The sequence below is a fragment of the Pituophis catenifer genome, unplaced genomic scaffold (assembly GCF_029215685.1).
Source record: "Pituophis catenifer annectens isolate HBS135680 unplaced genomic scaffold, rPitCat1.0.hap2 SCAF_3, whole genome shotgun sequence".
Classification (NCBI taxonomy): domain Eukaryota; kingdom Metazoa; phylum Chordata; class Lepidosauria; order Squamata; family Colubridae; genus Pituophis; species Pituophis catenifer.
Genome location: NW_027256883.1, coordinates 1,497,694 through 1,637,643, shown reverse-complemented (window position 1 = coordinate 1,637,643; position 139,950 = coordinate 1,497,694). Strand labels below are relative to the sequence as shown.

At 47.3% G+C, this 139,950-nt stretch overlaps 5 protein-coding genes across 12 annotated transcripts in view; 3 read left to right on the top strand and 2 right to left on the bottom strand.

Moving 5' to 3' along the window:
* LRRC14 (leucine rich repeat containing 14) overlaps positions 1-14,525 on the bottom strand; it is a 15,356-nt gene extending 831 nt beyond the window's left edge. Inside the window, exons 1-8 of one of the 5 annotated variants that reach the window (XM_070940232.1) lie at positions 14,417-14,455; positions 13,693-13,804; positions 10,883-11,011; positions 5,430-5,717; positions 5,028-5,152; positions 3,934-4,293; positions 1,707-2,342; positions 1-404 (exon numbers count right to left, since the gene is read on the bottom strand). The exon at positions 1-404 is cut by the window's left edge and continues 831 nt beyond it. In XM_070940232.1, the coding sequence (XP_070796333.1) occupies positions 1-404; positions 1,707-2,342; positions 3,934-4,256 (1,363 nt within the window). In that variant the 5' untranslated portion in view covers positions 4,257-4,293; positions 5,028-5,152; positions 5,430-5,717; ... (1 more) ...; positions 13,693-13,804; positions 14,417-14,455. The other 4 variants (XM_070940231.1, XM_070940234.1, XM_070940233.1 and 1 more) reach the window with 4 other exon arrangements.
* Positions 14,526-17,695: 3,170 nt separating this feature from the next.
* RECQL4 (RecQ like helicase 4) lies at positions 17,696-47,134 on the top strand. The gene is made up of 24 exons (XM_070941934.1): positions 17,696-17,779; positions 17,912-17,945; positions 18,707-18,816; positions 19,404-19,547; positions 20,789-21,885; positions 22,015-22,114; positions 23,487-23,616; positions 25,125-25,247; positions 25,426-25,572; positions 26,528-26,620; positions 27,999-28,135; positions 30,096-30,179; positions 31,363-31,551; positions 32,577-32,759; positions 33,850-34,048; positions 34,933-35,210; positions 36,217-36,354; positions 37,483-37,633; positions 38,798-38,927; positions 42,473-42,645; positions 43,646-43,832; positions 44,357-44,516; positions 45,667-45,775; positions 46,996-47,134. Exons 1-24 carry the CDS (start codon positions 17,696-17,698, stop codon positions 47,115-47,117), a joined length of 4,302 nt encoding a protein of 1,433 aa, XP_070798035.1. The 3' UTR covers positions 47,118-47,134.
* Positions 47,135-53,910: 6,776 nt separating this feature from the next.
* Positions 53,911-68,891, top strand: MFSD3 (major facilitator superfamily domain containing 3). Of its 2 annotated transcripts, XR_011600289.1 has the most exons (7): positions 53,911-53,988; positions 58,799-59,484; positions 61,712-61,859; positions 63,160-63,263; positions 65,562-65,671; positions 66,128-66,428; positions 68,585-68,891. XR_011600289.1 is itself a non-coding variant. In XM_070941933.1 (6 exons), exons 2-6 carry the CDS (start codon positions 58,818-58,820, stop codon positions 66,278-66,280), a joined length of 1,182 nt encoding a protein of 393 aa, XP_070798034.1. In that variant the 5' UTR covers positions 53,911-53,988; positions 58,799-58,817; the 3' UTR covers positions 66,281-66,742. The 2 variants fall into 2 exon arrangements, 1 of the variants encoding a protein (XP_070798034.1); XM_070941933.1 differs by lacking the exon at positions 68,585-68,891 and having other exon boundaries at positions 66,128-66,742.
* Positions 68,892-70,261: 1,370 nt separating this feature from the next.
* ADCK5 (aarF domain containing kinase 5) lies at positions 70,262-97,338 on the top strand. Its single transcript, XM_070941932.1, has 15 exons — positions 70,262-70,319; positions 74,464-74,564; positions 75,381-75,530; positions 77,002-77,077; positions 79,568-79,768; positions 81,055-81,195; positions 81,838-81,951; positions 82,865-82,996; positions 87,075-87,158; positions 88,359-88,440; positions 90,712-90,790; positions 91,878-91,969; positions 93,119-93,377; positions 95,375-95,491; positions 96,588-97,338. The coding sequence occupies exons 1-15, from the start codon at positions 70,302-70,304 to the stop codon at positions 96,700-96,702; spliced, it is 1,761 nt and encodes a 586-aa protein (XP_070798033.1). The 5' UTR covers positions 70,262-70,301; the 3' UTR covers positions 96,703-97,338.
* Positions 97,339-99,287: 1,949 nt separating this feature from the next.
* Positions 99,288-137,239, bottom strand: CPSF1 (cleavage and polyadenylation specific factor 1). Of its 3 annotated transcripts, none has more exons than XM_070940226.1 (37): positions 137,087-137,239; positions 135,925-135,952; positions 134,332-134,465; positions 133,433-133,513; positions 132,862-133,013; positions 130,556-130,702; positions 129,577-129,716; positions 129,172-129,282; positions 127,378-127,471; positions 126,748-126,835; positions 124,989-125,111; positions 124,057-124,108; positions 122,641-122,735; positions 122,175-122,249; positions 120,733-120,813; positions 120,260-120,355; positions 119,497-119,610; positions 118,373-118,514; positions 117,587-117,765; positions 116,247-116,383; positions 115,251-115,425; positions 113,626-113,832; positions 112,567-112,656; positions 112,233-112,376; positions 111,821-111,973; positions 111,450-111,566; positions 111,021-111,111; positions 109,753-109,837; positions 108,114-108,255; positions 107,105-107,257; positions 105,235-105,411; positions 104,551-104,617; positions 104,248-104,295; positions 102,938-103,093; positions 101,155-101,284; positions 100,915-101,053; positions 99,288-99,480 (listed from the first exon to the last, which is right to left on the bottom strand). In XM_070940226.1, exons 1-37 carry the CDS (start codon positions 137,228-137,230, stop codon positions 99,433-99,435), a joined length of 4,335 nt encoding a protein of 1,444 aa, XP_070796327.1. In that variant the 5' UTR covers positions 137,231-137,239; the 3' UTR covers positions 99,288-99,432. The 3 variants fall into 3 exon arrangements, with proteins under 3 accessions (XP_070796327.1, XP_070796328.1, XP_070796329.1); XM_070940227.1 differs by having other exon boundaries at positions 119,497-119,607; XM_070940228.1 differs by lacking the exons at positions 117,587-117,765; positions 118,373-118,514.
* Between the last annotated feature and the right edge of the window lie 2,711 nt (positions 137,240-139,950).

Here is a 139,950-nt window from a genome sequence, read left to right as displayed (position 1 = left end):
GCAGGTCGTCTCCGTAGCAGTCCACGGGGTAGGGGTAGATGACCAGCCGCAAGTCCAAGAGGCCCACCGTCTTGTGGAGCAGGTTCTTCACTCCCTTGGCCGAGATGGGGTTGCCGAAGACGCCCAGGTAGCGGAGGTGGGTGCAGCGGCAGAGGGCGGGCAGGAGCAGGTTCAGGTGGGTGTCCATCAGCCGGCATTCCATGATGTCCAGGTGGAGCAAAGTGGAGGCGGCCTCGGTCAGCAGGCCCTGCAGAGGCTGGAGGAGGCTGTCGGACAGGTTGTTGCCACTCAGGTCGAGCTTCTTCAGGGCCGAGGTGTGGAGGCTTTGGGAGAGGTAGGCGAAGTCGTTGGGCAGCAGGTAGCAAAAGGCCAGCTCCAGGCTCTCCAAAGGGCTTCGCAGGTCCCTGCAGATATGGCAAAAGAGAAGGCGGCTTAAGGACTGGCAAGGCCCCCTCCCCCTCCCCGCTCCTTGTGCCCGGACACAAGAGTTGTGTGGCGGTTTCTGGAGGAGGAGCATCCTCAGCCTGTCCTTCAGGCGCCAGGGATGCACTGCAAAAAGTCACAGGTGTTATTTATTTGTTATTTATCTATTATTAAATTTATTGACCGCCCATCTTACCAGTGTTTACCACAATATCAAAAGGATAAAATTTTACAAGACTTACATGCAATACGAATTAAATAACATGAAAAGATAAATACTCGACCCTAACTAATGAAATGAAAATAAATAAAAGGATGCAAAATAAAATTTGATTTATTTCATTTAACTAGGGATATGGTTTTAACAGATTAGAAGTAATGAATCAAACCATGAATCGCTTTTTCCCCCCTTTCGGTCATCCTGAAAATTACAATTCAAAACATGAACTGGGGCTTCATCGAAGGTTCTCAAGGGCTGCGTCTATGCCAAGGCCTGAGATTGTGCTTTGCCAATTTAATGGGTCTTTTAAGAAGGGAAAGGTGGTATAGGAGAGAATTAAACAAACAAAAAGCAAGGCAAAACTACATTTGAAACACCTGGCATCACACAAACTTTCACCTTTTTTCTTTTCCCTTTTAGCCATTTTTCCTCTTCCTTCCTTATTTTCCCATGATTCTCATTTTTCTTTTTGTATTTTATATTTGGACAAATTAAGAAAAAAATAATTAAGAGAAAGAGAGAGATAGGCGCCAATTTGGACTCCTGAATGGGAGCGTGGCCACTTTGCTAGAGCAAGGAAATCTGCACTCTCGTTCTCTATCTCATTCACAGCCCCGCTCTTCCCAGATTTATGCAGGATAAGAGAATAACAGGGTTGGAAAGGGCCCTGGAGGTCTTCTAGTCCAACCCTCTGCTCAGGCAGGGAAGCCTACAGCATTTCAGACAAACGGCAGTCCAGTCTCTTCTTAAAAGCCTCCGGTGATGGAGCGCCCACAACTTCTGGTGGCAAGCTGTTCCACTGGTTAATTCTCCTGTCAGGAAATTCCTCCCGAGATCTAGGTCAGGGGACCCCAACCCCTGGGCCGTAGTCTATTATTGGGCCTATTTGGAACCGGGCTGCGTGAGAGGTGGGCTGGTGCATGTGCAGCTCCACTCGTGTGAGTGGAGTTGCGTGCGTGCTGGGCTCTCACTTACGCGGCCTGGTTTCTCTTCTCCATCCCCCGCCAAACCGGGCTGCCGAGCCCTAGAGGTTGGGGACAGCTGATCTAAGTTGCTCTCTTACCCCAGGAGTTGCCGCAGCTTGCCCGAAAGCCTGGAGGAGCCCAGGTTCAGCTCTTTGAGGCAGGTGAGGCGGCTGAGCTGGTTGGCGAAGTACTGCAGGCTCCCTTCCATGCCCACTGTCAGGCGCCGGACGTCAATGTTGCTGTAGGGCAGCTTCAGGCTGGCCAGGTTGGTGAACTTCGTCAGGTGCGGCAGGACCACCCTGAGGCCGGAGAGCCCGAGGTTGTTGAAACGCAGGTCCACCTGCCGGACCCCAGCGGGGTCTAGGAACTCCAGCAGCCCCACGGTGCTGGCGATGGAGAGCTCCTCCGCCCGGAAGTCCCGGCAGCGCAGGCGCAGGGCGTTGCCGCTGTTGATCTGCAGGGCATCTTTCAGCACCACGTAGGAGGTGCTGTTGACAAAAAGGTCCACCCAGACGTCCACGGACACGGGCTGCGGTGCCGGCAGGGCCACGGAGCTGCTGTAGGGGCCCTTCCTCCGTTTGGAGGAACGCTTCAGGTACTTGCTCTGCTGCTTGGAGATGTCCAGGCAAGCCTTGGCCAGTGTGACCGTCCTGGACCACAGGCTCATGCTCTCTGGGCCCTGCCCTTCGTCCTGGAGGCCCGTCATGTCGAGGATCTGCAAGCGCTGCCCCTTGCTGGCCGGAGGAGCAAAAAAGGAAAGCCGTTAGGTTGAACAGGAGTTTTAAGGTTCCTATTGAAAGTCTTCAGGGAGGAGCAGAGGTGCCGATGTCACCGTTGCCTCTGAAGGCCTTCAAGGTCATGGAAGTTTCCTCAGGAAACACCCAAAGTCCCTGAGATGACACCCAGTGTCCTTGGAGGACCACCAACGGTGATGGGTGGCTATTTCTGTGACTTCTTTATCTTATCTAGAGCAGGGATCTCCAACCTTGGCAACTTTTAAGACTCGTGGACTCTTAACTTGGGAGTCCACAAGTCTTAAAATCCCTGTTCTAGAGCGTGCCAGCTTGCCTGGTAGGGGTATGCCAGTGCTTCTGGGGGAAGAAGCGGACAAGGTAGCAAATAATGGGCAAGGTATAAATAGAAGTGTCACAGTGTGTTCAGGGTTCTCCTTTGCTAAGGGAGGCCCGTCTTTATTATATTTTATATATTTATATTTATATTTTATTAAATTTCTATACCGCCTTTCTCCCGAAGGACTCAGGGCAGTGAACAGCCACAAGATAAAACACATTATTATTCAGCTGCAATAAATGTGTAAAGCTTATCGAGGTAAACCTGAAACCAACAAAAACAGTGAAAGCAGTAGCAGCAGCAGTAGCAGTAATAATTCCTCCAGCAGCATTCCTCCAGCTGACCATGGAGTTGGCTGGCCTGCCTTCCTAGAGGTCACCCATTGCACAAGCCTAAATAGTCGTGTTCCAATGGGACTGGAAACAAAATAGGATTCCTTTGTGTTGGCTATGATCTTTGCTAAACTTATTCCCTGCATTCCTGGAGGAAAATAGCTTTGCCACTGGATTGCCACATTACGTACAGCTTGGTATTCTCAGCATCTTTAGGGCAAGGGATCCAGGGTAGCGATTGGGCAAATAAAATGGACATATGGCACGTGAATCCAACCTTTATCTTCACATGCAAAGCTTCTAGAAGCATAAGCTTCTATCATGTGTAGGAATCACAAGTAATGAAAAATGACCTTCCTGAGAGACAGGAGGGTCACGATCTTAAAAAGGCTGGAGAGAAATTTAAGTGTGGGATAGAATTACAACTTAAAATGAAAAAGCCAGGTGAGATGCAGCACAAATTAGAAATCTTAGGGAATCCTGGTTTTAATAGGGGTAGTCCTTAACTTAGGGCTACAATCGAGCCCAGCATTTTCTGTTGCTAAGCGAGACAGTGGTTCAGTGAGATTTGGCCTATTTTACGACCTTTCTTGCCACAGTTGTTCAGTGAATCACAGCAGTTGCTAAGTTAGTCACCCAACCGTTAAGTGAATCTGGTTTCCCCACTGGCTTGGCTTGTCAGACGTTGCAACTGTCGTGAGTCAGTTGCCAAGTGTCTGAATTGAGCATGGGGAGGTTGCAACAGTCGTAAGTGTGGAAAAAAATGTCGTAAGTCAGTTTTCCCAGTGCGAATGGCCACTAACTGAGCTGCTGTAAGTCAAGGACTACCTGTATTTTTCTGGCCTCAGTGGAAACACACATTCTGTATGTACCGGCGCTGCACTTAGGAAGACAATAGAATGGAAGGAAGGGGTACGCATACCTCTTACTACACGTTCGATCCTCCAGCATCTTCAGGAGATACGTCACCACCCCCAGAATAATGGCCTGAATACACAACTTATTCGGTTTCTCCCGGATCAGGGCCCGTTCACAATGCTGACATTTGCGCAAGAGTTTCTGGAAACTGAGGATGGGGAATGGCCAGGTCTGCACCAATTGCTGGAGCGATGGAGTTCTCTTATCCATGAAGGCGGCCTTGAACAGGACGGGATACAGCTCCTTCGGGAGGAAGCCCAGGGCATCTTGCAAGGTTAAGTAGTGGGAGACAACCTTCTGGGCACAGAGGAAGACCAGGGAATACATGGCAGCAACTGGATGGGGGGCGCAAGCCAGAAGGTCGCTATGGAAAAAAAATAATATTACTAGATACTTTCTCTCCAGCCTACCTCAAAAAGCTTCCATCTAAGTGTTCAAACCTTCCTAGTGACTTTTGTTTCAAGAAACGTTTAATGAGAAATTGATATGCATAATGCACTTTATAAACAAAAAACACCAACATTCCTGCAAAGAATTCATAGAGAAGTCGGTGTCATCCTATTCTCCAAAGTATCGGAGGGCAGGACAAGTTTCGGAGGGAAACTAATCAAGGAGAGAACCAAACTAGAACAAAGGAGAAACTTTCTAACAGTGAGTACAATTCACCAGTGGAACAGTTTGCCTTCAGATGTTGTGGGCTGTCACTGGAGGCTTTTAAAAAGAGATTGGACAGCCACTTGTCTGGAATAGTGTAGGGTTTCCTGCTTCAGCAGGAAGTTGGACTAGAAGACCTCCACAATCTTTTCCAGCCCTGTTATTCTATGTTAACGATTATTATTTGTCAATTCCAGTCCAAAAAAAAAATCCCAACAATTTAAAGTACCTTAAAAACTAGTAAATGGATTATTGCATCAATCTTTAGGACTACTGTTTACTTCATCAAATGCATGGATCCAATTCAATGTTCTGCAGTCTGTTAAAGTCTATACTGAAGGAGCAGATTAATGTCAGGCACGAAAGGCCAAGAAGTCCACAGTGAAGGTCCAGTTAAACTGATTGCTAAACAGCACAGGAATATTGTCAATTAAGGGCGAGTACCTGCTGAAGTGAGATAATGGTCAACGGCAGTCAAAAAAGGTTGGATTGAGTCCGCTTGGGGCTACGTAGGGTTTCTAGGCCGATTCCTCTTTACACACCGCCTCCAGGTTCTGCCACTCCTTCTCCTACAGTTAGGGACAGATTGTCATGGAGAACAACTATGTGCACACTAAAAGTTGACAACCACTTGATGGCACATAAACAATCAATCCTGAAAGGGCCACAAGCCTCACTCTTGTTAAAGTTAAGAAAGGGCTTCAATCCCCATTTCAATCGCATTTCACTGACCGCAACAGAAGAAAAGCACATGAAATTCCTGCCTACTTAAATTTGGATTACATGCCTTTTGGGCCCTCCAAGAGATGAAACTCTATAATAGATGATCCCCTTTTACAGACTTACAGGTCCTGGAAGTTTCTTGATGTCTTGGGATAAGAGAAGGATTTTTTTCTCCACAGACAGCTGCTCTGATGACACTCTAATCTCCCTCTGGGGAGAGATGACCTCAAGGACTCACACGGTATCCAAAAAGTAGATTCAGCACTTCCAACTCTTAAGGATTTCTGGTGCTGCTTCTTCTGACTTGGTCAGCAGAGCTATCCAAAATGAGTTGACTTTCTCAGGAAAGGTAGCTTTTCTATACTGTATCCTCTTCAAAACGCTTCTCTTCGGATTCCTCCATGGCTAAATCTGAGACAGAAAAACGAGAGCATAATTAAGCAATTAATGGAGTTTTTGATGGAGGAGGCATACAGGTAAGACAGCAGGTATGTCTACGGGAATCTCCATAGACATACAGGTAATCCTCTACTCACAATTAGAATTGACCCCAAAATTTCTGTGGCTAAGTAAGACAGTTGTTAAATGGGTTTGTCCCTTTTTATGGCCTTTATTGCCGTAGTTGTTAAATCTGTCTTCCCCTTGACTTTGCTTGTCAGATGGTCGCAAAAGGTGATCATGTGACCCTGGGACACTGCGACCGTCATAAATGAGTCAGTTGCCAAGCATCCAGATTTTGATCACGTGACCATGGGGATGCTGCAACGGTCATAAGTGTGAAAAATGGTCATAAGTCATTTTTTTCAGTGCCGTTGTAACTTGGAACGGTCACTGAATGAATGGGTGTAAGTCAAGGACTACCTGTATTTTGTAGATACTTGCCTGTCCAGAAGTATGGCTAGAAGGGGTGGAAAAAAGAATATCAGGAACTATTTTAAATGGTTCAGGAGGGAAGCATTTCTTCAGCTTGCAATACAGCGAGAGAACAATCTGTACCCCATTGTAACAACGTTCCAATTATACTTTATTCCTTTGAAGGGGTAGATGATGGCTAGCCCTCTTAAAAGCTCCTATAAGGCCATTTTGATCTTCTGAAAGTGTTGCTGCAGCATTAAGCTGCCTCTGAATTGCTACTATTGAAATGTCTAATGTTAACATTTAAGGTCTTTGTAGTTGTGTAAGAGAGTATCTTGATCTTCAAGACTTTTTTTCCCCTCTTTATTTTAATGACATGTAGTTTGTGCATAAAACTCCCAAAAAAATTTAGCCTTAAAGTGGTGCAACTTTATCTCAAACAAATTTGACTGGGCTCCATAAATTGTTTAGCTCATGGCTGGATACCTCATGAAGCAGCAACTATTTTTTGCTCAGGGGTTTAAAAAGATCCTGGGCTTGTCAAAAAAGGAGGGGCAGACAACCTCAGCTAGACAATGTCAAAGGGACCTGTAATCTCACACAGCATTTTGCTAAACCATAAATAGGCAAGAGTCTTGAGAATAGGCAGAATATAAATCTACCTACCTATCCCCGATAATGATAAAGAACAGTCTGGCTGGGGGATGGAAAATTGGATTGGATTATTAAACAATGATTCCCATTAGTTCCACTGAATTGAGAGGATGGTCCTTCTGGAAGACGCAGGAAGAGCAAACAGGACATCACACCTCTTATTTTTACCTCAGAGAAAGTTCTATTCAACCAAAGGAGCTGACTTTGGAATGCATAGGTTTAACATATAAAACTTATTAAATTTGACCAAAGATTCTTCAACAAGCCGAAATGCAACCTTACTCTCACAAAATGAGGACAATTATTTTATAAAGCATTATCACTGCTTAAACTGCTAGTCTGAATTAGGAAGGACAAGAAAGGCCTCTACTCAATTCTTCTGCTGTTCCCTCCTTTTATTTCTACTGCTTCTGCCGATGAAATGAGCACCAACTAGCAGAAGACACGATGAAAAGTCTTTAATTTCACAATCTATGGACAGACTTAATCATAGTTTCAACTGGGAAACTGTGACCATAAGCCAAGTCCAAGAATGCTAGGGAATTTTCACCCTCTGAGAAATTAACCATCAACAGATACATAGACACAAACAGTATCTACATACTATGTAAAAGAGGCTATCAACAAGCCAAAAAATGGAACAAAAAGACCAAAACTACCTCCCCACCAGCAATCAGCAGCTATATGAGCAGGTTAGCACCAAGATTAACACGAGGTCAACAATCAAGAAGGAAACAATACCCTAATCAAGGTACTACCAAGACAAACAAGTCAATAGCAAACAGCCTAATCAAGGAAATACCAACAGTGACACAGCAAGCCAGTAGCATATAAATAGAGCACAAAAACCCCACTCCTTTCTAGCATTGATGATGTTACCTAGTTGGGTTGTAGGAAGAAATATCCTTCTGGGTTCAGCTCCAAGTGGGGAAAAAGACACTGGAAACATGGAGACTGCTTGGAAAGATGGTTTAATGGTAGACAGGATCACATGGCTTGAGTTCCTGAACAGAAAAGGGTCGAGACAGAGCAAGTCTCAGGGTCTTATGCTTTCTCTGGCTTTGAACTTCCTGGGGCCCAGAAAGAGTATCCTGATTGGTTGTCAGTCTCCCAGGGGGTGGGTGGGTGGGGGGTCTTAGCTAGCCTTGCTGGCTGATGTAATCTTCCCAGGTGCTATGTGGTGAGTTTCTGCTGCTAGATGGGCCCTATTGTGTTGCAAATGAGTTTCAAAGATTGAAAGATTGAGTTTCTGCCTCTGGCCCATTGACAAAGGGTGGGGGCAGGAAAGTGGGAGCTGCTTTGTCTTTAAAACATGTTTCTCCATTTCACATCTAGGGAAATATAATATTTTTGCCTTTTTAATATTTCCTAAAATATTTCATTCTTCCAGGAAAGGGGTGAGTGCTAACTTCCCACAGGGTAATGAAATGTCTGGGGGAACACAGCCAAGCACCAAGGACCCCTCACAGAGGATCCATCATATATTTCCCTACCCTGACTATTAAACTGAAATCTCTTCTTAGTTTAAGTTGTAGCTGGACAGAAGTGTTAATCTATGGGCAAAAGAAAACGAGCAGTCCAAGTTTCTATATGCATTCACTTACTACAATTGGGGGGTTCCACAGACCTACCCCCAAATGTTGTGAACCCATTCAGCTACAGACCCCACCAAGCTGAAGGGTCTGTTCGTGGATGACACTTATCTCTCTCCTCCTCCCAACTCACCAAAAATATGCAACTCTCTGGGGACCAGGAAATGTGAAACTAAAAGAATACTTTTAACAAAAGAAACAAGGTTCAGAGATGTAGCAATCATAGTCTGTGACAACACACAACCGCAGAGCACATCAAATCCTAAAAAATTGGGGACCCCATCCCTTGATAGATGTAACAGTGAACTGATTTCAATACAGAATGCTTTTGCCAGCAACCTCAAGACACAATCATCAATGAAAAAAAAAAAAGAATTCTTACACAACTATCTCAGCAGAGCAGAGCCAGATGCCATCCAAAGCCTCAAGAGACTCACAATGACATCATAATCAAACAAGCTGAGGCCAAACAACTCTGCCCAGATCTTATGTCACCAGCACTCCCATAAGAGACACCACAGGCTCCCTAAGAAGACGAGAAACTCCTGTGATAACATTGTTTAGCTGCCATGGACAGTGAAGTGTCATACAACAAATAAGCTGTCAGGATCAACATCATTAATGTCAACACAAGTATGACGTGTCTGAGTTTGTGCTCACCGATGTGAGTTAGTACGGTGACTGAGTTTCTATTTGCTGATGGGAACTGCTTCAGTGTTGTTAAGAATTTTGATTATAACAGTAAAATCTAATTCAAACTAAACTTAAAGGGAAAAAAATAGAAGCAAAAAGTGCAAAAAAAGGGGAAAGAATATAATAAGGAAAAAGATATAGAATGACTTACAATTTTCATCCTAAGTATAAACGAAGTTAATAACTGTTTACACTCTCTAAAGTTACATTTATCTTTTCATGTGTCTATAAACAAATCCCCATCATCTTTTCAGTCCTGGTGCCAACAGAAAGTCTAGAAAGTATAGCCAGAAGTAGTAATATGTCTTTACCTTGATCAAATAAAACTAACTTTATATTCCTTCCTTTTACATCTTACATTCTTAATATTTGTTCAAATAGTGTCATTGTATTTTATTTCTCTTCATTTCTTCTTTGTCCCATCACACAGAGCATTCCGAGGCTTTAACAAGTCTTGTGAAACAAGATTTCTCTTTTGTAAAAGTATTAGGTTCAAATTATCTAGGTCAATCATGCTTGGCCTGTCAGTTGTAAATCCACTTTTGATACCACCTCTATCTTGCCAGATAAAATTTGTTCTATATCTGACATTTCTTTAATGACATATTTTGGACATAGTCGTAAGCGTAGAAGCAGACGTCATTACTGAGATTGTTGATACCATGACTATTTTTCTTGGATTTAGTTTTTCCAAAGTCTTCTTCGATATTTTTATTGTTGTAACATGTTGCAGGCTTGTGCATTTTTCTCTTCCGGTACTTAAACTCTTTACTTCCCTCTAGTATCGCATTTTTAAAATCTTGAAATTATACCTCCATGCTGTGCTTTGTGAAAACCAAAACAGAACAAAAAGTGCTTTGTACTTTATAATTAATTCCAACAATATTTTGTAGGAAGAAATATCCTTCTGGGTTCAGCTCCAAGTGGGGAAAAGGACACTGGAAACATGGAGACTGCTTGGAAAGATGGTTTAATGGTGGACAGGATCACATGGCTTGAGTTCCTGAACAGAAAAGGTACAGATACAGCGAATCCTCTGGTTTTTATGCTCTCTGGCTTTGCATTTCCTGGGGCCCCGAAACAGTATCCTGATTGGTTGTCAGACTCCCAGGGGGTGGGGGTCTTAGCTAGCCTTGCTGGCTGATGGTCACATGTGCTTCCCAGGTCACATGTGGTGAGTTTCCGTTGCTAGGTGGGTCCCATTGTCTTGTAGATGAGGTCCATTGACAAAGATTGAGTTTCTGCCTCTGGCCCATTAACAAAAGGGTGGGGGCAGGAAGGTGGAAGGCAGGAAGCTGCTTTGTCTTTAAAACATGTTTCTCCATTTCTCATACAGGGAAACATAATATTCTGCCTTTTTCATATTTCCCAAAATATTTCACTCTTCCAGGAAAGGGGTGGGTGCTAACTTCCTACAATTTTTTCAAGTTAAATTTCAATTTTACCTGTACCCTTACTCCACTTTTTAAGATCAAAAATCTTATTTAGCTTTTTGCTGTTTATATCAGATTTTTAAAAAATCTTAAGCCTATAAAGTCTTCTTTCAATCAGGATTAAAGATAGAGTCTTGTATCATTTTCAAACCTGCCATGCCAAAGATCCCTAATAATTTAAAAGTAATTAATGAGATATTTCTATTGATCAGTGATTATAAAATGAGGTTTGCAAATGTGCCTTTTATAAGACCCTTGTGTGGTTGTGAGCAAGATGGCCACTTCCATTTCTCCCAGTGCTCAGACCCAGAAAACACCGCTGTCCTGTGGTCTCCCCTCCTCTCCTTACCTGGAGAGGTGCCAAAGGACTGGTCTACTCATTAGTTCCTTGGCCTTTTTGCCATGGTCATCAGATCTGTCTTCCGTTTTCCATACCTCCTCCAGAAGCCATTACTTCACCTTTGGCAATAACATGCACCTACAAATCAGTGGTATATTTAGCCCCTTATAATGCATAATGCAAAGATATCTAAGATGCCTGCTCCTATTTTCCTCACAACAACAATCCTGAAGACTGCGCTGAGAGAGGAGTACTGGCCCAAAGTCACCTAGCTGACTTTCATGCCAGTATTTTCAAGACTGACTTAGAACAAGGGTTTTCTCAATTCCCATCATCCAAAATTCCTCCTTTACTTGAAATTCACTGATGATATAAAAAAAGATTAAATTCCATCATGTCTTCAGCAATTTCTTCCCTGCCATCAGACTATGTAAAGTACTGGCAACTTTATAGGAGTTTCTCAGAATTCCCCAGCCAGCTAACCTAGAAGTAATTAATGAGCTATTTTTGTGACAATTTGTGGTTAGAAACGTGGTTTGAAAAGGTGTCTTTCAAAAGCTGGGGAATTCTGCTGGCTGGGGAATTCTGAAGCCCACAGGTCTTAAAGTTGCTGAAGTTGGATACCTCTGATGGAAAGAGAGGTCCGCTTCCTTGATGTTTTGGTAAAACTACTCATAGGTATATGAAAATATTATAGAGTATGATAAATCTACACATTGTATGTTTGCAGCTTCCACCAAGAACACATCATCATATCTATCATCTAACTGCTAGGCTCAACAGGTAGTCCTTGACTTATAACAGTGCATTTAGTGACTGTTCAAAGTTACAATGGCACTGAAAAAAGTGACTTATAACCGTTTTTCACACTTACAACCATTGCAGCATCCCCATGGTCACGTGATCAAAATTCAGCCGCTTGGCAACTGGTTCATACTTATGACTGTTGTTGTGTCCCAAGGTCACGTGATCAGCTTTTGCAACCTTCTGACAAGCAAAGTCAATGGGGAAGCCAGATTCACTTAACAACTGTGGCAAGAAAGGGCGTAAAATGGGGGCAAGACTCCCTTAGCAAATGTCTCACTTAACAACAGAAATGTTGGGCTCAATTGTGGTTGGGGACTAGCTCAATGATGGGATTCAAGTAATTTAACAACCGGTTCTCTGCCCTAATGATTTCTTCCAACAACCAGTTTGCCAAACTGCTCAGAAAGTTAACAACTGGTTCTCCCGAAGTGGTGCGAACTGGCTGAATCCCACCACTGGACTAGCTGTATATTCTGACCAACCTGACAGAGATACTGAACTGATGGAATCCAGGCATTCAGGAAGCATTCAGAAGACTGACCTACACACCCAGTGCGATCAAGAGACAAATCAAGAGTCAGATCTACTCCTAGAGAGGACCTATTAAAAGACAGGCCACAGAAACAGAATAACCTAACACCACTACTGACACCTAGAAATTCACAGCCTGAGACATTCAAATGCATTATTAATAGATTGCAACTACACCAGACACACAATCAGCCAGCTAACCTTAAGCGGATCCTCACAGGAAATAAGAAAGAAAATAACTATGCCGACAGAGGAACCAGATCCATTTTCTTACATGTGAGTTTGAGTTATCTGCCTCAAATCAGAGCCAAATTTAAATGTCTAATTGTCAACTAATTATTCTAAGAATGGCCTCATCAAAGCCTGTGCAAAACAACAAGGAACAAAGGGCTGACATTGATTCCTGGGTCTGGCCCCCTCCAGTCCCCTCAACATTTACTACAAAGGATCCCTCAGATGTATTACATTCCTCACTTTGCAGAAAACAGCAAACGCCTATTGAATATGTTGGATTTGTTTAACAACCATGTGATCCACTTAACAATCGCAGTGACATAAAAGTAAAAACTATGGGTAGTCCTCGACTTAGGACCACAACTGAGCCCAACATTTCTGTTGCTAAGCGAGACAGCTGTTAAGTGATCATATGTCTCTGGGACACTGCAACTATGTAAGTGTGAGTCAGTTGCTAAGCATCTGAATTTTGATTTAGTGACCATGGGGATCCTGGAATGGTCCGACGTATGAGAAACGATAGTTAAGTCACTTTTTTATCCCCATGGTTGAGTGATCAAAATTCAGGTACTTGGCAACTGACTCATATTTATGACAGTTGCAGTGTCCCTGGATCAGATTCACTTAATTATGTCACATAACAACTGCAGTGAGTCACTCAACAACTCTGGCAAAAAAGGTCATAAAATGGGGTGAAACTCATTTAACAACTCTCTCAGTTAGCAACAGAAATTTTGGGCTCATTGGCGGTCGCAAATCAAGGACGATCTGTATATGCTTCAGGTTTTTGTCAAACTTACTACAGAGGTGCATTTAAACCTGCCACAATGTGGCGGTAAAATAATGCACAATCCATAGGCTATGAACCAGATTTAATGCTTGTCCCGCTATGAGGGAAGTGGGCGGATTTAAAAAATGTGATAAATTAAAAGAAATAAATTAAAATAGAAAAAACAAGAAATAAACTTGCAAAGAATCAATCCTGCAAGCATGGAGAAAAGGCCAGAGAAACTTGCAAAGAAATACAGGTATCCTTAACTTGCAGCCATACCGAACAGAATATACAGTGGTATAGAATAACCAAGTTGGAAGGGACCTCGGAGGTCTTCTAGTCTAACCCCCTGCTTAAAAGCAGGAGACCCCAGACCATTTCAGACAGGTGGCTGTCCAGTCTTTTTTTAAAAAGCCATTCATTTGAACTTACGCCACTTTAAAAAAAGGGACTTATGACTGTTTTTTACACTTACGACCATTGCAGGTCCCCTGATCAAAATTCAGACGCTCGGTAACCGACTCATATTCACGACGGTCGCAGCATCCCAGAGGTGGAGGTGGTGTCACGTGATCCTCTTTTGCGACCTTCCGACAAGCAAAGACAATGGGAAAGCCAGATTCACTTAACGACCATGTTATGTCATTTAACCACCGCAGGGATTCACTTAACAGCCGTAAGCAAGAAAAGTCACAAAATGGGGCAAAGCTCACTTCGTCTTAGCCATGGAAAATTTGGGGGTCCGTCGTGGTCGTAAGTCGAGGACCACCTATATTTAGGGTGGGTGTTTTTTTTAAATGGCCTCCCCCCCGTTGATCCCCCCCCGTTCAAATCTTGCCAAGCTCGTCGCCCCCCCTCCCCCATGAGTATCATCTGAGAGACCCTAATTTTCCCTCAGCGTCCCTCCCAAATTGTTGGGCGCCCCCACCCCGAAACCTAGGAAAGCCCCCCTAAGATAAAAGACAAAAGGGGAGCCCCCCCCACAGATGGAGCCGCGACCCGTGCCGGCCTAACGGCTGCCAAACACCCCTCCTTCGCAGGCAGCGCCCGAGAAAAGCCCCTCAGCAGCTACCGGGACGCTGGGTTTTGGGCCTTGTTCCGCTCCGGGCCTCTCCTCACGACGCTCCTCAGATTCTGAGGGGGCTGTTTCCATGGCAACGAGGCCCGCTCCCGCCTGCCACACGCACCTCCGCCCTTACCCGCGCCTCGCTCCGTCGGGCCCGCGCTTTTTTTTCCCCCCACGAAGAAGCCCATTTCCCGAACCTCTTCCCAGCCCCCCGCCCCGCTTCCGACCGGATAAGAAGGTCCCGCGGCGGCCTCCGTACTTCACCGCGCACGCGCAGACGCCCCCCCCTGCCTCCGCGGGCCCCGTTTCCAGGGGGTGGGGAAAGGCCAGACGGGAGATGGGCGGTGATTGGCTGAGCGGGGCGCGTGCGCTCCCCTTATTGGTCGGCGCTTCGGGGAGCGGGAAAATCCTGTCAGGCTCGGCAGCGGCCTCGGACGGCGACCTTTCCTGTAGGTTTATCCGGCGGCGGGAAAGCGGGAGCCCGGCTTCTTCTTCTTCTTCTTCTTCCCCCTCCTCGCGTGTCACCTTCCTCGGGAGGCTCCGGACCAGTCAAGCCATTGGCAGTCAGAATTTAGCGAAGGGCGGGGGGCTCAGCGTCCCAGTTCTTGAATTGGAGAGATTTTGGAGGCTGTTTTGCACCCCCCCCCACAGCCCCCTCAGAGCTCCCTTCCCTGAGCTGCTACCCCCCCCCTTCTCCACCACGTCCCATCTCTCTCTTGTCTATCTATCATCTATCTACCTATCTAAATCAATCTGTATCAGAGGTCTTCAAACTTGGCAGCTTTAAGACTTGTGGACTTCAACTCCCAGAATTCTCCAGCCAGCTCTGCTGGCTGGAGAATTCTGGGAGTTGAAGTCCACAAGTCTTAAAGCTGCCAAGTTTGAGGACCCCTGATCTATATCATCTATCTCTATCATTCATCTCTCTCTCTTCATCTATCTATCTATCTATCTATCTATCTATCTATCTATCTATCTATATCTATCTATCTCTATCATCAATCAATCTATATCTACCGTAGCTACTTACCTACCTACCTATATCTCTATCAATCAATCTATATCAGTGTTTCTCAACCCTGGAAGCTTGAAGATGGGGGGACTTCAACTCCCAGAAATCCCCCAGCCAGCAGCTGGGACTCTATATCAATCTATATCTATCATCTCTATCATTCATCTCTCTTTTCATCTATCAATCTATGCCTGTCTATCTACCTACCTACTTACCTATCATCTCTATCATCTATCTAACTATCATCTATCGATCTATATCTACCGTAGCTACTTACCTACCTATCTATATTAATCAATCTAAATCTATCAATCTATATCATCTATCTCTATCATTCATCTCTCTCTCTCCATCTATCATCTATCTATATCTACCATAGCTACTTACCTACCTACCTATACCTCTATCAATCTATCAATATATCAATATCATTCATCTCTCTCTTCATCTATCAATCTATCTCTGTGTCTATATCCCTCCCTCTCCCTCCCTCCCTCCCTACCTACTTATTTATCATCTCTATCATCTATCTATCTCTATCATCAATCAATTATATCAATCTATATTTATCACCTATCATCTATATCATTCATCTCTCTCTCTTTCATCTATCAATCAATTTCTGTCTGTCTACCTACCTACCTACCTATCATCTCTATCAACTATCTATCCATCTATCTATCTATCTATCTATCTATCTATCTATCTATCTATCTATCTCTATCATTAATCAACCTATATCTACAGTAGCTACTTACCTACCTACCTCTATATATCAATCAATCTATATCAATCTATATCATCTATATCATTCATCTCTCTCTCTTCATCTATCAATCTATCTCTGCCTGTCTATCTACCTACCTACCTGCCTACTTACCTATCATCTCTATCATCTATCTAGCTATCATCTATCTATATCATCAATCAATCTATATCTACCATAGCTACTTACCTACCTACCTATCTATTTCTATCAATCAATCTAAATCTATCTATATCATAATTCATCTCTCATCTATCAATCTCTGTCTGTCTGTCTATCTGTCTATCTAGAGTATTCCATCGATCCATCTATTGCTGAAAAGCAAGGTGGGGGGGGTCTCACATTTATTTATTTACTTATTTATTGGAAAGCAAGGGGTTTTTATTTATCCACTGTTGAAAGCAAGGGGCTCTCCCATTTATTTATTTATTTATTGGAAAGCAAGGGCTTTTATTATTTATTTACTCACTGCTGAAACGCAAGGGGGCCTCCCATTTATTTATTTACTTTTTTATTGGAAAGCAAGGGTTTTTTATTTGTTTATCTGTCTGTCCATCCATCCATCTATCTATCTATCTATCTATCTATCTATCTATCTATCTATCTATCTAATCCATCCACTGCTGAAAAGCAAGTAGGGGTCTTATTCATTCATTCAATTTTAGAAAGCAAGGGGGATTATTGATTTGATTACTTTATAAATGGTTATTTTGGTATTCTCAAGATTTGCAGAGCAGGTCTCTGTCCCAAATGGAAGAAAGCTTCCCTTCTTGTCATTTTTGTCTTTTCCTCCTGCTTCTACTTGTGCACTTTCCTTTCTTGAATCAAAAGACAAAAATGCTGCAGAGGGTCTGTGAGTTCATGTAAACTCCTATTGTTGTGTCTGGTGTGTTCCTGAGAAAGGAAAGCCATAATGATGATGATGATGATGATTCATTAAAGAAAACAAAGGTAGTACCAATAGTGACAGGATTGGATTGCCTTGGATGCAATCCCAAAATATCTGGAGCACAACTTCAACACCACTGACATTGACAAATTTGCCATCAGTCAATTGCAGAAGGCAGCTTTACTCAGAACAGCTTACATCCTGCAATGATACAGTACCTCTAACACCATCAAACATCCAAAACTGCCTATCCCAGGTCCTTGGGAAGGACTCGAGGTAGACAAGAGGGCCAAAACCAATCTGAACATCTGACTGACTGCAAGGAACACAATTTACTAAACAGTGGCATGTTAAAAAAAAGAAATGGTAACTTGTCATAGGTTTGATAGGACAAACTCTCAAATACAAAGCCATCTCAGCCATAATATCTGTCCTCTGTAAAGGATCTCCAGTTCCATATTAAGAATATGAAAAGGTTTTTTTTCTGTATCTATGCTTAAAATTGCAGGACAACGAATAAAATATTTCAGAGTGGAATTTTAAAGTTGCAGAGTTGTCTATCAAAATCTGAATGAGAATATCGTGCGATGATTGATGTTTGTGTCAAGGACTTGGGTATTGTCCTGTTTGTATTGTGTTCTCTCATGGTATTTCTTGCTAAATCTTCTGATGGAGTTTTTTGGGGGCTAATTAACCTGATGTTCTGCCTTTGCATACAGTTTTCGGGAAATTGCCAAATGGAACTATGGACCCTTTGGACAAAATTAAAGTCCTTCTGAAAAAATGGGAGACTTCTTTTTTTCAGGAGCAGCAGAGGAAGCCCAGCAAGGTATTTTGAATGTAATTTAATATCGGATTATAATAGTTTTCATTGTTAAGTTGTTTAGGCTGATTAAACCATTTTCAACACAACTGAAACCAAGCAGATTTCCGAAATTATTGCTTTGTGTTTGTTTTCTAGGCAGATGTCCTGGATGCTCCTGAAAAAATAAAAAGTAAGCATGATTCTCTACAGTGCATTATAGTCCCGTCTATGGAAGTACAGTAGTAGATGTGATAGAATATCAGTTTTGATCAGTGGAAAGTGGTAGTTATTTGCAAACATTTAAAATGCTAAGTTTTGATCATTTTCTCATCAGAAAGACAATAAATTTTAGATGCTAATTGCAAATATTTTACAATACATTGATATTCATTGTAATTGCATTGCTATCTATTTTGTCAAAAATCACTTCTTAGTCTTTTAAGTTTTTACTATCAGAAAAGCAAAAATGTGAAGAGCATGTAGGGAATAATAATATAGTATGAGGACATTGTGGTGACTAGCATCAAGCAAACTTTTGTTCAGGTCCACCCTTAGCCAATTCCTCTCACCTAAAATATTGTCACAAATTTGGAAATCTGTGATTTTTCTTCTTCGTAAGGATTGAAGCTAAAGTTTCATTCATTTAGAAGAGCAATAGCTAAATCTTTCCTTCTTGACTTCTAGCAACTGTAATTCCAGTGAGTTGTAACTGAACACACTTCAGTGGTTTAGTAAGAGATTCTTCACTGTTTGGGATGTGCCAAACATTTTATTCTGAGGGCAACGTTTCACAGACCTCCTCTCCCTTGTCCTCATGTTTTGAGTGTGAAACTGTTTTTGAGTGCAAAGTGAACAATTGGATAACCTACCTAAAGCAGATTGTACATTTGAGGGACTACAGAATTGATTTGGCTACATGATTCTCAGCTCAAAAATCTCATTTGTGCACAGAACTATACAAACAATACAAGGCTCTAAAAGAATCCAAGGGGCATCATGATCTTCCTGAATCTGTCATGACCTGCCAACAAGAAAATCAGGAACTTGTAGCACCAGAAAAGGTATTGAAAGAGCTACCGTGTTTTGCAAATATGTTGTTCTGTCTGAGCCCTGATCCTGAAAGGGGGGGGGGGAATCATTGCACCTTCTTCCTTTAAAGCAAAACTTGCTTAAACATCACCAACATTTCAGTTGTTGGGTTTATACAACATGCTAAACCTAGTTACTACAATAGTCAAGTTTATGGGTTCACATTAATACAAGACACTTATGTACCTTGTGAATGTGGCCACCAGATCTTTAATTGACTTGTTAAGTGAGTTATAGGAACACATCATCAGTTTTCCTGAAATTTCTTATGGCAGGTTAACATTTCCTTCACTCGTTTTATACATAGCATCCGAAACTCACTAGTTGTGTTTGCACAATATACAAACCGTCATTTACCTAATCATTTAATGTAACCATTTAACCAAACTTTCATGATTTGCATAGTGTAAACAATTAATCACACCCGCTGCATTCACACAAGAGGGCAACCAAAAAAACATTTGTCAAGTATGGGTCTTTTTGAAAAAGTCTTTTTGGTACTGATATTAACAACTGAGTTGCCTTTCTGTCTTCTCTTTGCTTGGGTCTTTTTTCTAAGGCAACTGATTTCGGTTCCTGGGGATCACACCTGAATCGAGGACAGAAGATTCCTAAACTGACCCAGCAGAATCCAGAAGCCTTGCAGGCCTCTGCACAGCATTTTGGGATGAAGCTGAAATGTAACTTAGGTGCAAAAATTAAGGTCTGAAAAGTTTGTGATTGTTGAGAAATTTATAGTTGCTATATAGTTGTATTTTCTGAGTTCATACAATGCAATTATATGGAGTGGTGCGGTGGCCTAGAGGTGGAGCTCTCGCCTCACAATCAGGAGGCTGTGAGTTCGATCCTAGGTAGAGGCAAATATTTCTCTTTGGGCACACAGAATATATCTGCTGAACAAAACTCCACATTGGCAACAGGAAGGGCATCTGGCCATTAAAACACTGTGCTATCTCTGTTCAGTTGCCCAGACTCTACCCCACAAGGGATTATTGAGTCGTTAAATGAATATGATGATATATTGTGCAAAAGATTGTAGCTTAGAATTTAGAAGTACTGTAGCTTGATTTCTGAAGGATGAAAGTCATTGAAGAATCAAAGGGACCAATTCTCTTTAAAAATTTCTTTCTTATCCCTGTTCTATTGTCATCAAACATAAGACTTGCATCTCATTTTGAGTTAGATACCTCCCATAGCATTTATCTGGGCTCATAGCTACTAATAACTCAGAACTGTTCACCAACATTTGATCTGGAAGGGAAGTCCACATTTATGTGTCGCTTCCTTAATATATTAAAGTAACAATGTAATTGTGACTGAAGAAATAAGAAAATCAAATAAATAAAATGAAGATTAGAAAAGTAGTCTTCTACAGATGTATCACTCAAGTCCAGAAACACAGAGAGAATCTCAAAAGAAACCAGAGAAATAGAATGCAGAGGGAAAATTAAAAGGAAGTTTTTCCCACGTTCTTTGGTTTTTCATAAAAAGATCAGATTGCCTGCTTGCCTAATGACCCAATTTATCTCTTATTTTAAATATAACTTTCTGATATTTGTAAACAAGAATAACTTTAGAGGCTGTCATATAGTCTTGATTATTTGAATTCTGGCGTTGTAAGTAGGGTAGGGGAGAAAGGAGGATAAAATTAGGTCCAAATTTCTACCCAAAACCTGCTAAATGAGCCCCAATTTTAAATTGACTCAATTCTTCTCTTGCTTTGTGGCATGAAGAATATATTCTATCCAAGAAACTCTGTTAAGAGTGGATAGATGGATGTCCATATAAATCGGATAAATAAAACATGCAAGGAGATTGCAGGCAACAGCAAAAATGAAACAAATGTTAGATTTAAGAAGCTAAGAATATTATATTAATTTTCAGCACTGATATCCATCTGATTCTACTAATTATGGTTGTTGTTTTTTTTATTTTTGATTCCAGGAATGTCCTGTAACTTTAAGGAGATCCCTCACTCCTAAAAGGAAACCAGTTCAATTAGCACAGAAGGATGGAGCTCAGATTGAAAAAGTTGCGCCTTTCCCATCGCCAGAAGTTCCTTCGTTAAAAACTAATCCCAATGATTTGCCTGGTTCTAATGCCAAGGAACTTACAGCTCTTCTTCCTTCTTCGTTTCCAGACCTGGCTGGCACTCAGCTCCGGTTTCCTGGTCCGAAACCGAGGCTGCCATCATCGGATCGGTTTCAGTGGCAAAAGCAGACCATCACGAAACGATTGAGCAGTTTGGATGCTGGGTGGCTAGACAGGTGCCAAGGGACAAAATTGGAGACTAGAGAGGAACAAAACCAACATTGTAGTTTGAACCCAGCTAATGGGGCAGGGCCATGCCAAGGATTGCCAGAAAGCATTTCCTTCCGAACACAGGCTCCGTTTTTCAAACCTGGGAAAAGAAAATTGGAGAAAGATTGCCAATCTCCCCAGGAAAATTGTCAGCAGGACATGTTAGAGAGGCAGCCCGTGGTCCAAAGTCCAGAAGGCCTGAGTACACGGAGCACATGGGATAATCCAGATTCAGACAAAGAAAGGATAAGTGTAGCATTCAGTGAAACCAGTGCTGAAATTCCCGCCAATGAGCAGATGCAGAACCTGGAGACTGGTAGAAAAGACAGCAACCGGAAAACAGAGGAGCGTCTTTTGCAAGGAGCTTCACCCAGGCTGAGTGGTGCTTTGTGTGATGGGCAGAGTGGGCAGCTTCCCCCCACCAAAAAAGGGAAAATGCCAAGTAAGAAAAGGCGTCTGGATCCTGCAGCTGACGATGAAGTTGCTCCGGACATTTCTAAACATGGCGTTTGTAGAAAGCGCCAAAGGACTAAAGAACTGGTTGAGGACAGCAACGTCAAAAAACTGCACCCTGTCAGTCAAAAGCCGGGAAAGGATGAATACGACTTTGACCAAGACACTGCCAAAGTGCAAGAGGAGGAGAAGGAGATGGTTCCACTTCTTTCTGAAAATATACTTGGGGACCTCGTTGAGGAAAATTGTCCTAAGAAGAGTGGAAAACCCAGCATGCCAAGCTGCAGGTATCTACCTTCACCTTTTCCTGGTGGGAGGAACTGGCTGGGGAATTCTGTGAGTTGAAGTCCTCAAGTCTTAAAGTTGCCAAGGTTGGAGACTCCTGCTTTGCATTGATATGAGTTTTTTCCCCCCAGGCTGCCATCCAAGAAATGTGGCAATTTTGTCCGTCTCAATATGAAAACAAAATCCCATGTAAAGAGCTACGTCTTGAAGGGAAAACACCTTCGCAAGCAGGTAGGTTGCCTTATGGCCAACCTCCATAGTGGGTCAACACATTTAAGAGCTTTTAACTGGTTCTCATACTTCATGCTTGATCATCTTTTTTTCCCCCATGCTGGAGAATTGACTACGGGTAGTCAATGACTTATGACCACAATTGAGCCCAAGATTTCTTTTGCTAAGCAAGGCAGTTGTTAAGTGAGTTTTGTCCCGTTTTACAATCTTGTTTGCCACAGTTATTAAGTAAATCGCTGCAATTGTTAAGTTAGCAATACAGTAGTTAAGTGAATCTGCGTTCCCCATTAACTTAGCTTGTCAGAAGGTTGCAAAAGGGGGGAATCACATGACCTTGGGACACTGAAACTGCCATAAGTACATGCCAGTTGCCAAGCACCCGAATTTTGATCAAGTGACCTTGGGGAGGCTGCAATGGTTGTGTGAAAAACGATCATAAAAAAACGATCTTTTTTTCAGTGCCATTGTAGCTTCAGACAGTCACTAAATGAATGGTTGTAAGATGAGGACTAGCTGTATCAGAAGTTAAAACCATGGGTTTTACTGAAAGAGCAAGCAAGATTAGCCCAATTTGTCTTCTGCTTAATTTGTTTATTTATTAAAGTTTGTTTAAATTTATTAAAGAGCCTTGATAGTACAAGGGTTTAGTGCACCCTGTTATTAACACAGCTGCCTGCAATTTCTGCTGGTTCGAATCTCTCCAAGGCTCAAGGTTGACTCAGCCTTCCATCCTTTCTAAGGTAGGTGAAATGAGGACCCAGTTTGTGGGGGCAATAAGCTGACTTTGTATAAAATATACAAAAGAATGAAGGCTATTGCTTAAAGCATTGTAAGCCGCCCTGAGTCTCCGGAGAAGGGCGGCATATAAATCAAATTAAAAAAAAAAAAAAAAGTTATATGCTGCTCCTTACACTGATAAGGGCAGCTTACAAGCCTTAAAAATATCAACATAAAAACAGTTACAATTACAATGCTATATGAAAACTAGAACTAAGGAAATGGATGGCAGGGGGATGAGGTCTTCTTACCCCATCAGCCATCTGCAGCAGAAGGCGCCCCTCTTGGGGCCCCAAACCATGTGGCAAAACCAGGTTTTGATATCCGGCCAAAAGAGTGGGAGCAGTTCTCATTTCCAGTGGCAGGATGTTCCACAGGGCCAGGTCCACCGCGGAAATGGCTCTTCTCTTTGAGTCTGCCAGCCAGAATACCTTGGCCGATGGGGTCTGCAGAAGCCTTTTCTGCTGGAACAAGTGGGGTGGTCTAGTTCCATTGGGGTGAGACGGCTCCTTGGATAATTCCCTGAAGTCACCAGCTATGTAGGGAAGGGTGAACCAGGCCCTCTTTGCCTCATCTGTATTTTGGTCCTGCCTAGGTGTGGAAGCAGAAGTGGCAGAAAAAGGGGCATCAGTTTGGTGGAGGTGGCAGGCTCGTGGACCGAAGTTCCGACACTTGCTTCAAATGTGGGGGACGTGGTCATTGGTCTTCCCAGTGCAAAGGTGAAGGTGGGTCTACTCTGGCTGGCTGACGTTATCAAACTGGAAAGTCTGGTGGCAGAATCCAGCTCAGTTAGCCAAGGTGGCCTTGAAGTTCCAGACCTGAAAAGACCGTTCTGAAATTGAGGCAATGGTCTCTGCTGCCAAAGAAACAGTAAATTAACTAAAAGAACTTTCCTTACCTTGTTTATCTAGATTTTTCTTTTAAAAAAAAACTATAATAGTGGAATATAAACACAGCCACCAACAGAAAGAGCACAGCAGTGGTTACCTAATGAGAGAAAAAAAATCTATATACATTGGTGGTGATTAAAATAAACATGACAAAAAAGAATGAAATGATTAAGAAAAAAACCTATATTCTGTCAACTCAGTAACAGTACAGAATTAATTAAGTCCTTATGCTTAATTAATCAAAGAGAAGCAACCTGGAATTAAGGAGTATCTTACATAAATAAATGATTAATCATAAACCACTTACATCTATCTAAGTTCTATACCATTCAACTGAATTTACTGCAACCAGCGCTTTCACAAGTTTCATAGATTTTATTATTAAATTTCTACCATTATTTCTGGCAGTATAATTGGTTCTGTCATGCGTTTTTAAATCTTCCTGAGAGATTTCTTCCAATTCAGCATTTCCCAGTAAATTAATTAGTTACTATTCAGTTACACGTGTCTTATCTTAATGTAAATGAGCATTAAAATAATTAAACTGGTAATTAATAACCTCTGCCTTGTTACATAACTGACTATGGTTGGCTTGAATTCCAGATGTGAAATCGTATTGCTTTTCTTGCTTTAGTGTGAGCCAATAATTTCCCATTTTTCTTTCCTGATTCCGCTGATCAATGCATTTCAAAGAATAATCAAATTGTTCCGGACATATTAGCTGAAGAGAGAGCCGTCCCTCTACATAGATCAAATATTTCTCAAGGTCAATTTCCCAGTTTTAATTAGACTTCATCAGTAGCAGAGGCATTAAAAAAAAGCATTGATAGAATTATCAGAACCAAAATAAACATAACAGAAACATGCTGTCGGGCTTGTCCTGACTTGGTCATTTAGAAAAGAGGAGCCTTCGACTTCATTTGTAGTGAAAGGTATATTTTTACTAAAGCCAAGGGGTTACAAAATAGAAAAAGCCAGATCTGAGGTTTTGTCCGTGAAAGCTGCCTCCTTACTTCCCTCTTTCCCAGGTCCTTCCCCGTTATCTCCCTGGTGTCCAATAGAATTCAAACGTATTGTTTTGGTAACAGTTCTGGTGCTTGGTGGGCTCGCCGATGGTCCGCATTCCATTCCGAGGCTTGTGGCCTTGGGGTCGGTCAGCCAATGTCTCTCTTGAAGTGGTTTCCTTTTCTTTTCTCCCGTGCCAGCTCTTTCCTCCCCTTCTCCATGGTTCATGGCAGTCTGGCATCAATGGGGCAAAGCAGGATGGCAGCACTGACACTTACAATCACCAAGCTACAGTAACAGAAAACGTTATTTGCATTCCTTTGGTGTCGTCCATACAGATCGACTCTCTGCTACTGATGCGCAGCTGGAGGACAAGAGCTGTGCTGATGAAGAGGAAGTACCCTTGCTGACTCTGGAGGAAGTGGCTCAGATGACCAATACGACTTACACAAAAATTTCAAGTAAGTAACAAGACCTACGTCCACCATGCCAGAGCATCTGCTTCTAGAATGTTTCTGGGTTGTCTCGATCCAGGAGATAAGACATAGCATCACCATGAGGTTGGGTTGGGTTGCTATTAAGGTTATTAATAAACAATGCTTTCTGAAAAAGATTCCTATGTCAATTCTTCTTTCTCAGCCAAGAGTGAGAACAGCCAAGAAACCCTGGAGCAGTCTGCTCAGGAACAAAGTTACCTGCAAATAGGAAGGCCTGTACCCGAAACGTTCAGTCCACCTGCACCGATAGAGCCTTTCTATAAATTGGGGCCAGATAAGAAGGTGAGAGGTAAGACTCGATGGTGAGGAAAATTCTAGAGGAGTGGAGGAAGGCTAGAACTATATGATGAAAGATTTCAGGAATTGGGTATGGCCAGTCTAGTGAAAAGAAGGGCCAGGGATGACATGATAGCAGTATTCCAGCATTTGAGGGGCTGCCACAAAGAGGAGAGGGGTCAACCTATTCTCCAAAGCACCAGAAGGCAGGACAAGAAGCAACGGAAGGGAAACTGATCAAGGAGAGAAGGAACCTGGAATTAAGGAAAAACTTCCTAACAGTGAGGACAATTAACCAGTGGAACAGCTTGCCACCAGAAGTTGTGGGGTGCTCCAATACGGGAGGTTTTCTTAAGACGAGATGATCATTTGTCTGAAATGGTATTGCTTGAGCAGGGGGCTGGACCAGAAGACCTCCAAGGTTCCTTCCAGCTTGATTCTAGTTCTGATTCTGGAATATTATGTCCAGTTTTGGTGGCCAAGATACAAAAAAGATGTTGAGAGTCTTGAATGAATGAAGAGCAACAAGAACGAGTAGGGGACCAGAGGCTAAAATATATGAAGAACAGTTACAGGAACTGGGCATGGCTAGTCTAATGAAAAGAAGGACTAGGGGAGACGTGACAGCAGTGTTCCAATATTTGAGGGGCTGCCCCAAAGAAGAGGGGGGTCAACCTATTTTCCAAAGCAAGACAAGAAGCAATAGATGGAAACTAATCAAGGAGGAACTTCCTGACAGTGAGAAGGAATGTATGCTAATTGAGACAGCTTTAAAGTTCTCAGTTGCCCTGCTCAGCTGTCAGTTCTTCAGAATCTGAAATCTTTTGTACAGAGTGTATCTTTATAGCTAAAATTGCAACAGAGTTCAATTGAAGGTGTATTGAAGGTGTCTTCGTTCAGCTCGTCCTGCTGAGTCTTCCCTGAGGACAGGCATTCCTAACTGCGGTTGTGCACTGTATCTTGTCCAGATACACCTCCTGAAGTGTTCGAAGCGCTGGCTGAGCTGGGCTATACTTCCTTCCGGCCAGGACAGGAAACAGCAGTGATGAGGATACTCTCAGGTAAGGCATAAAGAAGCAAATATTTAGCTTACTTGGATCTTGGCAGTTGTTGTGGTGGCCAGGTATTTCTGGTAAGCCTGATTTCCGAAGGACAAGCAGGCGGCTCTTGGTTTGGCTTAGTCTCCTGACAGAGCCTGGTGGGGTAACATTGGCACTGATGGGTGGCAGGCACAAAAAGCGTCTCCCTTTTTTCCTGGAATGCTTGTGCCACTGCACATGAGAGAAGTTAGGTCTGCCCCATGGTGAGTCTCCATCTTACCTGAAGCTCCCTCCTGTCTATTGAGCACACCCTTCAGTGGGGCCTAGAGAAAATGCACGTTTTGTGTTATGAAGTGTGATTTCATGTTGCAAAAATGAACAGAAGGAGAAATATATTGTGGTGTGGTACCTCCTCTGCTTTTCTGAGCAAGACCTGGCCCTATTCCCCAATCCCTTCCACGCAGACATCAGATGAAATTTGTTTTCTGCCATGTGTGCTCTAGTATGTGAATAGGCACTGTGCATCTCAACTCTTTCATTCATACTTTCATACATTCTTTCAATTTCTATAGCTGCCCAGTCAATGGGTGGCTTACAATTCCAAAATTGTAAAAAAAAAATTAAGACGATAAAAAGCATTTTAATAACAATAAAAACATCCAAAATAAATACAGATAGTTAGCCAGTGAACAGTAAAGTCAGGAAACGGGAATCTAAACACATTCAGAGCCCCAGGTATGGGAATACAGCAATACAGTTTTAAGAGCCTCGCAAAAGGCCAGCGGAGTTGGGGGTCATTCTAATCCCTAAGGGGAGGATATTCCAGGGAGCGGGGGCCCACTCAGAAAATCATGTAGTCACTGCCAGCCAACACTCTTTGGCTGATGGGATCTGCAGATGCCCAGTCTGCTCGATCAAATTGGATGGGTAGAGATTCCTGGAAAATTCTTTGGACTGACTTTCCCTGTAGGATCACTCTGGGCACTTCCCTGTCAGCAACACTTGAACTGAGAGGGGTTCTGGACCTGTCAGAAAAGGACACCTGGCTCTATTGTTTTGTTTTCTGGCAATTTGGAGAAATATTTTCCTCTTCATGCATTCACAAGATCTCTTGGAACCCTTTTTGATCTTCAGCGATGTAGGTTCAGGCTACATGTTTAAAAGTAGGACCAGTCAGTCAGTGAAACAGGCTACCATGTGTAGTGGGGAGATTTTCCCCGAAGGTCTTCCTATAGCAATTCAGTGATCCTCTGTCCTAGCTGTCGTAGTGAATCTTGCACCGAGCAGGGGGGTGGGCTAGATGTCCTTTAGGTTGCAATTTCTGTGCGAGTGCCAGCACCGGGAAAGGCTCCCACGGCTGCCAGTTCTGAGGCTGACTGCTGGCTTCACTCTCTTGCAGGGCTCTCCACCTTGGTGGTCTTGTCAACAGGAATGGGGAAATCTCTCTGCTACCAGCTCCCTGCGTATCTGTACAGCAAGCGGCGCCCGTGTATCGCTTTGGTGATCTCTCCCTTGGTGTCACTGATGGACGACCAAGTAAGCTGGAATGCGCCCTTGGCTTGGGAGCTTGGGGGAGTGGGGAGCCTGTAGGGCGACACCTAGAATCGTGTCGGAAGCAAACCAGCAACCCGTGCACTTCAGAGGAAAGAGGTGTTACATTACTGCATGCGGTGCTACATTCTGGACCAGTTGAAGCTTCTAGGTCAGGGGTGTCAAACTCGATTTCATTGAGGGCTGCATCAGGGTTGTGTTTGACCTCGGAGGGGGGGGGGCGTGGCCAGCTTGACATCACTCATGGCAGCCCTCGGAAGGGTTAGGCCAGTCCTTCACTGTTTCCAGGTCAGCCCCGTAGGCCAGGTCTAAGCACCCCACTGGCTGGATCCGGCCCACGGGCCTCGAGTCCTAAGTGGTCTTCAAGGGCAGCCCCATGTAGAGGGCTGTGAGGTGGCCTGGGCATAACTGACTGTCTGAAGAGCCTCCAGTCTAGGAAAGGGCGCAACTGGCATACCAGATGGAGGCCTTCCTGGTCATAGCTGCCACCTGCTCTTTGAACTAAAGTTTTGAGGCCAGGAAAAAAACCCCAAATTGTGTATCCTCTTTAAAGCCTTGCTTGGCATGGGTCCAGGTGACTCGAGGAACTGTCTCACCCCACGGACTGGCAGAGGAGGCATGCTGCAGACCCCATCAGTCAAGTAATTCTGGCTGGCAGGGTCTAGGAGAAGAGCCTTCTCTACTGGCCACCTGCCCTTTGGAACATCTTTTCTTCCTGGAGTGAGGTCCACTCTCCTGACCTTCCGTAAGGGCCTGGCTCTGCCCCATGGCCTGGGACCCCAATGGGGGAGCACCACACTGGAGATGGTTGATGAATTAAGAGCCAACCCCACCTCCAAACACCCAGAGCCACTCGGTCTTGGTAGGATTGGAGATGGTATTCGTCCTCATTCAAATCCACATAGCCTCCAGACTCTGGGACGGAAACATGACAGCCTCGCTTGGCCGATCAGGAGTCCAAAATCCTGGTGATACCGAACCCCAAACCAGCTGTTTAGGCAGTGGTTGTGCTTGGGGAAGGGCTGGGAAGAGGAGGAGAAGAGCCAGATGGGAGAAGAAAGAAGATGAAAGATAATAGGGAAAGAGACTGGCACTGAAAGCTATGGGGAAGAAGTGCAGGCCAGGGACATTGTAGCTTCACGCAATTTTTTTTTACTTTATTTTATTTGTAAAATGTATTGGCCGCCCATCTTACCACAGGGTAACTGGGCGGCTTAACAGTCTTAAAAAGATTTTAAAAACTATACAAAAGCTAAAAGACATATAAATAGGTCCAAATACTGCATCCCAATTAAAAGATGGGGAGGGCGGGAGTAGGATGGGAAGGAGGTGGGATCTGTTGTGAATCCATCAATCATCCCCTTTGCGAAACTTTGCCAATTGGCAGGCCCGAGTCTTTACACTCTTGCAGAAGGTCAGGAGGGCGGGAGTTGACCTCACTCGGGTTTGTGTGTGTCAAGATGTTCCAAAGGGCAGGCACAACAGCAGAGAAGGCTCTTCTGGGCCCCACCAGCCAGAATACTCAATGGGGCCCGCAGCACAGAATGGGACAACTTGGTGCGTCCAACTCACCACAGCCAACTCGTGGCAGGACAACCTGCTGCGGGACAAGTCAACAATTCAATTTAAATATTTAAAACATTATTTTAATTTTCGTCATTCACATTTTGCATCCTTTTAATGATTCTATTCCACCATTTCTTCGGTGTTAGTGTAACTCTTGTCCCGTGCCAAGTTGGCCATGCCAAGTTATCCTAGACTCTCTGCAGCATGGCTCCTGTGTGCTGGCACAGGTGGGCCAATGCCAAAATGCACAATTCAAGCATTTTTTTCTGGAGCCAAAATTGCAGCAATAGGAAAAGCAGCAGGGACTTGGCTCCTAGACGGTGCTGGTAGTTCCGTGTTTGCCTAACTCTGAATGAGGCGCCGTCTGTATTCCTTGCAGGTCTCTGGCCTCCCTCAGCGCTTGAAAGCCGTCTGCGTCCACTCCGGCATGTCGAAGACTCAGAGGGAAGCTGCCATGGAGCGGGTGAGCCACCTGCGTGGGGGCGAAGCTGCCTTGGGGTCACTGAAAACTGTCTTTACTAGGATCCTCCAGGTTATACTGCCCCACAAAGCCCCTAATTCCCATGCGGTCTAAGAATTGCGGGATTTGTGGTCTCAGTTGGGGGTAGCGTTAGGTGTATTGGGGTCCTGCCAGCCTCCATTTTTGAACTTAAGCAGCAAATAAACATACGACCACAACTGAGCCCAACATTGCTGATGCTAAGTGAGAGAGTTATTAAGTGAGTTTTGCCCTACTGTATGACCTTTCTTGCCACAATTGTTAAGTGAATCACTGCAGTTGCTAGCTTAGTTAACATGGTTGTTAAGTAAATCTGTCTTCCACATTGACTTTGCTTGTCAGAAGATTGCCAAAGGGGATCACGTGACTGCAACCGTCATAAATATGAGTCCGTTGCCAAGTGTATGAATTTTGATCACGTGTTCATGGGGATGTTAGAGCGATGTAAAAAAACAGTTATAAGCCATTTTTTTTTAGTGCTTTTGTAACTTTGGATAGTCAATAAAGCAATGGTCCACCACCTGCAGTGAAACACTCTTTTTCCTTCGTAATTATTTCAGGATGTTCATAACACTTGTTTTTGAGAACATGGGCTAACAGGGAGATTCTCAGTCATCCTGCTCAACAAGGCTGTGGTTGGATGTCCAACACTGAGCAGGGTTGCAATGAAAGTGTCAGACCTGCTCCAGCTAGGTCCCTAGGAAAGAAAGACCCTCGACTCCATTTAGTTGAAGTGATAGGTTCTTTTACTAAGGATTACTGCTTGCAGCAAGAGCAAGGCTGGATCTAAAGTTCCCGCGCAAAGCATTACAGATTTTCTCCTTCTCCCTGGCCCTCCTTCCTTGACTCTCCATCTGTGTGTGCTTTATAGTTTTTTTTTTGGGAACAGCTCAGATGTTTAGAGTCACTTGGTGCAATTCGCATTCTTTTCCCAGACTGCGGGTCCTTGACCTCTGGTTTCTATCAAGCCTGTCTCACACACTCACACACTCCTCTACTCCCTACTCTCCACGTGCCAATTGCCTCCTTCCTCTCCCCTGCTGCCCCCTAAGAATTTATGACATGATGCCAGCAAAGCGCAAAGCTGAAGATGGCGCATCTGACAGAAAGCCTGTGTCCCTGACCAACCGAGATTGTCTGCTTGCAGGTAAAGGCCGGGAAAGTCCAGGTACTCCTGCTCTCCCCCGAGGCCTTGGTTGGAGGGGGCCTCTCGAGCAGCAGCTGCCTCCCTCCCGCCGACCAGCTGCCCCCCGTGGCTTTTGCCTGCATCGATGAAGTGCACTGTCTGTCCGAGTGGTCGCATAACTTCCGCCCGTGCTACCTCCGGCTCTGTAAGGTACTGAGGATGAATGAGTAGAAGTGTGGGTCGGGGTGCAGGGAGGAGGGGCTTTTGAGGGGCCTCTGGGGTCAAAGACCCAGAGCAATCAGCATTCTGAATAGTCCTCTTGTGCTCTGTCAGCCTCCAAGTTTTTCTACAGCAGCCTTTCCCAACTCTTGGCAAATTGAAGGTGAGTGGACTTCAATCCCTACAATTTTCAGCAGTGGCTATCCTGGCTGTGGAATTCTGGGAGTTGAAGTCCATATACTTGGAAATTGCCAAGGCTGGATAAAACCTGTTTAAAAGGAACTCAGTGGCCAGTGGCACCTCCACTCAAAGGATAAAAGTTTTAGGGGAGATGATAAATCGTCTGGCCCCCTATAAACAGAAATGGAATTTTATTTGAAAAGGACTCAAAATAATAGTAATGTGTACATAGGTCTTTGAGGCTGGCCTGGCCTTGTATTTTAGGATGAGGACTGGCCATATAATTAAAATAATTCTAAAACGATTCCATGTGATAATCTAAGTATGATGCCCCAAGATTGGGAAGGCTGACCTACTGACCTCATTTATTGCCACTAGTGATGGGTAAAGGGGTTTGTAATTCCTTTTGAAGCAGAATAAAATCTCTTGTTCTCTCTCGCTCATTTACTCTTTCTTACACTCTCATTCTCTTTCTCTTATTCTCTGTCCCTGTTTCACACTCATTTTCTGTATCTTTCTCACACTTTTATTCTCTCATTCTCTCACACACATTTATTCTCTTTCTCACTATCATTCTCTTTCTCATTCTCTCTCTCACACACACTCTCATTCTCTCTCTCTCTCTGTCTCTCATTCTTTCTGTCCCTCTCTCTCTCATCAAAACTTTCCTCTTCCAATTGGAAAGAGCAACACACAATGTGCAAATGTGTGTGTAAGTTTGAGGCGAGGGCAGCATTTTTATTTCTCCAGCTGGGCACGGATAAGCCCACCGCTGGAAGAGAGTTGGCTTCTTGTGCTTTCCAAATTAGATGACCTCGCCGTTTCTTTCCTGGCAGGTTCTTCGAGAACGCTTGGGTGTGCGGTGTTTGTTAGGCCTGACAGCCACTGCTACCGTTTCAACGGCACAGGACGTGGCCCATCACTTGGGCATCCCAGAGGGCGAAGGGCTGGCTGTGCGTTCTGTTGCAGTTCCTCCGAACTTGTGTCTCTCTGTCTCTACAGACAGAGACAAGGATCAGGTGAGTCTGGAGCCCAGGCAGATGTTTCCATATAAGAGAGCGGTTGGGAGGCGGGGGACAGTCTTCTTTAAGAACTTTGCCAGGTGTGTGTTGAGCCAGAAATTCACAAGATTGAATCTTAAGGTTTTTCTCAGAAAACTGGTTTTCTCCATCAACATTAATAATTTTTTAAATTTAAATTGTGATATTTGTATTGTGTTTTTACCTGGCTGTACACCACTCCGAGTCCTTCGGGAGAGGGGCGGTATAGAAATAAAATTATCTTTATCCATTATCCTTAACAGGCTCTGCTGTGCTTTGTACTTCATATCCTAAAGTGGCTACACCTTTAGAGTGCTTTCCAGTATTAGTAGCCAGAGTTCTGGAATGGATCTATCTGGGTTCAGAAATCCACTGCTCTGGGAGAATTTGGGATGTCTCTGGAGCTTCTCAGTCATCCAGATCATGGTTGTCCCAAAGATGCTTTTTCCAAGAGGCAACTGGACTTTCTGGTTTTTCTTCGAAGATGTTTCGCTTCTCATCCGAGAAGCTTCTTCAGCTCTGACTTGATGGTGGGGAATGGAAGGATTTCTACTCCTTGCAGGCAGCTGGTCATTTGCATCTTTTGAGAGAGTCCTTGAGGCCACTTGGAGGTTTATCTGTGTCACCTGAGTAGTGCAAATGGGTGTGGAGCCTTCTTGGAACTGCTGAAAGGACTGTGTTGCAGACTGGAGATAGATGATGTTGTATCCCTCCCCCTCTGTTGAGAGAGGAGCGATGACATAGATGGCCTCTTTTATCCGTCTTTCAAACCAGCAGTCCTTCTCTATTTCATTCATTTCATTTTATTAAATTTTGGATATTAAATATCCAAAATGTGGACTTTGCTGTCTTCAAAAGAGCTGAAAAAGCACCTTTGGGATTTGTTTGGGGTCAATCTCCTAGAACTGAGAAGAAAACCAGGCTGAAAATGCCACAAACAATTCCCTAGATAGGAAATGTTTTCCTGCTGGGTATTATTTTCTTGCAAACAGTAGTAGCCTCTTTTCCTAAGGTATCCAGGAAAACAGTTCTGAGTCTCTGTTGAAAAAAAAAATGCTAATTATTGCAGGCTCTCGTAAGTTTGCTACAAGGGGACAGATTTGGAAGCCTGGACTCAATCATTGTGTACTGCACACGCCGGGAAGAGACTGCACGGATTGCAGCCTTCATCCGCACCTGTTTGCAAGGGGTGAAGCTGAGAAACGCCCCCTGTGAAGGAGAGCCAGAAGGGGAGGACCAACTCCCTGGAAAAAGGAAGAAAGCCAAAGGTAGTTGTTGACTGGGGATTATTGGCAGAACCAGTGGTGAAATCCAATTTTTTTTACTACCAATTCTGTGGGCATGGCTTGGTGGGCGTGGCAGGGGAAGGATATTGCAAAATCTCCATTCCCACCCCATTCTGGGACCAGCCAGAGGTGGCATTTGCCGGTTCTCCAAACTACTCAAAATTTCTGCTACCGATCCGCCAGAATCTGCTGGATTTTACCCCTGGGCAGAACCAACCTGGGGAACAGCTGGGTAGGGAATAAGTGATGTGGCAGAAACTCCGTTGTTCTTTTTGTCCCTGATTTATAACCACCATTGAGTTCAACATTTTCCGTTGGTAAGCAAGACAGTTGTTACAGTGAGTTTTGCCCCATCTTACAACCTTTCTTGCCACGGTTATTAAGTGAGCCACATAGTTGTTAAGTAAAGCTGGCTCCCCCGCTGACTTTGCTTGCCGGAAGGTCGCAAAAGGTGACCCTGGGATGCCGTCATAAATATGAGTTAGTTAACAAACATCCGAATTTTGATCACGTGGGATGCTGTAATGGTCGTGAGTGTGAAAAAACGGTCAGAAGTCACTTTGTTCAGTACCGTTGTAACTTCGAACAGTCACTAAACAAATGGTTATAAGTCAAGGCCTACCTGTACACCTTCGCCTACTCCCAAAATGGTGTCAGAGCACGAGCCCACCCAGCGTCTCTGAGAGAAGATCCTTCCAGAATTAAAGCACAGTCAAACAGGCATGAAATCTTTGCTTCTGGAACAGGCCAGGCCTTTTTTTCCCCAGCCTTTTTGAATCCTTGAAACGAGTCGTGGTTTACGTGGCTGATGTTTCTCCCAGGTTTTCAGTGAGCCTCCCCTTCATTCTCCTCTCGTTCCCCCACAGCGAAAAAGAGCACCCGGCGCCCTCTGAAATGGATGGCCGATGCCTACCACGCCGGCTTATCTGCCTACGAACGTCGCCGTGTGCAGAATAACTTCATGTCCGGCCAGTTGCGAGTGGTGGTGGCCACGGTGGCCTTCGGGATGGGCTTGGACAAGTCGGATGTGCGCGGGGTTGTGCATTACAACATGCCCAAGAACTTTGAGAGCTACGTGCAGGAGATCGGGCGTGCTGGGAGGGATGGCCAACCTGCCCAGTGTCATCTCTTCCTCAACCCAGAGGTAAAGCACAGCTCGTTCTGGGGGGGATTTATTCAGGGAAAAGCTTTTAGCCTGAAAACCAGCCATATGTGTGCGCATCACGTATTTGGGGGGGGGGGAGGGGGCTGCCAAAATTTGAGGGGCTGACACAAAGAAGAAGGGGTCCGAAGCACCTGAGGGCAGGACAAGAAACAATGGATGGAAACCAATCAAGGAGAGAAGCAACCTGGAATTAAGGAGAAACTGCTGACAGAACAATTAGCCAATGGAACAGATTGCCTTCAGAGGTTGTGGGTGCTCCATTACTAGAGTTTTTAAGAATAGACTGGACAACCATTTGTCTGAAATGGTATATAGGGCTTCCTGCTTGAACGGGGTTGGACTAGAAGACCTCAAAGGTCCCTTCCAACTTCTGTTATGCTTTAACATGCTTGCGGATGGAACTTGCAGTTCTGCATGTCGTGGAATCAAACACCGGGCCCCAAAACTGATAATCAAGTCGCCCTGTAATTTAAAATTTAAAAAATATTTAAAATTTTAAAATAAATAAAATGTTATTTATTTTAACTGGAGGAATTGGATTAACTGGAAGAGCCTGGATAGCTCAACAGACTAAAAAAAGCCTGTTATTAATATTCAGCTGTCTGCAATTATTGCAAGTTCGAATCTCCCCAGGCTCAAGGTTGACTCAGCCTTCCATCCTTTCTAAGGTGGGTAAATTGAGGACCCAGATTGTGGGGGCAATAAGCTGACTTTGTATAAATATACAAAAGTATGAAGGCTATTGCTTAACGCATTGTAAGCCACCCTGAGTCTCCGGAGAAGGGCGGCATATAAATCAAATTAAAAAAAAAAAAATTCCCTCCAAGAAATAATGTGAGGAATTCCTACAAATAAATGGAGGCACTCATATTTATATATTTCAGGGAAGGAGGAGAAAATGATACAGTCATGCATAGGCCTAGGTAATAAATAATAGTAATGCCTATTTCTCCGCCATTCACAAAGTTGACCTTCTCCTTGCCAGGGTGAGGATTTGCATGAACTGAGGCGCCATATTTACGCAGACATGGTTGACTTCTTCACCATCAAAAGGCTCGTGCAGACAGTTTTCCCACGTTGCAAATGCCAAGAGCTTCATCAGAAGCAGCAGGAACTCAACAAGGTGAGGACTGGAGGTTAAAACAAATAAAGAACAATTGCTGGAATTGGGTAGTCTAAATAAAGAAAAGAAGGACCAGGGGTGACATGATAGCAGTCTTCCAAAATTTGAGGGGTTGCCACAAAGAAGAGGGAGTCAAGCTATTCTCCAAAGCACCTGAGGGCAGGACAAGAAGCAATGGGGGTGGAAAATAATCAAGCAACTTAGAACTAAGGACAAATTTCCCAACAGTGAACAATTAACCAGTGGAACAGCTTGCCACCAGAAGTTGTGGATACTCCATCACTGGAGGTTTATAAAAAGAGACTGGACAGTCATTTGTCTGGAATGGTATAGGGTTTCCTGCCTGAGCAGGGGGTTGGACTAGAAGACCTCCAAGGCCCCTTCCAACTCTGTCATTCTATCGTAGTATCAAGATCACATAAAGTATTAGGAAAGAGGAACCAGCAGGTGAAGGAGAGGACAACTGGCTGGAGACCACTTTGAAAGCTGTTTCTTAGGGAGAACCAGCATGGTTGAATATGCAGGTAGCCCTCACCTTACGATTGTAATTGCACCTGGAATTATGGTTGTAAGTCATGGCAGTCATAAAGCAGGTCGGCACATGTCCATGCCCAATGTTATGACTTATTTTGCCGGAAACCGACAAAAGCTGCTGAAAATTATGGTCATGTGACTCTGGGATGCTGCAACTGACCATAGATGTGAACCGGTGGCCAAGGACCCTTAAAGTGATCCCATGATGGCGGGAGGGGGGAACATTCTTAAGACCCTTAAGAATGGGTCTTAGGGAGCCATTCTTAAGGTGTCGTAACTTTGAACAGTTGCTAAGCAACTGGTCATTAAGCGAGGACTACTTTATCTTGTGATAGTCAGAGCTGTGCAATGAAGGACCGCTTCATTTTCTTGCATCCCCAGAATTTTGTGTATGTGTTCCTGAATCTCAGCGTGGACTTTAGCTGACTTTCACAAACAGGCACATGACTCAAAGGAAAAACGTTAAGAGATTTAAGAGGGACAAGACAGCATTGGCTTCTAAGGCCTAAGCCCACAGGACTGATGAGCCCTTTGGCAGCCAGCTGATTCTTCTCCTTCTCTTTCTCCTCCTCCTCCCCCATTTTTAATCCCCAGGGCTGTGAAGTGGAGGATGCAGAGATGCTCACCGCCCTAGAAGGAAGTTCAGAGAAGCCACTTGACCCAGAACAGTCGCGAATATGCTATAAACACGAGAGAGCCATCCCTATTCAACCAACTGTGGAAGCGCTGGACCTCCGAGAAGAAGGTGAGGGTGTTAGGAATCACGGGAATGTGAGAACTGTCTTCCTGAAGCTTTAAATGTGAAATAAAACTACTCAGAAGGAAGCAGGGGGGGTTGTCTGCTAGTTGGGTCTAGTGATTAACGCATCAGGCTAGAAGCCAGGAGTTCTAGTCCATCTTAGACAGGAAAGCCAGCTGGATGATTTTGAACCGATCATCAGGAGACGGTGAGTTCTAGTCCTCCTTAGGCACAAAAGCCAGCTGGGTTCTTTGGGCCAGTCCGTCTCTCTCTCAGCCCAACCCACCTCCCCCTGACAGGGTTGTTGTGGGAAAAATTGAATTATTTATTTATTCATTTATTTATTATTTATTAATTAAATTTATATGCCGCCCCTCTCTGAAGACTCAGGGCGGCTCACAATACATTTTAAAAAATAATTATAAAAAAAACATTGAAAAATTAAAAACATTAAAAACTCATTCACGCCATTCATGGCCGGATCTCGCCAGATCACAAGAGCAAAAAATTAGAGCCAAATAAAAAATTATTTTTATTTATAAAAATAATAAAGGCGGGGTAGGAAATCTAAAATAAAAAGAAAATTTCAAAAACCGTCTGGCTGTTCAGATTGGTTTGAGAAGAAGAAAGAGCTGAAGAGGTTTTCTGAATCTTCCCTGTTTATTGCTGCTGCCTCAATTTCTTCCTTATCTAAAGAATCCAAATTTGATTCAGGATAAATACTAGCCAGTATTTAATAAGATACCGGGAAACATTGCGGCTTCTCAAATCTTTACTGGTTCTCTGTTGTCCTAAACTTTTGGCATCGGTCCAAAATGATTTCCAGCTTGGTTTTGGAATAGAAGCAATCTGGGAAAAGACTTTAAAAAGCAAACATAGGATTCCTTACAGCCTAAACTGAAGCTCAAGTCATCCGGACCTTAATCCATCTTCAGCAGGAGGGCAGGTTTCCCAATGCTTGATTTAAAAGAGCATATTTTCTGAGCACAACAAAAGACTGCCTAAGCCCCTTTGTCAACAGATGGCACAGGTCTGATTGTGGAAATTGGATGGTGGTAAGTGGGGGGATGTTTCCAAAACATGAATAGAAAGCACCATCCACAATGTTCTCAAGTTGACCTGGCAAACCTTGTGTCCTTGTCCACTTAACCGAAAGTAGGTTTTTTTCAGGCATAGAGACCCTTCTGTGCTACCTGGAACTGCACCCCTGTCACTGGGTAGAGCTGCTGTACCCCACTTTCTCTTCATGCCGGGTTTCGTGCTACAAAGGCCCTCAGCAGCTGCGGACGGTTTCTCGAAGGTGAGGAAAGGAAGGGAGGAAAGGACCAGGCCAGTAAGAGAGGATATCAGGAAATTGAGAAACAAGGCTCTTTCACAGCCGTGGCTCAAATCCAGTCACAACCGCAATGGAGCCCAAAATCTCTCTTCCTAAGCAAGGCAGTTGTTAAGTGAGTTTTGTCCCACTTTACAACCTTTCTTGCCACCGTTGTTAAGTGAACCACTGCAGTTGCAAAGTTAGTAATACGCGTCGTTAAAGTGAATTCGGCTTCCTCATTGACTTCGCTTGTCAGAAGGTCACAAAAGGGGATCACGTGACCCCTGGACACTGCAACCGTCATAAATATGAGTCAGTTGCCAAGTGTTTGAATTTTGATCATGTGACCATCGGGATGTTGCAATGGTCATAAATGTGAAGAACGGTCAAAAGTCTCTTTTTCAGTGCCGTTGTAATTTTTAATGGTCAGTCAATGAATGTGTCAACTTTGAAAAGGATCAGGCCCGTCGCAGCCATTTTTTTTTTTTTAAATTTGATTTATATGCCGCCCTTCTCCGGAGACTCAGGGCGGCTTACAATGCGTTAAGCAATACCCTTCATCCTTTTATATATATTTTTATACAAAGTCAGCTTATTGCCCCCACAATCTGGGTCCTCAATTTACCTACCTTAGAAAGGATGGAAGGCTGAGTCAACCTTGAGCCTGGCGAGATTCGAACCCTGCAGTAATTGCAGGCAGCTGGTCTTAATAACCAGCTTAATAACAGGGTGCCTTAAACCCCTGTACTACCAAGGCTCCATTTGTCTCCGTTTCTCATCTTGACACACTTTGTGGGGAGGAGGCAGCTTTGAATTGTCAGACCAGACATCAACAATCTACTATCTCGTGGGAACCAAGGTCATCCCAACAGGTGTGGGTCAGAGACCGGAAGAGGAGTCCAAGTAGATGCCAGAACACCTAACTGGACCTCTGACAAGGAGGGAGGGAGGGAGCTGTCTAATCTTTCCTTATGCTGAAAGCGTGGGGAATAGCCAGAGCTGCTTTTAGGATCACCCTTGCTGAAATGATGTCCTCTTTGAGGAAGCTGAAAGTCTCAAAGGCGCTGACTCATTGGGGTTCGTTAATCGGAACCTTCACAAAATGGTTGTAAGTGTGAGGATTACTTTTATTTAATCTTGCAGGCCAAAAATTCAGCACACAGAGTTGTAGGTTTGGGATGTGAATGAAGATGATTTGTTGCAGCTGCCCCAGTCCAGAAAATTCTAGATAGCTTAAAACACCTCAGTGTGCGATTTAAAACCCTTACAAACAACCACATAGCATAACAACCTGGACAAAAACAACCTATAATAAAAAGCAAATGCGACAGAGCACCCAGAAGGGAGGGAAGGGAGTTTTGCTGCAGTTGGCATTTTGGAACAATGGGTTTGAACATGATATTGCTGTTGTGTGCAAACATGCAGGCAAACTGGGGGCAGAAGGCACCTAGGTCAGACTTTTAACCAGTTCTCCACCACCCTGGCAGCATTTTTATCATTTATTTTAGAGGTTTATAAGCCGTTTCAGTCAAAGCTGACTCTTTAGACCAGGCGTCCATTGCTGTCCATTTGTGGCAATGGAACAGGGACGTGTCCCCAACCCCTGATCCATGAACCAGCAACGGTCCACAGCATGCCGGCAGCAGGCTGCGCAAACAAGCGATGCCCCATCCATGGGATGCAGGCAGTACGCGAAACGACACGCCCCTCTGGTCTGCGGAAAAACCTCTCCCCACAGAACTGGTCCCTGGTGCCCAAAAGGGTGTGGGCAGCTGACCTAGGACAACATCTTAGATTACCAGCATTTGCCAAATAGAAGGCCGTATCCGTTGTGCCCTCTGCTGCAAGTGTGGGAGCAGGCATCATGGGTACAGATCCAGGCCAAAAGGAAGCCTGCCCATGCTCCTGGGACAATCTCAGGGTGGACCCTGAAACCCCACAGAACGTGGGGCTTTCGGTCACTGAATGCTACGCTTGGGATCTCTGGGTAGCTCAGGAGCCACTATTAGGCAGCACATGGATAATGCAAGTACCGTCTGGGTCCCTTGGTGAGGAGCAGCTGCCAGTGAGATGGGACTGGGATGGCCCTCCAGTCCTACCCAGCTGGGCTTCAGAGTAACCGGTTCGCTGGAAGGGATGAATTATTCCCTCTCATCTATCAGTATCCTCTCCCGGGCTCACCATCATTGCTTTATCAGAAGCCTGGCTTTTTCCTCAGGGGTAGGGCCAGGCAGTGGGTACAATCCACGTGGAGGCTTTGGATTGTAGTTTTTAGGAGCCTCAACTTCACTGCTATGTCGTTGTATATTTTTTGTGTCTTGCATTATGAGCCTCTCAGTGTCACAAGACTGAGATGGGCCAATAGAGGAAGTCCTCATCTTACAACCACAATTGAGCCCAACATTTCTGTTGCTAAGCAAGACGGTCAAATGAGCTTTGCCTCATTTTACGATCTTTCTTGCCACAGTTGCTAAGTGAATCACTGCTGTTGTTAAGTTAGAATCTGGTTTCCCCGTTGAGTTTGCTTGTCAGGTCACAAAAAATGATCGGTGACCCTTCAACCATCATAAATATGAGTCAGTTGCCAAGCGTCCGAATTTTCATCACATGACCGGGGGTGGGGGGGAATACTGCAATGGCTGTGTGAAAAACGGTCACAAGTCACTTTTTGCAGTGCCATTGTAACTTCGAACAGTCACTGGAACGAATGGTTGTAAGTCAAGGACTACCTATATATAAATTATGTAAACCAATATCGGGTTTTGCAGGTCGCCGTATTTATTATTTTGTTGGTCAGATTTAGAAATCACCCATCTCTTTCACAGAGGGAGGTATCCGTATTTCCCCGAAAATAAGAACAGGTCTTCGATTAATTTTTGCTCCAGCAAGGGCTTAATTTCTGGTTAGGTCTTATTTTTGGGGAAATACGGTCCTAATGCGTCTGGCTGGCTGATGATCTTAACTGGGGCTTATTTTTGGAGGTAGGGCTTATATTATGAATATCCTAAAAAATTATGCTAGGGCTTATTTTCCGGTTGAGTCTTATTTCGGGGGAAATCTAGTATAGAAAAGGTATATGCTTGTTTCGTTCATGCTGTCAGGGTTCCAAGTAATACACCCATGGCAAGCAAAACTCCGAGGCAGGTACAGTAGATTCCTCAAAGAATAGTTTTATTCGGGCTTATCATATTGGCACAGCTCTGGTGAACACCAACTCTGCAGGTTCCTGCGGTTTTCACCTAATTAAAAGCAAAAGTTTTCCCTCATCCCCAAACAGTCACATGGTCCAATCAAGGTGCCATCCGGTTGCCTGGTAACATCACTCCTCCTTCCTCTGACCAGGTGTGAGAACGTCCTTGGTTCCCAAGAGAAAGTATATTGTTTTGGCTAAAAACCCCCAACTATCTCTTAATTCTCCTAATTCTCCAGTGTGGCAGCACTGAAGCTTCCAAGATGGCTCCGGTCAGGTCAGCTTCAGGGTTGACACCTGCAGTCAAGTTTGCTTCCTTGCTGTCTCTCCCTGCCTCCAGGTGCCCTCCGCTCGCGGTCTGCTTGGCCCAGCAGCGCCTGAAAGGGGTGAGAGCCACCCAGGCCAGCTCTGTGGAGTTCGATGTCATTGCACTGGCCGATTCCATGGGCTGGGAGGTTCTGCCAGTCAAACGCGCCCTAAGACAGCTGCAGTGGAGCAGCCCATGGCAGAACGGTAAGCCAGCGGGGAGCTTGGTCAACTGGTGTGCAGGGAGGATGGGGGGCTGTTGTGGGGAGATTTTTATCTGAGCTAGTTCTCAGTCACGGCCCAGAAAAGAAGCAGAGTCCCTGCATAGTGTTTGTCAATCATCCCTTACCTCTTCAGCACTAGAGGTCTCCTTGGTGGTCAGTGAAATGTCTGTGGAGATTCTCAATCATCCAGGACTTGGCAGTCCCAAAGGCACTTTTTCCAAAAGGCAACTGGACTTTCTTAGTTTTTTCATCTGGAAATATTTCACTTCTCATCCAAGGAAGCTTTAGTTCTAACCGACTGGTGGGGAATGGAATGTCTGTGTTAAAATTACGTATCAGTAAAGGAGAATATTTGTAGCTCAGGGTTGAAAGGAGGAGTCCTTGTTGCTCTGTGAACTTTGTTGCAGATATTTCATGACCCAAATTAGGTGGTATCGGCAGTGCTAGCATGATTTCATTATCCAAGTTTGGGTCATGAAATATCTGCAAGAAAAGAAGCCAGCTGAAAGAGCACCAAGGACTCCCAAGGTATTAAAATTGATCTGTGTTAAAATTGAATAGCCCCTCTCTCAACCAAGGGGAGGGATATGACACCACTTTCATCTCCTGTTTACCAATCACAGTCCTTTCGGCAGTCCCAAGAAGGTTCCAGATCCATTTGCACTCTGGATTCAGGTGACCCTGAAGATAGAGATAAACCCCCAAGTGGCCTCAACGACTCTTAGGGTGCTAACGTCCAGATGACTGCAAAGAATATAAATCCTTCCATCCCCTGCTAGTCAGTTAGAACCGAAGAAGCTTCTTGGATGAGAAGGGGAAATGTTTTCGAAGAGAAACCCAAGATAGTCCAGTTGCCTTTTGGGCTTGCAGTCGGCTGTGTTTCAGGGAACATCTTCCCCCACCGAGAGGCAGTGATTCAGAACGTGCTGGAGGATCTGGGGATTTCGAGAGGTTGTCCACCATTTTCTTGTCCCCCTGCTCAGGTTCCCAAGGCTCCAGGAAGAGCGAGATCCTGGTGGAGTTCAGGGAGCTCTCCTTTCACCTGCGCTCCTACGGCGACCTCAGCGATGATGAGCTGGACGGGGTGTGTGACTTCCTGCACCAGCGAGTCACGGGTCGAGAAAAGGCAGCCCTCCGGCAGCTCCAAGTCTGCTTCCAGGCTTTCCAGAGGTGGGCAGTTGCAAAGAAGGAAGGGCCTGTAAACCTCACGGGAGGCTGGGTGGATTCTGACAAAATACGGACTTCACAGCTGTTTATTTAGTGACCGTCCAAAGTTACAACGGCACTGAAAAAAGTGACTTGTGACCCTTTTCACACTTATGACCGTTGCGGCATCCCCATGCGCAACGGTGATTAAAATTCACACGCTTTGCCACTGACTCATATTTATGACGGTCACAGTGTGCCAGGGTCACGTGATCCCCTTTTGCGACACCTCCTGACAAGTCGAGTTGATGGGAAAGCCAGATTCACTTAACAACCATATTAGAATAGAATAGCCAGTTGCCAAAACGCCTAAATGTTGTTCATGGGGCCCTGGGGATGGTCATAAGTATTAAAACCGGTGGTAAATCACTTTTTCCAATGCCATTGTAACGTTGAACGGTCACTAGCGGTTGTAAGTCGAGAACTCCCTGTACTGCTGGACTTTCACTGTACTTACCTCTGTTGTGTGTCTGTGTCGTTTTCCACAGCGTGGCTTTTTCTACTTACGCCTCGTGCTGTGACCATGCAGATCAGGAGAGGAGCAGCCAGCTGAAGTCCCAGCTGGTGGCTTATTTTGAGAAGCAGCCGGTGCTGGATGAAACCTCTGTGGGTGCAGACTGTGGGGCTGATCATCTCCAGGATGTTCAGGTAAGGAAATCCAGCTTTTCATCTACAGTTGGCGCCAAATCAGGCAGGCTGACAAGGTTCTATCCTGGTTGGCCTTCTGCAGATTGGTGGCTCTGCTAGGGGTCTTTGGGCGGTGGGGTCCTGATGCATATGGAGGGCCTCAGAGGATGGAGGTTAATCCAAGAGAAGTTATTTATTTATTTTATTTATTTAGAGCAGGGGTGTCCAATCTTGGCAGCTGTACAACTTGTGGATTTCAACTTCCAGAATTCTTTAGACAGCATGGCTGACGGGGGAATTCTGGGAGTTGAAGTCCACAGTCTCGGACAGAGTTGAAATCTTCCAAATTGCCAAGGTTGGATACCCCTGGTTTAAAAGGCAACTGCCTATGCCCCAAATTGGCATCATTTGTGGAAATTCACTGCCTTTGCCTTGTACGTGTCCTGAAAAGCTTCCAAAATTTCACCACCTCCGTCTGGTTAATTACCCTTCTGTGTGTCATCAGGCACCGCCAATATTGCCATTCCCTTTTCTATATTTGGACTCTCTTATTATATATTTTATTATATTTTATATTTTTACATATTTGGATTCTTATTAGGCAGTACATTTTGACAGAGAAAATATGGTTTCTTTTCCTGCTCTTTTCTTAAAGACAATACTTAATCGATTTAATTCTTGAGATTTCTGGTTAAAACGAATAGGGAGCAGGTGACCAAATGTGGCTTTTTTCTGTCTAAACATCCTGCAGAGCTGTTAGCAGAGTGGTGCGGTGACTTAGAGGTGGAGCTCTCGCCTCAGAAACAGGAGGCTGTGAGTTCGATCCTAGGTAGAGGCAGATATTTCTCTCTCTGCGCACACTGAGAATATATCTGCTGAACAAAACTCCGCATTGGCGACAGGAAGGGCATCCGGCCATTAAAACACTCTGCTAGCTCCATTCAGTTGTCCAGACTCCACCCCGCAAGGGATTATGGGGTCGTTAAACGATGAGGATGATCCTGCAGAGCTGTTATTAGCAGAAACTAGTCTACCAGCCACTATCAGCATCATACAGAAAAAGACATTCCTTTTCTGGAGAACACGCTTGCTAACTGAAACAGTGAGCAATAACATGCTAACATGCTACAAAAACTGCAGGCTAACTTGATGTGATTCTTCCCAATTATAGTTTCAGCAATGGGAACAGCAAATCCAGGCTGACATTCGCCACTTCCTCTCCATCCGTCAAGACGAAAAGTTCTCTGGCAGGGCTGTGGCGAGGATTTTCCATGGCATTGGTAAGGTTCCTCTAATAATAAATCTGAACTGTGCTGAATTACACAGAAATGCACAGGTTTCTTTAGTGAGTTTTTGCTCAGTCACTTTAACAAGAGAGTTCAAGTCCCAGCATGTCACATGCATGTGGTTTTCTGGGCAACAATATGGAGGCGGTTTGAGGTTTTTTTTTAATCCAGGACTAACATGGTCCAATCTTTCTTGATTTATGAACTCATGTAAGGGAGGTTTGGGAGGAAACTCTGGAATGCAAGTGTGCTGCCTAGAAGTGCTAGACAGACCCAAACCCCAAGGTCATCGCCTGGGAATGTCCGAGGCAGGCTGGCCATTTCCAAAATAAAGCAGGTGCAACCAATTGGTGGACAATGGGAGGTCTGGGGGGTGGGGGAGGAGGAAAAGTTTTCCTTATGCTGTTTGCGTGCGAGAGTGTCAGAACTGGCTTTTCTAGTTCTGTATCCCCATGGCTTTTCAGTCAAGTTATACCCTTGGAGAAAAAAATGTCCCAAGAGTTTCTTTTGCTGTTTAATGCAATGGGATGGTTGGCATAATTATACACCAAGGGTCCTCAAACTATGGCCTATGAGCTGTATAAGGCCCGCCAAAACCATTGATCTGGCCCGCGCAGGACCACGAGGCTTCCCCGCCCACATTGCCCTGCCCACCTGTTGGCACCCACACTTCGGCCAAGCGCGGGCTGTAACTGAAAGGATGTCCCGGGAGGCCAAAAATGAGCCCATTTTTCACCTCCCCCACCTCCAGAAGATAGACAGAGGGAGAGAGAGAGAGACTTGTTGATTGTAAGCTCCTTGGGGCTGAGAAGAATTGCTGCAAAACTGACTTTCCTGAAGTGGACCATTAGACTAGGACAACTGAAAAAATGATCTAGTAAAAGGAAAAGGCAACCAAAAGAGCAACAGGCAAACAAAAGCAAATAAAACACCCCCAGGAGCAAAACAAATTAAAGTTTAATTTGTGTAATTTGTTTAATGGAGTGTTAAATTGGCCACGCCCACCTAGTCATATGACCTAGCCACGCCCACCCAGCCGGTCTGAGGGTCTGAATTGGCCCCGTTTAAAACGCTTGAGGACCTGCTATACACCGATGCGCACAGAATGCTAAGTGTAAAAGCTCACCTATCTTTACTATATCTTTGCATAATGCCAACCCTGGATTAGTTTTTGTCGCAGTGCTTGCTTCATTGAGGTTGCTTTGTCTGCACAGGGAGTCCATGCTACCCAGCTCAGATTTATGGCCGAGACCGTCGTTTCTGGAGAAAGTACCTTCACTTTGACTTCCATAAGATTATGCGCTTGGCTACAGAGGAGATCATCCGTTGGAAGTGAATTGAGCTGGGCAGAATCTGGAGAGGCGAAGCCCCATTGCACAGCTGCTTGTTCCCTCCCTTGTTGGCCACTCTGCAAGCATTACATTTCCAGAAGAGCTCTGGCAGCCAAATTTCTCCTTGGGCAATTGTCCAAGCTTTCTACAAAATAGTAGGTGGAGCAACTGAAGAAAGTTCTCCTGGCCTAAACAAGTCGGTCGGGAGTCCTTTAAAAAAATAATCTTGAATTCACTCCAAAAATATGAAATCCTACATATTTGGCAAAATCTTGAAGAGCGTTCCTTCACCTCGTGGCTTTCCCTTCCAGAATTCTGGCAGTGATGGGGTTGCGCTGTGGATTTAGGGAGTGGATAAGGCGTTGATTTATAATCTTCAGTGTTTTTTTGAAGAACAGGCAGTTCCTCTTTCTGAGGAGAGTTGGAAGTCTTGATTTGCCTTCTGACATTTGAACTGGACAATGAACACACGTAGCCGTATTAAGTAAATGCCTCTAAGGAAAAAGGGGAATGTTTTTGTACTGCACTACAGGATTTTCCCTGGCAGAACTTGATTTTAATAAAACATTTTTTTTTTACTTAACCTAACAAATCATTTTTGCTTCTTCTGTTCTTTACTATATAAACAGCATGAAGTTTTAAAATAAGTTTTATCTTTCTCATTTGAGTGGGACATTAAAGTTTTGTATAAAAACGGTGCCAGGAGGGAGAGGGAGGGTAAAGAGACTCCTTCCTTGATATATCCTCTGAATCACAGAATCTGAGAGCTGGAAGGGGCCCTTGAGGTCATGGAGCCCAACCCCCTGCTCAATGCAGGAATTAAAGCATTCCTAAGACAGCCCCATTCCCTCCCCACCCCTTAGCCATGGGTTTCCCTGTCAAACAGGTTCCAGTTAAGTCGTTCCTAAAGTTGACCCCAGTGAGGATGTTAAGGGCTACCTGTGCTTCACCCACCCCAAACTGGGCTTCCTGTGAGGCAACGGCATGGCTCATCCAGCCTCACAGAAAATACCCAAGACTCTTGCAACAAACAAGGCAGATCTGAAAGTCCGGTGGAAAGCCAATCCTAAATTCTAGGGAAAGAGGCCTAGGTCAGTCTTTCATGAATTTTTTGTTAGTTGACAAGTCATTTTTTTTCTCCTTCCCTCCAAATTTCTGATTGGTAATCTCCATGAAAAAAAAAATGATGCACTTTGAGCAAACCTAGACAGACATCTGAGATTAAAAAGAAAAAAAACTGGGCCAAAGGTAAGGACGGCTATTATGGGCAACCCAAATTCCTAATTTCAAACTCTTTTTGCTATAACAAAGTAGAGGTAGTTCTTGGCTTACATCAGTTCATTTAGTGACCATTCTAATTGTGGGAGGAAATATCCCTCGGGTTCAGTTCCAAACTGGGAAAAAGACACTGGAAATATGGAGGCTGATTGGAAAGATGGTTTAAAGATGAACAGAACCACCAAGCACATGTGATTCTGGGTAGCTGACCACATGGAGTGGAGAGAAGCTTATTTTATATTCTGGGCTTTGAACTTGAACTTCCTGTTCCTGGTGCAAGAACATGTATTCTATTGGCTGTTGTCGGATTCCTATGGGGTCATGTAGGGGTCATAGCTGGCTCTATAGGCAAAAGGAAATGCCAATCCTAGGTGCTTGTCTGAGCTAATCTGATCAGCCTCTGGCTTATTGTTTATCTGAGCTCCCTTGTGAAGTCTGGACTGCTCTGGGATGATGCAATGAAGGGCTTGTCTTCTGAAAGGGTGTTGGGCAATTCCTATTGTGGCTTAATGGCTTTTCGTCCTGTGTTGGATTTTGGGTGAGGGGCTGCTTCGAATCCTACCATTCTGCCTTTGTTTCAAAATATCCTGTCTTGAATGGATTTCTGCCTGCAGTATTTGCTTTGCTTATGAATAGAGCCATCTAGTTTGCTGGTTCTTTCAATAAGCTCTTTTTTTCTCCTTAAGTGCTGACATCTGCTGTGGGCTATTAAGGAAAAGCGGGGACTGCTATCTGGCTCAAAAATACATGTTTCTCCATTTCTCCCTTTGCGGAAATATAATATTCTGCAATATTTTCCAAAATACGGAACGTAAGGAACAACGTGAAGTAAGATCAACTAGAGCAACAAAACCTACGTATAAAGTATGAATATGGAAGAAAGGAAATTAATTTCAATAAATGTAAATTTATTTATGGATTAAATTCGGCTATTAAAAGAAGGAAAATATTTTATAAATTAGAGAAACTAAAATTTGACATAATTTGTTTACAAGAAGTGCATATTAAAAAACAGCATGAACAACTACTGATACAGCCAAAACTTGGAAGAACTTTTTTATCGCTATCACAAAGTTAAAAAGAGAGGAGTTGCTTTATATATTAAAAATGCAATACTGGCGGAGCAAAAATATGCAGACGAAGAAGGTAGAATCCTGATGGTGGAATTAAGTGATGATAATATGAAAATTCTAGAAAAGCAAGACCTAGAAGATCAGGGATGTAAGATGGATTGGTTTTCATATATGCAAATATTTTCTAGATATCGAGAAGATCTCAAACAAGGTTTTTATAATGTTTTGACTAATCTAGATAAGATATTAATGGGTTCTGATGACTATGTAATTAAAAAGTTATATGGATATTTGTTAGAGGTAAAATTGGAAGAAGAACAAGTTAAAGAATCAATGATAGCGTGGGGGAAACATTTTGGTTATGGTATTGATTTAGAGAAATGGCAAAAATTGTGGTCACATAATTATAAAATGACAATGTCTGCAGCATATAAGGAGAATTTGTATAAGATGTTTTACAGGTGGCATCTACCCCCGTCAAGGATAGCCAGAATGTTCAAGAATAAATCGGAGAAATGTTGGAAGTGTCATCAGACCCCAGGATCATATTACCATATATGGTGGACATGCGTAGAAGCAAAGAGATATTGGACTAAGATACACATGTGGTTGGAAAAAATGATAAAAAGACACATTGATTTTAAACCAGAGATATTTTTATTAGGGATCTTACCAGAGACATTCAATCAAGAATCGCAATATTTAATTGTGAATATTTTAACAGCGGCTAGAATTGTATTTGCTAAAGACTGGAAAGGAGAGAAGATACTTACTGATGAAGAAATTATTAAGAAAATGCTGGACTGTGCTGAAATGAGTAAATTGACATTTGAAATAAGAGAACAGGAAGATAAACAATATTATTTGATACTAGCTGTACCCAGCCACGCGTTGCTGTGGCTCAGTCTGGTTAAATGGAAAAGAAAGAAAAGAGAAAGCGCACGTTTCTAATATGTTTAATTTCACAATGCTTGTGGGTATACAATATTTTTTGTTGTTCCATTGTCTGTGCAGATATAGAGATTGCCTGGTTTTCCGACTCTAGAATATGCAACATATAACTGTCCATGTGAGAAACAATCTGTGTGTAGATCTAAACCGCACAATTCTAAAGACTGGCCTTGGGCTTTGTTGATGGTGATTGCAATGTTGATGGTGCGGTCGTTTCTCCATGAAATTTCAGAGCCTTGCAATAAGGACACAATTCAGTCATAGTGCTGATGAGAACATCCCGGCTCAAACTATAATCATCAGCTGGGTTGTACCGGAATGCAAGGCGATTGTAATCGCGTGATTGGTGAGCACGGAGTCGTGTTTGACGCTGATCTGCTTTTTCTCGTTGACGTCTTTCAGCCACTCTCAGCCTGTCGCGTTCATTCTGTTGAGAACGAAACCGACCTGAAGCTGCAGAACGCAATCGCCGTGCTCGCAATCGTGCATCCTCAAGTCTGGCTGCACGTCGCTCGGCTGGTTCCTCGGCACGTATTTGAGCCATTCTTTGTCTGTTTCGCTCGTTCGCTGATGCCCGTTCTCGCTCAGTTTGATTTGCAATTACTCGTCGCACTGCTTCCGCTCTGCGAGTACGACGACCTAAGTTTGATCTTCTGCGAGGCATTATTTGGATGAAGTAAAGCAGATCGATTGCACTGAAAAAGAAGAAAGTTATAAGAAAAACATATGAAATTGCAAAACATTAAAAAAAGCAAAAAACATGAAGTAAAAAGCAAAGAAAAAACAAACAAAAATACTAACGAAATATTTCAATTCAAACGCAGATCAATGGACACTCCATGAGGCCAGGAGAGGCTGCCCTGCTCTCCGCTGCGAGCCTTTAACAAAGGAACGGTCTTACCGGTCGTTTTGCAGCCTGGGCTTGATCAGTGGAAGGAGGTGATTCCTGGCCTCCAACAAGAGCCGACACAGAGAGTGGTGGTTTGTTGTAGCGCTCCGCCTCGTGCCTGTGGCGTATGGGCAAAGCCCAGGAACTGTGGGCCTATGGCGTGAAATGGGATCGTAAGATTGGAAATTTGGAAATCGTAAATGGATCGTAAATCGGAAACATTGAAATGGAATCGTAAAATATTTAGTATAGCGTGTGTTGCTTTTACGTCCAACAGATGGCGCTGTTTTGCAAAAAAGCATGTTTTTACCTGTCACAGGTGTGACATCTATATATAGTCGGCATATAAAAACGTGCGTATTCAAATGCAACGTTGTGTCAAAATTTCAAAGCAATCGGTGAAGAACTTTAGGAGATTTAAGATTTTGAACAAATGAACATTTACATTTTTATTTATATTATTATAGATTATAGATAGATTGATGGGAGTTATTTTATCAATGGATAGACAATAAAACATGGAGATGAAATATGATATATGAAATGAAATTAAGATAAAATGTGTAAACACTTGTTTTCTTTTAGGGGAAAAGAACATTTGTCACATATTGATATTTTGAAGATTATGATTATGGGAGCACGAAAGGATTTTAACCGACCGAAACACTGTTTGTAATTGTTTTAAAGGATGGTGCTTTTATGTTGTTTTTGTTTGAAAATAAAAAAAAATACTTAAAAAAAAATACATGTTTCTCCATTTCTCCCTTTGCAGAAATATAATATTCTGCAATATTTCCCAAAATATTTCATTCTTCTAGGAGAGGTAGGCACTGACTTTCTACATAAGTTTGATTGATTGATTGATTGATTGATTGATTGATTGAGATTTATATGCCACCCTATCTCCAGCCGGACTCAGGGCGGCTCACAACAGTAAAAAACATCTAATGAAAAAGTAAAAAAGAAATTAAATCCAAATCTCATAATTTAACAGTTAAAAGTGCAATTAAGACTAACAAGTTAAAAATTACATTACATCATTACATTACATTACAACAGAAAAGTTACATTTCTGATAAAGTGACTTTTTCACTTTTCAAACAGCCATTACAGCATCCCCATGGTCATGTGATCAAAATTTGGACACTTGGCAATGGACTCATACTTAGGACAGTTGCAGTGTCCCAGGATCATGGGATCCCCTTTTGTGACCTGACAAACACAGTCAATGAGGAATCCAGATTCGCTTAACAACCGTGTTGCTAACAACTGCAGGGGTTCGTTTAATATTGGTGGCAAGAAAGTTAAAATGGGGCAAAACTCACTTAACAACTGTCTTGCTTAGCAACAGAAATTTTGGGCTCAAATGTGGCCGTATGTCGAGGACTACCTGTACAGATTTCTAAATCTCAGGGGAAGATGATTGGGGTGAGTGGGCAATAGACCATTATTGTAGCCAGAGGTGGAATTAGTGAGGGAAGTTAGAAGCCAATAAAGGAGAACCTTCGTAGTTCAGAGTTGAAATGATGGATCTTTGGTACTCTCTGGTGATTTTCTTGCAGACATTTCATTACCCAACCAGGTAACATCATCAGTACTAGAAGGGAGTAAGGTGTGGAGAGGAGGAGGAGGATCTTCTGCTTGAGCAGGGGGTTGGACTAGATGACCTACAAGGGCCCTTCCAAATCTGTTATTCGGTTACGAGGAGGAGGATGACTGTGGGGTCCTTGGTGCTCTCTGAGCTTAGTTATTTTCTTGCAGACGTTTCATGACCCAACTAGGTAACATCATCAGTGTTAGGAGTGGGGTTTACACAGAGGAGCAGTAGCGGGAGGAGGGAAGAGGATTATGTCATCCTTAGTGCTCTCAGCATGGTTTCTTTCTTGAAGACGTTTCATGACCCAACTAGGTAACATCATCAGTTCTAGTGGGGGTTTGCTCTCAATTTATATTCAAGAATTTCGGTCCTGCCCTCGGGCAACCCAAAGAGATAGACAGAGTTGGAAGGGACCTTGTAGGTCATCTAGTCCAACCTCCCGCCCAACCAAGAGACCCTTTGAAATCGGGGCTCAAAGACCGCAGCCTCCGCCGAAGGAGGGAAAAAGCGCTGAGCCGGAACCATCGTTCCCGGAATTATTTCCCCGCCGGAGAAGGGAACCAAGAGTCTTTCTACCATATTTATGCAGAGGGTTTCCTCCTTCCGGCTTTCTGCCCGCCTCTTCCGGTGCTTCTCGCAGCTCAAGGGGCATTTAACATAGAGAGGTGAAGCCCAGAGCGCCCCCTTGGGACGAGAAGAGGCCAATGGGACGCTTTCATTCCACAGAGCGCCGCCCCTCCTTCCTCCTCCACCCTCCCAGCGGATTGAATCAACACGGGCGACAGTCTATGTCTCTCCTATTCTTTTCCGTTCCAGCCTGCCGTCCTTGTACGTCACTTCCGCTTTCTTTATGATCAAGAAGGCCGCTTTCCCTCCGCCCAGCGCCCCCTGCCGGTTGCAGCGCGGAAGGGGTCCTGGAGCGGAGTTGCCGTGGCAACGCCGGGGGGCAATGGGGCTTCTTGGAAGGGGCGCCAGGTTGGGGAAGCTGGCTTGGCCTGCCTTAAGCAACAGCCCCTGAAGGCCTTTCTATCCAAGTGGGGCCGGCTCCTCCCTTGGAGACGTCAGCTGGGCGGCCGTCTCCTCCAGTGGTAAGGAGTTCCGCAGGCTCAATGCGACCCCGACCCCGGTTTTGTTGGAGGGGGCGGGGTGACTTCCTGGGGGCTCATTAGAAACCAGGCAGAATTGTTTAAAACATTGTTTTCAAACTGGGCCATTGGAAGAGGGGGGGGGAACTTCAACTCCCAGAATTCCCCAGCCAGCAAAGCTGGCTGGGGAATTCTGGGAGTTGAAGTTCCCCCCCCCCTTCCAATGGCCCAGTTTGAATAACCCTGGTCTTAAAACACAGGTAGTCCTCGACTTAACGACCACAATCGAGCCCCACATTTACATTGCTAAGCGAGACGTGTGAATTGATCATTGGCCCCTTTTTCGACCTTTCTTGCCACCGTCGTTAAGTGAATCACAGCAGCTGTTAAGAAGGTTCACAGTGTGGACCCCAGGACATTGAAACCGTCGTATGTATGAGTCACTTGCCAAGCGGCTCAATCTTGATCGTGGGAACACGGGTGGGGCTGGGGGTGGGGTGTTGCAACGGTCATAAGTGTGAAAAATGGTCATTATGTCGGTGCCTTTTGTCACTTCGAAGAACTGTTGTAAAAGAACTGTTGTAAGTTGAGGTCTACCTGTAAAGGGGCAGGTTATTTTATTTATTAAACAAATTAATTTAATTTTAATTTAATTTAATGAATGCAGTCAAGGAAAAAGAGAGTGTCTTGTGGCTGGCTAGTCTTCCCCCCCCCCTTTCTCCCCCCCTCTTCTTTTACAGGGAATCCTGCAATCCTGAGAAGTTGGCTTCCAATAATATAATTACTTCTCACAATACTTCCGTCTTTTTCCCCCTCCATTCGCTGGGATGTTGTGAAAGCTATTTAGGATGGTATTAGATTGTATAATAAGAATAATGGGGGAAGGCCAGTAGAGCAAAAGGAAGAGACTTTCTTGAAAATAAAAGTTATCTTTAAATCTTTAAATGAAAATCCCGCCACTCCAGGAAGGAAAGATGGATGACTATGGAGGGAAGGGAGAGTGTCCATCCACCCCATAGTCATCCATCTTTCCTTCCTGGAGTGGCGGGATTTTCATTTAAAGATTTAAAGGTAAGCTTTATTGTCGTTTTTTTACTGTGGGCACACTGGCACACATTAAAAATGAGATTCTGTTGCCTCCTCTCAAAAGTGTACACATACATAATACACATAATACACATATACACACTATATATATATATATATATATTATATATATATATATATATATATATATATATATATATATATGTTTTCTCAGGTTTTGGCGGGTGTTTGTATGTAGGTCTTTGGTTATTCGGGTCTTCTCCCACGTAAAATTGGAAGTGTCTTGGCGACGTTTCGACGAAGTCTCATTCGTCATCTTCAGGCTGGTGTTCTCGGCTTCGTGCTTCCAGGAGCAATGTGAGATCGCAGCTGTCTCTTCCAGTTCATAGACATCATAAAGCAACAAAACTTACAGCCCAGTGACCTACTCGTGAGCTTCGATGTCATATCCCTCTTCACCCAAGTACCAATCAAAGAAGCCTTGACAGTTATCCAAAACAAATATAACCCCCCCAAGCACATCTTAGATCTGACCAACCACTGCCTATCCAACACATACTTCATCTATAATGGACAGAAATACAAACAAACAGAAGGAGCACCTATGGGATCACCCCTCTCACCTGTCATTGCCAACCTCTATATGGAATACCTTGAAACCCAAGCTCTAGAAAAATCTGATCACAAACCCAAACTCTGGCTCAGATATGTGGACGACACCTTCATAATCTGGCCACATGGGAAAGAAAAACTGGACAACTTCCTCACACACCTCAACAGCCTACACCCCAAAATACAGTTCACCATGGAAACAGAAGTGAACAACCAACTTCCCTTCCTGGATGTCTTAGTCTACAGAAAATCCAATGGCTCCCTAGGACACACTATCTACCAGAAGAAAACACACACAAACCGCTATCTGCACGCACTCTCACACCACCACCCTGCCCAGATCAACTCTGTAGCCAAGACACTCATTTCCAGAACAAAACGCTTAGCTGACGAACAACACCTAAAAACCGAACTACACACTCTCACTAACGTACTAACATCCAATGGATTCCAAAGAAATAAGATCACCAACCTAATCCAAAAAGAAACCCCCACTAAAATCCAAGACAGAGAACAAGAAAACGGCAAAGCCCTCCTCCCATACATAAAAGGCACCACAGACAGAATAAGCAAAATCCTCCACAAACATAACATCAAGACAGCATTCTGCACAAACCGAAAAATATCCACCATCCTAAGGAACCCCAAAGATAAAATTGAGTTAGAAAATCAAGGAGTATATGAAATCCCATGCACCGCCTGCCCCACCACATACATCGGACAAACCAACAGACGAATAAGTGCACGCATAGAAGAACACAAGAACTCAGTCAGAAAAGAGGAACCAACTTCTTCCCTGGTCCAACACCTTAAAGCCACAGGACATGATATTGACTTTAAAAAGACCAGAACTATCGCCAAAACTGAACACTTTAACAACAGAATAATCAGAGAAGCCATCGAGATAGAAAAACGCCCACACAGCATGAACAAACGAGACGATACCTCCCGCCTACCAGCCATTTGGAAACCCGCCCTTATTGACAAACGAGTCCCTAACACGACGAATGACACCAGACCCACACTCACGAGAGCCACACAGGATGTCACCACCACACATCCACGCAGAAAGCAGACTCAAACCCACACTGATAATGAGCCACGACCAAGGACCAGAAGCCAGACCGCAACTGCATCATTAGCCACTTTAAACCCCTCCAATCCATACATGAAGCAGACTGACACCCACCATGAAGAGCTCGCACGGCCACAAACACGAAGCCAAACAACAACAACGCAGCTCACCAGCTCAAATCCCCCTGCAACTCAGACTAAGCTGAGCACAACCAAGCCCCCACCCAAACAGAACACACCCCCAGCCAATCAGAGCACAACCAACCCCCCATCCAATCAGAGCACAGCCAAGCCCCTAACCAATCAGAACACACCTCCACCCAATCAGAACACAGCCAAGTTCCCACCCAATCAGCTCACACCCCCACTAGCAGTTAAAAGGAAGAGACAGCTGCGATCTCACATTGCTCCTGGAAGCACGAAGCCGAGAACACCAGCCTGAAGATGACGAATGAGACTTCATCGAAACGTCGCCAAGACACTTCCAATTTTACGTGGGAGAAGACCCGAATAACCAAAGACATATATATATATATATATATATATATATATATATATATATATATATATATATATATATATATATTTATTTATATACATGTGTGTACAGTTAATATATATATTTATATTCAAACTTTGGATTCGAATCCAAGTAAGGGTACCGCTAGCTGATGAGAGCTAAATAGCTTGAAATAGATCTATACTAGTCTCCCTTTACTTCTTTATCAGCGAAATATAAATTTGGTATAAAATGGTTTGTCATGAATGTGACTGCTTGAGGGCTTCTGGATTGGAACTGAAAGGTGAAAGGGAGCAGAATGCTCCCTCCCACATGCTGGGGTAGACCAGCTGTCTTGATAGAAAAACTATATATATATATATGGAGAGAGAGAGAGAGAGAGAGAGAGAGATAGGATAGGATAGGATAGGATAGGATAGGATAGGATAGGAGAGGAGAGGAGAGGAGAGGAGAGGAGAGAAGAGAAGAGAAGAGAGGAGAGGAGAGGAGAGGAGAGGAGAGGAGAGGAGAGGAGAGGAGAGGAGAGGAGAGGAGAGGAGAGGAGAGGAGAGGAGAGAAGAGAAGAGAAGAGAAGAGAAGAGAAGAGAAATTTTTATTGGCCAAGTGTGATTGGACACACAAGGATTTTTTCTTGTTGCATACGTTCATCAAGAATCATAAGGTACAACACTTAATGATAGTCGTAGGGTATAAATGATACAAGCAACAAAATTACAGTCATACAGTCCTAAGTGGAAGGAGATGGGTGGTGGGAACGATGAGATTAATAGTAGTGCAGACTTAGTGAATAGCTTGACAGTGTTGAGGGAATTATTTGTTTAGCAGAGTGATGGCGTTGGGGAAAAAACTGTCCTTGCGTCTAGTTGTTCTGGTGTCCAGTGCTCTATAGCGTCGTTTTGAGGGTAGGAGTTGAAACAGTTTATGTCCAGGATGCGAGGGGTCTGTAGATATTTTCACGCATACATACAAGCATATACATATATATAGGTATATTGTATACTGCAGGAGTCAAAAAGAGGGCTGTGAAAATAACTACAGACAGACCCCTCACATCCTGGACATAAAGTGTTTCAACTTCTACCCTCAAAACGATGCTATAGGATAGGGCATTGCACACCAGAACAACTAGACACAAGGACAATTTTTCCCCCTAGACAATCACTCTTGTTCTTCTCAGGTTCCCTTCCCAAGGCTACCCTCTCTAAACCGTCCTCGACTTACAAGATTTCATTTAGTGACCATTCGAAGTTACATTGAAAAAAGGGACTTATGACTGTTTTCCACACTTAAGACCGTTACAGCACCCTCTGTTCACGTGATCGAAATTCAGACGCTTGGCAACTGATTCATAGTTACGACCGTCGCAGCTGCGACGCTCTGACAAGCAGGTTCAGTGGGGAAGCCAGATTCACTGAACAAGTGTGGCAGGAAAGCCTGTCAGATGGGGCATGGAAATTCACTTAACAGCTCTCTCACTCGGCGATAGAAATTTTATGGTCGTAAAGTCAAGGACTCCCATGATCTACCGCTTTCCGCCTGCCCGTCTTTCTTTCTCTGCAGGGTGGACCGGGACCGAAGGATGAACTTCAAATACTGGTTTCTCTTCCTGCTGTATTTCGTGCAAGGAATCCCTTACGGGCTGCAGTCTGGGCTCTTGCCGATCTATTTCCGAATCGTGGGCCTCTCCTTCACCAAGATCAGCCTGGCCAAGCTGCTTTATCTGCCATGGTTCCTCAAGGTCTTCTGGGCCCCCTTTGTGGACTGGTATTTCTCCAAGAAGACCTGGCTGATCTTCACCATGTGCGGCTTGGCCCTGACCTGCCTGGCCTGTTCCTTCCTGACCCCAGAGGCAGACTTCCTCGGAGTGGCCTTCGCTCTGCTGCTCATGAACCTCTTCGCTTCCGTCCAGGACGTGGCGGCCGATGGGATCGCCATCCAGATGTTGGGAGCAGAGGAGGTGGGCTTTGGGAATAGCATCCAGGTCGTGGCCTACAAACTGGGCTCCGTCCTGGCTGGAGGCGGCCTGCTCACTTTCCTCCATCACCTGGGCTGGGGACCCCTCTTCATCTACCTGGCTCTGATATACGCCGCGGCCATCGGGTTCACCTGCAAGTTTCCTCTCAGGTCCCCTCCTCAGGACAGGCTGGCCAAGGACAGCAGCTTAAGCCTTCCGGCTTTTTTGCATGAGCTTCTCCTTGTGCCGGACACGCTGTGGACTGCTGGCTTAGTCCTCATCTACAAGTTGGGTGAGTCTTTCCCCAAAGCGAGGAACGCCGGAATTAATTGCAGGAGAACCTTGCTAACACAATTAGTCCTTGACTTACGACCACGGTTGAGCCCAAATTTTCTGCTGCTAAGTGAGACGCTTGTTAAGGTTTGCCCCTCCCCACCTCTTAACAATCGTTCTTGTCACTTTTGTTAAGTGAACCACCGCAGTTGATAAGTGAGTAACCGGCTTGTTAAGCGAATCGGGCTTCCCCCCCCCACAGACTTGGCTTGTTGGAAGGTCGCAAAAGGGGATGACCCCGGGATGCAGCGACTGTCATAAATGTGAGTTAGTTGTCAAGCATCCGAACGTAAATCACGTGACTAACCATGGGGATGCTGCAATGGTCATAAGTGTGAAAAAGGGCCCTAAGTCTCTTTTTCAGTGCTGTTGTAACTTCGGTCACTAAGCGAACTGTTGTAAGTCGAGGACTGCCTCTGTCTGTTGTTTGTGGAAGAGGATTTGTATAGCAGGCCAGTTTAGTTTGGGAGATCGTCATCGTCATCATCATCATCATCAGATCTTTATTTGCTCATAGACCAGCAGGTAAACCACAAAAATCACAACCTCTTCGAGATTGTAAAAAAAAATGCTTTTAAAAGCCTCTGACGATCCCAGCTGAGTTGCCTGATCGGCAGAGGCTTTTTTTTTTTTACTTTTAAAAGCAGTTTTTCGGCCAAAGAGGTTGTAGAAAATATGCTTTTAAAAATTAAAAAAAAGCCTCTGATGATTGCGCGGCTCAGCTGGGCAATGTGGGGGAGGGCAGGGATTTTTGCTACCGGTTCTCTGAACCACCCGCCTCCATCGCTACCGGATTGGGTGATCCGGTCCGAACCGGGAGCATTTTACCCCTGATAAACCCCCCTCCTCCCATACCCATACATGCACACACACACATATATATGCTGTATTTACACACACAAATCACAGTCCATTTTAAACACATATATTAAATATGCCTAGCTTGGTTCCCTCCTGAGGCTCAAAACCATGGCTGAGTGTTCTCAATCATCCAAATGACCCTTGTCCCAAAAATGCTTTTTTTCAAAAGGCAACTGGACTTCCTTGGGATGTTCTTTTCTTTCTTTTTTTTTCTTCCTTTGAAAACATCTGGCTTCTCATCCAAGAAGCTTTTGGGCGACCTGAGAACTGAACTACTCAGATGAGAAGTGAAAGAAAAAGAAAGTCCAGATGCCTTTGGGACAGTAGCTGACTGCAGAAAGCTGCATCGTCTGCCTTCCTCGGTCGTTTTGTGCTATGAACCACATTTTCCAAACCGCAAGAGCCAGTAAAAGAGAATATTTGCCACTTGGGGTTGAAATGAGGGGTCCTTGGTGGTCTCCGGGCTTGGTGGTTTTCTTGAAAACGTTTCGTTACCAGACTAGGTAATATCATCAGTGCTAGGAGGTGCAAGAGCCTGGTGGCGTGGCAGACTAAAGCACTGTTATTAACAACTGCTGCTTGCAATTACTGCAAGTTCGAATCTCACCAGGCTCAAGGTTGACTCAGCCTTCCATCCTTTCTAAGGTAGATAAATTGAGGACCCAGATTGTGGGGGCAATAAGATGACTTTGTATAAATATACAAAAGGATGAAGGCTATTGCTTAACGCATTGTAAGCCGCCCTGAGTCTCCGGAGAAGGGCGGCATATAAATCAAATTTAAAAAAAACAAAAACAAAAAAACCCTTCTAGCACTGATGGTGTTCCCTAGCTGGGTCGTGAAACGTCTGCAAGAAAACCACCAATCTCGGAGAGCACCAGGGACCCCTCAAGCTGCAAGAGCTGCGTTCACAGATCTTGCTAAATTATACTGCGCTTTGCTTAGTCTGATGAGACCCAACTAAACCTTGAAATTCAAGACATAATTTCTCTTGGCCTTTCTCAAACTCCCCCATCTGGGCCGCCCTCCCCAGATCCCTTCCCATGTGCCTCAGAATAACAAGAGTTGGAAGGGACCTTGGAGGTCATCTAGTCCAACCCCTCGCCCAAGCAGAAGAACCTACACCATTTCTTCTTGAAAGTTTCCAGGGATGAAGCTCCCACAACTTCCGAAGGCAACTTTGGTTCCATGGGTTGATGGTTCTCCCTGTCAGAAAATTCCTCCTTATTTCCAGGTTGAATCTCTCCTTGGTCAGTTTCCATCCATTGTTCCTTGTCTGGCCTTCGGGTGGCTCGCCAGGAACTGAACCCCAGTTCTCTCCGCAGGTGAACAGGGGTCGGTTTCCATGTTCCCCCTCTTCCTCCTAGATCACAGCTTCTCTCCTCAGAAGCTTGGCTTCTGGAACGGGATTGTGGCCACCGCCTTTTCCATTGCAGGCTCTTCCCTGGGGGGCCACTTGATGTCAGACGGCAGGTAAATGATGGAAAGTCTTTTCTCTCTTCCTTGGAAATCAGTCTCTCCCTGGGATCGTGGGATTTAGAACCCGGCATCCCCAGAAGGATGGTGGAATCGGTCCCTTTCTTAATCTATTCCTCTCTCTCTCTCGCTCTCGTTTTTGACAGTGGCCCATGAGGGAGGGGGAACGAATTCAGCAGGCCTAACCTCTCTTTTCCAATAAAGGAGAATGTCTATAAGTTGAGGGTTGACATGAGGGGTCCTTAGTGCTCTCTGAGCTTGGCGCTTTTCTTGCAGACGTTTCATTACCTGACTAGGCAACACCAACAGTTCTAGAAGGGAGTGGGGTTTGGGTCTCTGTTTATATACAGTCCCTTCTAGCACTGATGATGTTACCTAGTAATCAAACGTCTGCAGGAAAATCACCAAATTCAGGAGAAAACCAAGGACCTCATTGTCATTTTCCTCCTCCTCCTCCTCCTCCTCCTCCTCCTCCTCCTCCTCCTCCCTGCAAACCCCCCTCCCTTCTAGCACTGATGATGTTCCCTAGTTGGGTCATGAAACGTCTGCAAGAAAACTAAGCTCAGAGGGCACCAGTGACTATACAGTCCTCCTCTTCCTCCTCCTCTTCCTCTTCCTTCTCCTCCATCTCCCCCCTCCCTCCTCCTCTACTCTGCAAAACCCACTCCCCTCTACTGCTGATGATGTTACCTAGTTGGGTCATGAAACGTCTGCAAGAAAACCACCAAGCCCAGAGAGCACCAAGGAGCCCTCTTTTGAGAATCATGGGAATTTGCTTCCTTCCTCCCCCACCCCAAAAGAATGAAGGGGGGAAAGTGCTCTGAAAGTCCAGCAGAATTAACTACAAACTTCAGAGTCCTTCCGTCCGAAAAGCCCTTCCTTTGGGGAACATCTGCTACTGAACCCAGGGCTGTAACTAAGGAGTAGTCCTGGTACTTTGGAGCCCCTAAAACCCACCTCTCGACTTCCCTTCTTTCTTTCTTTCTTTCCAGAGGGAGGGCCTTTTTTGCATCCTGGATGCAATTTCTGGTTCGTTTTCCCCACCCTGGCCACCAAATCATCGTAGGCCAGAGGTCTTGAAACTTGGCAGCTTTAAGACTTGTGGACTTCAACTCCCAGAATTCTCCAGCCAGCGTAGCTACGCTGGCTGGAGAATTCTGGGAGTTGAAGTCCACAAGTCTTAAAGCTGCCAAGTTTCAAGACCTCTGGCCTAGGCCTTCCCCTGAACGAACTCGTGATGCTCTTGCATTCTCCTCTGGGTCCATTCTGACCTCTCCGGTTGTTCCCCCTCCATCAGGAAATCCGACTCCCTGCAAACCTTGCTGGTCCTTCGCTTCTGCAACCTCCTTTTCCAGACCTGGGTGATGGTCGCCTACACCGACCACGCAGCTGCCTTTGAAGGTGAGTCAGGTCCCATCCAGGGCAGGAGCCATTGGTCCACTCTGGCTCCAGAACGGGGAGACTTCGACACGCAGGAGTCCCCAGGTCCCACTCGGGAAGAAGAAGACGCAGAATTTGGGGAGCCTGATCCAAAAGTGAGAGGGGAGGAAAGAGGCAGCCATCCTGGTTTGTACTGGAATGACCAAAAGCATGGGAAAACGACCCTGGGGTAGGCCAGCAGGGTCTGACTTTTGCCCTCTGTTCAGGGTTGTGGGGTTGTGGCAGCAGAGGTGCATTGGACGAATAGCAAAATTGGGAAAAACCAAATGACAAAAGAGTTGGAAGGGACCTTGGAGATCATCTAGTCCAGCTCAAGCAGGAGACTCTGTACCATTTCAAACAAGTCTCTTCTTAAAAACCTCCAGGGATGGAGCAGCAGAACTTCAGGTGGCAAGCTGTTCCACTGGTTAATTGTCCTCACTGTTAGGAAGTTTCTCCTTAATTCCAGGTTGCTTCTCTCTCTCGGATCAGTGTCCATTCGTTGCTTCTTGTCCTGCCTTCTGGTGCTTTGGAGAATAGGTGGACTCCCCTCTTCTTTGTGGCAGCCCCTCAAATATTGGAAGACTGTTATCATGTCCTCCCTGGTCCTTCTTTTCTCTAGACTAGACCTACTCAATTCCTGCAATCATTGTTCATATGTTTTATTTCAAGTACCTGGGTGGCTCCTTGATGCAATACAATCCACCCTCTTGCTAGATTCCTAAGAAGGCCCTAAGCACCTTCAGGAATCCCTCAGCATCTACTTTTTTCCCCCAAATTTTTTTTTTAAAATTTTTTAAAACATAAAATACAAGGGTTTGATCTGGCATAAAATGAGTCCAATTATTCACATTCCCTCAATCATTTTTGTTCCAAATTTTATCCATTTACATCTTAAAAAGAAAAAGAAAAAAAAAACTTATTCTAAACATTTATCATTCTACTATTACACCCAAAATTCTAAACATTAAACACCATTCTAAATCTTTATCATTTTAACAATCAATATTTCATATATATTCCTCAATCCTAAAACCCATTACCTCAAATCTATATTTTACTTCTCTTAAATGACATCTAAATCCATAATCTTAATAAAAAAGTATTTTCCTCCTCTCTTAAAGTCATTTCATAAACAATCAACATTTCCTTCTATAGTTTGTTACTTTATTTTATTTACTTCAAGTTTATTCTAATGTTTTATTGAATCTAATTTTTAACTGGTTCATAGTTTAAGTATCTAATTCCCAGCTGTATTTTCCAATACTCCTGTCTGTATTTATTTAAACTGGTTCACAGTTTAGCTACTATTCTCCAGTAAAATCTCTTCTACTTCCTCCTAAATTTATTTTTTAGCTGGTTCGCATCTTAATCAGCTGCTTTCCAGCAATGCTTTCCTCCACTCCCTCAGCATCTACTGACCACCAGGGACAGGAAACCTAACAGCCCAGATCATACACCTACCTTGGACTAGAAGACCTCCAAAGTCCCTTCCAGCCCTGGGATTCTATGGGTTGAGAACATAACCCATAACTGGCCTTGCAATGCTGTCCCGTCTTATCACCTTGGGGGTGTTCTGTCCCCGTCCCACACACGCACCCCCACAGACGGCCCGGAGTTAATAAGCCACACGACAAAGTCTTTGAAGATAAAGCTGGCAGCAACCCAGTGGCTAGCTGCCAATTCAGACTTTACTCACACAAAACAAAGATTAGACTGCAAGCATTCCGATAAAGCAGGCAAAGTTTCAGAAATACTAGGATTAGTCCAAATGCAGTCCGACAAGGCAGGCAGAAGTCCAGTAACGCAGAGATCATGGATTATTTCCAGTTTTTGCTCGTCAGAAACTGAACCGGCCACCACACCCACATTTATACCCTGTGGGGTGTGGTCCAGTGACTCAGCTAATCTCTGGCACGCCTTCCCCTCTGCTGCGCACGCTTCTCCCTGCGCCTCTGGCGAGGGTCCAGCCAGCACTTATCTCCTTCGTCGCTGTCCACCTGTGGCTGCGGGGACGTGCTTGGCTCTGGGCCTATCTCTTGGCCTTTGGTGTCCTCCGGAGGCATTGCCAGAGAGGAGGGTCCTGGAGAGGGAGGCCTTGCCAACTCCTCTCCCTCACTCTCAGAGTCTGCATCTGTCGATAGCCCAGGCTCAGGCAACGGAGCCACAACAGGGGGCTGCCTTTCCCGATTCGAAGCTTCAGCTCTCCCTTGTTGCTGCAAGTCGAGCAGCCCCTCGGCCGTCGTACACCTGGACTGACGGGGCGGTCTCTCGTTGCAGTGGCCGCGGTGCTGAGCCTGTGCATCCAGCACTTCATCGGGGGCCTGATCACCACCCTGGTCTTCAGCAAGATGATGCTGTGCACTCAGAAGGCCCCAGAGAAGATCCAGGTGGGTTCTGCTTTCGGAGTCTCAGGCCTTCCCACCACGGAATGTCAGACTTCCAAGTCATAGATCCATTGCAAGCAAGAACTCCGAGGCAGGTAGATTCCTCAAGGAATAGCTTTATTCGGGCGTATCCTATGGGCACAGATCTGGTGAAAACCGGGGGGGCGACTCACTTAACTGTCTCGTTTAGCAGCAGAAACGTCGGGCTCAATTGCGGTCATAAGTCGAGGACTACCTGTTGTGCAAGCACGAGATGACCAGGGCAGGAGTGACTCCCTCCTCCCTCCCTCCCTCCCTGCTGGAGGGGAGGGCTGTCCACACTTCCTGCTCTGCTTCCCTCTCCTTATTACAGATTCTCAGAGTTGGAAGGGATCCTGTAGGTCATCTAGTCCAACCCCCTGCCCAAGCAGGAGACCCTGCATACACCATTTCTGACAAACGGCAAATTTCTCCCCACAGGCCACCCACTACAGCCTTCTGGCCGCTATCGAGGTCCTGGGTAAAGTGGCTTTCAGCACCGTGGCCGGTAGCCTGGTGGACTGGCTGGGCTTTCCACACACCTTCGGCGTCTTCCTCGCCCTCTCCTTTGCCTCCGTGCTGTACACGGTCTGAGCCACGATGGGCAGCGGCCGTTCTGGCAGGATCCGTCCAGTGTCACTGGCCAAAGAGAGAGGTCACCTCAAAGAGAAGACCAAGGAAGTCACGGACGTCTCATTAAAGCAACCGCCTCACCCAACTGCTCCCTGGCCAGTCCTCCTTGGTAAGGGGAGGGGAGTATCCCTCCCGTGAGCCACGTCAGAGTGTCCGGATGGGGAACAGAGGTTGCTGTGCAGAGTTTAGGTTCATCCTTTAGGGTTCAAGGTTGCCTCCCATCCTTCTGAGGTGGGTAAAATGAGGACCCAGATTTCTGGGGGCAAGAGGCTGACTCTGTAAACCGCTTAGAGGGGGCTGGAAAGCACCGGGAAGCAGTATGCTATTGCTAAGTGGGAAGGAAGGGAAGGAGGAAGGAAGGAATAGAGCACTAGGAAAAAGGGAGGGAGAAAGGAAGAAAGCTTGAGGAATGAAGGAGAGAAGGAAGGAATAGAGCATGAGGAAGGAAGAAAGGAGGGAGGGAGGGAGAAAGGAAGGAAGAAATAGAGCATGGGGAGGGAGGAAGGAAAGAAGGAAGGAGAGATGGTGGTGCAGTAGTTAGAATGCAAAGGAAGGAAGGAAGGAAGGAAAGCAGGAATAGAGCATGGGGAGGAAGGAAGGAAGGAGTGTGGTGGCGCAGTGGTTAGAGTGCAGTACTGCAGGCTAATTCTGCCCGCTGCCAGCAGTTCAATTCTGACCAGCTCAAGGTTGACTCAGCCTTCCGTCCTTCCAAGGTGGGTAAAATGAGGACCCAGATTGTTGGGGGCAAGAGGCTGACTCTGTAAACCGCTTAGAGAAGGCTGGAAAGCTCTGTAAAGCAGTGTATAATCTAAGTGCTATTGCTATTTAGTGACCACAACAGGGGCCAGCAACTTGGTCATTAAACAAAGCAGTCACAAAGTGAAATCTCGAAAGCAATTATGACCTTCCTTTGGTTTCTCTGACCTACGAAGGTCATAAATGGGAGAATTGAGTGTGAAGATCTGTGGAGATTCTCCATCATCCAGTTCAAGGTTGTCCCAAAGGTGCTTTTTTCCCAAAAGGCAACTGGAGTTTCTTGGGGGGGGTTTTTGTCCCCCCCCCATTGAAAACGTTTCACTTCTCATCCAAGAAGCTTCTTCAAGTTCTGAAGACGTTTCATGGATGAAAAGCAAAACATTTTCAAAGAAAGAAATAAAGTCCAGTTGCCTTTTGGGGGAAAATAAAACCACACGCTTGGAAGAGTTGGTTAGGATAACTGGCTGTAAAGTTCACTTTTTTCATTGCTGTTGGGACTGCAAATGGTCACTAAAGGTGACAGCCGCTAAATGAGGACTGGCTGTACTGTACTTACCCTCAGCAACTGTGTGTGTTCTTTCTTACTGTGGAGAGGTTATTCTGCAATGGAATTTCTCTTCTTCTATGCTCAGGTAATAGGTTTGCTAGATGCTTGGAATGAAAAAGAGCTTTTCCTCTTCCAAAGGTGCTTTTTTTTCAAGAGGCAATTGGACTTTCTTGTTTTTCTTTTTTTTTTTTTTATTGAAAAGTTTTATAAAAGATACAAACATTTTCTCCCCCCTCCCACCCCTCCACCCTCACCCCCTCCCACCCCCCTTGCCCGCCCACCCACCCACCCTTTCCCCCTCCCCCTTCCCCCCACCCCCCTCCCTAGACTTCCCAGAACAAGCACAGAGTATAGCATTCACAAACATAAAACTAAAATATGCTAACAATTTGTTGGCTTCAAATTCTCCCTAGGTCTTTAACTCCTTATAACTCAAAACACTATAAACATAAACTAAAAAAATTAAGAATGTTTCATTCATAAACTATGTGAAACTTCTTAGTCTGATACTTGTTCTGAATATAATCAATCCATCTTCTCCATTCCGATATATATCTTTCGTTTGAGTGATCTTCTTGTTCTTTTTGAAGGCGTTTCGCTTCTCATCCCAGAAGCTTCTTCGGCTCTGGCAGGAGAGTGCAAATGTCCAGCTGTCTGCAAGGAGTATCAATCCTTCCATTCAGTCCCACCATCCAGCCAGAGCTGAAGAAGCTTCTTGGAGGAGAAACGAAACATCTTCAAAAAGAAAAACCAGAAAATCCAGTTGCCTCTTTGGGACAACCAGGACCTGGAGGACGGATAATCTCTAACCGACTTTTAGCTTTTCCTATTATTTCTTTTACTGTTTTGCCCCACATCTGGGGAACCCAGCACTGTCTTTAGATTTTGGGGGACAGAATTCCCTCGATCACTGGGACCAACATAACTGGGCTTCTGCTATTTTTCATGTTGCTGGTTTCCAGCTTCCCCCACCACTGAGCTCACTTTCACTGGCTAGAAGAGGGGTGAGCAACGATGGCCCCTTTACGCCTGGCGGACTTCAACTCCCAGAATTCCTGAGCCAGCAATAATAATAATAATAAAATCAATCATCGAAACAGCCCATGCTCCTTTTCCTTCAGTGTTCCTGCCATTTCCACATGTTCTGCAGAACCAATCGTCTCGCACATTCCTGCCCCACTGAAGTTGTCAGTTGGAAAAATCGGGAAATTGGGAGTGTTTTTTCCCCGAACCAACATCTGGATGGATCACTGCTACTTCATGCCTCTTTGAAAGGTCTGACTTTTGCAAAACAACAACCTTTTGGACTTTGGATGCGGCTGTTCAGGAATGGAGCAGCTGGGATATAAAACTTCCAGGGGATGGACAGCCAAGAATCCAGCTATTTGGCATATCCTTGCCTTGTGCTTGTGTGTGCAACCACACTTGCAGTGGGGGAGGATGTATGTGACACACAGAAACATGCACAGAAGGAAAAAGAGGGTCTTAGAAAAGAAGCCAATTCATGGAGGAAATTGGCTTCAGGAGAAAAAGAGAGCATCAGAAGAGTGCTGGAAGGGACCTTGGAGATCATCTAGTCCAGCTCAAGCAGGAGACTCTGTACCATTTCAGACAAGTGGCTGTCCAGTCTCTTCTTAAAAACCTTCAAGGATGGAGCAGCAGAACTTCAGGTGGCAAGCTGTTCCTCTGGTTAATTGTTCTGTTAGGAACAATTTCTCCTGTATTCCAGGTTGCTTTTCTCCTTGATTAGATTCCATCCGTTGTCTTTTGTTTTGCCTTCCAAGTGCTTTGGAGAACAGGTTGACCCCCCCCCCCTCTTCTTTGGGGCAGCCCCAGAGATATTGGAAGACTGCTATCATGTCACCCCCAGTCTGGACTTCCTGGTTTTTTTTTTCTTTTGAAGAGGTTTCGTTTCTCATCCAGGAAGCTTCCTCAGCTTCTTCAGAAGAAGCTTCTTGGAGGAGAAGCGAAGCACCTTTGGGAGAATCCAGGAGAGAAGCAGGCTAGAACGAAGGAGAAATTTCCCAACAGAACGATTAACCAGTGGAACAGCTTGCCACTGGTAGTTGTAGGGGCTCCATCACTAGGGGCTTTTAAGGTTGTCTTCCCCCCCCCACCCTCGCCCGGTGGGAGCACAAGACGGCCTGCGGAACTCCTTACCCCTCCCACCCCACATCTCCAAGAAGGAACAGCCTCCGTTGTGGTCGTAGGTCGAGGACTACTTGTCTTGTTCAAACTGGGCCACTGGAAGAGGGGGCGGGACTTCAACTCCCAGAATTCCCCTGTGGAAGCAAAGCTGGGCTGGGGGATTCTGGGAGTTGAAGTCAACCCTTCTTCCAGCTGCCAAGCTTCACCAAATACAGCATGGGAGTCGGACTCAGGTAATATTGGGGGGGGGCTGTTACTCCAAATGGTTTTCCCCTCCCCCCTTACCCCCAAGGCTGGCAGGGGGAGGAGCCCCGCAAGCTCCTCCTCCTTCCCCTCAAGCACTCGCCGTCCGCCCCGCCCACAGCGGCCCAAGAGGCGGGGCTTCCCCTCGAGGCTCCTGCTCCGCGAGGCGGGCCAATGGGCGGCGGGGCGGGCGGGGCCTCCGATCGGGCGGCCAATCGGGGCGCTCCGCCTCGCGCGCGGGAGGGCGGGGCATCCACGCTGGGCTGAGGGGCGTGAGGAGAAGCCGCGATGGAGCTGCGGCGGACGGTGAGACCCCCGCCCGCTTCCTTCCCCCGCGGACTCTCTTCCCAGGAGACCCCCGGGGGCCCTAGGCGCTTGGGGGGGGTCCTTCGGGGAGGGGGGTCCGCTCCTCCCCGTGGGGGAGGCGAGCGAAGGGGGGAGGGGAGGGTCTTCTCTGAGCCCCCCGCCCGGAGGTCGTGACCTCCCCCCCTTCCCCCCCCATGGGTTCTTGGCTTCCCAGAGAAGCCCCCCCCCGCCCTCCATTGCTGGGAATGAGGTGGGGGGGTGGGCGGGGGTCTCTGGGAATCCTTGCCCCTCCCTGCCTGCCTGGGTGGGAGTGGGGGGGCTTCTTGCCACCCCACAGAAATGGTCCTCAGCAGCCCCCCCCTCCATTGTTGGGGGTGGAGGGTGGGGGTCTCCGGGGAGGGGGTCTCCCTGCCCCTCCCTTACCCTCCTTGCTTGTGGCGGGGGGGTCCTTTGCCCCTGAGGCCTTCTGGGAGGAGGGGGATCCTCCCCACCTGGGGCTGCCCTCCCCCCACTTTGCACAATGGGGTGTCTCCCCCCCTCCCCCTCCCCAGGGTTGGGCTGGGCTTCCCATTCATCCCTGGGGAATCTTCTTCCTCTGCCCACACGCCCATCCCAGCTGTGCTTTGGAGGGGACGCCCTGATGGGGGGGGGTTTCCCCCTCCCCCCTCGCAGGTGCCCAAGGTGGGGGTTGCCTATTGGGAAACCCATGTGCCTCAGCCCGCCACCCATCATCCACTCCCTCTGCCTTCCATCCTTGCAGGTGGCCGGCTGGCAGGGCTTCCGAAAGCGGGCTCCGGGTGCCAGGCTGGCATCGGGACTGCCAGAACAGACACCTCCGCCTCTCTCTCTTTCTCCACCTGGGTGGGCCCCATGGAGGAGCCTGGGCTGGCTTGGGTTCAGATTATGACAGCCAGGCTTTGGCTGTGCGGAGCATGGAGCCCCCTGGACCCCTCCTCTCTGCCAGGAGTGCCCCCCCTTCCTTCCCTCCTCCTCCTTTCAAATGGGCATGCCAAGTGTCCCTGTGTGTGGCCCATTCAGCATAATTAGATTGAAGCTGCCACCATCTGCTTGACATTCCCACACACACACAAGGTATTCCCATGGGGGTGGGTGTCTCCAAGCCCCTTTTGCACAAAGCCTGGGGAGCCCTGAGCCAAGGATAGCTGTGCAGCCCCCAACCCACCCCCTCCTTGCCCCCCAGTTTCCATAGCTCCTCCTGGACCGGCTCTTCTTCCAGCACAGCACTTTCTTTCCCAGGCTGGCATAAAGCTCCCTGGGCCTCCCATGGCAGTGTTGAGATTGTGTGTGCGTGTGTGTGTGTGTGTGTGTGTGTGTGTGTGTGTGTGTGTTAGCCTAGTGAGGCCCAGAGGGACCCTTTCTCCTCCTGGATCCCCGGCCTGGGCTTCGGAGAGGGTACCCGTGGCCTTTCCCTTGGGCGGTGGGAGTTAGACCTCTCACATGCTCCCTGAGGGGTGGAGGGGGCAAGCCTTCCTGTCCCTCAGCGTAGAAGGGCAGCGGTGCCTTTTCCTGGGCTCTGGAAACCCGTTCCAGGCCAACCTTTGCTCAAGAGTGGCAGATTGGGGCTGTCAGTTGCCAGGCGTGTCTTCTACTAAGAGCACCTGGCTCTGCGTTTCTTGCTTCGGGCTCAGGCGCTGCTTCCTAAGGAAGGGAGAGGCAATCGGGAAAGAGACGATTCGTAGCATTTCAGGGTTGAAAGGGGGGGGGCTGGGTGCTCTCTGGGCTGGGTGGTTTCCTTGCAGATGTTTCATGACCCAACTAGGGAACAGGATTAGTGCTTGTAAGGAGTGTGCTGACCCCAGAAGAGAGAGAGAGAGAGAGAGGGAGGGAGGGAGGGAGGAACGAAGGAAGGAAGGAGGGAGGGAGGGACGGGATGGTCCTTGGTGTTCTCTGAGCTGGGTGTTTTCCTGGCCGACAGAAGTGCTGTGATGTTACCTAGTTTGGGTAAGGAAAGCTCTGCAGGCAGGAAAGCCTCCCAGCTGAGAGAGCCCCAAGGAGCCCTCCCGGAGAGGCCACTTTGTTCTGCAGCCTTTCCTCCTTGACCCCGTCTGCTCCTGTGGAGCTGTCCGGCAGATGTCCTCCGCGATAAGGCCCCCACCCACGCCAAGACCTTGGCAGCCCCCTCCGGGCTGGAACAGCGGGTCAAGGCTCTGCCCTGCTTGCCAGCTGCAGGAGCTCCTCTCCGGGGGCTGGAGGCAGAGCTGGGCGAGGAGATGTCCTCATTTCTTCCCTCCGTTTGGCCTCTCTCCAGGCCGTGTCCCCCCTCGGGGCTTCCAGTGTGTGGGGGGGTCTTCCACCCCAACCCCCATCCATTGCAGAGGAGATGTTAAAGCCCCCCCCTTTGCTGTGCCCTTCTCAGCCAGGGTAGGTTGGGGCACCTGTGGGGGTTCTCAGATAACCCACAGAGAGAACTGCAGTGTTATTTATCCTTTCCTTATCTCTTCTTTCCCCCTTCTACTGGTTGCATGCTTTGATATTATTATTGGTTAATCTTTAGTGAGATTCACAGCCTTTGAGGCTGGTTAATAGCTCAGCAGCTTGAGTCCTAACCAAGGACCTAGGAACTGTTAAGGTATCGTCGGAGGATGTAAGCTGTTCCGAGTAAGGTGCTTTTTATTATTATTATTATTATTATTATTATTATTATTATTATTATTATTATTATTATTATATTATTATTTAATCTTTAGTGAGATTCACAGCCTTTGAGGCTGGTTAATAGCTCAGCAGCTCGAGTCCTAACCCAGGACCTAGGAACGGTTAAGGTATCGTCGGAGGATGTAAGCTGTTCCGAGTAAGGTGGTTTTTTTGTAGAGTCAAAATGTTCAAGTCCGGCAAATTTAGAATTTCTAAATAGCGGGGTAGCCCTTTGGGTATTGCTCCGAGGGCTCCAATTACAATCGGGACAACACACGATTTCTTTTTCCACAGTCGCTCAACTTCAATTTGCAAGTCCCGGTACTTTGTGATTTTTTTCTTGCTGCTTATCTTCAATCTGTGCATCACCATATTATTATTATGATTATGATTATGATTTTCTCTGTTGCTTTGCAAGTACACTGATTGCTTCACTACCGGAGACAAATTCCTTGTGTCTTTTAACTACACTTGGCCAAATAAAATGTCCTGTTCTCTGTCCCGTCCCATTCCAGACTCTCTACTCTGCCTTCTATATTCAGTTCTCCTGTCCTGTCCATCTGTCTATTCTCTTCTATTTATTCTCTTGTTCATTCTCTTATTTGTTCTATTCTGTTCTATTCTAAATTCTATTCTGTCTATTGCCTATTCTACTCTATTCTATTGTAATTTCTGTTCTGTTCTATTCTATTCTCTGTTATTTTCTCTTCTCTTCTCTTCTCTTCTCTTCTCTTCTCTTCTCTTCTCTTCTCTTTTTTCTCCTTGATGGATTTGTAAAATAAAAAAAAAGATTTTTTCTTGGGAGGGCAAATCTTTATTAGAGCTTACTTTGGTTACAGGTGACTCGCTTACAGTCCCTTCGATGCTTCTATTCTATTCTATTCTATTCTATTCTATTCTATTCTATTCTATTCTATTCTATTCTATTCTATTCTATTCTATTCTATTCTATTCTATTCCATTCCATTCCATTCCATTCCATTCCATTCCATTCCATTCCATTCACAATTCTATCTATCTATCATCATCATCTGTCTATCATCTTTAATCTATCATCTATCTATCATCTAACTATGTATCTCAGCCACCCATCTCATGATAAATAAAATATACAGGTAGTCCTATTCTATTCTATTCTATTCTATTCTATTCTATTCTATTCTATTCTATTCTATTCTATTCTATTCTATTCTATTCTAATTCTATTCTATTCTCGTCTCGTCCCTGTTCTTGTTCTTGTTCTATTCTCCTTCCCATTCGGAGGAGCTGCTGAAACGTCTGCTTGGCACCTGTGCTTCCCCCATCCCAGCTCTGCCCCCTTCCTCAGCTTCCATAAGGGGAAGGCAGGGCTGACCCCCAGTGCCCCATCTCGTGACCTTCAGTACTACCTCTCTCCTCCACAATGACGGCCACTTGAGCTTCCCGGAAGTGGATCTTCTTCCTTCAGGCTGATTTTCTCTTCCACTCCCCCCTTTCTGCTTTCCTGCAGCTCCAGGTGTGCCGCTTCCACCGGCATCTGCTTCAGCGCAAGAGGAGCCCCTGGATGGTCTCTCCGCCCTGTCGGTGGCGCTCCGAGGCCCAGTCGGCCAGGTAGCTGCGCTTGCTCAAGGCTGACTTGGGCCACGCCAGGCTTCCTCCTCGTGGCCCAGGGAGCCTTTGGGGCTGGTTGGGGTTGGGTCCTTTGGGCTACTGCAGGGAGTCCTTGACTTATAGCGGTTCGTTTAGTGACCATTTGAATCCACAACAGCACTAAAAATATCCCTTTTTCGCAGTTGCCACCTTTGCAGCATCCCCCCACGGTCAGGTGACCAAAATTCAGACGCTTGGCAACTGACTCGTATTAATGACCGTTGTGGGGGGGGTCACATGATCCCCCTTTTGTGATGACCAAAGTCAACGGGGAAGCCAGATTCGCTTAACAACCAGGTTGCTAACTTACCAACTTGCAGTGATTCACTTAACAGTGGTGGCAAGAAAGGTCACAAAACGGGGCAAAGCCCACTTAGCAAATGTCTCACTTAGCAAGGGAAATTTTTTGGCTCGGTTGTGGTCGTAAGTCGAGGACTACCCTGTATTACTACTTCCCGTGTTGGAAGCACCGGAACGCTTCCGGTTTGAAAGGATTAGCCGGTGACATCACTGTTACCCAGGGGACAACCCGTTTGGGGGGGTCTCCTTCCATGTCCCCCATTAATGAGCCCACCAAAGTGGGACCTATTTAAGGTTTGCATCCTTTTCAGATTGCTAGGTGGACAGGAGCGGGAGCGGGAGCGAATGACGGGTGTTCACACACACGGCAGCCCTTGGGTCTCAAACGCTTGGGGCTGCCAGGAAGAGATGCAGGGTGTGTGTGTGTGTGTGTCCTCTCCGCTTCTTTCACAGTCGTCTTTCTCGCCCGCCCTGTAGCTCTACCGGACAGAGGGGGCTGCTGAAGAGGACCCTTCTGGGAACAGCGGTGGCCCTTCCCCTGGCAACGGGCATCTACTACGGCTTGGCAGGGAAGCAGAACCAGAGGAAGATGCGGTTGGTGGCCGGCGGCGCAGTGCGCTTTGTCAGGTGGGGTGGCTGTTGGAAGGCCTCCACGGCCCTTTCCTGGGGAGGGAGGTGGGGTGGAGAAAGGAGGGTCCCAACTCCCTCCTTACACAGCCCAGCCCAGCCCAGCCCAGCCATCACTGCAAGATGTTGCAGGTTTTCTGTGGGTCCACCAGCAGCGGGTAGGAGTTCTAGAGCAGGGGTTCTCAACCCTGGGTACGTGGCCCGGTGCATGTCTGCAGCCCGTTCAGAATCGGGCCACGGAAGCGGTGACCCTGAGCATGCGTGTTGCACCTGAAGCTGCAGTGGTGAAAGTAGCACACATGTGCTAAACCATCCCTCTCCGCCAATCAACCGATCGGGAAAGGTTTGAAACTCCTGGTCTAGAGCAATGGTCTCCCAACTTGGCAACTTTAAGCCTGGCGGACTTCAACTCCCAGAATTCCCCAGCCAGGGCCTCCAACCTGGGCAACTTTAAGCCTGGCGGACTTCAGCTCCCAGAATTCCCCAGCCAGGGCCTCCAACCTGGGCAACTTTAAGCCTGGCGGACTTCAGCTCCCAGAATTCCCCAGCCAGGGCCTCCAACCTGGGCAACTTTAAGCCTGGCGGACTTCAGCTCCCAGAATTCCCCAGCCAGGGCCTCCAACCTGGGCAACTTTAAGCCTGGCGGACTTCAGCTCCCAGAATTCCCCAGCCAGGGCCTCCAACCTGGGCAACTTTAAGCCTGGCGGACTTCAGCTCCCAGAATTCCCCAGCCAGGGCCTCCAACCTGGGCAACTTTAAGCCTGGCGGACTTCAACTCCCAGAATTCCCCAGCCAGGGCCTCCAACCTGGGCAACTTTAAGCCTGGCGGACTTCAGCTCCCAGAATTCCCCAGCCAGGGCCTCCAACCTGGGCAACTTTAAGCCTGGGGGACTTCAACTCCCAGAATTCCCCAGCCAGGGCCTCCAACCTGGGCAACTTTAAGCCTGGCGGACTTCAACTCCCAGAATTCCCCAGCCAGGGCCTCCAACCTTGGCAACTTTAAGCCTGGGGGACTTCAACTCCCAGAATTCCCCAGCCAGGGCCTCCAACCTGGGCAACTTTAAGCCTGGCGGACTTCAACTCCCAGAATTCCCCAGCCAGGGCCTCCAACTTGGCTACTTTAAGCCTGGCGGACTTCAACTCCCAGAATTCCCCAGCCAGGGCCTCCAACCTTGGCAACTTTAAGCCTGGCGGACTTCAACTCCCAGCTTTGCTGGCTGGGGAATTCTGGGAGTTGAAGTCCGCCAGGCTTAAAGTTGCCCAGGTTGGAGGCCCCTGCTCTAGAGGACTTCATGACCACCCCCCCAGCTGTACTAAGGAAGCCAGAAACTCTCTGGGCCTGACCTCCTGCCTCCCAGACATCTCTGACCCAGGCACTTTCCAAACACCCCCCTCTCCCCCCGGCCCAGGGTGGGCACTGAGCAGGTGGACTGAAGGGACAGTCCTCATCCCGGCTTCTCTCTTCCCCAAGGTCCCTGCGGCTGGGAATCCAGATCTCCTTCGATTACTGGTGGACCAGCCATATCGTCTTGAGAGGCCTGGACGAGGTACAGTTGCTTGTCAAGCTTTGGCAAACGGGTCTTGTGAAATACAGTGCAGTATTTCACAAGAGAGTACAGTCCAGGTTGCAGCAGAGTTCAAAAGCCAGAAATAGATCTGGGTACAGATAATCCTCGACTTACGACCACAACGGAGCCCGGAATTTACGTTGCTAAGTGAGAAATTTGTTAGGTGAGTTTGGCCCCGTTTTACGACTTTTCCTGCCGCCTTCATTAAGGGAATCCCTGAATGAGTCACATGGTCGTTAAATGAATCGGGTTTCCCCCCATCGACTTTGCTGGTCAGAAAGTCACAAAAAGGGGATCATGTGACACCCCCCCCCCATTACGGGACGCTGCGACCATCACAAATATGAATCGGTCACCAAGCGTCTTGCATGACCGGGGGGGATACTGCAATGGTCGTAAGTGTGAAAAATGGTCGTAAGTCACTTTTTTCAGGGCCGTTGTAATTTCGAACTGTCACTAAGCGAATTGCTGTAAGTTGAGGACTACCTGTACTTACGTTCTTTCTTTGTCTAAGAAATGATTTGCAGAAAAGGTTAGACTTAGAGGAATGATGCGAGGCAACGAAGAATAGGGACCTCCTTATTAATGTAGGAAAGACCACAACAACATGGTGTCAGAAATGAAAAATGAAAGGGAGGCCTGGAAATTAAATCTGCAGGTGGTCCTCAACGTACGACCACAATTGAACCCCAAGTTTCCATTGCTAAGCAAGACACTTATTAAGTGTCTTGAGTTTTGCCCCATTTTACGCGCTTTCTTGCCAACTTTGTTAAAATGGGCCTGGTGGCTCAGCAGACTGATAGCATTGTGATTAACACCAGCTGTCTGCAATTACTGTAAGTTCGAATCTCACCAGGCTCAAGGTTGACTCAGCCTTCCATCCTTTCTAAGGTAGGTAAATTGAGGACCCAGTTAGTGGGGGCAATAAGCTGACTTTGTATGAATATACAAAAGTATATTTTGTATAAAGTATAAAGAGCCTGTAGTACAGTGGACTAAAGCACTGTTATTAACATCAGCTGCCTGCAATTACTGCAAGTTCAAATCTCCCCAGGCTCAAGGTTGACTCAGCCTTCCATCCTTTCTAAGGTAGGTAAATTGAGGACCCAGTTAGTGGGGGCAATAAGCTGACTTTGTATAAATATACAAAAGTATATTTTGTATAAAGTATAAAGAGCCTGTAGTACAGTGGACTAAAGCACTGTTATTAACATCAGCTGCCTGCAATTACTGCAAGTTCAAATCTCACCAGGCTCTAGGTTGACTCAGCCTTCCATCCTTTCTAAGGTAGGTAAATTGAGGACCCAGTTAGTGGGGGCAATAAGCTGACTTTGTATAAATATACAAAAGTATATTTTGTATAAAGTATAAAGAGCCTGTAGTACAGTGGACTAAAGCACTGTTATTAACATCAGCTGCCTGCAATTACTGCAAGTTCAAATCTCCCCAGGCTCAAGGTTGACTCAGCCTTCCATCCTTTCTAAGGTAGGTAAATTGAGGACCCAGATTGTGGGGGCAATAAGCTGACTTTGTATAAATATACAAAAGTAAGAAGGCTATTGCTTAACGCATTGTAAGCCGCCCTGAGTCTCCGGAGAAGGGCGGCATATAAATCAAAGCAAAAAAAGAAAAGAAAAAGGGAATCCCGGCCGTTGTTGAATGAGTCACATGGTCGTTAAATGAATTGGGTTTCCCCATCGACTTTGCTTGTCAGAAGGTCGTGAAAAGGGGATCACGTAACCCCCCCGGGACTCTGCGACCGTCATAATATTATGAACCAGTTGCCAAATAGCCGAATTTTGATCCCGTGACCCTGGGGAGGCTGCAACGGTCGTAAGTGTGAAAAAAAATGGTCATACCTCACTTTTTTTTTTCCAGTGCCGTTGTAACTTCGAACGGTCACTGAACGAACGGTCGTAAGTCAAGGACTACCTGTCCTATTCCATGGATAGCCAATAATGGATAGTAACATGGGTTGTTAAGTGAATCTGGCTTCCCTTTCCCCTCGACTTTTCTTGTCACAAAGTGAGTAAAAGGGGATCAGGTGACCTCCCCCCTCCCCAGGACGCTGCAGCTGTCATAAATGTGGTTGCTTACCCTCTAATGGTGTGGCATGATATATGTGTTGGTCTAAGCACCTATTTGCTTAGGAGGAGAGGCATCCATAGCCACGGAAGAGGAGGAGGAGGAGATATTGCTCCCAAGTTGCACATTCAGAGGCAAATCTCCAGCCAGCTCCCTCCCTGGTTTATGACCGTCGTAATCCAGGCAGGGAAGGTTGGCAGCTCGGAAATCCTCCTCCTCTCGAAGATTACAGATCTCCCAAGATAGCTTGTTTCCCCCCTCCCCTTCTTGGGAGTGGAGATGGAGAGGGGATCAGCCAGTCATGCTGTCCATGCCATCACCTGTGAGATCCGCTGGGAAGGATCTAACCACCTGCTCTTCCTCGTCCGTCTTCCCTGTGGTCAGAACAGCCCGGAGTACGTAGCTGCCGTGTCCAGGTGCCACCAGCGCTCGGCCGAGAGCATCGTCTTCGGGGCCATCCAGAACGGGGGTCTCTACATCAAGCTGGGCCAAGGCCTGTGCGCCCTCAACCACATCCTGCCCCAGGAGTACGTCAACACGCTGCGCACCTTGGAGGACCAGGCGCTCAGGCGGGGATACTCGGAGGTGAGCGGGGCAGGGAGGGGCAGCTACGGGATGCTTCTGCTGCACGCAGGGATCTGGGGGTCACCAGGTGTCCCCCCCCTCTTTTAGGGGCTCTTCCTTGGGTCGCCTGCCCCAAAGAGGTGGAGGGGGGGGGCTGAGCTTTAGTAGGAAAGAGACAGCTCTTCCGTTTTCCCATTGGCAGCCACGGAAGTGGCTTCTCTTCTCCTATCAGGAAAACTTCCCAGAGTTCCTTTTTTTTTTTTTTTTGCTTTAATTTATATGCCGCCCTTCTCCGGAGACTCAGGGCGGCTTACAATGCGCTAAGCAATAGCCTTCATACTTTTGTATATTTTATACAAAGTCAGCTTATTACCCCCACAATCTGGGTCCTCATTTAACCTACCTTAGAAAGGATGGAAGGCTGAGTCAACCTTGAGCCTGGTGGGAATTGAACTTGCAGTAATTGCAGACAGCTGGTGTTAAATTGCAGTGCTTAGTCTGCAGAGCTATCCAGGCTCCTTGCGGTTCGTTCATTTCCTTTTTGCCATTTTAGATTTTAATCTTGTTGCTGGATTTAAATGTTCCAAAAGTCAGTGGGGAGCTAGATTCACTTAACAACCATGGGTACTAACTTAATGACTCACTTAACAACTGTGGCAAGAAAAGTGGCGAAATGGGGCAAAACTGTCTCCCTTAGCAACAGATATTTTTGGCTCCATTGCGGTCGTAAGTTGAGGATTCCCTGCAGCCTCCAGGTAGGTCTGTCTTAACTTTCAACACTTGCTAAGCGAGCGGCCACAACTTAAACCTCTAAATAGGAAGGATCCTTCGCTCCATTTGAGTTGAGAAAGCTATTGTTTTATTAGAAGTCAAGCGTATTGCAATATTGCACAGCCAAACCTGAGGAATCGCGCACCAAAATCCTTAAGTTCTACTCCCCTCCCCCTCAAACTATCCCTCGCTGCCCACCTCACTGCAACCAATCAAGTTCAGGAAGACGTTTTCAGAGGGGTTAGTCCCAAGCCCAGCTTGGTATGCTGCTCCCTCCTCCTTCCAGCTGGATGACCTTGAGGCAGCTTCTCAAGGTGGTACGATATTTACTTTCGATTTCCCAAGCATCCCCCATCCCCACGGTTCATGGCAGTCTCTCACTGCATAACAGCTAAGCACAGCAAGCATAGAGCGACACCTGACACTGGTCGTAAGTTGAGGATTACCTTCCTGTGGGAGGGTTGGCTCACAGACTCCTCCCCTCCGTCCACGGCCCTTGCTGACTCCCCGTCTCTTCTGGCCCTTCCTGGCCGCAGGTGGACGATCTCTTTCTGGAGGACTTCAGCGCCAGGGCGGACCAGCTCTTCCTGGAGTTCGACTACCAGCCTATTGCGGCGGCCAGTTTGGCCCAGGTGCACCGGGCTCGGCTTCATGATGGCACCCCAGTGGCCGTAAAGGTTGGTCTGGAGAGGGAGGGGGCAGGCGAAGCGAGGATGTGCCAGCCTGAAGTCCCAAAGGGGCTTTTTCAGGAGGCAACTGGAGTTTCCTGGGTTTTTTCTTTGAAGACATTTCGCTTCTCATCCAAAAAGCTTCTTCAGCTCTGACTGTATGGTGGGGAATGGAAGGATAGACAGTTGGTCATTTGCATCCTTTTAGAGGGTCCTTGAGGCCACTAGGAGGCCATTAAAAGGATGCAAATGACCAGCTGTCTGCAAGGAGTATCAATCCTTCCATTGCCCGCCCCCCAGTCAGAGCTGAAGAAGCTTCTTGGATGAGAAGCAAAAGGTCTTCAAAGAAAAAAAACAAAAAGTCCAGTTGCCTCCTGAAAAAGCACCATTGGGACAATCAACACCTGGAGGATGGAGAATCCCTACAGAGGGGTGTAGGAAATGGCTGAACTACACTTCCCAGCATCCTTTGCTGCTGTTGATGTTGGGAGTTGGAGGGCTGCAGGGTCCCTTCCTCCCTTCTGACTTCTAGGGGGGGTCCAGCCTCCCTTCCTCGGGGGTGGGGAAGGCCGTGCCGGTGCTCTGAGCTACGACTCTCCTCCGGGGCCGCCCCGATCCCCGGGGGTCACCCTCTCCTGCTCACCTGTGCAGGTGCAGTACATCGACCTGAGGGACCGGTTTGACGGGGACATCCGCACCCTGGAATTCCTGCTGTGGATCGTGGAGCAGATGCACCCCAGTTTCGGCTTCAGCTGGGTCTTGCAGGTATCGTGTTGGGGGGGCTCCGGCCCAGAGAGGAGCCCCGGCATCTCTCGCCACTGACGTGAGAGAGCTGCTCTCGGCCGACTTCCTTGACCCCCTGCAGCACCCCAAATTCATTTGCTGGCTTGCACTTCTGGTGGCCAGGGGGCTGCCCCATATTGGAGCCATGAAGCTCTTTATCTCCCACCAGAGAACGCGGCCCGTTCAGAACAGGGCTGGCCAAAGGGATGAGGAACGTCTGAGGTTAGGGACAAGGGTGGGTGGGTTCCCCTTTCGGCATCTTTCTTGCTCCCTCAACGACTCCTGGGGGTCCGGGTCACGTGTGCCCCATTTTAAGAAGAAGAGAGTGGATCCTGGAAACATGCCCTGTCCTATCCTGTCCTGCCCCCCTCCAGCAAAGGTTGGACTCCGGTGGAAGCAGTAGAAGGGTGGTGGGATCTTGGGGAATGCATTGAAGAGCTTATGGGGAGATGCCTCCAAGGCTTTGGAAAGGAATTAGAGGTGAGGTGAAGCCCCACCGGAGCCGATATCCCCGGTTCAGCCTGCTGCTCCTGAGACACACCCTCCGTGTCTCCCCCATGAGTGCTTGCGCACTGGAAACCAACAGGCCCCTTTGCCAAAGGAATCATAGGCTCCTAGGGCTGGAAGGGACCTTGGAGGTCTTCTAGCCCACCCCCTTGGCAGAACAGCCCCTCTTCTCACTGCCTGCTTGGCTGCCAAAGTCTGCCTTCTAGCCCAGGATTCTTGGCGGTTTGCAAAATGCGCCAGGGAGAGAGATGCTGCCTCCATGCCTTGCTTATGGGTCTCTGGGTGGTACCCAGCGTGCTTGGCACCCTAAGTCCTACACGCCGGGTGTTCCTGCGGAGGCCAGGCTGATCCCCGCCCCCCCCCCCTCTCCTGCCATCTCTCCTCCCAGGATCTGAAGGGGACCCTGGCCCAGGAACTGGACTTTGAGATCGAAGGCCACAACGGGGAGCGTTGCGCCCAGGAGCTGAAGCACTTCCGGTTCGTGGTGGTTCCTCGCGTCCACTGGGAGAAAAGCAGCAAGGTGGGTCCGGGGCCCCCTTCCAAGAGGGCAAAGCACAGAGCTCCATAGGCATCTCCCATCAAAGACTACCAGGATAAGAAGGGGGGGGGGGAAGTCAACCTGTGGCAGAGGAGAAGCCCAGAGATGGGTTGCCACCGGTTCGTACCTGTTCGGCCGAACCAAGAATTAAGATTCTGCACAGTTTGGCGAACCGGCAAATCCCACCACTGGCTGGCCCCGCCCCCACTCGTTTTCCGTCCTGTTTTCCGGGCCGTTTTCTAGCTGTTTTGGCCGTTTTTTGAAAAACTGCCTTAGAACAGCCCCAAAACAGCCTGAAAACGGCCGAAAAAACGGGCAGGGGCGGGGCCAGCCGTTGGTGGGATGAGCCCCAACCGGCTGAATCCTACCTCTGCCTTTGAGGCAAGTGGCCGGGAGGCGGGGCTGGGTGTGATGAGTGATGTCACCCACCCAGTCACATGACCAACCAGCCAGAGAAGCGGTGGTTCAGTTATTCAGTTCCCACCCCTGGGGAAGCCAGATGTTGAACAGAGCAGATCAGCCACCGAGCGTTGTGTAATCCTCCAGCATCTGTTTGGGAACCCTGGCGACGGTCCCAGAGAGGCCCTTTGGGTGACGGGAATGGAGTGGGAAGCTGCCCTTGGTTGGGGTCCAAGGCCTTCGTCCCTCTCTCGGAGGAAGGGGGCAGCATTGGGGGAGGAGACTCTGTGTGGACTTTGAAAGCAGGAGTTGTGCTTGCCCTTGTTACTGTTGAACTCAGTGGTTAAGGCATCAAGCGAGAAAGAGAGAGATTGTGAGTTCAAGTCCTGCCTTAGCCAGGTGGGCAGCTTTGGCCAATCATTAGGAGGTTCTGAGTTCTAGTCCCGCTCTACGCAAGAAAGCCAGCTGGGTGACACTGAGCCAATCAACAGGAGAATCTTGGGTTCTAATCCCACCTCTAAGAGCCGTGGTGGCGCAGTGGTTAGAGCGCAGTACTGCCGGCTCCTTCTGCTGACTGCTGGCTGCCTGCAATTTGGCAGTTCAAATCTCACCAGGCTCAAGGTTGACTCAGCCTTCCGTCCTTCGGAGGTGGGTAAAATGAGGACCCAGATTGTTGGGAGCAAGAGGCTGACTCTGTAAACCGCTTAGAGAGGGCTGGAAAGCATTGTAAAGCGGTATATATAAGTGCAATTGCTATCTTCCTTCCTTCCTTCCTCCCTTCCTCTTAGAATGCAGGATTGCAGGCTAACTCTGCCCACAGCCAGGAGTTTGATTCTCACTGGCTCAAGGCAAGAGGCTGACTGTGTAAACTGCTTAGAGAGGGCTGGAAAGGCCTGTGAAGTGGTGTATAAGTCTAAGGGCTATGGCAATTGCCTTCCCCATGAATAGTCTGTTCTGTCCCTGTTCCACTCACGCACCCCCACAGATGGCCCAGAGTTAATAAGCCACACAGCAAAACTCTTTGAAGATAAAGCTGGCAGCAACCCCAGTGGCTAGCTGCCAATTCAGACTTTACTCACACAAAACAAAGATTAGCCTGCCAGCATTCCGATAAAACAGGCAGAGTTTTCAACAATACAAGGATTAATCCAAAGGCAGTCCGATAAAGCAGGCAAAGTCCAGTAATGCAGAAATCATGGATTAGTTCTAGTTTTTGCTTGTCACAAACTGAACCGGCCACCACACCCACATTTATACCCTGTGGGGTGTGGTCCAGTGGCTCAGCTAATCTCTGGCACGCCTTCCCCTCTGCTGCACACGTTTCTCCCTGCGCCTCCAGCCAGCACTTATCTCCTTCATCGCTGTCCACCTGTGGCTGCGGGGACGTGCTTGGCTCTGGGCCTATCTCTTGGCCTTCGGTGTCCTCCGGAGGCATTGCCAGAGAGGAGGGTCCTGGAGAGGGAGGCCTTGCCAACTCCTCTCCCTCACTCTCAGAGTCTGCATCTGTCGATAGCCCAGGCTCAGGCAACGGAGCCACAACATAGTCTTAAAAGCTGCCAAAGGTTGGACACTCCTGCTTTGAAGCTTTTGAAGCTTTCTCAGCGCGAAGGAATCTGGCACAGAATCTGGTGAAACCGAACTGGGGACTCTTCCAAGTTCTCGGGCTTGTTTTGCAACTGGAGGCTGGGTTTTTGCCATGAGGGAGGCCTCCACCTGAGACTTCTTCCCTGGCAGGCTCAGGTCGAGGGGGTGAACAGGTGCCCAAGAATCCCGGAAATTAAGATATTTTTTTGTAGAAAAGCCAAGAAGGCATTACAGGTTAGTCCTCGGCTTAATGACCACAATCGAGCCCAACATTTCTGTGGCTAAGCAAGCAAACAGCAAGAAAAAACAGCTCCTTTCAGCTTCAGCACAACCTAATTAGCACAAGTTGATTGGATCGTCTCCCGAATCTCAGCTGTTTTGCTCTCAGCTGTTTTGCGCAGGGCTCTGCTGCTTGCTGCAAAGAGGTAAATTGCTGGAGGAGATTTTTTTTCTCCTTGGGCTAATCAAGCTATGCTGAAAACGAAAATGAAAGTAAAGCAGGCTGTTTGCTGCAAGGAGGCAAAATTGCTGGGAGGCAGAGGCGGATTTCTTTTTCTTCTTTTTCTCACCAAAAAAAGGTAGGTGCGTCTTATACTCCGAAAAATACAGTAAGTGCATTGTGAGGATTATGAATCTATGGCCCAGCAATGTACCACTGAGTTGGCTTTTATTGTGAAGTCCCAGGTGCTCTCTCAGCTGGGTGGTTTTGGCTGCAGATGTTTCATTACCAAACTAGGTAACATCTTCAGTGCTAGAAGGGAGGAGGGGTTGCAGAGGGGAGGAGAAGGGCTGTAGGACTGTTCTCGTTGCTCTCGGAGCTGTTTTCTTGCAGACGTTTTGTGACCCACCTACATAATATCATCAGTGCTAGTAGGGAATGTGGTTTTCCCTTCCTAGCCCCGGTGATGTTCCCTAGTTTGGATCATGAAAGATCTGCAGGAAAACAACCAAGCTCAGAGAGCACCAAGGACCCCGCAGTCGTCATCCTCCTCCTCCTCCTCCCCCCAAGCCCCCCACTCCCTTCTAGCACTGATGAGGTTATCTAGTTTGGCAATGAAATGTCCGCAAGAAAACCTCCAAGCTCAGAAAGCACCAAGGACTGCCCAGTCGTCTTCCTCCTCTCCTCCTCCTCCCCTCCAATTTATCTGGGCATTTATTTACTGTTTCTTTTCTTTTCTTTTTTTATTTTTGAAAGAAGTATGTATCCTTTATTAGACTGGAACCAGAAAAATGTACAGTATTCATCTTAAACATTAATGGTTTTTAAAAGCTTTATAAACTTGAGTAAACCACGGATTTACTCAACAGTAAACCATTTATTTACTGTTTTTCTATACCGCCACTCCTTCAAAGGATTCATGAGATTTTGCAGCTAACAGACCGTGCCTGGAATGAAGTTGCATTGTGGAATCTTTTAAAGTCGTCCCTAAAAATCTTAAGCTTGTTATCTCTCTCCAAGTGGTTTCAACCCTTAAAATTCCTTTTGAGCAACTGAATGTGAAAAGCTTCCTTAAAAAAAAAAAACCCAAGGATTCAGGACCTCTCTGGGAAGGCTGGACTAAGGTGGAAACCCCCCAATTTCAATCTCTTCCCCCAAATCTCCCATGTGTATCCATTACGCAAGTTGTGATGGTTGGAAATGTGGGGGGGTGGGTTGTTTTTTGTTTTGCAACGGTGGTAAAACAGCTGCCGGCGCCGTTAAACGAACCCCTGGTTCGTGATGGCTAGAGTTTTGCTGAAAAACCAGAAGGAAATTCTCTTGTAAATTTGCAGCCACGTGGGACACTGCAAATGCAACTCAATTGCCGAGCGACCCCAAAGAGTTCAAAATTGGGTCATAAGTACCCCCCCCCTCAAGTCCATACATCGGAACTTCAAACAGATGCTAAGCAAGTGGTCTTAAGTCAAGGACTCCTTGTATTTCATGCAGCTGTGGGGCTGCGTTGCAATTTGGGGCCCCGGGGTTCATGTGTGGTATTTATCAATGTGGCGACTGATGGCAGTAAGAGAAGCTGTTGTGTGGACCGTTGTGCAGGGCCTTTTCTAAACCACCTCCTCCTTTTCTCCCTGGGCGTAGCGGGTCCTGACCGCCGATTTCTACGAGGCCTGCAAAATCAACGACCTGGAGGGGCTGCTGAGGCAGGGCCTGAGCCCCAAGGATGTGAGTCTCCGGGGGAACCCGGGGGGAGAGGGGGAAGGACGGAGAAGGTTGGGAGATCATTGTGGGTCCTGACTGCCGTTGGGAGGCTGATTGGGGATCATCAGCCCGGATGAGTCCTGCTTGTGCCGCTTCTCTCCTGGCTAGCACTGGTGATGTTGCCTAGTTGGGTTATAAAACGCCTGCAGGAAAACTGCCAAGCTCACAAAGCACCAAGGACCCCACAGGCTGGTCTGTCCCCGTCGCACACACGCACACCAGCAGTCGACCAAGAGTTAAAATAAACCAGCAGACAAGAATTTCCTTTGATAACAGAATTGGCAGCAACCCAGTGGCTGCTTGCCAACCGTCTTCACTTACAAAGGGAGGTTTATCTCCTCCGACCAAACATCAGAGTAAGTCCACAAAAGCTAAAGAATAGTCAAGTCCAGTCCAAAAAATCAATCCAAGCAGAGCATATAACAAAGTTCCAGAAATGCAGAATGGCTTGCTAGCTTTCCGTTTTTGTCTGTCACAAAGCCTGAATGGCCACCACACCCCCTTTTATCCCCTGTGGGGTGTGGTCCAATGACTCAGCTTAATCTCTGGCACGCCTCCTTCTCTGCTGCGCGCTTTTGTCTTTCCGATGCTGTCGGGGATCCAGCCAAGACTTATCTCCGTCACTGTCTAACTGCGGCTGCTCGGAAGTGCCTGGCTCCTGGCCTATCTCTTCTCCTTCAGAAGACACCTGAGGCATTGCCAGAGAGGAGGCTCCTGGAAAGGGAGGCCTTGCCAACTCCTCTCCTTCACTTTCGGAGTCATCTTCCTCCGATAAGATGGGCTCGGGGGTCAGAGACACAACACAGGCCTCCTTCCTCTTCCTCCTCCTCTTCCTCCTCCTCCTCGCAAACTCCACCCCCTTCTAGCACTGATGCTGTGACCTACTTTTGTCATGAAACGTCTGCAAGAAAACCACCAAGCTCAGAGAATACCAAGGATCCCACAACTGCCCTCTTCTCCCTCCCTCCTCCTCCTCTTCCTCTCTGCACACCCCACTCCCTTCTAGCACTGATGATGTGAGCTAGTTGGGTCATGAAATGTCTTCGAGAAAGCAGCCAAGCTCAGAGAGGCCCGAGGACGCCTGCTGCGGGAGGGAGGGGGCTCTTCTGCCTTTGCCTTCTCCTTCCCCTCTCCGAGACCCCTTTCCTTCCTCTCTCCCTGCAGCCAGCAGAGAAAATGATCAAGATGTTTGCCGAGCAGATTTTCTTCACCGGATTCATCCACGCGGATCCCCACCCGGGAAACGGTAGGAGACACAAGGATTTATTTACTTTATTTAGCCTATTATGGCCTGTCATACATGGACTCGCCAAATATATTAACATTTTACCTAGATCTTAAAAAATCACAATGAAATAATGAACGTTATAAAGATCTGTCCTCAGATACCAATGTCCATTGAAGCGCAGCGTCTTTTATATGAAACAAAAAAACAGATCCTGAAACGGTAGATGCCCTCGGTTTACAGCGGGTCACGATGTGATCTACAATTTGACGTTGTGACCCCAGAGTCTCACTGAGGAGAGGGGGGGATACTAGGCCCCTAAATTTATATTTAGAGCCAAGGAACCGAAGCACCAAAGGCTGAGTGGAAAGCCGTGGACTGCAGGAGTGGGAGCTCTGAGACCGAGTGGAGCTGGGAGCTGGTGATCCAGTTGGGGGAATCAGCTCCGCTGGCAGGGACCTGATGGTGGTTTGGTGTGTGAATCTGGGGATTCTCTGGTAGAGAGGCTTGTGCGAACAGGCCAGGCTGAATGCAGAGAGGCTCCCTTTCCAATAAAGGAGGAGATTTGTGGCTCAGGGTTGAACTTTGGGGTCCTTGGTGCTCTCTGAGCTTGGTGGTAATGAATAGGGATAGGAATGGAATAGGAATAGAATAGAGGACAGGACAGGATGCAGAAGAGAAGTTGGAAGGGACCTTGGAGGTCTTCTAGTCCAACCCCCTTTACTCAGACAAATGTTGTGGTTAATTATTCTAAATATCAGGAAATTTCTCCTTGGTTCTAAGTTGCTTCTCTCCTTGATTAGTTTCCATCCATAGTTTCTTGTCCTGCCTTCAGGTGCTTTGGAGAATAGCTTGACTCCCTCTTCTTTGTGGCAGCCCCTGAGATATTGGAAGACTGCTATCATGTCACCCCTACTCCTTCTTTTCTCTAGACTGGCCATGCCCAGTTCCTGCAACCGTTCTTCATACTGTATGTTTTAGTCTCCAGGCCGTTAATTCTAGTTCTTTAGTTCCAGATTTGCTTCTCTCCTTGGTTAAGTTTCCACCCATTGCTTCTCATCCTGCCTTCTGGTGCTTTGGAGAATAGCTTGACTCCCTCTTCTTTGTGGCAAGTTTTTTTTGTTTTGTTTTTAATTTGATTTATATGCCGCCCTTCTCCGGAGACTCCGGCTGACAATGTGCTAAGCAATAGCCTTCATCCTTTTGTATATTTATACAAAGTCAGCTTATTGCCCCCACAATCTGGGTCCTCAATTTACCTACCTTAGAAAGGATGGAAGGCTGAGTCAACCTTGAGCCTGGGGAGATTCAAACTTATAGTAATTGCAGACAGCTGGCGTTAAATTACAGTGCTTAGTCTGCTGAGCCACCAGGCCCTGTGCCATTCTTTGTGGCAATGTTTTCTTGCAGATATTTCATGACCCAACTAGATAACAGCATCAGTGCCAAAAGGAACCGGGGGGGGGGGGGGGTGTTCCATCATCATAGCATGGATGATGTCATCCAGTTGGGTCACGAAATGCCTGCAAGAAAACCGCCAAGCTGAAGAGAGCAACGGGGACTCTGTGCAGGCCAATTCTGAGATTCCTCGTGACTGCACCCCCCCACCCCCACCCCAACTCACTGCCTGAACTTCCAATGGGGGTTGGGTGGGAGGGGGTGTCAGCCCCAGAGGAGCAGAGGGGTGTGGATTGAAAGAAAAAAGGGAAGAGAGTTAAGTTGTGTTTGGGGCAGAACAAATGGTGGGAAGGGAAGGGATGGAGAATTCTACAGGAGATCCTGCACCAACTTGGCTCGCTCTGCTTGTCACGCAACCGGTTGGAAGAGCCCAGAGGGATGGGGAGCCAGACCCAAAGGAGGGTGGGGGTCAACGTTTCAACGCTGATAAGCTCTGAAACTTTTGCCTGCTAAATCCCTTTGAAGCCCCGTTGTCGTGGAAATGAAGGGAGGGGGAGACATTCCTGAGAAATGACAAGGAAAAGAAGTCTGAAGAATGACTTGGAAGATAGCCAATGAAAAGCAGAGTTTTGGGGATCGGAAAGGGAGGGATTGGGGGGGCCAAAAGGTCAGTCTTGTCCGCGCGGAGTCATGATCCGGTGGCTGAGCTCAATTAAAGATTTCCTTAAAGATTGTTAGTTTGGAAATTCATTTAATTTTGAGATAGCACCGCAGTCTGACAGTGGGCTTTACAGGGCGTTTCCTGTGGGGGGGGGTGGGGGGGGAGAGAGAGATGCTTCCCCTCCAGGCAGTTGTTCAGTTTGGCTGCTCTCACCCCCCGTTCCTGCCTTGCAGTGCTGGTGCAGAAGGGCCCGGATGGAAAAGCCCAGCTGGTCCTCCTGGATCACGGCCTCTACGAGATCCTGCACGAGAAGTAAGCATGGGCGAGGGGGGGGGTGTCCAGGTGGGAGGAGGATCCCCTTTGGGGTACAAGAACTCCCCCAGTAGCAGCCTCTCACTCAGTGTCCAGCAGCTACAGGTACTCCTCCTGTTGAAGTAACAACAGCACGGAGAAAAGTTGAGTTATGGCCATTTTTGACACTTACGACCATCGCAACATCCCTGTGGTCACGCGATCAAAATTCACGTGCTTGGCAACTCATACTTATGACGGTCGCAGTGTCCCTTTTTGCGATCTTCTGATGAGCCAAGTTTATGTGGAAGCCAGATTCACTTAGCAACCGGGTTACTAACTTAATAACTGGCATGGTTCGCTTATTGATTGATTGATTGATTGATTGATTGATTGATTGATTGGTTCGATTTATATGCTGCCCTTCTCCGGAGACTCAGGGCGGCTTACAATGCCTTTAAGCAATACCTTCATACTTTTGTATATACCTGCTTAGTAGGGCTTTTGGGGGCTCCCTAAGCGGTGTTTTTTTTTATACAAAGTCAGCTTATTGCCCCCACAAACCGGGTCCTCATTTTACCTACCTCGGAAAGACAGAAGGCTGAGTCAACCTTGAGCCTGGTGAGATTCGAACTCGCAGTAATTGCAGGCAGCTGGTGTTACTTAACAGTGCTTTAGTCTGCTGCGCGACCAAGGCTCTTAGTAACTGTGGCAGGAAAAATGGGGCAAATGGTCTTAAAAAATGGTCTTACTTAGTGCCAGACATTTTGGGCTCCGTTGTGGTCGTAAGTCGAGGACTACCTGTACTTAACCTGCTTGCCTCCCACCTGGGAGTGGCGACTTCCTGCCAGCTCCCCCAATGACTTGGGCCGTTGGAGGAAGTGGTGAGGAGGTGGCCCTTCGCGACGCAGGGTTGCCATCGCTAAGGAATGTGATCGCATGACGTCCTGCTGTACGGTTGTATCACTTAGTGGACATTCCACTCCCAATGGCCGTCATAACTCGAGGACTACCTCCGGCGCCTGCCTTCTGGGCCCCATGAAGCTCTGCAGCTGCATCCCCCCCCCTTTCCCTCCCCTGCTGACGGCTCCTCTCTGCCCTCCCCCAGGGACCGAGAAGCTCTGTGTAAGCTCTGGCGCGCCATTATCCTGCGGGACGACGCCTCCATGCAGCTCCATTCCAAGCAGCTGGGCGTAAAAGGTGAGGAAGGACGTGGAGCCGTCTGCAACTGGGATTTGCTGCTCGAGTTGGCTGGATCCACACAGCACATTCCACCAGCCCACCCCCAGTTATGACTCAGATCAAGCTGCGTTGGTTTGGTTACACACCTCCCTAGAAATCTCATGTCCCCTTTTCTCGGCTCCCCCTTTTCTGGCTGAATCAGGAGGGATGGAAGCCGCCTCCCTTCTGAATTGGCTGCCCTGCTTGCAACTCAAAGTAGTAGCTCAGGGTTGACATGAGGGGCCCTTGGTGCTCTCTGAGCTTGGAGTGGTTTTCTCGCAGACGTTTCATGACCCAACTAGGTCACATCATCAGTGCTAGAAGGGAGTGGGGTGTGCAAAGAGGAGGAGGAGGAGGGAGGAAGAAGAGGGCAGTTGTGGGATCCTTGGTGTTTTCTCAGCTTGGTGGTTTTCTTGCAGATATTGCATGACCCAACTAGGTAACATTATCAATTCTAGTAACGAATGGAGTTTCTTCTCAGAGCACACTGATGGTGTTACCTGGTTGGGCAATAAAGCAACTGCAAGAAAACTACCAAGCTCAGAGACAAGGGGAAGGGAGGAAAAGAGAGGGAGGGAAGGAAAGGAAGGAAGGAAGGAAGGGAAGGAAGATGAAAAAGGAAGGAAGGAGGGAAGGGAAGGGAAGGAAGGAGAAAAGGGAAGGAAGGAAGGAAGGAAGGAGAAAAAAGAAAGGAAGGAAGATGAAAAGAGGGAAGGGAAGGAAGGAGAAAAGGAAGGAAGGAAGATGAAAAAGGAAGGAAGGAGGGAAGGGAAGGGAAGGAAGGAGAAGGAGGAAGGAGAAAAAAGGAAGGAAGGAAGATGAAAAAGGAAGGAAGGAGGGAAGGGAAGGAAGGAGAAAAGGGAAGGAAGGAAGGAAAAGAAGGAAGGAAGGAAAATGAAAAAGGAAGAGGGAAGGGAAGGAAGGAGAAAAGGGAAGGAAGGACACTGATAATGTTACCTTGTTGGGTCATGAAATGTCTGCAAGAAAGCCACCAAGCTCAGAGGGCACCAAGGACTCCTTGCTTGCAACTTGATTTCCATTTGCCCCTCATTTCATTTCTGGCCTGGTGTGCGTGTGTGTGTGTGTGGGGGTCTCCATTCCTGACTGCCCCTTTCCCTCCCCCCCCAGCCCAGGATTACTTCCTCTTCTGCGAGATGCTGCTACAGCGGCCCATCAACATGGCGGAGCTGGCACTGTCCAACGTGATGACCCAGGAGGAGACGGCTTACATGCGTGACATGGCTAAGCACCACTTCGACTGCATCATGCGGGTGCTCAGGAACCTGCCCCGCTCCATGCTGCTCGTCTTCCGGAACATCAACACCGTGCGTGGCATCAACGTGGCACTGGGGGCGCCCGTGGACCGCTACTACATCATGGCCAGAAGGTGTGAGCCATAAGCAGTGGGCGAAGCTGTGTTTCTCAAAGCTTGGCGGCTTTTAAGATGGGTGGACTTCAACTCCCAGAATTCCCCAGCCGACCATTTTGCTGAAGTCAAGATATATTACGCCTACCACATTCCCACTATCTACTAAGAAAGCTCCTTGTCCATTAAGGAAGTTACAAAAATGCGATAAAGAAGTCTAGCCACGTCTGTTCTGAATGTTGGTGAACCCTCGCTGGCTGGGGAATTCTGGGAGTTGAAGTCCACCCATCTTAAAAGCCGTCAAAGTTGAAAAATATTGTTCCAAAGTTTCGCATTTTTTTTTTAAAATTTGATTTATATGCCGCCCTTCTCCGGAGACTCAGGGCGGCTTACAGTGCGTTAAGCAATAGCCTTCATCCTTTTGTATATTTTATACAAAGTCAGCTTATTGCCCCCACAATCTGGGTCCTCAATTTACCTACCTTAGAAAGGATGGAAGGCTGAGTCAACCTTGAGCCTGGCGAGATTCGAACCAGCAGAAATTGCAGGCAGCTGGTGTTAAATTGCAGTGCTTCTGTCTGTTGAGCTAAACCAGGCTCCCTGGTTTTGAAAGGATCCCTTCTACTAGCAGATGAGACGTCAACCATTCCTCTCTTGGTGAAGTGACTTCTGGGACGTATTCAAGATTGTATATAGAATTACAAGTAGTCCTCAACTTGTGACAGGTCGCTTAGAGATAATTCAGAGTTATGACCGAGTCCTCAAACGCTACTTATGACCTGGTTCGGAAGTACCAATGTCTGCCCTCCTCCTTCCCCGTGTGGTCATGTGATCCCATTTTGGGTGTTCAACCCCCTGGCCTGCATTTACGGCTGTTTGCAGTGTCCCACGATCGCCTGACACCGATTTACAACACGTTTGCTACAAACCGGCAAACTTACTTCCAGTTTCGTCCAACCTGCCCCATAGCAAACCACGGGTTTGTTGAACGACCCGTAGCAAAAGTTGCTGCAAAAGTTAGCGAAAACAGGTCTGTTCTGACCCGCTCTACAGCCGTCCCGATTTAACGACCGCAATTGTGGGGTTTAATTACGGTCATAATTCGAGGGCTGTCCATACCCAGAAGGCTTTTCATCCATCCAATACCAGCTTGGGAAAAGTGACCCGTTGTGGAGAGGGTTAGCGGGCATTGGACAAACATTTATTTATTTTATTTTATTTTTTTATTTTATTTTATTTTATTTTATTTTATTTTATTTTATTTTATTTTATTTTATTTTATTTTATTTTATTATTTTATTTTTTTATTTTATTTTATTATTTTATTTTATTTTATTATTATTTTATTTTATTATTTTATTATTTTATTTTATTTTATTTTTTTATTTTATTATTTTATTTTATTTTTTTATTTTATTTTATTTTATTTTATTTTATTTTATTATTTTATTTTATTTTATTTTATTTTATTTTATTTTATTTTATTTTATTTTATTATTTTATTTTATTTATTTTATTTTATTTTATTTTATTTCAAATTTATATACCACACCTTCTCCCGAGGGACTCAGGGTGGTGTACAGCCAGATAAAAACATACAATACAAACATTAAAAACAATTAAAAGAAAATATATTAACTTGACCCCAGTTTAAAATGACAAACCAATTAAAATGTTTAAAAATATGTTAAGCCAACATGGCGGCTTTAATAAGACCTGTGGACTTCGATTCCCAGAATCCCCGAGCCAGCCAGCCATCCATCACCACAGAGGGGGTCAGCCATGACACAATGGGGGAGCCAGGGTTGAACTCTCAATGGATGGAAGGGGCTACTACCCCTTGCAGGAGTTACGGGGAAAGAGGCCAGAGAAAAGGGGGGGGCAGGCTGTGGTTGGGGCCCCCTCCCCGGACTTTGCCCGCAGAACAGAATAACAGATTTGGAAGGGACCTTGGAGGTCTTCTAGTCCAGCCCCCTGCTCAAGGGTATCCATCCATCCGTCTGTCTGTCTCTCCCCAGTGCGGTGAAATGCTGGAGCCGCACCGTCAGCCAGAGATCGGGTATGTTGGCCAACTTCTTCCTCATCCGTTGGATCCGGGCTTTTTGGGACAGCCTTGTGTTCGAGCTTACTCTCAGGTAAGGGTAAAAGCACAGGTAGCCCTCGACTTGACGACCGTAACGGAGACTGTCGGTTACAGCCCTATCCTACGAGTCGTAAAGAGAGTCACCAAATAACCGGATCTGATTTTGCGACGTTTTTCGCAGCCATCGTTAAGTGAACCCATGGCTGGGGATCGCTTTTGACAGTCTCTGGCAAAAATGTCATAAATTGCAACCAGGTGTAACATGGCTGCCCAGAACAGGGATGTCCAAACGTGGCCCCTTTAAGACGGGTGGACTTCAACTCCCAGAATTCCCCAGCCAGGCTGGGGAATTCTGGGAGTTGAAGTCCACCCGTCTTAAAGGGGCCACGTTTGGACACCCCTGCTCTAGAATCACCCCAAACAGTGAGATGGGCGGTATAGAAGTTTAATAAATAAAAATAAAATTAAATAAAAATGAAGACGGTTGCCCAGTATTTGAAAGTGCCGTCATGTGACCATGGCGATGAGGAGAAAAATTGGCCTTTTCAGTACAGTTAGTCCTCAACTTACGACCACAATGGAGGCCAAGAACATGGCTAAGTGGAACATGATGGGTCAAGTGAGTTTTGCCCCATGTTACGACCTTTCTTGCCACCGTTGCTAAGTGAATCACTGCATTAGTCACACCGTGGTTAAGTGAATCACTGCTTTAGTCACACCGTTGTTAAGTGAATCCGGCTTCCGCCATGGACTTTTGCTCGTCAGAAGGTCGCAAAAGGGGAATCACGTGACCCCGGGATGCCGCAACTGTCATAAATACGAGTCAGTTGCCAAGCGTCTGAATTCTGACTGTGTGACGATGCAACGGTCATAAGCGTGAAAAACGGTCGTAAGTCACTTTTTCCAGTAACAGCGTAAATTTGAACGGTCCTGACTCAAACTGTTGTAAGTGAAGAGCTACTAATCCTGGGTTGCGAGTGCTTTTACCGGTCTGTCGTAACTTTGAATGGTCACTAAGTGAGTGGTCGTAAGTGGAGGACTACTACTGCATGTGCTAAAGTGCCCTTTAACCTCCCTCTTCCCTTCCAAAGCATAGGTGGCTGAAGCCCCCCACCCACCCGATGCTCTCGTGTGTCCCCCTTCCCCAGAATCCAGGTCACCTCCATGAAGCTGACCAGCTCCTTGCTGCAACTCCTGGTTTATGTCGGCTTCCTGAAGCCCAGCGAAGAGCAGGAGGGACTCTACGAGCTCCTGCACGCCTGAGCAAAGGGCCTGGAAGATGCCCGGGTGCCCAGGCGGGCAAGCACAGGACGGCCGTCGTGCCCGCAGTCGGTGGGCATGGCAAACGGGGATGTTCGAGGAAGCCCCCTCCTCTTTCTGGAACAGAGCCTGACCGACTGGCGTCTTTAATTAGTTCAGAAAAACTTGAATAAGGAGCAACTCGCCATATTTAACGTAAAATCACTCAGTGAGCCAGAAATGGTGCTGTTTAAGCGATTGGGGTGGGGTCTCTTTTCTTTCCTCTTCACCCAAATCCACAGGGAAGGGGGGGATTTCTCTGGAGCCCACACCCCATTTTGTTCTGCGTTTAAAGGATGGCGGGAGGCAGTTGGTGGGCTAAACTGCCTTTGGGGTCCTTGGGGGGGCCGGAGGACAGGGAACAAGGCATCCAATGAGGCCCTTACAATGACTGGAGCAAAAAAGGGGGGGGGGATTTGGGGGGATAAACCATGTTGCCCCCACAGCTGTCTGGAGGGGTAACGGTGGATCAACTCTCTACCTAGCTAGGTTCCCGAGTCCCACAGGGCCAGGAGTTTCCTCTTGTAGCTGGATTAAAAAAAAAAAAAAGCTTAAAAACTCTTCCTTGCCTGCTGACCTGCAACTACCAATAAAGGAGAATATTTGTAGCTCGGGGTTGAACTGTGGGGTCCTTGGTGGTCTCCTTGCAGACGTTTCGTTACCCAAGTAGGTAATGTCATCAGTGCTAGAAGAGAATAGGGAATGCAGTGCTTTCTGGGGTCCTTGGTGCTTTCTGATGGTGCTTGGTGATTTCCTTGCAGGCGTTTCATGACCCAACTAGGTAACATTATCAGTGCTTAAGGGTTTGCAGAGGGGAGGAGGAAGAGGAGAACTGTGGGGTCCTTGGTCTTTTCTGAGCTTGGTTTCTTGCAGACATTTCATTACCCAACTAGGTAACAGCATCAGTGCTAGAAGGGAAAGGGGTTTGCAGGGAGGACTGTGGGGTCCTTGGTGCTCTCTGAGCTTGATTGGTCTCCTTACAGATGTTTCATTACCCAAGTAGGTAACGTCATCAGGGCTAGTAAGGAGTGAGGTTTGCCCTTTCTAGCCCTGATGATGTCACCTAGTTGGGTAATGAAACGTCTGCAAGAAAACAACCAGGCTCGGAGAGCACCGAGGACTTCTCACGTCCTCCAGCACTTTAGCCACTGTGTTTTTTCCACAACTGATGGGAGCCAAAGCCCACACTCCCTCCCCCTCTTCCCAGAGACCCACTGCATAGAAGAGCTGCCCTTCCCCAAGGAATTCCCCAGCACCATTTTTTTAAAAATTTGATTTATATGCCGCCCTTCTCCGGAGACTCAGGGCGGCTTACAATGCGTTAAGCAATAGCCTTCATTCTTTTGTATATTTTATACAAAGTCAGCTTATTGCCCCCACAAACTGGGTCCTCAATTTACCTACCTTAGAAAGGATGGAAGGCTGAGTCAACCTTGAGCCTTGGCGAGATTCAAACTTAAAGTAATTGCAGGCAGTTGGTGTTAATCACAATGCTTTAGTCTGCTGTGCCACCAGGGCTCTTATTGGCCCCACCTGGCAATTACAGGCCTCACCCTGGTTTATTGGACAGGCTTCAGCCTGAGCCAAAGGTGCCAATCCAATCGCGGTTTCTGCAGGGGGTCGGATTCTTTAGGGGCGGGCAGGTGGGCCGTGGATGTGGCTGCCCCCAGACCCATATCCTCCTCCAACGACAAGCCCTCGGGAGGGATTTGTTTCATCACCACAGCCGCTTTGGAAAAAAGATGAAGACCATCGCCTGGCCAAAAAAGCATGCCAGGTACTGGCTGCATCCTTGCAGCCGTTTCTCCTGGCAGAACTTTCTGGGGAGAAGGGCCTACTGTGCCAACTCTTTTGAGAGCCCAGATCCCGATACCCTCTTTGTGACCCCTTAAAGGGCAGCCTGTTCCTCATTTGGCCCCCTTCCATGTGGCACCTCAATATGATAGTCTTAAAGAGGCCAAGGTTGGCCCCTTTAAGACTTGTGGACTTCAACTCCCAGAATTCCCCAGCCAGCATCGCTGACTTCCAAATGAAAAATCCCATTCCAGGATGACAGGAAAGAAAGCCAGAATCTGGAGATTTGGGTCCCGGTTGTCCCAAAGCTGCTCCCCCCCCCCCCCAAAAAAAGGCAACTGAACTTTTCTTGGGGTTTTTTTTTTGTTTCCTTGAAGAGGTTTTGCTTCTTGTCCAAGAAGCTTCTTCAGTTCTGGATGAATATACAAAGGATATAAATTCCTTCCGTTCCCCACCATTCAGTCAGAAGCGAGGAAGCTTCTTGCATGAGAAGCAAAAGGTCTTAGAGGAAAAACAAAGAAAGTCCAGTTTTCTTTTGAGAAAAGCACCTTTGGGGCAGAATCGAGATTGTTTCCTTCCCTCCGTGGAACTGCAACATTTCCTCCCTTGAGGGCAGATTTAGATCTGGGGGTGGGGGTCCCACTTACCCACCCCCAGCCACAAACTGGGCTGTCCCTGCAGTGTTCACGAGGGTCCCTTCGGCATTTGCTTCTCCCCACAAACAGCACACCAGTTGACAACACTTTGTTGTTTCTTTACAAATCCTGAACATTTTATACAAATCTTACATAGTTTTTTTTTTATCAAAAACAAATACCAACACAACAAGCAACGCAACAACTTGGGGGGAAGGAGGGGGACGTCGAACTGCCTCCATTGCAGCAAAGAGAGGATCCCCCCCTAGAAATGGGCGGTCACACGATCGATCTCCAGGAGATCTTCCAGGATCTGTGGGAGGGAAGAAGAGGAGGAGGAGGAGGAGATGAAGAAGCCAGGAAGGGCCGAGATGGGTCCAAGGGGGAAGTGGAGCTTAGGGCAAGATGCCCCTTGGAAAGAGAGAGAGAGAAAGTGGGGTTCCCCCCCCCAGCTCCTCCCAGGGACACGGAGTGGCCGCCTTATCCCTGGAATTCGGACAGCTCGCTGCAGGATAACTTCATGCAAGATAACTACAGGCAGTCCTTGACTTAGGACCACAATTGAGCCCAAAATTTATGTTGCTGAGTGAGACCTTTGTTAAGTGAGTTTGGCCCCGTTTTACAACCTTTCTTGCCATGGTTGTTAAGTGAATCTGGCTTCCCCGTTGATTTTGCTCATCAAAGGGGATCACGTGATCCCCCCCCCCCCGAAGCTGCGACCATCATCAATACGAGTCCATCGCCAAAGCGTCTGAACTTTGAACACCTGAACGTGGGGAGGCTGCAACGGTCGTTAAGTGTGAAAAATGGCCAGCAGTCACTTTTTTTCAGTGCCGTTGTAACTTTGAACGGTCACTAACTGGACTGTTGTAAGTCGAGGACTGCCTGTATTGGTAGAACCATGGATTTCTTCTTCCACAATCGCTCGGCTTCAATTTTGCAAACTGCGATGCTATTTCGTTAGTTTTTCCAGCTGTTTCTCTCCAGTTCGTGCATCAGCTGATATTGCAATATCAATGAACCAGCTGTCCATGGAGATTTGTCCCAAAGGGACAACTGGACTTTTTAGTTTTTCTTTGAAGACGTTTCGCTTCTCATCCAGGAAGCTTCTTCAACTCTGACTGGATGGAGGGGAACAGAAGGATTTATGCTCCTTGCAGACACAGCTGGTCATTGGCATCCTTTCAGAAGGTCGTTGAGGCCACTTGAGGGTTTGTCTCTATCCTCAGGGTGGGGAAATCTGCACCACTCGGGTGACCCTGAGGACACACAGAAACCTCCAGGTGGCCTCAAGGACCCTCTAAAAAGGATGCAAAGGACCAGCTGTGTCTGCAAGGAGCATAAACCCTTCCGTTCCCCTCCATCCAGTCAGAGCTGAAGAAACTTCCTGGATGAGAAGTGAAATGTCTTCCAAGAAAAACCAGAAAGTCCAGTTGCCTCTTGGAAAAAAAAGAACCTTTGGGCCAATGAACCAGACTTCTTTTCCACAATGTCAGGTGTGTTGTGGGCCAGATGTTTGTCCGGATCCCAGAGTCCCACAGGATCTTGTCCTGCCCCTTTTCAAGAACTATATTCCAGAATTATTATGGTGGTTTGTTATCTTGTGTTGAGTTGTCCCGCAGCGATTTGGCCGTGGCGAGTGGGCCCGGCCCGGCTGCGTTTCATCCAACTTCCACCTCCCAAGAAGGGGGGGGTCCCCCTCCCTCCTCCCCCCCCCCACCCCCCCAGGCCTGCCCCTCCTGCTCACAATGTCCGGTGTGGTGCCGATTTTCTTGGCCAGCTCGCTGCGCTCCATGGTGCTCAAGTAGAGGTAGCGGTTGAGCAGCTCCCCGTCCAGGATGTTACGGACCGCGTTCTGCAGGATGCGTCGGTCGACGTGCAACATCCTAGATGGGAGGATGGAGAGCGGGAGGTGACGTGGCCGGGATCCAAGGATGCCCCCCTCCCCTCCCCACTGTTCCCTTCAGGGCCTGGCCCCTGGGAGTACCTGAAGGCCCGGGGGTTGAGGCCGGCGTGGTGGGGCAGCATGGAGGTCAAGGCGTTCTGCAGCATCAGGAGCCGCCGGTAGGTCTTCTCCTGCATGGGGAGCAGCAGCCCGATGCCTCCGTCCAGAGTGGCTGCGGAAGGAAGAGCACACCCGTCCAAGGACTCTGGGCAGCGTCCAGGTAACCCTTGATTGACGACCTGTCGCTTGGCAACCGTTGGGGAGTTACGACGGATCCCCAAAATGGGCCTTGGCGACCTGAAATCTTATGTTCCAATGTTCGGCCCTCCTCACCGTGGAAATCCATGGGTGCCTCGGCAACCAGACTGCATTTACAGCTAGGATCCCTTCCAACTCTCTATTTCTATTCTATTTCTATTCTTCTTTTTTTAAAATTAATTTTATTAAATATACAATTTAAAAACAGTAGACTTGGTGCGATTTGTCTGGTACATACTTTTCTAGCACTTTTTCTTTCGTGTATTTTACAATATAATATCATGCATATTCCATATATACTTTTTTGTACATTCCATCACACTTCAGTTACATACATATTCCCTTCGTATGTATTCAAATCCAATTTATTCCTATCTAATATTTCTTAATTTTATTTTATTTATTTTTCTCCCCTTTCCTTCACTCTGTTTCTAATTCTCTATCCCTACATTTCCTCCTTTTCTCTACATAAAATGTATTCCAGGTTACATAGAATTCCGATTCATCTTTATCTTTGAGCTCCATTGTTAACCTGTCCATTTCTGCACAGGTCAATATTTTGTTAATTATTTCTACCTCCCGTGGGTTTATTTCTATTCTAATTCTAATTATTCTATTCTGTTCTGTTCTGTTCTGTTCTATTCTATTATTATTCTATTCTTTCTACAGGTATTTCTATTTCTATTCCTATTCTTATTTTCTATTCTATTCTATTCTTTATTTTCTCAATGTTTTTCCCAGAAACTGGTGTTTATTCCTGGTTTCTGGCCAAAAAAAACGCCCCATCACAAACAAAAGATTCGCTTAACAGCAGCAGCCTCGGCTTTGTGACCGTCACATTCACTTAACCACTGCAAAAAACGTAAATGTAAAATCAGGTGGAGTCCCGTGGTGACCCGTTTTACAATTGTCATGACTTAATGACCGAAACTGCAGCCTAAATTACAGTCCTTAAGTAGAGGACTTAATCAATGCAGATACCAATTAAGGAGAATCTTTGTTGCTCATGGTTGAAATGAGGGGTCTTTGGTGCTCTTTGAGCCTGGTGGTTTTCTTGCAGACGTTTCATGACCCAACTAGGTAACATCATCAATACTAATGGAGTGGGGTGTGCAGATAGGAGGAGCAGGAGGACTGTGGGGTCCATGGTGCTCTCTGAGCTCAGTGGTTTTCTTGCAGACATTTCATGACCCAATGAATGCTGATGCACTGATGATGTTATCTAGTGGGGTAATAAAATGTTTACAAGGAAACCACCAGGCTCAGAGAGTACCAAAGACTCCACATTCCTCCTCCTCTTCCTCCTCTCCCTCCTCCTCCCACTCCTCTCCCCAAGCCCCACTCCCTTCCAGCACTGATGCTGTTACCTAGTTGGGTAATGAAACGTCTGCAAGAAAAGCCCAGATATCCTCATCTGGAAACCCTTCAACAGAACTTGCTTTCCTAACGAGACTCCCAGGTGCAAGATTCCCCAGTGCTAACACAGGAAGGCTGTGTGAATGGGACGAGAAAAGCACCCAATCCTGGGTCTCCCAGGATCCCCTGCTCCCGGCCCCCCCTCGCTCACCAAACCAGGTGATGTGCTTGTTCTCCCAGGCGTTGGTCTTCTTAGCCAGCCCTTCTAGGGCTCCCCGGCACGGCGTCCTCCAGAAAGCGTTGACGTGGGCACCCACGTGGAAGTCCGCTCGACGGAGGAGCCTCATCCCGCCAAAGCTCTCCTTCGCTGCAGGGGAAGCAAAAGGCCCCGGGGGGCTGCTGGGAGGGTGGGAACTAGGAGGGGTCAAGAGTGAAACGTGGGCAGCTACGTTGCCTCTTCATTTCAACTTGTCATTAGAGTAAAAGGGGGGGGGTGTTGACTACGAATGGGTTAATTTGGAGAAACAAAACTTCTGCAGTTCCACGGGAGACTCTGGAAACTGTTCAAGGTCAGATCAACAGGTGTGCAGAAGAAGGCAGATGGTTCCCAAAACGAAGAGAATGATCTAGGTCAGGGGTCTCCAACCTTGGCAACTTTAAGGCTTGTGGACTTCAACTCCCAGAATTCCTCAGCCAGGGTTGAAGTCCCCAAGTCTTAAAAGTTGCCAAGGTTGGAGACCCCTGATCTAGGGGGAAGCCTGTGGGTGGGGGCAGAGCTGGGAAATTCATCGTTTAATATTGTGAACTGGTGCCTTAGAAGTTCAGAGTTCAGTTTTACCTTTCCATTCCTACGCAATATATTCAAGAAACAGTAAGCTTTTCAGAACTGAAATGATCCTAAGGCTTTTATCTGGATACTCAAGCTGGATGTTGACAGGAGGAGCCCCCCTCCCCAGTCCCTCCTGACAAGAAGCTTCAGCATCCTTCCACTAACTGCTGCTCCAACAGGAGCCTGGGGTTGGCAGGGAGGATCCTCAGGGACAGGAAGCAAAAGTGACCCAAAGTTGCTTTTTCCAAAAGGCAACTCAACTTTCTTGATTTTTTCCCCTTGAAAACGTTTCGCTTCTCATCCAAGAAGCTTCTCCAGTTCTGGTTGGTGGGGAACGAAAAGATTTATATTCTTTCTTTGTTATATTCTCCTCAACCCAGATGGCTGCCAAGAATATAAATCCTTCTATTCCCCACCGGTCAATTAGAACCGAAGAAGCTTCTTGGATGAAAAGCGAAAAGTTTTCAAGGAAAAAAAAAAAATAAAGATTTAAGCCCAGCTGCCTTTTGCAAAAAGAACCTTTGGGACAAGCCTGACCTGGACGATGGAGAATAACTTTAGACACAGGTGAAACTGACCCAAATCTCCCTAAAAGAGAGATGGATCTCAGCCCATCTCTCTTCCCCCAGAGTCAGGGGGAGGCAGATGGAAGATAAATTTAATGAATAATAAATTCCTTTGCTTCTTCTCACCTTCAGGCAGGTACATGTAGACCAGGAGGTTCCGGTCCCTGTCGGACACTGCAAAAGAAAAGTCGCTTTTTTCAGTGCCGTCGTAATTTTGAATGGTCATTAAATGAACCATTATAAGTTGAGGACTACTTGTCATCTTCCTGGGATCGCACAGTTCCCTGGTGAATCCAGTCATTCCTTACACATCGATCCCTGCTCCAAAGCCCCTTCTTCATTCTTTGCCCACCACCCCCAATATCCCTTGGCCCCCACCAGGCGTTGCCCGCCCCCCACCCCTTTCCAAAGTCCCCCTCTGGGACGCACCAAGGAATCCCAGCTGGGCGTTGTCTACCATGAAGTCCACACTGTAGACCTCTAGGGGCTTGGCGTCCTGCGGACAAGAGAGAGAGAGAGAGAGAAGCAGGGGGGTCAGCAGAGGCCCAGGGACATGGGCTGGAGGGTGCGTGTTAGGGAATGGCTGATTGGCTAGCTCTGTAGCCAACGTACTTAAGAGGAAGCTTGAATCGTGGCTTATTTTTCTTATTGCATTATTATTGCTACCTCTGCTCCTCTCTGCCTGTTCTCTCTGCGTGATCACTGCTTGATCATTGCTACTTGTTGTTTTCTACTGTTTTACCGATTGTTTTACTGCTGTACTTGTTCCTGTTTGCAACTCCAAAAAGAACTGTTTTATTGCATATGACTACAACAACTGGTAAGAAGACTTTGTTCTTGGAATATCCCTGGATTGACAATTTAACTATCTTTATCTGTGTATGACCTGGATTGTTTATTGGACTTTGCTTTGCTTTTTCCTAAAAGTAAAAGAATATCACAACTCAGTGTGTCTGTGTATTGACAGTGCTCATTCACAATCACTCTCAGTCGTTTCTCATGTGCACAACCTTGCTACTCAAGGGTTACTCTGTGCATATTCCTTAACAGTGTGTGTGTGTGTGTGTGTGTGTGTGTGTGTACAGTCCTCCCCACCATGTTTGGGGTCCCCACCCGGCTGACGAGCGAGAGGGTCTTGCTCTCCTCCTGGTAGCGCAGCAGCGAGATGCTCTTCATGACGTCGGCAGCCAAGATGAAGTTCTTGACGCTGATCATCTGGTGGATGTAGAGCTGGGTGTCGATGAAGGCCATGCCGGTCAGGTCATTGTCCTTCAGGCTCCAGAGGAAAATCTGCGCCGGGGGACAAGCGGGCGGGTGGGCAGGCCAGCCTTGGCTCTCTAAAATTCACCCCCCCCCAAGAAACCAACCCCCCCAGCCACCTGCTCCATCATTCTTGGCCACCAGAGTCAACTTCTCAAGCAAAAGCCGGCTCTTCCCTTCTGGCCCCAGCAGGATCCCCACCTCCCACACGGGCTGGGCTCACCTATTAATTCTCATTTAGGATTAAATGGATTGAATGGATCCATTTACCCTCAATTAACTCTGGACGTTTTACAATACAGGGAGTCCTTGACTTACGACTGTTCATTTAGTGACCGTTCGAAGTGACAACAGCACTGAAAAAAGGGACCTGTGGCTGTTTTTCACACTTTATGACCGTTGCGGCATCCCCAGAGTCACATCATCAAAATTCAAAGGCTTGGCAACTGGCACGGACTCAGGGCGGTTGCAGTGTCCCAAGAAGAGGGGGGGGGGTTCACGTGATCCCCTTTTTGTGACCTTCTGATACCCAAAGTCAACAGGGAAGCCAGATTCACTTAACAACCGTGTGACTAACTTGACAACTGCGGTGATTCACTTAACGTCTTTGGCTAGAAAGGTCATAAAATGAGGTAAACCTCACTTAACAACTGCCTTGCTTATCAATGGAAATGTTGGGCTCAAAATTTACAAAGCTTGTACACAATAGAAACTACATTTTAAAAAAATACTCAAACCTAATTAAAAGATGGGGAGAGGGAGAGGGTAGGCCAGGATTCCCCATGAAATCATTCTGCTTCCCTCTGGTCTGCCTGCCCCTCCCCCACCTCACCCCCTCCCCCGTAACAAGCCCTCCTCCACAATTCCTTTGTCAACCCAGTTCCCAAAGTCCCAGGGCTCCTTGGTGGGCCCAGAGCTGGGTGCTTTTCTTGCAGACATTTCATGACCCAACTAGGCAACAACATCAGGGGAGTTTGTAGACAGGAGGAGGAGGAGAAGGACTGGTGGTTTTCTTGCAGACATTTTCATAACCCAAGTAGGTAAAAAACCCTTCTCTTCTAGCACTGAGGATGATACCGTATTTTTCGGACTATAAGATGCACCTAAATTTAGAAGAGGAGATCAACAAAAAAAAGTTTTTGGCCTCTGCGGGCCCCATTTTCGGGCCTTTTCCAGCCTTTTTTCTGCCCATTTTCAAGGCTTTTTTGGCCAGTTTTTGAGGCTTTTTTCATGCCGTTTTTTCTGAAAAAATTGGCCAAAAAAAAAGCCTCAAAAAGAGGCTGAAAAAAGGCCTGAAAAAGGCTGATAAAAGGCCCGAAAATGGACCATGCGGAGGCAAAAAAAAATGGCCGGTGAGTGACTGGGGCTTTGGCAATATTCGGTCTATAAGATGCAGACATTTTCACCTCCTTTTGGGAGACAAAAAAGTGTGTCTTAATAGTCCGAAAAATACAGTACTTAGTAAAGTAATGAAATGTATGCAAGAAAACCATCCAGCTCAGAGAGCATCAAGAACCTCACAGTCCTCCTTCCTCCTCCTCCTCCTCTTCTTCTTCTTCTCCTCCTCCTCACAATCCCCACTCCCTTCCAGCACTGATGATGTTACCTAGTTGGGTAATGAAACGTCTGCAAGAAACCCACCAAGCAGGGAGAGCACCAAGTCCTAGCTGGGAAGAAGCAGCTGCATGGCCTCTGGCCCTTTCTGGGTCCCTGAGCGACTCACCTTCTGGCCGATGGCCGAGACCAGGTAGCCGTTGCAGTGGCAGAGGGCAGTGACCGGCCCCTTCTGCTCCTTCTCGTACAGCACCTTGAACTTGTTCTTGGTGAGGGGCTGGCCCGGTTCAGGAACAACCTCAATGATGTCCATGATCAGGATCTGCAGAAAGAGGATCGATGGGGGAGGAGGAGGAGGAAGAATCAGAGTCAGAAGAGAGTTGGAAGGGACCTTGGAGGTCTTCTAGTCCAACCCCTGTTCAAACAGGAGACCCTATAGGATCCCTTGCTCACTGATCCCCTCCACAAACTCCCGTCATTCACTGTTGTGGCCCGTTAGCGGCCTGTGCAGCTAGTAGCTGATTCCGACAGTGAGGAGGCTGGTGTGATGCTGTGCCAGCAGCCTGTGCAGCTGGCACTCGAGTCAGACAATGAGGAGGCTGGAGAAGAATTGGTGCCAGAGGCAGGGATTCAGCCAGGGCCTTCAGAACCTCCAGAAGCTCCCATAAGTGAAGAGGAAGAAGAGGAGGAGCCTCTTCTCGTTGCACGGGCGCGCAGAGCTGCCAAAAGGCAGGAGTGGCTCCTCAGGAGGAGGTCTCCTCGAGAGTAAGGCTTGGGGCTAATTGGCCACTCCCTTAGCCTATTTAAGGAGGAACGCCGACTGAAGTAATTTGTAGGGAACAACTTTAGTTCACTCCCCTTTGCGTCTGGATTCTCTGCAAATTGCTTCTGGGCTTTCTGCCAACCTTAGTAAGATTGTGATTACTTTGCCTTTGTTTTGAAAAAGACTGAGTTATTTTAGTAAATTAAGTTTTGTACAAACTTTGTGTGTGCTGTGTTCTTTGGGGTCCGTAGCTGGGGCAGAACATTCACTGGCTGAACCTCCGGAGTGTGTGGGATGCACACACATATTGGGAATTAGAGTAGGGGGCAGTTGTGACCGGCAGGGAAAAGCTTCACAGAGCAGCGAGGGAGGGTGTGTGTATTGTGTGTGTGTATTGTGTGTGTGTGTGTCTCACCCGTCCCCTGCAGGTGACTTCTTCTCCCTGCATCAAGCAAGTCCCGACGGCGATGTAGCCCTTGAGGCCGGAGACCGTTTCCTCGCTCTTCAGGGAGACTGTCTTCATGCAGGTCACGTGTTCCCACTCCTCCAGGTCGATCCTGCAGAGCAGAGGAGGGGGAGGATGGGATGGGGGCGGAGGGGGGGCTTACGACCACAACCGAGCCCAAAATTCATGTTGCTAACTAAGTGAGACATTGGTTAAGTGAGTTTTGTCCTCTTCTGTGACCTTTCTTGCCACAGTCACTAAGTGAATCGCCGCAGCTGTTAAATCAATAACCCAGTCGTTAAGTGAATCCGGCTTCCCCCATTTGACTCTGCCCATCAGAAGGTCCCAAAAGGGGATCACGTGACCCTGGGACAATGCAACCGTCATAAATATGAATCAGTTGCCAAGCGTCTGAATTTTGATCACACGACCACAGAGGGGCCAACTCTGGAGGGAGGGGGGAACATAACATAGTTAGATGGGGGAGGAGGGGGTTGTAGCCAAAACAAAATAGTTTCCTGTGGGAACCAAGGACATTCCAATCGGTGTCTGGGGAGAGGAGGAGTCCGGTTTCCAGGTGACCAGATGGCACTTTGATTGGACAATGTGACTGATCGTTTGGGGAAAGGGGGAACTTTCCCTTTTTAATCAGGTGAAAACCGCAGGAACTGTCCTGCTCCCGTCAGAGCCTGAATCTGCTGGGGAAGATGAGCTGGAACCTGGGTGGACAGAGATTGAGGGGGCGGCTTCGTTGGCTTCAGAGGAAAGTGGGGAAGGGCAGGGCCTTTCAGGATTAGAACAGCTCGTAGACAGGGAGGAACATGAGAGACAGAGCTCAGGAGAGGAGCAAGGACCACCCCCTCCTGATCCTCGAGCACGAAGAGTGGAGAGAAGGTGAGAACAGCGCAGGCCGTCAACTCGCCCATCTTCACAAGGCACACCTGGGGAAAGAGACTTAAGGAGACGCTGTGGAGAGGGGCATTTGTCGGGAACAAACGTTGAGCTCCTGAAGTATGAAGTGCCGACGTTTGAACTTCCCAAGACTCCTTGCATTCTTCCTGGACTAAATACCCGGATCCTTTGCTTCCTGAACGCCTTGCTTTGCTCTGCTGGATTTATTGTTGTGCAGCCTTGGTGTACACAGCGCTGGGCTGGACTATTTGCAGCCAGAGGCTGCTTGAGGTGTGTGTGGGGGTTTGACATCACTTTGCTCTGGGACCGGCCAGAAATGTGGGAGTGTTTGGGGGGAATTTGGAGCAATAAAGGGGCAGTTTGAACTGCCAAGTTGCCTGTGTTATCTCTGTGCTGTGCCCCAGGTCATCACAGGAACCTTCACAGTCGGTTTTCACCAGTTTGTGCCAATATGATATCTCCAATAAAATTGCTCTTTGAGGAACTTGCTTGCTATGGAATTATTTCTTGGGACCCTGACCATGAGCCTCTGATCTCCACAAACCAAAAAAAAAGGATTGGGGGGGGGGGGGCACTGGACCAGATGGGGCAATGGACTGATCCTACCTTCGGGGCTCTGCCAAAGGAATGCCCCCTCCCTCCCCGTGAAAGCCTCCCTGAGTTTAACCCCAAAGATCCCCGTCTCCCCTCTTCTCACCTGGTGTTGGGGATGGTCTCCCAGCTGACCGGAGAGATCAGCTGAATAGAAAAGGCTTCCTGCAGGGGGTGCATGTAGCGGTCATCTGCAGAAGAGAAGAAAGAGGGCTGTTCGGTGTTTGGCCCCCACTTCAAGAGAGAGGTGAGGGACGGGGGGAGACGGAGCTCCAGAGCTGGGTACCAATAAAGGGGGAGAAATGTAACTCAGGGTTGAAATGAGGCGTTCTCTGAGCTTGGAGGTTTTCTTGCAGGCCTTTCATTAACCAACTAAGGAACATCATCAGTGCAAGAAGGAAGTGGGGTTTGTGGGGGGGAGGAGGAGGAGGAGGAGAAGACGGTGAGGTCCTTTGGGCTCTCTAAGCTTGGTATTTTTCTTGCAGACGTTTTCTTGCAGATGTTTCATGACCCATCTAGGGAACATCATCAGTGCAAGAAGAGAGTGAGATGTGTGGGGTGGGGGAGGAGGAAGAGAGGAGAGAAGAGGAGGAAGAGGAAGACTGTGGGGGTCCTTGGTGCTCTCTGGTTTTGTTGCAGGCTGTCAGCACTTCAAACTGCATTTACTCTAGTGCTGACATAAGAAGGAGAGGCGGAGGCGTCTGGAAAGGGACTTTTGACTTACTTTTCACCTACTTATTTTCCCTGGAGATAATATCCCCTAGGAGATGGGATGGGAGGGGGGAAATTCCTTTGAGCTGGAGCGGTAGATTAGGGGTAGAATGACTTGGAAGATGGCCAATGAGTGCAGGGGGGTGGGGAACGGAAAGGGAGGGTTTTGGGTCTGGAAGTCAGTGTTGGCTTCGATGGAGTCGGATTTTAGAATGTCGTGCTTAATAAATAGGAGTTTTCCTTCAAAGACTTTGTTTGAAATGCAATTTATTTGAGACGACCTCGAAGCCTGACACAGGCCTTTCTTACCCTACTAGGGAACACCATCAAGAGGAGAAGGAGAGAGGAGAAGGACAACTGGGGAGTCCTTGGTGCTCTGTAATTAATATACAGCCCAGAAAATCACTATATTGAAATCCAGCCATTCCTGCCTCATTTAAGGGCCCATCCCTCGCTCCTCTCCTTGGACCCTAACCGAGCAGCTGGGGGCCCCTTGTCTGTGGACAGTCCAGTAAAGCTCCTTCCATGCTCCTCGCCCCAAAGACCCTCCCCTGGGCAGGACCAGGGGAGAACTGCTCCAGGGTCATCCTCAGCTTGGGCAGAGCTTCCTCCAGGAAGGCCCCTGGGTGGAGGATGTCGCCCATTGGCCCCCAGCACACTCACCTCTCTCGATGGTCTCGAACTCCTTCTCTTCTCCTGTCATGTGGGGGATGCGGGTGCAAGTGTTGTTGATGCTAGTGGACACAGCGTACACCTAGGGAGGAGGGGGGGGAGTTTGTTCCAGGCTCAGGGAAGAGACGGGAATACGTGGCGTGAAAGAAGGGAGAACGCTCAGAAACGGTTGAAACCGCGAAGCTTGCTGTTATGCAAGCTGAGGATCCAGAAATCCGCAACCTGAATACTGTCACATAAGAGCAACAAACTTCTTTTGATATTGAAGGAACATTTAAGGGTGTAATCTGAACCCGTGTGACAACAAATTTAGGAAGGAATCGAGGGGGAAGGAAAAGGAAGGGAACTAGGCTGCCTTGTGTTATTAGGGCAATTCAATTTCCAAGCCAATCTAGCATTACCCAGAGCACCCAGTCCTACCTTGGACTCCACGTGATATGCTACGTAGTGGGCGGTGCAACGCAGCGGGATCTTCCGGACAGGCCACGGCGCGTCGTAAGAAAGATAGGCGGGCAAGACGCTGATGCGCAGCTCCCCCTGCAGGGCAGAACACAGTCAGACCTCCCTCTACCACCGGGGTCTCCAAACTTGGCAACTTTTAAGACTTGTGGAGTTCAGTTCCCAGAATTCCTCAGCCAGCCATGATGAAGTTGAAGCCCACAAGTCTTAAAAGTTGCCAGGTTTGGAGACCCCTGCTCGGCCAGGTTCTGGGTCAGCTCTAAGGAACGTAGCACGGCAGGTGTTCCAACCAGGGGGGCCTTCCTCGTTCTAACCCTGGGGACGAGGCTTACCTGTCGGTTGAAGTAGAGGAAGCCCTTGGGGCAGTTGACGTTGTGGAAGGGGGCAAAGGACTCAATGGGGCCATCTATGGTCATGGGGTGCAAGCGCAAGGCTCCCCGAGATGTCACCAGCAGCCAATGGGGCGAGGGCCCACAGATGAACACCTGAGAAGGAACACAGATGCTTCTAGTGCAAGGAACTTTGAGAATTGCCCTTCTTGACTCCTTCTGATCTATAAAGTCCCCCCCCCCCAGATTTTGGGGTCCTATTCATCAGATGCCCCAAAGTGGCTCTTCCCTGACCGTCTCCACCAAAAGACCCCCCCCCAAAGCTTTGGTCTCAGTTGCTCCTCAGAGAAACCCAGAAGCCCCTCCTAGCCTATCCCTCTGTCCCATTCCCCCCCCCAAGGAATTCTTCACCTACCCCCGAATAGCCATAGATGTCTTCAAAGTAGCGGAAGCGAGCGACCCGTCCTCGGGGGACTCCCGCTTCCTCGCCCCCTGCGCTCTCTGACTTCTTTTTGGATGGCCGGGATTTCTTTTCCCGGAAGTTGATGTTATGGGGAACCTGGTTGGAGGAGAACCAAGAGAGCAGGTGTGAAAGAAAGAACAGCCTACGGGTGGGATAGTGGCTTCTCAGGCTGCCCCTTCAGTTTGCCCCTTCCCTGGTAAGGTAACACTGAGACCCAGAGGAAGGGGATGGCTGCCCTCTCTCCCCTGTGCTGATGCGGGAATGTCACAACTGCGAAGGCTGTTACCTTTTTGAATCTCACTTTGAGGTTGGTCTGGCCCAGCTGAGAGTCATGATTGAAGGCCTCGTAGATGAGCAGCTCTTGATCCACATGGACCTGGCAAGAGAAATGGGAAGCCAGCTGAGAGACGCTGCAACCCAGAAGCTCCCAAGGCGCAGCTCTGGGGGGCTGCGGGCGCTGGTGACCCAACTGCACGAGCTCTCAGCCTCCCTCCCTCGGCTCCCTTCCCAAGGGAACCGACTGACAGTGAGAGCCAGTTTGGTCCAGTGGTGAAGGCTAGAAACCAGGAGACAGTGAGTTCTAGTTCCATCATCAGCACAAAAGCCAGCTGGGTGACTTTGGGCTGATCCCCAGGAGTCCTGCCTTTAGGATTAAAGCTGACTGAGTGACTTTGGGCCAGTCACTAGGAGACGGTGAGTTCTAGTCCTGCCTTAGGCATGAAAACCCTCTGGGTGACTTTGGGCCAGTCTCTCTGTCAGCCCAACCTACCTCAAAGGGTTGTTGTGGGGAAAATAAGAGGATTAATTTCTAAGTGTGATCAGAAGTTATTGCTTCTCTGATTTCCTGTCTTAAGATGTCCGAAAGCTGCTTTTCCAAAAGGCAACTGGTTTCTTTTTCCTTGAAAAGGTTTCGCTTCTCATCCCAGAAGCTTCTTCAGTTCTTCAGAAGTATTTCTTCAGTCGTTCAGAACTGAAGAAGCTTCTGAGATGAGAAGCAAAATGTCTTCAGGAAAAAAAACCCCAAGAAAGTCCAGCAATGGCCTTTTGGAAAAGCAGATTTGGGACAACCCTGACCTGGAGGATGGAGAATCTCCACAGACATCCTGTCTGAAATGTTTTGGTAACCTCCCCTCCGCTGAGCTTCTGCAAGGTTTACCTCTTTATCGCCTCTCTCTGTCAAGATCATCTTGACTGCACATTCTTCCGATAGCACCACTCCATCACGGAAGTGGCTGCCTGATCTTCTGTGCCTCACTTTAATTTGGCTTTTTATAGGAGAAGGGAAACCTCACATGGTCCTGACTGCTGCTGGGATCCCTTGGGGCAGGTGGCCCTCAAGACTCACCAAGAGGTACGGCCGGCTTTGCCGATTCCCCAGGGCTACAAGGAGGACTTCCTTGACCAGTGGCATCTCCGTCTGGCGCATGACCTCCTCCTTCTTGGTCTCCCCCTGGCTGGCGGGCTGCCCAAAGGAGCTGTCCACCAGCACCCGCTGACCCATGGGGAAATTCTTCACCAGAAAGACCAGGCGCCAATCAGGTAGCTGGTAGATCTGTGGGAAAGAGAAGATGACACTGGGAGGAATCACAAACCGCTTGGTGGAGTTGCCAAGAGTCCACGCAAGTCCTGGGATGCAACAGAGGGACACCATCAAAATCACGAGAAGCGTTAATTCCACTTTATAAGGCCTTGATAAGGCTACCCTTGGAATCCTGCATCCAGTTTTGGTTGCCACGATGTAAAAAAGATGTGGAGACTCTAGAAAGAGTGCAGAGAAGAGCAACAAAGAGGATTAGGGGACTGGAGGCTAAAACATGTGAAGAACATTCATTCATTCATTCATTCATTCATTCATTCATTCATTCATTCATTTATTAGCTCGATTTATATGCCGCCCTTCTCCGGAGACTCAGGGCGGCTTACAATGCGTTAAGCAATAGCCTTCATATTTTTGTATATACCTGCTTAGTAGGGCTTTCGGCCCCCCCTTCATAAGCGGTGTTCTTTTTTATACAAAGTCAGCTTATTGCCCCCACAATCCGGGTCCTCATTTTACCTACCTTGAAAGGATGGAAGGCTGAGTCAACCTTGAGCCTGGTGAGATTTGAACTTGCAGTAATTGAGCCTTAGTAGTACAGTGGTCTAAGGCACCCTGTTATTAAGCTGGCTATTAAGAACAGCTGCCTGCAATTACTGCAGGTTCGAATCTCGCCAAGGCTCAAGGTTGACTCAGCCTTCCATCCTTTCTAAGGTAGGTGAAATGAGGACCCGGATTGTGGGGGCAATAAGCTGACTTTGTATAAAATATACAAAAGGATGAAGGCTATTGCTGAGCACATTGTAAGCCGCCCTGAGTCTCCGGAGAAGGGCGGCATATAAATCAAATTTAAAAAAAAATTGCAGGCAGCTGGCAACTAAGCGCTACTTTAACAGCACTTAGTCCACTGCACCACCAAGGCTCTGGTCCAGAAAGTTCAGTTGCCTCTTGAAAAAGCACCTTTGGGATAACCATGACCTGGATGACTGAGAATCTCCATAGACATATGAAGAACAGTTGCAGGAATTGGGTTTGGCTAGTCTAGCGAAAAGAAGGACTGGGGGGGGGGGCGGGATATGATAGTGGGGTTCCAATATTTGAGGGGCTGCTCCAAAGAAGAGGGGGGGTCAACCTATTCTCCAAAGCACCTGAAGGCAGGACAAGAAACCATGGATGGAAACTCATCAAGGGAGAGAAGCAACCTGGAATTAAGGAGAAACTTCCTAACAGTGAGGACAATTAACCAGTGGAACTACTTGCCACCAGGAGTTGTGGGTGCTCCATCACTGGAGGATTTTAAAGACTGGATTGAAACGGTACTAGAGGGTCTTCTGCTGCTTGAGCAAGGGGTTGGACTAGAAGACCTCCAAGGTCCCTTCCAGTTCTCTTATGCTGGTGGAGCTGCTTGCTCCTGGCCCGAGAACCAGGCTTACCTCCATGGTGCCGTTCTCCCGGACCAGCATGCACCAGTGGGTTGGCTCGGCCTTGTACTGGTGGGAGTCCTTGTCCACGGAGGGCAGGCTGCTGCGCCGTGGCTCCTCCTTGGTGGGGCTGAAGAGGGTGCTGGAGTCCCCGTACAGCATCTCCTCTTCATCGTCCACCGTGTTGCTGCAGGGGGTGGATTTTTATGTCTTTAGAACATTGATAGGAACGGCCACCTTGCCTCCAGGTAACCCACAAGTGGACGAAAGAAAAGGAGGAGTGGAAGCTCATTTGTGGGGGGAAAGTGTGACCCCTGCCCCTCTCCCTTCCCGTCCCCCCGCTAAGACCCCAGAGATCCACTCTCTCTCTAGATCTCAAGGCTGTTAAGTTTCTTGACTCCATTGAACGGGGTCTCCAACCTTGGCGACTTTAAGCCTGGCGGACTTCAACTCCCAGAATTCTCCAAGGTTGGAGACCCCTGCCATTGAAGGTACGGGAGGGCACTGAATACAGACAGTCCTCGACTTATGACCACAATCGAGCCCAGCATTTCTGTTGCTAAGCGAGACAGCTGCTAGGTGAGCAGTGCCTCATTTTACGACCTTTTTTGCCACAGCTGTTAAGCGAATCACTAAAATTGTTCAATTACTACTAACACGGCCGTTAAGGGAATTGGGCTTCCCCCTCGACTTGGCTTGTCGGAAGGCTGCAAAAGGGGGATCATGTGACCCACCCCACCCCACCCCCCCCAGGACGCTGGGATTGTCATAAATACGAGTCAGTTGCCAAGCATTTGAATTTTAATCAGGTGACCGTGGGGGATGCGATAATGGTGGTAAAGTGTGAAAAACAGTTGTAAGTAGCTTTTACAAGTGCCATTGTAACTTCGGTCACTAAGCAGGTGGTTGTAACTCGAGGACTGCCTGGGAGGGACGCAAGCGCAAGAGGGGCTTTTAAGAGAGTGGGCATCTCCTTGCCCCCCGTCCTCCTTCCAAAGGTGCCCCCACCTGAGGTCCTGGATGGGCGCCTCTGATTCCGACTGGCTCCTCAGGGAAAGCTCGTCCCGAGAGCTGGACGAGTGGCTCTCGGTGGTGAACATGCCACTAACGTCCCGGTAGACACACAGGGCGATGACCCTCGATTGCTGGGAAAGGAGACAAGAGGAGGGCAGGAGGGTCAGAGCCAAGAAAGGACAATCCCAAGCAGGAAAACGGGATGAACCTCCGTCTCTCTCCCTCTGTGAGGGAGACCGGCAAATACAATCACTAAACTAAACTACACTAAACAAAATAAAATAATACAATAAAAGAGTATAATAAGAAAATTAAATTAAATTAAATTTAGAATGGAAATAGGATTAGGATTAGGATTAGGATTAGGATTAGGATTAGGATTAGGATTAGGATTAGGATTAGAATAGAATAGAATAGAATAGAATAGAATAGAATAGAATAGAATAGGGAATAGGAGAGGAGGGGAGGGGAGAGGAGAGGAGAGGAGAGGAGAGGAGAGGAGAGGAGAGGAGAGGAGAGGAGAGGAGAGGAGAGGAGAGGAGAGGAGAGGAGAGGAGAGAATGACATGACATGAAATATAAGACGAGGCCCTTTGCTTTCTTCCTCTTCTACTTTTTAAAACACCAGCCTGTTCCCCACTGGGCTACATCTGCCAGTGCCTTGGCTACCTTAATCCAAACCATCATGAAGACTGACTGCTCCCACAACCCACCTCCCAAGGGTGAGTCACCTCGGATCTAAAGAAGCTGCCTGTCCTCCATGCTTAAGCATCCACCCCTGAAGCCTAAATAAGGAAATGGTTGGGAAGCTGCCAGAGAGGCTGGAAGGAGGCGTCAAGTAGGGACTCAGTTTGGAATCTTTACGCAGCCGCAAGAGGCTTAATTAAGCTTGATCTCCCGCTAGAGCAGGGCTCTCCAAACTTAGCCACTTTAAGACTTGTGGACTTCAACTCCCAGAATTCCCCAGCCAGCCATTCTGGGTCCACAAGTCTTAAAGTGGGCAAGTTTGAAGAACCTGATCTGTTCATTCCCATGGGAAAGCAAGCAGATTCTTGTAACTTAGGCAGAAAACAATAAAGTTGTTTGCTCTAGCTCTGGTTGCTGGTGCCTGATAGAAACCAAGCAAATGCGATTGAGCTGCGCACAATTTATGTGGCTTCTGCCAGCCAACAGGGACTCAAGAGGTCCCTCAAAGCCCAGATGTGTCCAAGCTGATCCGTCACTTGGCCAGAAGCTGCTGCTTTGGCGACTTCTTTTCAACAATCTTGAAATGACTGGACTCGTGGCACGAGGCCGAATAGAAGAACCTCCCAGGGAAATACGAGTCTCACTCACGTGATGCAACTGCGGTTTCTGTAAGGTCAGGCGGTGCGTCCGGCCTCCGTAGCTGTCGCTCTTTAGCACGAACATGGTCACCTGGCCTTCGGAGCTCATGATCACCACGTAGGGATCAGCCACGGCACAGTGCACAATGGGTGAGCCGAGGTCCACCGGGATGAAATGTAGCTGGTTCACTGGGGAAAAGAGGCACGGAGAGTTGAGGCATTTGTGGGTATCAGCCTGAGGGGAACATGTCACACTCCTAAGGGACTCTGAATTGTCCCATCTCATGCCAACTTTGTAGTGCTATCCGAAGTAGGGCATGGAACTGTCTACACCAGGGGTGTCAAACTCAATTTCATTGAGGGCCACATTAGGTCTGTGGTTGAACTTTCAGGGCCGGGCGGGCATGGTCGACTGGGTGGGCGTAGTCACCTTGACGCCATTCCCCAAACTGCTGGCACATTTCCTCTTTGCATTGGGTAGACCGGGCCAAAGCGACATGGGCTGACCTCTTACATTTTCCAGGATGGCCCCGTGGGCTGGATCCAACCAGATCACAGGTCTTGTGTTTGATATCCCCGGTCTACACCATGTTCTCAACTACAGCAACATTAAGATGTCCGGACTTCAATTCCCAGAATTCCCCAGCCAACATGAACGGCTGGGGAATTCTGGGGGTTGAAGTCCAGGCATCTTAATGTTGCTAAGGTTGAGAACCCCAGGTGTAGTCAACTGAATTATTGAACTCCCAAAATGGGACAGCAGGGAAGGTGAGCCAGGTAGCATTTCTGCACTTACCTCCTTCCAGCAGGCGGATACCCAGAGGGGACACTTGAACAATGTAGCGGTTCTCGCCAATGTTGCCAGAATATACGGTGGGGCCCTGAGTGGCAAAGCCGCTGGTGTCCAGCTCCATGATCTCCTGGCCGGTTTGCAAGATCTGAGGGAGGAGAGAGAGAGAGAGAAGAATACCAGAGGGCAAATATTCCTAGCTGGGAGCCAGATGAGGTAGACATTGCCTTTGCTGAGAAGGGACATGGTCAGTGACTCTGGCAGGGATGGCTTCTCCACAAAAGCACACCACTAGCCAAGAGTCACCTCATGCATTCCCAATTCAGCCCTCTGTTTGTTGTTTCTGCTGACATCCGTAAGTCACCCCTCACTTGCCCAAGGTAGATCTTTGGACTGCCAAGGACCTCCTGAGGAAGGGAAATGCTCAGTATGTCAGGGGCATCTCAGAGAGTTCATGTCCGCCAAGGCAAGCCAAGGCAAGCCAAGCCATCCAAACCCAACCCAACCCAACCCAACTCAACCCAACCCAACCCAACCCAAGTCAAGCCAGGCCAAGCCAAGCCAAGCCACGCCATGCCACCCCATCCAACCCAACCCAACTCAAGCCAAGTCAAGCCAGGCCAAGCCAAGCCAGGCCACCCCATCCAACCCAACCCAACTCAAGCCAATCCAACCCAACTCAAGCCAATCCAAGCCCACTCAATCCTACTCAAGTCAAATCAAGCCACTCCAAGCCAACTCAACCCCAACCCAATTCAAGCCAAGCCAAGGCACTCCCAGCCAAGCCAAGCCAAGCCAAGCCAAGCCAAATCAAGTCAAACCAAGCCATTCCAACTCAAGTCAACTCAACCCCAACCCAACTCAAGCCAAGCCACTCCAAGCCAACTCAACACAGCTCAAGTCAAACCAAGTTATTCCAACTCAACCCAACCTAAGCCAACTTAAGCCAAGGCAACTCAAGTCAAGTCAAACAAAGCCACTCCAACCCAACCCAACCCGGCCCAACCCAATCTAATCAAACTCAACCCAACTCAACTCAACCCAACCCAATCCATCCAAACCCAATGTAATATAATGTAATCCAATCCAACGTGTACGCCAAGCCATGCAAGCCACAGAGAAGCACCCACCATGGTGGAGTCTTCACGGCTCAGGATGAGAAACCCATGTCGCTTCCCATCATCTGCTGGCTCAGGTGGAGAAGGCTCCTTCTCAGTACCTTCTTCCTGAGTATCTTCTTCCTGCTAGAAAAGTCATGGAGGATGTGTCAGGATCCACCCTCCATCCCAAGATCAATAGAGAGCCCCTTACGGACATGGTCAGAGATGACAACCAGCCCAGGTCACTGTACTGTATAACAAGACTCCACAAAAAACAATCAGGACCCCTAACTTCGTGCCTCGCAGAGACCACTGAGGACAGAAGAGGCAAAACTCATGTGGGAGGCAGCATTAGTGAGAATCAGAATACCAAACCATCTTCAAACCTTCTTCATGGATCTCTGGAGGCCTCCTGGAGGTGAATGGGACACTAACCGGGCCCAACAGATGTCTGGACTTTTCCTGACTAACCAAGCAGTCAAAGAGAGGTAAAATGCCTCCCTGCCCAGCGTCTCCCATCCTTTAGGCTTCAACAACACACAATAGGATTGTTGGACTGTGAATATTCTCTGTGGCTTGAAGGATGAGCTGCCCACAACCCAGAAACATGTCTAGCAAAGCACTCCGAGACAGACCAAAGCTGGGCCAGCAAGCCACCGTCCTGTCCTGGAAAACCTGTACATAGCCAGGGCCTTCTGTCCTCAGTTGGCAGTGGGAAGGAGAGCCAATCAACTGCAGGAGACAATGACTTCATGCCCATCTATAAGCCTCCAAAACCAAAGGTTGGACGTACGGTGGCTTCCTCTGCCTTCCGGGGCGAGATCACTGTCCACATGTCGTAGCAGCCGGGCAGTTCAAAGGTCGTAACCACCTGAGGACGGATGCTTTTCTGCAAGGAAGGGAGAGGGAGACGTCGGGGTCCAGCATCTCCAGAACATAACATTCGCAAAAGCTTCCTGCACAGGTGTGAGACTTCTTAAATTTTGTTTCAGGATATTCGTGGCTTTAAGGAATGAGGTTCACACCTACTAGCACTGACGATGCTATCTAGTTGGGCAATGAGACGTCTGCAAGAAAACCACAAAGCTCAGAGAGCACCAAGGACCCCAAAGTTCAACCCCCAAGCTCTAAATATTCCATCATCAGTGCTCCAATGTTCTATGGGGCAACCCTAGATTGTGCTGCATGTCATGGGGCTCGGCCCCTGACTCTCCTCCATGGAACAGGTCTGCAGGGACTCCCCAGCTGTGTGTCCCCCCACCTCACCTGCAAGACTGAGAGGGCACCGTTCTTGCCGTAGCCCGAGCACACCACAATTTCTAGATCAGGTTCAGGACTATTCTGGAACTGGAAAAAGAAAAAGAAAGCTGAATTAAGCAGGCTGCCTCCTTTGTAGCTTTTGCACAGCAAACCCCCTCAATTCTCCAAGAATCCCCCCGCAGTTTTCTCAAGGACATTTTATCTTAAGGACAGGTAAATCTTTTGCAATTCGAATCTGTTTTTTTTTTTTACATGTATCATTGTTTTTATATACCTATGTTTTATTATAATGTAAGCCTCCTAGAGTCGCCTTGAACCGTGCAGTGGGCAGCAAATAAATTTAATAAATATCCAATTTGCTTATCACGGGTCCTTGGAAGGACTCGATAGGTAGATCAAAATGCCAAATCCAGACTGAACGTCTGGCTGATCGTGCGAGGAACCATTTTTTTTCTTATTTCTAGGGGACTGGAGGCTAAAACATACGATGAACGGTTGCAGGAACTGGGCATGGCTAGTCTAGTGAAGAGAAGAACCAGGGGAGACAGGATAGCAAGTCCCCTCAAATATATGAGGGGCTGCCACAGAGAGGAGGAAGGGGGTCAAGCTATTTTCCAAGGAACAGTAGATGGAAACCAATCAAGAAGAGAAGCAACCTGGAATTAAGGAGAAACTTCCTAACAGTGAGGACAATTAACCAATGGAACAGTTTGCTGTGGGTGCTTCATCAATGGAGGCTTTTAAGAAGAGACTGGGCAGCCACTTGTCTGAAATGGTCTAGGGCAGTGGTCCCCAACCTTTTTATCGCTGTGGACCAATCAGCCTTTGATAATTTTACCGTGGCCCGCTGAGCGCGCGCAGGGGTGGGGGCTTTGGGCCACACGTGCATACCTGCGCGGGGCTCTCTTCCCTGGAGCCTTTGCGCACGGCCCAGGAGCTTTTGCGCACGGCCCAGGAGCCTTTGCGCTGCAGCGTTCATGTCCCCCGGCCGCTGCGCGGCCCGGTGCCAGGTACTCCACGGCCCGGCACCGGTCCGCGGACCGGGGGTTGGGGACCACTGGTCTAGGGCAGTGGTTCTCAACCTGTGGGTCGGGACCCCTTTGGGGGTCGAATGACCCTTTCACAGGGGTCGCCTAAGACCATCAGAAAACACATATTTTCAATGGTTTTAGGAATAATTTTATTGTTGGGGGTCACCACAACATGAGGAACTGTATTAAAGGGTCGCAGCATTAGGAAGGTTGAGACCCACTGGTCTAGGGTTTCCTGCTTGAGGAGGGGGCTGGACTAGAAGGCCTCAGAGATGTTTTCCAAATCTGTTGTTTTGTTTTTCTTTTTTCTTCCCCAAACCACCTTTCCTTCTGAGGCCAGATGGCGTCCCCCTCTCCCTCCCAAGGAAATTGCTGGCATCCCTGTGAGCCTGGGAGGCAGCAAACCGGAGCACCCACCTCCTCTGAGAGAAAGGCCGGTTCCCCCATGGCAGCGTTGGCGCAGGGCCCAATGTTCAGGATACTGTCGCAGACCTTCCGGAAGAGAAGAGAGAAGCATCAGATCGGCTGAAAATTTCTGATTCACCAAGAAAAGAAGTGGAAAGGGGCAACATGGGACCCCAGCAGCCCTCAATGCAGAGGAAATCTCCAGCACACGTCAGAGAAAAAGGACCTTCGGGAATCAAATTGTTTGGAGGTCGTCCTTGCAAGATGTTGTGACGGACAGGAATTAGGGCCGGCTGAGGAGAGCTTGGGTTGCGACCACTTGGCAAGGCTGGGGTGGCCAGAACTCCGAGGACTGGTTCTAAGCAACCCTTGGGGATATCAATAGAAAGCTCTGGGCTCAAATGCCAGTCTGGTTTTGGGAGGGTCTGAGTGGCCCTTTGGGTATAGAAAGAGCCTGGGGAAACCGAGGCACACGTACCTCAAAAGAGTAGGTGGTCAGCTGGGTGCCGGACTGGGCCTCGCTGCCATACACCTCGATCTCATCCACTTCGTCCTGCGGAGCCGACTTCCCTCCTGCACGCGACAGGTTGGGAAATAAGGAACAACAGATGGATGGCCTCATTCTTTTAGCATCCTTCCTTCAAGCCCCTTCCCCTCTTCTCCCCAAGCACTTCCTCCTCCTCCTCCATTATTTTACTTGCTTCCCACCCAAATAGGGATGGATGGGATGTTTTATTGATTTTTTTTAGTGTTTTAGTGGTTTTTACTGTTTTTATGGTTTTAAAATGTTTTTAAGATTTTAATTGTAATATATAATGTATATAAGATTTTAATTGTAATATAAGAGCCTTGGTAGGACAGTGGTTTAAAGCACCCTGTTATTAACACAGCTGCCTGCAATTACTGCAAGTTCAAATCTCACCAGGCTCTAGGTTGACTCAGCCTTCCATCCTTTCTAAGGTGGGTAAATTGAGGACCCAGTTTGTGAGGGCAATAAGCTGACTTTGTATAAATATACAAAAGTATGAAGGCTATTGCTTAACGCATTGTAAGCCGCCCTGAGTCTCCGGAGAAGGGCGGCATATAAATCAAATTTTAAAAATAAATAAATAAATTTAAAAAAAATGCTTTGAATTGTGAGTCTCCCAGAGTCATTTGCTGAGATGGGTGGCTAAAGAAATCAGACAGATAGATAGATGGATGGATGGGTGGGTGGGTGAGTAGGTGGAAGGATACGATAGATAGGTAGAGAGGTACGTAGGTAGGTAGGTAGGTAGATTGATAGATAGATACTACATAGATACATAGATAGAAAGATACCGTTTCCCCCAAAATAAGACCTCCCCTGATAATAAACCCAATCGGGCTTTTGAGCGCATGGCAATAAGGCCAAGCGCTTATTCCAGGTTTCAAAAAAATATAAGACAGGGCCTTATTTTCGGGGAAACACGGTAGACAGACAGACAGAAAGACAAATATGGATGGATGGAAGGAAAGACGGACAGACAATGAGACAGACGGACAGACAGGGCGTGAAGTGCAGCTGACCTTCAGGCTAGAGAACCTGATGGCCGAGAGTTCTTACAAAGCTCTCAGATATTGGCAGAGTCGGCTGATCAAGGACCCCCCTTTTCCCCTCCCCCCAAGTCCACCCTATGTGTCAACAGGAGGACTCAGAAGACCCACTGGAGCTGGGAAAGGGGAGAGGGAAGGAGAGGCTGCCCCCCACTAGGAAACTGACCAGGGAAACAAAAACCCTTATGCCGAGTGCTTCGGCTCATTTGCAACATGCACACAAGGCAGGACTCTTCCGCCCCCTTCCTCCCGCCCCCCCGAAACCCTACAGAGTGTGGGGGTCTGACTCGGCCCCTTGGCTGCAAATCAGGACACCCACCAGACCAGTTGGCGGACTGCTCCACGCGCTTCTTCTTCAGGGGGGGTTCTTCCTGTGAACCAAACAGAGCTGTCCATTGGCAAGGAGACGCAGGAGACCCCCAAACTCCCCTTCTGCTGCTGCTGGTCGAAGCCCCCCTGTCTGTCTCAGCAAGGAAGGCCCATCCCCTTCTGGAAAGTGGACTCTCCAACTTTGGCCACTTTAAGACCTGTGGACTTCAATTCCCAGAATTCCCCAGCTGGCATGTGACTAGGGAATTGGGGCAAGAAAGGACTGCGTGTACAGGGAATTCTCGACTTACAACCACGATTCAGCCCAAAATTCATCTTGCTAACTAAGTGAGACATTGGTTAAGTGAGTTTTGCCCCATTTTACGGCCTTTCTTGCCACCGTTGTTAAGTGAATCACTCCAGTTGTTCAATGTTGAGTGAATCCGGCTTCCCCGTTAACTTTGGTTTTCAAAAAGCTGCAAAAGGGGATCACATGATCCTGGAACACTAAAACTATCATAAATATGAACTAGTTTTAATGAGCTGGGCCTCATTTTACAACTTTTTTGCCCGTTACTAAGCGAATCACTGAAGCTGTTAAACGAATCATGGCATCGTTAAGTGAACCTGGCTTTCCAATTGACCTTGCTTGTCTGATGCCAGCTGGGAAGGTCACAAAAGGGGAGATCAGGTGACCCTGGGGCAGGGCAACTGTCCTAAGTACATGCCAGTTGCCAAGGGTGCAAATTTTGATCATGTGACCAAAGGGATGCTACAAGAGTGAAAAGTGGTCACGAGTCACTTTTTTTCCAGTGCCGTTGTAACTTCAAACGGTCACTAAATGAACTGCTGTAAGTCGAGGGCTACCTGGACTACCCTGAAGAGGGAAGCTTTAAGTGTCGGGCTCAGCTCTGTGTTGTGGAGGAGGATGGAGAGACTCACCTTCTCGGCAGAGTCCTTAGCGATGCTCATCGGGGCCTCCTGGAGCTTTTCGGTGTATTTCAGGAGAAGGGAGTTTCCCAGACGAGAGCCCAGGAACAGGTAACCGGGCTCCAAGGTAATCATCTGAGATCCAAAGGGGTGGGGGAGACAAGGAGGAGGAAAAGTCAGACTAGCCTAGAACGTGACCGACACGGGTCCAGGCTATTAGACTTAGAACGTAAACTTAGAATAACTTTATGGTCACTAATCGGCATACGTTAAAATGAAATTTCGTTGCATGCAGCTCTCAAAGGGTCTCCACCTCCAATATAAACATGACAAAATAAACAAATAAATACAAAATTATGCATATACCCACATATATGACACAGAGAAACAACCTAGTCTAGTTCGGATGTATACATGTAGATGGTGAGAAAAACAAATCTTGCGAGTTTCCCAGATGGAAACTCCTAAGGAAAATAGTGGTTACAGAATCTGGTAGTCCTGCTAGAAATACTTTGAAACTTCCTCCTGGAGGGGAGCAACAGAAACAGACCGTGAAGTGGGTGTGTGGGGTCTCTAACAATGCTTTGATCTCTAAGCACACAGGGCTTATAAGCAGTATCCTGAATAACGGGAAGCAAGCTCCCTATAATCTTCTCCGCTGTCCTCATCACTCTCTGTAGGGACTTTCTATCTGAGACGCTGCTGCCACCAAACCAAACAGGGATGCGGTTTGTTAAAACGCTCTCAATTGTGCCTCTGCAGAAAGTGGCCAGGACAGAAGGCCTATCTGAGGCAGAACGGGACAACTCACCACGGCCAACTCACTGTGGGACAACTGGTCACAGGACGATTTAATAATTCAGTTTAATTATTTAAAGTAAAGGGGAAAAAATTAATTTCATCATTCACATTTTATTGTCTCTCCTTTTTAAAAAATGATTCTATTTCACCATTTCTTTGATATTTGTGTGACTCTTGTCCTGCAGTGAATTATCATAGACCCATCTGAGGAACCGGCTCACCCCAAAGAGATCAGCTCCCTTGTTCTGGCAGACAGGGCATGATGCAGACCCTGTTGGCCACGGAATTCCGGCTGGCAAGGTTCAGAAGCGGAGCCTTCTCTGTTGTGGCTCCTGCCCTCTGGAACATCTTGTCCCCAAATCAGATCTGCCCCCATCATTTGGCCTTCCAAAAAGCCTTGAAGACACGACTGGGACAACTAGCCTGGGGCACATGGGAAGTGTCTGATGAACACTGTGCGCACTTTGGTCCCTCCCTCTTCATCCCGCTCAGTCTTATTTTGAATTTTTAAATTTAAAGTCTTTATTGTTTTAGTGTTTAGAGTTGCTGCTGGTGAGATGGACTGTGAACAAGTTGAGGAAGGAAGGAAGAAGGAAGGAGGGAGGAGGAAGGAAGGAAGGAAGGAAGGAGGAGGGAGGGAGGAGAAAGGAAGGAAGGAAGGAGGAGGGAGGGAGGGAGGAAGGAAGGAAGGAAGGAAGGAAGGAAGGAAATAGGAGGGAGGGAGGGAGGAGGAAGGAAGGAAGAAAGGAGGGAGGGAGGGAGGGAGGAAGGGAGGGAGGGAGGGAGGGAGGAAGGAAGGAAGGAAGGAAGGAAGATCTAAATGACCATCAGGCGCCAGCCTCAGGAGAATAAAAGGACTCAGATGCTACAGCCACTTATCGTGTGGCACCTCAATCCTATCAATCGATCAGTCAATCCATCAATCACCCTCCCAGCCCAGATGGCCACTGCCGGGCTGAATGGCACTTACACAGGTGGTGAGGACACTGGCTGCCGCTTTGTCAAAATGGAAGGAGCGGACACTTCGCATGCCATCCGTGATGAGGGTCAGCACGTAGCTGGGGGAAGAAACGGGAGATGATGATGGGAGCCGCTGGTCCATGAGCAGAATGCAGAATGGAGAGTTTCTGCTCCATCGCTCCACCAGAAAAAAAGCGTGGCCAGCAGAAATACAGCTGGGATTGATGTTGGGGGAAGCAGGAGGCTCAGTTATGGGATCCTTGGTGCTCTCTAAGGTAGGTAACTTCATCAATGCTATAAGGCAGGTGGGGTTTGCAGGGAAGGGGAGGAGGAGGGGAATGGGAAGAAGAAGGAGAAGGACACTGTGAAGTCCTAGGGGCTCTCTGAGCTTGGATGTTTTCTTGCAGATGTTTCATTACCCAACTAGGCAACATTATCAGTGATAGAAGGGAGGAGGAGGAGGAAGGGAGGAGAAGAACGACTGTGGGGACCTTAGTGCTGGGATTTTATTCAAATAGGCAACATCATAATCACCAGTAGCACTGATGATGTTAGCTAGTCAGGTATGAAACGTCTGCAAAGAAACCATCATTGGCCGGGCAGTGACTTTTGGCTGTGGGAGCCCCAACTCAAGCCTTACATCTCCCCTCCTTTCAGCGAGATCACCATCTTGTCGTAGGAGATGAAGGTCGCCTGGGCACAGTCCAGAGTGATTTTTACTCCTTCTTGGAACCCTGCAAGAGGAGGAGCGGTTATGAGCAGTGCAGCAGCAGCTGCTGCTCCCTTTGACCGCCTCTCCAAAGGGAGGCTGGCATTAAGAAACATGACATAAATATAAGTCAATACAGCCCGTCGGATTCTGTGCTAAGGTTTGCCACCAAAGTTTAGTTTCCTGGCTCTGGCAGAAGCGAAGAAGCTCAAATCCTCAGCTTTCCATGTCCCAAAGGAACTGGACTTCCTTGGCTTTTCTTCTTGAAAACGTTTCCCTTCCCATCCAGGCGGCTTCTTCAAAAAGGGAAACCTTCTCAGGATAGCAGAATAATAGAGCTGGAAGTCTTCTAGCCCAACTCCCTATTCAGGCAGGAGACCTGGCCTATACCATTTCAGATAGAAGAATGAGAAAGTCCAGCTGCTTTCTGGAAAAACACCTTTGGGACAATCACAACTTAGATCAGGGGTCTCCAACCTTGGCAACTTTAAGACTGGTGGACTTCAACTCCCAGAATTCCTCAGCCAGCTTTGCTGGCTGAGGAATTCTGGGAGTTGAAATCCACCAGTCTTAAAGTTGCCAAGGTTGGAGACCCCTGACCTAGATGATTGAGAATCTCCACAGACTGCAGGCTGTATGGCGAGAATTGGGGTTCATTCCAACGACTTTCTGACTCTCTGCCTACCCAAATGTTCATTTTGACTGAGGGAAGTTCCTTGGATGAGTCATGAAATGCCTCAGTTTTAATAAACTTTGGTCCAGTTGTCCCAAAGGTGCTTTTTTTCCAAGAGGCAAATGGACTTTCTTGTTTTTTTCTTTTGAAGACGTTTCACTTCTCATCCCAGAAGCTTCTTCAGCTCTGACTGGAGGGTGGGGAATGGAAGGATTGATACTCCTTGCAGGCAGCTGGTCCTCTTTCTGAGAGTCCTTGAGGCCACTTGGAGGCACCACTCAGATGCCCCTGAGGACACAGATGAACCTCCTAGTAGCCTCAAGGACTCTCTAAAACAGGGCTGTCAAACTCAAGGCTGGCGGGGGTGCTTAGATCTGGCCCATGGAAACAGCAAAGGACTGGCACACGGAGCTGTTTCCACTGGCAGAGGAATGCAGGAGGCCATCGTGGCTGAAAATGGGGCCTAAGTGGGGAGGCACGTGCAGCCCACCCAAGCTCCGTTTTCACTGGCAGTGGGCTGCAGGAGACCGTCGTGGCTGAAAACGGAGCTCAGGAGCCTGTTTTTGCTGGCAGACACTTCAGGTCACTACAGGTTCCACTGACACGAGTGACGCCAAGTGGCCGCCCTGGCCACGCCCACCCCAGCCCTCAAGGTCAAACACAACTCTGATGTGGCCCTCAATGAAATCGAGTTTGACACCCCTGATCTAAATGGATGCCAATGACCAGCTGCCTGCAAGGAATACAAATCCTTCCCTTCCCCATCGTCCAGTCAGAGCTGAAGAAGCTTCTCGGATGAGAAGCAAAACGTCTTCAAAAGTAAAAACCAGAAAGTCCAGTTGCCACTTGAAAAAAAGCACCTTTGGGACAACCCTGACCTGGAGGACGGAGAATCTCCATAGACTGTTGGTCCAGCTGCCATGATTTAACCTTTTGAGATACTTTCCACCTCCAGGGCTACCCAGGAGCATCTCTGCATGGTCGTTACAGGAGGAAAAGCAGAAAGAAAGAGAGAGAGAGAGAGAGAGAGAGAGAAAGAGATGGAGACGTACTTAGTGGGAAGACGGTGGTGCCATTGGTGAGGCTGTTGAGTGACACGCCATACGGGGGAACACTCTGGTTCAGGTAGAGCAAAGAGTTCACCGCAAAGATCACAACACCTCCTGGAGCGGGGAGGAGAACAGAGGCAGAAGGGGTGGAAAAAACTCCCTTCTTACACATCCCATACTTACAAACACGTGTGTGATTCCCCTTCAAAATTCTGCACCAAAAAGCTGCTTCTCTTTGCAATTTGCAGCCACTATTCAGTGCTCCACGTCTGGAGTTTCCAACCAGGAGGCTCTGCAGTCCCAGAACATCTGGAGAGAGTCTGTTTGGGATGCGTGCAGATGCCAACCTCCACACCAGCCTTCCCCGCTCCCCCGCCCCACGAAGCCAGGAAGGGCTACCCCGCTCACCAATGGGCTTGGGCACTGCCAGGGCCTGCGTGCAGTCAAAGGGCAGGTTGCAGAGGGACCAGATGACCGGATGGACCTTCTGCATGATGTTCAGGGAGATGGCCACGATGCTGCAGGTGTCCTGGCGAACAGCCACCCGCCTGCGGGGAAGGAGAGACGATGAAGCGCTTCCCACGTAAAGGAGGAAGACTGTTAGGAGCCGGAATGGACAGGGTGAGGGAAGAGAATGAGGAAGGGCTCTCTTTTCTCTCTCTCTCTGCATATGTAAGGGGTTTTTCGGGCTCGCCACATTCTTAAGGTTGGGAGGAAGGAATAGATAATGAGGATTGTTTTGGGCAGGTGACTTTCTTTCCCGTGGGAACGGAGGCTGCTCCTGGTGAGAATGGAAGGTGGAGTTTGAAGACACTGGGAAATGTGGATTGAGTGTTTATTGGAGAATGTGACTTTTGGGGGATTTTTCTAACTTAACAATATTGTGTGGTGTAATTCTGGTTTGTGTCAGATCCAGAATTACAACAGACTTTGCCAATTCGATGCCTACCTAAATAAAAGAAATTTTGTTTTGGAAGATGGGACTTTGCATATTTCTTTTTCATCACTTGGAAACCTGACAGAAACTTTTTGTCGGGGCTTCTGGCACTCCTAGTAAAGGAATCATGGCTTCAGCTACAAAGGGTTTGTCGTGTTTAGGGAGCTGGGTCAGAACAGAATGTTTGTAAGTTGAGGACTGCCTGTACAACTGGATGAGTGATGGACACTCACGAAAGAAGGAGAGAGTGTTGTGTTTTTGGAAAAGGCAGAAACGGAAACTCTGGCGAGTGTCAGGCCACCCAAACAAACATGGGTGCCTCTTTCATCCTGCAGCCTTCAACGGATCCCCACCCTCACCCCTTGCTGCAAGGCACTCTGTCTTTGCCCAGAGGCACAGCTTGGCCTTGGCAGCATGGAAGGGCAGAGGGAGAAGGTGGACAGAACGTACCCCGGCCAGGTCTGGTTGGGCTCATAGAGGATGAGCAAGGTGGGCTCGTAGTAGCCGTACAGGAACTGCATGTCGATGATGTTCAACAGCTTCTCGTCCAGCTCCCTCACATCGATGATGTAGCTAGGCAGGAAGCTGGACTTCTGGCTGCAGAGAGGGAGGAAGAGGGAGCGCAGCCATTCACAGGGAGCCGGAGATACCCTGGGGGAGGACACAAGGTGCCCCCTCCCCAGGCAGACCACATGCAGCCATCCAGACTCAGCCTTAATTGGCCCAAAATAGCCTCTCTCCAGCCTCAAGAGACACCGGATTCCATCTCCCGAAACCAAATGGAAAAGCAGATTTAAAGAAGGAAGCAAGCTGATGGATGGGTCAGTCTTAATTGGATTTATGTATTAAACAAACTCTTAAATATTAACTCTTGAGTTATTAACTCAATAACTCTTATTGCTTAACGCACTGTAAGCCGCCCTGAGTCTCCAGAGAAGGGCGGCATATAAATCAAATTAAAATAAAGTAAAATAAAATAAAATAATAATAATCTACAGTTGCAGATGACTAGGTGGCTCTAAACTCTGCCCAGCCAGTTGGAGTCTCATCCAAACTAATTCTAGTTTAATTTGCTTTTCTGTTTCTTTTCTTGTGCCATTAATTTCTCAATGTTGCTATAGGTAGTTTTGGATCACTTATGGCCATATTGATTAAACTGTACAACGCCCAGAGCCCCTTTCGGAGGGTAATTGACAGTTAAGAAGTGTGATCTAAATAATAAAATAAAAAAATAAAAATAAAAATAAAGTAAAATAATAAAATTAAATTAAAAATTAAAATAATTGAACCCGAAATTACTGTCATAAATTGTGCCCATTATTAAGTGGCTCATCACATGGCCGCTCCCGATTTTACGATGTCGTTTAAGCCTGTCACTAAGTGAATCTTTCCTGCAATGGCCATTTTTTGCCAGAAACCATAAGAAAAAGCCAATTTCCAGCAAAAAACATAGTAAGTCCCATTCCTATGGCCGTGGGACACTGTAAACAGCTGTAAACACATGCGATTTTCCAAACACCCAAAATGCGATCACAGATCCGCACAGGAGAAGCGGCTGTCACAACTTTGAATCTGTGTTGTAAATATCTTTTTTGGATTTGTCATAACTTCAAATGTCACTGAATGGACGGTTGTAAATCAAGGACTACCTGCATTTACTCACTCCATTCCTGTATTTTGTATAATATCCCAAAAGGGAACAGCAAAGTCGGCATTTAAGTTAGGGAATTAAAAATGTAAAGCTTTTCCCTGGCCAGTTATGTCCGACTCTAGGGCGCAATGCTCATCTCCGTTTCTTGGCCGAAGGAGACAGCGTTGTCCAAAGACATTTCCGTGGTCAAGTGGCCAGCATGACTATACACTGAGGTGCACGGAACGCTGTTACCTTCTCACCAGAGTTGTACCTATTTATCTATAGTGGTCCCTTGATACTCAACTGCTTTGGTACTCAACGCATTTTGACTCGGAAATCTGGTCCCAGTACTCATTGTTCGTTTACTACTCGACGCACAAGCTAGAACTTATCGGTGTTGGCTGCTTTGTGACGCACTACGTTACTCCTTATGGGAAAAATCTGTTTGGTACTTATCGTTTTTGATACTCATCGTGTGGCCAGGAACCAATTAATGACGAGCACCGAAGGACCACTGTACTTGCATTTGCGTGCTTTTGAGACGCTAGGGTTGCAGGAGCTGGAGAAAGGAAGGGGAGTTCACCCCATCGCATGGCGCTCAGATCTCAAACACTGGGCTGGCAGCTTTCCAGCTGACCATCTTAGCATCTTTAACCGCTGAGCCATCCTGCCCCCGATGGAATTAACCCCTTGCTATTTCAATCGCTATCACAATATTATTATAATATTATAATTTACTGCACTCTAACCACCATCGCAGTGGTTAGAGTGCAGTACTGGAGGCGACTTCTGCTGATTGCCGGATGCCTGCAATTTGGCAGTTCGAATCTCACTAGGCTCAAGGTTGACTCAGCCTTCCAAGGTGGGTAAAATGAGATTGTTGGGGGGCCATAGGCTGACTCTGTAAAACTGCTTATAGAGGTCTGTAAAAGCACTGTAAAGTGGTATATAAGTCTAAGGGCTGTTGCTATTATGATTTTCTCAACAGGAGTAAACTTTAAGGAGGATTGCTTTCCTATTGAATGCTTTCCTATTGAAAAGCATTTCCTCTTCCATCTAATATGGGAGGAACGCCATCTCTCCCAGGCTACTGGGATGACCGAGGAGGTCCCGCTCGCCTTACCCTTCGCCCACCACTCCTTCGTGCTCATCCGTCAGGGTGTCTCTGCGGAAGGGTAGGACCACCAGCCGTGTGCCGTAGATGAGCATCACGGCGCAGCGCCCGTCTGGATCCACCCGCACTTTGGGGATGTGGACGTTCTGCACGAAGCCGTCCTGAGGAAAGAAACAAGCAAGCACCGGTTTATTTATTTATTTACTTAGCATATGGCATATGGATAGTCCACAACTTACGACCACAACTGAGCCCAAAATTTCTGTTGCTAAGTGAAACATTCGTTAAGGGAGCTTTGCCCCATTTTACGACCTTTCTTACCCCGGTTGTTATGTAAATCATTGCAGTTGTTAAGTGAGTTAACACAATTTTGAAGTGAATCTGGTTTCCCCATCGACTTTGCTTGTCAGAAGGTCTCAAAAGGAAATCGCGTGACCCCTGGACACTGAGACCGTCATAAATGCGAGTCAGTTCTTGTCGAGAGGTTCAGCTTTTCCCCCCAAAATCTCCTGGGGCTTAACAATTCTAAGCCACGCAGCCTCGTCATTGGATATCAAATTACAAACCTTCGGATTCATACCTTCAGTTCCGGCTCCTCAAAGTAATGAAGGGAAAGGGTTTTCAAGTCGTGGGTGCCAGGATCGTATTCAACCACCGAGAGCTGGGAGACAGGAGATAGGGAATTAAAGACAGAGGCCCCCCCTGTCTTTCGTTCCATTTCTTTCATTGTAAGAATTTCAAAAGTCACCACAATTAATTCCTGCCAGGCAAAAAGACTCCCGGGAGCCCATGAGGGATGGAGATTTTCTTTATAAGAATCTATGCGCCCCAGAGTTGCTGTATTAGTGAAGATAGGCAGCACAGAAATGTAATAGACAGACAGAGAGACAGAGATAGACAGAGATAGATAGATAGACATAGAGATAGATAGATAGATAGATAGATAGATAGATAGATAGATAGATAGATAGACAGAGAGAGAGAGAGAGAGAGAGAGAGAGAGAGAGAGAGAGAGAGAGAGAGAGAGAGAGAGAGACTAGATAAATAGATAGATAGATAGATAGATAGATAGGTAGATAGATAGATAGATGATGGATCATAGATAGATAGATAGATAGATAGATAGATAGATAGATAGATAGATAGATAAGATAAAAAGACTCTGTGATTCAGGTTGACTCAGCCTTCCATCCCTCCAAGGTGGGTAAAAATGAGGACCCAGATTGTTGGGGGGCAAGAGGCTGAGTCTGTAAACCGCTTAGAGAGGGCTGGAAAGCACTGTGAAGCGGTATATAAGTCTCAGTGCTAGTGCTATTCATTTCTGAGCAAGAGCTCTTGCGCCCTGGGGCTGCCCCCTCCCTCTTCCAGAAGCAGAGGCCTCCCAACAGCCTGGTTTCTCTCTCTCTCTGCTCCCCTACATACACACACACACACACACACACACACACACACACACACACACACAGAGCCGCAACTGACCTTGGCGTCCTTGAAGCTGAGCAGGAGAGCGTCTCTTTTGGCCCCTGCGAGCTGCACGCTGGCCATGGACATGACGTTCCCGAAGAAGGAGAAGGAGGCCACCAGCTCCAACTTCTCCCGGTGGCCTCTGCCTTCTGTGCAAGGAAATGAATTAGAGCCCCACAAGACAACCGGAGGTTTAATATTGGAAGCCGCCCAGGGTTACCCTGTGGTAAGATGGGTGGCCACTAAATTGGATCAATAAATCTCAAAGTCAGAATCAGAATCACAGAGCTGGAAGGGATCTTGGAGGTCTTCTAGTCCAACCCCCTGTTCAAGCAGAAGACCTTGTATCACACCAGACAAATGGCTGTCCAGTCTCTTCTTAAAAACCTCCAGTGATGGAGCACCCACAACTTCTGGTGGCAGGCTGTTCCACTGGTTAATTGTCCTCCCTGTTAGGAAGTTTCCCCTTAATTCCAGGTTGCTTCTCTCCTTGATGAGTTTCCATCCGTTGCTTCTTGCCCTGCCTTCAGGGGCTTTGGAGAATAATCTGACCCTCCCCTCTTCTTTGGGGCAGCCCCTCAAATACTGGAAGACTGCTATCATGTCTCCCTTAGTCCTTCCTTCCTCTAGAATAGTACAGGTAGTCCTCGACTTACAACAGTTCATTTAGTGACTCTTTAAATTTACAATGGCAATGAAAAAAAGGGACTTATAAACATTTTTCACACTTAACAAGGTCATGCGATCAAAATTCAGATGCTTGTCAACCGATTCCTATTTATGACGGTTGCCGTATCCCGGGGTCGTGTGATCCTCCTTTACGACCTTCTGGCAAGCAAAGTCCATGGGGAAGCCAGATTCACTTAACAACCGTGTGACTAACTAAACAAATGCAGTGATTTGCTGAACAACTGTGGCAAGAAACCGTATTTAACAAATGTCTTGCTTAGCAATGCAAATTTGGGTGTGTGTGTGTGTGTGTGTCTATTTTGGTCATAAATCGAGGACTATCTGTAAAAGGAAGTTCTTGGCTTAGGCCCACCTTGAAGTCTGCTGCCGAGCCCCAAACTTCCCCCACTTCCAGTTTAGCTCCAATATCAGGGTATTACGAGCACCAAGCTAAAGGCAGGAGAGGACCCTGGGAGGGGAAGGGTAATGAGGACTCTTCTCTTCCCCTCTAGCCAGCTGTCCCGACTTGTCTGCTCTGCTCCCCGTGGCTTCAGTCCCCAGAGTTCTATTCATGGGTGATGCACCCAGCTGCACCCGAGGCCCCCTGAAGTGGGATGGAGTTTGCTTTGAAGGGTTCAGGGGCCATACAATTACTGGCTGCTCCCAGAGTGGATTCCCCACAGTTCCTCAGTGGCTTCAGCAGGGAAAAGAGCCTCCGAGGCAGCCAAGTGCTCTCAGACCCATAATCCCCCCTCCCCACAGCTGGTGCCAAAAGGAAATCCCCAAAGATTTGGAAAGAGCATCCGTCGGGCACAATCTGAGGAGAACGAGGGAGATCTTGGGCAGCAAATGTCCTTCAGAGCTGCTTCTTCCCCCACCCCCCCAACTCCATTCCCCAGGATTCTCTGCCTGCAGCCCAGGTTCCCCCTCCCCACTCACCTGTGTTCCTGTCACTTTTTGTGGTGCTCTAGAAGAGAAGAGACGCATCATCAGTGCTGCAGACTCACAACCGCAGCCACACTAGCCTTCCCTCCCCACCACGGCCCAGTCCTCATTGGTAGCCCTCACTTACCAACCATCTGTTTAGTAAGAGTTCCAAATGATGATGGTGCTGAAAAAGGAGGTTTACAACTGGCCCTTGAATTTGTGGCAGTTGCGGTGCTCCCCACAGTCACGTGATTGTGACCCAGGTGCTTGGCAACTGGCACACATTTAGGGTTAGGGTTAGTGTCCTGTGGTCCATGTGACGGCCATCGGCAATCTTTACCAAGCAAGGTCATTGGGGAAGCCAGCAGGAAGTTGCAAGTCATGTTAAGTCATTGTGCTTAACGATCCCCAGAAAACTGTTTAACGACTGTAACTGGAACTGATGTCATAAGATGGTGCATTCAAGTGATGTTACACTTAGCAACCGCACTGCTTAGCAACAGAGTTGCCGGTCCCAATTGCAGTCAGTACAGGTAGTCCTCGACTTACGACCACAATGGAGCCCAACATTTCTGCGGCTAAGCAAGACAGCGGTTAAGTGGCCCTATTTTATGTCCTTTCTTGCCACCGTTGTTAAGTGAATCACTGCAGTAGTTAAGTGAGTCAAACAGCTGTGAAGTGAATCTGGCTTCCTCGCTGACTCTGCTTGTCAGAAGGTTGCAAAAAGGGATCATGTGACCCCGGGGCACTGCGACTGTCATAAATATGAGCCAGTTGCCAACATTCAGATTTTGAACATGTGACTGTGAGGATGCTTGAACAGTCATAAAGTGTGAAAAACAGTTATAAGTCCCTTTTTTCAGTACTGTTGTAACTTCAAACAGTCACTAAACGAACTGTTGTAAATTGGGAGCTACCTGTGAGGACCACCTCCAGAGACCCAGGTTCCATAAGGCAGACAAGCATCCTAGACTAGAACTTCCCCACCCCAGTCGTGTCCCAACACTCAACAACAACACCCAGCTTGGCCACTTCCATTCCAGGTTCACTGTGTGTCTGAGGACTACACAACGCCATTCTCCCTAAAAGGCATTCGCACCATGGGGATACCCAGAGGCAATGAATCTTCCCTCAACCAACGAGTTAACCCCTATAAGCATGGTATTTGGAGTACCTCAGAGTCATGGTTGAGCCTGTAAACGTACAGCTGCGAGGTTCCCGCCACCACCAAGTTGCGCTCGGAGTTAGAGAAGAAGTTGCAGTACATGGAGAATTCCAGCCCAGTGGGAGGGTGGGCTTGCTTGTAGACGGCGTACATCTTGGCCCCCTCCCTAAAGAAAAAAAACACACAACTCAGGGAGAGGAAGCTACAGAGGAACGGAGTCTCCATGCATCTGGAAGGTCTCAGTTGGGGGAATCTTGGCGACAGTGACGCTTGTTCTGATCACTACCCAGCTGGACTACTGCAATTTCCTCTTCATGGGGCTGCCTTTAAGGCCACTTGGATACTGAACTCAGTGCAAAATGTCTACAGTCATTCTCAATCATCCAGGTCATGGTTGTCCCAAGGGTGCTTTTTTTTCAAGAGGCAACTGGACTTTCTGGTTTTCCTTTTTGAAGATGTTTCGCTTCTCCTCCAAGAAGCTTCTTCAGCTCTGACTGGAGGGTGGGGAATGGAAGGATTGATACTTCTTGCAGACAGCTGGTCATTTGCATCCTTTGAGAGACCCGTTGAGGCCACTTGGAGGTTTATCTGTGTCCTCAGGGTCACCTGAGTGGTGCAAATGGTTCCTGCAGTCTGCAATTTTTTCTCTGGAAATCCATTTCTACTCCCACACGGTTCAAAGGGTGTTCATCCCAAATCATATAGCTAAAAGTCTATGGAGATTCTCGGTCCTCTGGATCATGGTTGTCCCAAAGGGGCTTTTTCAAGAGGCATCTGGACTTCCTTGGTTTTTTCTTTTGAAGACGTTTCACTTCTCATCCAAGAAGCTTCTTCAGCTCTGGCTGGATGGTGGGGAATGGAAGGATTTATATTCCTTGCAGACAGATGTTTTCATTTGCATCCTTTTTAGAGGGTCCTTGAGGTCACTTGGAGGTTTGTCTATTTCACCAGAGAAGCGAAACGTCTTCAACGACAAACCAGAAAGTCCAGTTGCCTCTTGAAACAACACCTTTGGGACATTAAGACTGGATTGTAGAAAAACGTTTTAACCCTGTAGCCGTATGGATTGATAGGATAGCTTCTAACATCCCTAAACTGAAAAGAGAAAAGTTACAGAAGGATGGCAGGATCCTATCTCCCGATCAGAAAAAGTCTCTTGGGGTCAACTGGGATTTGGTTATCTAACTTGAAACCACCTTTGTGGTTGACTGACTGTGAAAATTTATATCTCGAAGAACCTCTCATGGACTATGAATGCTAACATCCTTGTGAAGAAGGCACAGAAGAGGCTGTACTTCCTGAGAATGCTCAGGAAGATAAATCTATCTCAGCATCTACTTCTGTCCTACTATCGCAGCACCATTGAGAGTGTCCTGACATACGGCATTCTTGCATGGGATGGGAGCAGCTCTGTAGTGGACAAAAAAACTCTACAGAGAATCATTAGAACTGCCCAGAATATCATCGGACTCCAGCTACCAGCCCTGGATGACATCTTCAAATCTCGCTGTTTGAGGAAGTTGCATAACATTCTCAGAGACTCTTCCCATCCTGCTTACAATATTTTTGGACTGTTGCCTTCTGGCAGAAGATAAATTAAAACTCAGACCACACGTTTTCTGAATAGCTTTTATGCAGAGCTATAATTGCACTCAACCATGAACTAAAGGGCCACCATCAGGGAGCTGTTGGACAGCATTACTTGGTCTGTTTTGTGGATGTTTGGGTGATTTAGGGGTGGGGAATTTGTGGTGGGTGGGGGGGTGTTTGGGGATTGTTATGTGTGTTGGACCTGATCTTTGGGTCTTAAGTGAATTTCGTTGTATGGGTATACTGTGTATACACATACAATAACAATAAAGTTATTATTATTATATTCACAAAAATGACAGTATACACAGCAAACGAGATAACTATGCTGGATTTCGTATCCCAAATCACTAGTCAAACACTTCCTAAGCGTTTAGGACTCTGTGATGTATCGACGGATTATGCGAGCAGATTCCAGTAAGGTGGCCTTCTGCAGCTGACCAATGGTGATCTTGTCAGTGCCAATTGTTTTTAAGTGTTTGCCTAGGTCTTTAGGCAAATTATTATTATTGGTTAATCTTTAGTGAGATTCACAGCCTTTGAGGCTGGTTAATAGCTCAGCAGCTCGAGTCCTAACCAAGGACCTAGGAACTGTTAAGGTATCGTCGGAGGATGTAAGCTGTTCCGAGTAAAGTGGTTTTTTGTAGAGTCAAAATGTTCAAGTCCGGCAAATTTAGGATTTCTAAATAGCGGGGTAGCCCTTTGGGTATTGCTCCAAGGGCTCCAATTACAATCGGGACAACACACAATTTCTTTTTCCACAGTCGCTCAACTTCAATTTGCAAGTCCCGGTACTTTGTGATTTTTTCTTGCTGCTTATCTTCAATCCGTGCATCATCAGGTATTGCAATGTCAATGAACTTTTTCTTTTTTCTTTTCAACTATTGTTATGTCAGGTGTGTTGTGGACCAAGTGCCTGTCAGTCTGAATCCTAAAGTCCCACAAGATCTTGAGTTTCTCATTCTCTAAAACATTCTCAACCTGATGTTCCCAGTGGTTTTTGCTGTACTCAGATTCAAACTTCTGGCACAATTTTCAGTGAACCAGTAAATAATAATAATAATAATAATAATAATAATAATAATAATAATAATAATAATAATAATTTGGCTTTGCAAGAACCAGATCCCTGGATAATTAACTAGATATTGAAATAAAAATAAAATAAAAAATAAAAGGAGGGGTTAACTTTTATCTCTAGTCCAACCAACTTATTTTTTCTTTGTTAACTATTAAAAGGACACGTAAGGGAAGGATCTTTGAATGTCTGAACATCCCTTTCG

Excerpts from the sequence above, each read along its gene's own strand:
- RECQL4 (XM_070941934.1), top strand. The coding sequence starts at position 17,696 with ATGGACCCTTTGGACAAAATTAAAGTCCTTCTGAAAAAATGGGAGACT. Across the intron at positions 17,780-17,911 it reads AGCAGAGGAAGCCCAGCAAG|GCAGATGTCCTGGATGCTCC; the intron begins GTATTTTGAATG and ends TTTGTTTTCTAG. Across the intron at positions 42,646-43,645 it reads GAGCAGCCCATGGCAGAACG|GTTCCCAAGGCTCCAGGAAG; the intron begins GTAAGCCAGCGG and ends CCCCCTGCTCAG.
- MFSD3 (XM_070941933.1), top strand. The coding sequence starts at position 58,818 with ATGAACTTCAAATACTGGTTTCTCTTCCTGCTGTATTTCGTGCAAGGA. Across the intron at positions 61,860-63,159 it reads CACTTGATGTCAGACGGCAG|GAAATCCGACTCCCTGCAAA; the intron begins GTAAATGATGGA and ends CCCCTCCATCAG. Across the intron at positions 65,672-66,127 it reads AGGCCCCAGAGAAGATCCAG|GCCACCCACTACAGCCTTCT; the intron begins GTGGGTTCTGCT and ends TTCTCCCCACAG.
- ADCK5 (XM_070941932.1), top strand. Across the intron at positions 79,769-81,054 it reads TCAGGCGGGGATACTCGGAG|GTGGACGATCTCTTTCTGGA; the intron begins GTGAGCGGGGCA and ends TCCTGGCCGCAG. Across the intron at positions 87,159-88,358 it reads AGGGCCTGAGCCCCAAGGAT|CCAGCAGAGAAAATGATCAA; the intron begins GTGAGTCTCCGG and ends CTCTCCCTGCAG.
- CPSF1 (XM_070940226.1), bottom strand. The coding sequence starts at position 137,230 with ATGTACGCCGTCTACAAGCAAGCCCACCCTCCCACTGGGCTGGAATTC. Across the intron at positions 124,109-124,988 it reads CTAAGGACTCTGCCGAGAAG|GAAGAACCCCCCCTGAAGAA; the intron begins GTGAGTCTCTCC and ends TTTGGTTCACAG. Across the intron at positions 111,112-111,449 it reads CATATCACGTGGAGTCCAAG|GTGTACGCTGTGTCCACTAG; the intron begins GTAGGACTGGGT and ends CCTCCTCCCTAG.